Raw genomic sequence first — 140,862 nt, forward strand, 5'->3', positions numbered from 1 at the left:
GTGGGATGGGAAGAGAAAAAGAGTTTGCCACCTGAGAAAAAGGTTTAACAGCTGAATACTGTTGGTTCAAAGGAGTTGTTTCGTGTGTTGGGAGTCAGTCCCCACCTTTGCCATGTACTCAGTCTTTTGGGCAGGTAACATTTTTATTATGACTAGCTACGCCTCCCATGGCAGCCATATTGTGGTGGTGCCCGTGGTAGTTTTTCAAATTGTCCAATAATATGCCCATGGGCCCAAAAGAATTGCCTACCCCAGTCTTAGCCAAGCCAATCCTGACTATCTTTAACTGCCAATTTATCTAAGGTGAAAATGCTGGCCATGTAAAGAGAGCAAAGTGTTGCACTACCAAGGGGGGGGGAAACTAGTTTTTTTCGTTTGGCCCCGGTTGTGTTCTTGTGCTGCTTCGTGGGCCGTTCTAAAGTGCTGGTAGGAAAACATGAACTGTAATGTCTATGTAGTGTAGAGCAGTGCAGTCTTTTGACTATGGCAGGTCAGGCGGCCGGATGCTGAAATATAAACAACACAGCACTCTCAGGTGACAAGTCTGTCAGGGGTAAACAAGCCCTTCATAGCAGGCTTAGGAGGAAACTCATCTCTACCTCAGTGTCTTAATGGAAAATAGCTACATCGTTCAAACCCTGACCTGGTTGCTTTAGCTTCTCTTTCCCAGGGTCAGACACAGTTGTGCCTGTCTGTGTTGTGCCTTGAGGCAATGTTGTGCCTTGAAGTTCAAGAACCAGACAGGAAGAATGAGGTCATGCATACACTGCAGGTTAATTGATGCCAAAGTGGCACCATATTGCAAATAATAATAATAATAATAATAATAATAATAATAATAATAATAATAGTAGTAGTAGTAGTATTTATTACCCACCTCTCTCTCTGGATCGAGGTGAGGAACAACACTAAATAAAATATAATACATAAAATTAGTTAAAAGAGCTTATAAAACCAATACAATATTAAAATAATAATCACAGCATCATAAAATTCTTAGCCTGCTTTTCTGTTAATTCAGAATAGTTACTGTTCCTTTGGTTGAACATTCACAACAATCGCAAACACAAATTACAATCACCCAAGTCAACAGTAGAGGCCTTCACTGAAAGGTTCAGAAGTCAAACCTCCTGTTCCCACAGAGCACCAGAGGCCCTTCAGATGTTTTGGGACTACCACTCCCATCAGGCCCAGCCAACAGACAGGGATGATAGAAGTCATATTTCAACAACATGTGGAGGGTCCCTCAACCCTTAATATGACAAGTGGGCTAAAACATGTTAGGATGTAGTTAATCTGCAGGAAATTATCTATGGTTTGCACAGTTTACAGTAGTCATCCATCACTTCCTTTCAGTGTCCTTGTATTAGAAGTAAATCCTGTGTTGACCCTCATAGGCATATTTGTCTCCAGAGGAGGAATTTGAGCAGTTGGGTGTCTTCACGGTGCCACTTCAGCCCTGCATTCCCTTAAAACACTGTGGTAGCTGTGGGATGAGAACAGTTAATCCCCATGGCTGAAGAGACAGCAGGCTTTCCAGTGGCCATTCGTGTTGTCGGTCCTGCCCTCTGCCCCGCTTTTCTGCTCTTCCAGCAACCTATCACTGGTCGTGATCTGCCCCTGGATTGTCCCCGGCCTGAAGCTGAAGCAAAGTCATCACTGACAGACAGTGGGAAGACAGTGATGACCTCGGAGCAAAGCAAAAAGTTGCGGTAAATCCCCAACTTTTTAAATCCGTAACTTCAGGGGTAAAGCTTGCACAGTTAGGGGGTAAATAGGGCATATAGACAGCCCTCAGGAGAGCGCCAACACAGCAGAGCTGGCTTACCACATTTTGAAGTAAGTGAAGTAATACACATTACCACCATCTAAGGCTTAGGGGTGGGGGAACATAAGACTATTAAGGCCAAAATCTAATATTACTTAACTATACCACTTTGTGTCCCTCCTCTTTGCGCCTTGTTTAACCACCTCTGTCTGTTCATCACATCTTTGAAGTGAGTTCTGGTCAATTCTGGAATCCTTCTGTTTGGACCCTCTTTGCAAATGGATGGCACTAAGCTCTCAGCATATCAAAATTGATAACCCACCCACCCACCACCTACAATTTTAGCTTTTAGAAAAGTGTGGCATATAGTATTACATGTATTACAGTTTGACCCATTCTCTCATGCTAAACTGACTTTATGGGGAAATCCGGATTTAAAAATTGGAAAGAAGATGTTTTGTGGAGGTCATGGACGGATAGGATGATTTTTACTTTGGATCAATTAGTGGGTCTGGACAATGAGTTTTTGTCGTTTTCTGATTTTATGTGCTAAATATAATTTACCCACCAGGGTTGAATAGCAAAACTTGCAATTACAAGATTTGCTGGAATCCAGGTTTGGTTCAGCTGCTTTTACAGCTTCAGAGCCCTCAATAAGTCTTGTTTCAGGTTTATTGGACTCCATAACTCCTTTTTAAAAAGGGCTTGTCTAATTTGCATAATCATTGGAGATTTAACACATCTATTATTATTTTTATTCCCTTGTTTTCATAATGCCCAATAGTCGTTTCCTTTTGCGAGGAGGTCATAATATGAATAAACTTTGTATTGGAACACTCTTTAATATTGAATAATGTGCATGTCCTCCTAAATATTCTGAGCTCTTATGACAGCCAACAGACTGATATTACAACATTGGAAGGATAAATATTCACCTCCTACAATGCAATTGATCGTGGACTTAACACCTAAACAGGGCAAGGAATAAAAGGAGCATGATAGTCAGAGTCTACTACCGCCACCCAATCAAGGAGATGAGGATGAAACGTTTGAAAAGCAAATTGCTAGTGTTTCAAGGAAGTATGATATAAGTGTGACTTCAATTACCGTAATATCTGGTAGGACAAATTCTGCCAAAAGTGGCCCTGCCAAGAAATTCCTGACATGTGTGGGTGATAGCTTTCTCCTACAGAAAGTGAAGGAAGGAACTAGAGGATTGGCTATCCTTATTCATTTATTTATTACATTTATATCCCACCATTTTTCCTCCAAGGAACCCAAAGTGGCATACATAATCCTCTTCCTCTCCAAGTTATCCTCACAACGACAGCCCTGTGAAGTAGGTTGGGCTGAGAGTCTGTGACTGGCCCAAAGTCACCCAGTGGGTTTCCATGGCCAAGTGGGGACTAGAACCCAGATCTCCCGACTTCCAGTCCAACACCTTAGCCACTACACCACACTGGCTCACAATCCTTGACTTGATACTGACCAATAGGGACAACTTAGTAGATAATAGGGCTGTGCAGGGACCCCCCGATCCTCCTTGGAGGCCGATCTGGAGCCCCTGAAACACCCCTGATCTGCCTCAGGGCTGCCTTGAGGGTTCCTGCCCGCCCCCTCTCGGCGCAGAACCTAAGGCGAAATTCGGACTCTCCGAGGCAACTCAGAGTTTTCTGGGTGCCGGCTGTGCAGCCCAGCTTGTGCAGCCAGCACCCCAAAAAATGTCCCCACTTACCTGGTGCTGCTGCGGACGGTGGAGGCACCAGGTAAACCCCCCTCCCCCCTTCCCCCCTTACCTGCATCTGCCATCTGCCACGGGCGGCAGCCATCCAGTAGCTTCCACTCCGACAATGCTGAAGCCCGGAAGTAGGCCACGGCGCCGGGCGGCGGACACAGTTAAGTGGGGGAGGGGGGCTTACCTGGTGCCTCCTCCATCCGCAGCAGCAGACGGCGGAGGCACCAGGTTAGTGGGGACAGTTTTCTGGGAGCCAGCTGCGCAAGCCCAGCTGTGCACCTGGCACCCAGAAAACTCCGAGCTGCCTCGGAGGGTCTGAATTTTGCCTTGGCTTCAGTGCCGAGGCGGATCGGACTGCTTTGGGGGCTCTGGATCGGCCGAGAAGGAGGATTGGTGGGGGGTACTTGCACAGCCCTATTATCTACTAAGTTGTCCCTTTTGGTCAGTTTTGTTGGAATCCTAAGTATTTGTATGTTTCATTTTCTTCCATGTTATGTAGCATTTCATTATTTAGTGTTTCTGCTGTTTCTTCTTCTTTCCATTTTCCTCTTTCTATGTGTAGCATCTTGCATTTTCCTGTCCTGAATTCCATTTTCATGTCTGTTGTCAGTTCTTCAGTGATTTGCAGGAGGCCTTTTATCTGTGTCAGAGTTGAGGCATAGATTTTGATGTCATCCATGTTCAGAAGGTGATTGATTTTGTGCTTGGCTTGTTTTTGGTGTTTTATGTCGATGCCGTATGTGGTGTTGTTAAGGGTGTTGGATAGCGGATTGAGACACGGGCAGAACCATAGAGCACCTTGAAATATGCCAGGCTTGATATTTATTTTTTCTGTCTGTATATGATCCATGTCTGTTATTAGGTATATTGTCATTCTCTATGATTCTTGTCAGAAAGTTTTGGATCGAGAGATGTATTTTATATATTTCAAGTACTTCTTCCAGCCAACTGTGTGGGACAGAGGCCAGATCTACACCAAGCTGGATACGACACTTTGAAAACAGTTTGTTAAACTGTGTATGGAGTGTGTCCTCGGCCCCAACAGTTGTCACTACTGTTATAAACCATTTTAAAGCTGTAGTGTAGATCCTGCCAGAGTCAAAAGCCTTTTTATAGTCTATGTAGCAGGTGTGGAGGTTTCTTCTCTGTTTTTCTGTTTGCTTCATGATGACACTGATGATGATGATGATGATGATGATGATGATTTCCCCCTGGTTATAAAGATGTTGAAGGCTTGTGTGACTGGTATACAAAAGAAGTTTGCACATTTTTCATCTCTGCGAATAACAACCTATAGGACTCACATACTTAGAGAAGCAAACTACTACAGTGGCATCCATAGCTGTAATTTGTACATCTCTTTATTTAGCATGTCTTTTTATTTTCCATATTTATATGGCTGTCTCTGGGCAGCTTACAGAACTGACACTACAATACAATAACTTAACTTTTATACAGGGATACACAACATGTTGCCTATGGGCAACAGTGCTTCCTGAACACCTTTCTTGGTGCCCGCCAAGATGTCCTACCTCTTACATTTAAAAACAGACGAACAAACACATTTTCTTACCAGCACTGTGTAACAGATTTCTGTCCTGTTCTGAAATAGGTACTAAAAAGGGTGAGTTCAAGGGAATTGTTTAGTGTGTTGGAGCTCAGACCCCATCTCTGCCTTGTAGTCAATCTTTTGGACAAGATACTTGTGCTTTGCCTCACCTCCCATGGCAACCATTTGGCAGTGAAGCCCAAGGCAATTTCCTCAAATTGCTAAATCTGCCCAAAGGGCCCAAAAGGTTATGTACCTCTGCTTTCACATAACTTAGGCTGACCTAATGAAAAGGAGGACAGTTGTACATCTTTAACAGCTGTGTAGAAAAGGGAATTTCAGCAGATGTCATTTGTATGCATGCGGCACCTGGTGAAATTCCCTCTTCAGCACAACAATTAAAGCTACAGGTGCCCTGCCCTCTTTTGTTTTTGGTCATGCTAGGCAGAGCTCCTATAGCTTTAATTGTTGTGATGAAGAGGGAATTTCACCAGGTGCTGCGTGTGTATCAATGACACCTGCTGAAATTCCCTTGTGTATTCAACTGTTAAGGATACAGGAGCCCTATCCTCCTTTCCATATGGTCACCCTAAATAATGCAAAGTTAAAGTAGTTCTTCCTTGTCTTCCATAGTCTGTGAGGAGCTGAGGGATCTCGACTTTTCAACATTCTTAAAAACACACAGAGATTTTTGTGGGTGGCAGTTTGACACCTGACGAGCTTTTACACCAGTTTTAATTTTTTGTGTAAAGTAACTTGCATACACCCCCTTTGCTGACAGCTCACAAACATGAGTGTACACATATGTATCCAGAAATCTGCAAAGAACTTGGGGAAAGTCTGCTAGAGAAAAAGCTTGGGAGCAGTTTTCCAAGAAGAGCCAGCCAGGGACCTGCCCCCCCCCCCCACCCCGTGTCCAGAGGGGGTTGCATTGCCACCCTCTGACTCTGAGAACTCCAATCATGAAAGCACCAGCATGCTACAACCATCTCCAGCATCATCACATCCTAAGGCTGCTAAAAGAGAATAGGACCATTTAAGAGAAAAGGCATTAGTCAGCATGGAGGTGGGGCAATCAGCCCTAAAGGAAACCAAATCCCTACTTAAGACTCAGGGCAGGATCTACACCATTGCTTTAAAACGGTTTATAACAGTAGTGACAACTGTTGGGGCTCAGGACACACTGCATGCACAGTTTTCAAACTGTTTTCACAGTGTCATGTCCTGCTTGGTGTAGATCTGGGCAACATACAGACAAGCGTGTCTGGCATCAGTCGCAGCTCTGCGATTCTGTCTTCTTCCCATTCCTGCCTTCCTGGGAAACCTGGCTGTCTGAAAGCCCTGTTCAGACCAATCCATAGTGGAAGCCTCTAACCTAGGCCTCACCAGCACCTGATGGCATTCAACCTTCAGAGGCATTTTTTTCCTGAAAAGCTGGATCAGAATTAAAATGGTGGTTCCAAACAACACTTAAAATTGTTTATACACAATGTTAACCTGCAATGCCTGTTGTCATGGCCAAGATCCTTCTATAATTTTTATTTAGAAATAAACAACTCAGCACAGGTCCCCTGCAACATAAATTAGTAACTTCCTTCTTGCAGTTTCTGCCCTTATTGCTTTCTGTTCTGCATTATTCAAGAATGTCTTGCATATTGCTCCTTAAATAATTTGTTCCTATTTGGGGGCAGGTGGAATTTTAATTACTGATTTCCTTTTTTTTTTTTACTTTTTGTTGTTGTTTTATAACAAATCAGCTTATTTGCCTAAGAAAGCAAAAAGAAAATGAGAAAAATCTAATAATTAAAGGGGTGGGTGGGTATCTTCACGGTGCCTAGCTGGCACCGCATTCCCCCAAACCCCGTGCTTTCACACCTACTGGGTTGCGCCCCGTTATCCCCAGGCAAAGGAGTGAGTCCAGGGTTTATATGGATCATGGGAAGGAGGGAGCCGCTGCTGCCATCCCTCCCTGGCTTTCCCCCCTTACCTTGCGGGGATTGAAGCCAGGGGAAGGGAGAACCTTCACCCCAACAAAAGGGAGACTCTTCTCCCCACAAAGGCAGTGCAAGGCCGCGTTCTGGCAGCCATTCAGCCCACCAGCTTGCCCCCTGCCCAGGTGGACAGCAACCAATCAAGGGTCGCCATCCACCCAGCCACACCTCCAACGTGACCCTGGAGCAGTGGCAACAGATGGCAATGCACCATCCTTGCCACACTCGAGACAAAACAGTTGGGGTAAATCCCCAACTTTTTTGCTTCGGAACTTCAGGGTAAAGCCCCGGGATGCCTGCATGGTGGCTTCTGCATCACATAATCAACCCCATGCCACCGCACACCCACCCACATATAAACAGCCCCAAGCTCTCCCTTATTCAGGGAAGGAGAACTGACCACTGAAGGAGCAATTACAAAGCTATTCATCAGTAGAGCTGCTATTACAATGCACAGAAAACGTTAAAGGAGCAGAAATTGCAAGGAGGCAGCCATCAGTTAAAGGGATAGTAGCTCCGAAAAGTCCTGAAAGTGCTTTACCAGCCCGTACTAAACAGGAATGGATGAAATGTGTGGGACAATACAACAGACACTGGTATGAAACAGGTTGTTAGAAGTGTTGTCCAAATTCTCTATCAAAAGTGAATGAAAAACAGTATGGAAGTGAACTCTGCCAAATAGAATCATAGAATTGTAGAGTTGGAAGGGGCCTATAAGGCCATTGAGTCCAACCCCCTGCTCAATGCAGGAATCTACCTTAAAGCATACCTGACAGATGGCTGTCCAGCTGCCTCTTGAATGCCTCTTGTGTGGGAGAGCCCACTACCTCCCCTAGGTAACTGGTTCCATTGTCGTACTGTTCTAACAGTCAGGAAGCTTTTCCTGATGTCCATCCAGAATCTGGCTTCCTATAATTTGATCCCATTATTCCATGTCTTTCACTCTGGGATGATCGAGAAGAGATCCTGGTCCTCCTCTGTGTGTCAACCTTTCAAGAATGTGAAGAATGCTATCATATCTCCCCTCAATCTTCTCAAGGCTAAACACACCCAGTTCTTTCAGTCTCTCTTCATAGGGCTTTGTTTCCAGACCCCTGATTGCCCTCTTCTGTACCCCCTCCAGCTTGTCTGCATCCTTCTTGAAGTGTGGTGCCCAGAACTGGATGCAGTAATCAAGATGAGGCCTAACCAGAGGGGAACCAATATCTCATGCGATGTGGAAGCTATACTTCTATTAGTGCAGTCCAAAATAGCATTGCTTTTTTTGCAGCCACATCACACTGTTGGCTCATATTCTGCTTGTGATCTACTATAATTCCAAGATCCTTCTCACTTGTAGAATTGCTGAGCCAAGTGTCCCCCATCTTGTACATTTGGTTTCTTTTTCCTAGGTGCGGAACTTGGCATTCATCCCTTTTATTTATTTATTTATTTATTTATTTATTTATTACATTTTTATACCGCCCAATAGCCGAAGCTCTCTGGGCGGTTCACAAAAATTTCATTCTGTTGTTTGAGCCCCACGCTCCAGCCTATCAAGAGCTCCAGCAGACAAATGTTTTATTGCACGTTCATTGCTGGGCACTCACAGATTTTTGCAGGTCCCTCTCATGACAATGTCTGTGTCCCACACACCTCCTGCCCCTTCTAGACTTCTTTGCGTGACAAAGAAAACACCCCAGTAAGTCCAACTTATTTTTAAAGATAGAAGTTGCTGCTATCTCCTGCTGTGTGGAAGAGAAGCAGTGGGATCAAAATGGCCCATTGAATGGGCCACGTGCACATTGTTTACTTCCTCTTTCAAAAGAAGAAATAATGAGAGACAAATGCACTGGCAGAGAAGCAACGGTAAGCTAACGCGATTTCCCCCTGTGTGATGATGCTCAAGATCACTTTGAACTTCTTTTCTGTTTTCCCGGGTATTAGCTATCCCACCCAATTTTGTGTCAACCAGATTTGATAAGCATTCCCTGCACCTCCTCATCCAAGTCATTAATAAAAACGTTGAAGAGCACTGGGCCCAGGACTGAGCCCTGCAGTACCCCACTTGTTACATCCCCCAGTTTGAGAGGGTACCCTTGATAAGCACTCTTTGAGTCCAATTCTGTAGCCAACTGTGGATCCACCTAATAGTTGTTCCATCTAGCCCACTAGATGGAACAACAATAGATTGTAAGCCATATGGCAGATTGTCTTGTTTTGTTTTATTCTGTACAGTGCCATGGAAATTGATGGCGCTTTATAAATATTATTAATAATAATAACAATAGCAATGTGAAAACAGAAAACTCATATTTTCCACAACAGGAAAGGTAACATCACTGATAAGAACATGTCAAGCTACATGGATTTTTGTCCACGCTTGTTTTGTTAGGTTGTAAGACAGGAATTTGCTCCTCTTCAAAATTCTGAAACAGTGATGTTGCTTATGCAGGCAATATGTCAGAAGCATCATAGCAGTGCTTCAAAGGAGCATCAATCTACTGCTAATGAGGCCCCCTTCAGGCACCTCCTAAACATGGCCAATGGGACTTAGGCAGCAATTCTCAACCTCCTTATACCTGAGGGGAAGCCCCATAGAACTCACTTCTGAGCAGGCATGTATAGAATATATTTGTTTATTCATTAATCAAAAAACCTACAGTTTACAAAACAACATTAAGGTTCTACCGTTTTCAACCAAGCACCAAAAAGCAGGGAAATTGGGAGTTGAGGCTCACAAGCCTTAACACCACATCTTGCCTAAGGAGGAAAAATGTGAAAGTGAAATTCTCCTTCTCCCAAAGCAGATAAACCATGAGGACAGGATGGAGCATATGATATGCAGAGGTGACTGTGGGGTTGTGGGAAACTGATGACGAACCACTTAAGGCCACCTACTTCTCTTTTTTTGTTTAGAGCAGCCCTTCCCCAACCTGGTGCCCTCCAAAGGTGTTGGACTACAACCCCCATCATTGCAAGTCAGTATGTCCCATGGTCAGGAATGCTGGGACATCCATGGCTAATAGTCTCCTCTCTGTTCCCCCCTCCAATCCAGTGCTTATGGGAAGGGATTGCAAATGATATTACCCATTTGCTCTTGCCTTGGAAGTCTGTTTTACATCTTCCTGCAGGGGTAGGCTACCTGGTGCCTGTGGCATTCTCACCTCTTCCAAGTGAGAATTCCCCTTCTCTAAGGCCTTTTCACCCCAAGGAGGAACCACCCTTTCTCACACACACTCGAAATCACTAGCTGCTAGCACTGATTGCCAGAGGAGGGTATAAACAGTTGGGATTGGTACCAGTGACCAATGATGTAGCATCCCTTAAGGCCCGTAAGCAGTCCAAAATAACTAATTTTTCCATCCTAATTCTGAGAAAAGAAAATTACCAGTTAATGAATTACCAAACATTGAGTCCAGGCCAGCTGATGAGATTTTGGACTGGTCATTTCGCCCATTGTTTAATGAAGCCCCTGGTGAGAGATGTTACTGAGAATTTCCTTTCCTTTCCAGCACAATAATCCTACAATTAACAACTTGCTTACTGTGTGTGTGTTCTTTTATTCTTCATTTGATCATTGCTGCATCTTGATTTTCAGTCCAATCCAAGACATGTCTACTCAGAAGTAAACTCTGTTGCACACAATGAGTCTCACTTCCATGCACTAATTTGAAGGGGTATGTGGATTTTGTTGTAGTTGTCTCTGGAAGTGCTGTGTATTTAGGGACCATGGCTTTTGGTAAGTGAAGGGTTTAAGCTTCCTCCCCACCCACCCACCCAAATTTCTTTTTTTTAAAAAAATCCCATGTATTTGATTTTTAAAGTATTTTTATTACCCCCGCAGACTTACCTGGGAGTAAGACCATTTCACTCAATGGAACTTACTTCTGAGAAGACACTGATGAGTCCACAAAGGAAATGTCTGTGCTAGAGGAAGCAGGTGGCTTTTTATTTTCAACATTCTAATCTATCTGAGACAGGAGGGAGGGGGAGAGTGACATGACTGAGCATGTGTCGTGCTATCCCTGAAGAAGGCCTCTATATTCACTCTAATAGGATGAATAAATATTAATTAAAAATCAACCAAAGGGATTTTTTAAAAAAGAAAAGCCATTCCACCAACTACAACAAAGGAGGAAGAAGACAGCACCACTAGATTAATGGGTAAGGGGCTGAATACTCCAAATTTCGTGGATAAAAAAACTGCCAGCCTAAATTATCAGAACGATTTTGATTTGGAGAGGTTTTTTTTTTCTTTTGTACTTTTAACTGCCCTCCTTCCCTCAATCTTTCACCAATCTTCTTGAAATTTTCAGGGTATGTAAAACCAACATTTATTTCTGGCACATGTAAATTTCAGGAAAATTGGTGAAACATTTTTGATTTTATGAATATTAGAATGACCACCTCACCAATTACCCCTTTATAATGGTAGAATCCTTTATCAACTCTCTGACCTTAACTACAGGGATACTGCCGTGTCCCTATAAATTGGTTTTATTACATTTTTATACTGCCCGATAGCTGAGGCTCTCTTGGCAGTTCACAGTTAAACCATAAAATGGCAAGACATGTTGGCCTTGTTAGTAAATGTGCATAAAATTGCAGCTAGGTAGCCCGATGCTTTGAGTAGTGATGAGTTCAATGTGACCCAATTAAGTGTGCAGAGAATGATAGCTTTGCAGCTTGATCTATGCAAAGTTATTTTATTTATTTATTTAAAATATTTCCATACCACTTTCTGGAAAGAAAACAACAATCAAGGCTGTTTACTAAAAGAACGCAGAAAACTAAAATGATAAAGTCATGATAAAACATTAAAGACCCTTTAAAATCCATTATATGGCAATTTAAAAAGCCAAATTAAGAAGCTGCATCTTGAGCCCCTTCCTGAATGCAGAGGGAGTGGTGATCCAGTTGCAGCTCCACAGGGAGCTCATTCCAGGGGGTGCAACACAGAAGAAACCCCTGTGTTAGTTGTGCTTATTGATTTCAATGGGCTTAGGCTTGCTTAACTCTGGCAAGGATCAGGCTATTAGTCACATTTCTAAGGCATATGATGCATTTGTGTTCCTAAAAGGTTTGGTAAATAGTTTTCTGTGTTCAATACCTTCTCAACAAAGAAGTTGGATCAAGTTAGTACACAATACACTGTCCCTCCCTCACCACCACCACCCTGCTGTGCGATGGGGGGTGGCCCTCCTCCCTAATCAGGTTGAATCTGAAAAACAAGCAGTCTTCAATAAGGTAAGACTGGTTTTAGATGTACCTCAAAGGAAAGAAGTGGTAGAACCCATGCGTCAAGAAGAAATGCTCTTGCACAAAATGGGTCCAGGGTTTTGGGTGGTAGTCTCCCTGTTGACATCAGGAGTGGGGTGTTGACATGATTTGTTTACCCCTTGAGTCTGCTCTCTTCGGTTGCTCTGGTCTGAAAGAAAGCAGTGAAACAAAATGATGACGCCTTCTGAGCCCAGAGAGGAAGTTTTGGTCAGAGAAGGGGATTTCCAGAACACTGAGATCTCTGATGTCTATGCAAATCATGCACCCAGGTTAATCTGAGTGCATCTAGCAGGCCCTTCATAATAGAACCTTGTACATAAGAGAATGTAATACTGTGCCATGGTGGTGGGATGGGTGGGATATAAGGTCCAATGAGGAAAAGGTGACATGAGGAGCCCAAGAGACAGGAGAAGAATGAACATGACAGTCAGAAACTAAAGCATCAGAAGCGACATCAAACCCACTCCAGAGTAGCCATTGATATAAACGCTCATAGCTATCCCAGAGTAACTACTCTGTTTTGACAATTCTGAAGGAGGCATTACTCATGCATCCTTGGAAAAACCAAACTGTGAGAAAATGAATCAGGCACCCTAACCCTCAATCTTGCCCAGGCAGAGTTGCTTATGCTGCCATCACGAGAGCATGGAGCTATGTTTTTTGCCTGTAGAAGGCCCCATTTACTGGCTAAAGGTATTTCAGGCAGCAAGGCTGGGAAAGGTATTTGTCTAACCTTTCATGGAACTATTGCCAACTGGAATTGGACTAATCTAGGCAGAGCCAAGGTCTGATTAACTATCAGCCACTTCCCTACTGCATTCTGCTCCTGCAACATTCTGAAGAGTGTTTTTTAAAAAATGTTGCATTGGCGTAGCTATTGCAGGACACCCCATTCTATTAAACTTTAGAGCTTACTGAGATGACGATCTGACTGCATGGTGAAGACCGAAAAGGCTTGCACATGGTGGCCCACAGCCTGCAGCAAGCCCATTGAGTGCAGCTGTTTCACATGCAAAATTGGGCACTTCCTGATGCATGCTGAAAGCTTTTATGTTTCTCTTCTAGTGAACTCTGTGTAATTCAGTCTGAGTCTCCATTCAGAATGTGGTTTATTCCAGAGGCGTTTACTTCCCAGATAGGCTTAAAATTAACCAGAAACGAATCTAGTCAGAAGTTTAAAAACTGTACTTTGGATTAGTTAAATTAATCCATGTAGCAAACACACAAATGTTTATTGGCTTGGAGATCGCATATTGCTCCAGAATCTAGGGCAATAAACTGCATGGAATGGACTACATAAAGTAGAATAAACTGAGTATGATGTAGGGGGATAAAATATGACTGGAATTTCACACACAGGTGGGGATAGGATTTGGGGGGATATGCTTTCATTTTTCCCTGGACCTACCCCTTTGGCTCTGGACACACCCTTTTTCTCATGCAGCCAATAGAATCCCCAATGCAGCCCCCCTCCTACACAAAAAGGTTGTGCACCCCTGCTCTAGACAATTGAAATGTATTTATATTAACATCCCAAATCATTTTTTAATGAACAAATACCAATGTGTACTGGCAAACTGTTTCTACCTGAGATATATTTGTCCATAAAATCACGGTAAAAAAAAAAGTTGTCTAAATGTCTATCAGCTGAAATATGCTGCCACTCTGACCTAAACGTGTGTGTGTGTGTGTTACACACACTCACTAACTCAGGGGTGGAGAACCATAATTGGGTAGGTGGGCAGATGACCCCCCCACCAGGCTCCCATGGGCCTATGATGTCAGGTGGGCATGGGCATGGTCATGCCTCCTGACATCATTTGCACCCCGGGAGAAGAGCCAGGTGGATCTTCCACCAGGTGCTTAGGCCAGGGAGCAGGCTTCGTTGTGCCTGGACTTTCCCAGTTAGGGAAGTATCATGCATAGCAAAGCCCAGCTAGATGAGTCTCCTTTGCTCTGCTGATGGAGGAGCGAAGGAGACTCACCCAGCTCGGCCTAGCTTCACTCACCTTCCCCCCTTCCCCCTATGGGAAAGCTCTGGCACAGTGAAGCAGAAGCACTAGGGATTCCTCTCCCTGCCTCCTCTGTAACCCCTGGTTGGGAAAGGGCAGATTAGGGCCTGCAGGAAGGAGGTTCTGCACCCCCAGCACTAACTGGACTCAACTCACTCCTGCCACACCCTACATAAGGATTTCAATACAATATAAAAGCTCTGTATAAGAAAGGACCCTCACTAAGGACTTCTCTAAACAAGTGATTTATAGCACACTCATGACTGGCCACTCATGGACGTTTGCAGGTCAATTACATGATGTCAACAGCCAGGATGTCTCCTGCTGTTCCACCCCCACTCCATTTTTCAGAAGATCAGAGATAAGCTGTGATAAACCTTTAATGGCGTGAAATTGGCAGTGTGTGAAGCTATGAACTTGCCTAAGGAAGGACTTTCTATGTCTGCGATCAGAGGGAGAAGAGGGAGGCAGATATGAGTTTTTGCTTAATGTAGAGGTACAGTATGGCATTTTCTTCCATCCTTGCTTGTGAAACGTAGGAGGTGCAACGTTGGGTGTTTCCACAAAGAGTCAGCCACCATTATGAATCTTCAAGCTGTGGCATGGTTTCTGGGTGTCTTGTTACCCACATCAACAAGCCACTCTGCCTGCGTTTGCATGCCACAACCAGCAGTGGCCACCAGCTGCCATGGCTTGAATATTCACAATGGTCTCCAGCATGTGCCATAACCCACCGTGGCTTATTTAAGCCACAGTGAGTGCCACTGATTGTGCAAACCAGGTCACTGTGTCATCTTAGTGTTTTATCTAAGTCAGAGCTCACATGATTGATCCAAATAGCAGTCTGATGTGACTGCATTCCTGCTGCCGTGTTGTTGCCAATTGGAATCTCTTCTGTAATTCAATTCCTACTTTTCGAGGCTCAACCTGTTATCCCCTGCATTTTCCTCCTGTCATGTTGAAGCAAAGAGAAGTGGTTGAAAGGCATGCCATAATGCTGCTTGAAACCCATTTCTTATATGTTTTAACAACTAGATTTGTTTTAGTTTTTAATATATATGATACAATATATATGGCATGTATTTATTATCCTTTTACTATGTTTAAAAATAAGTTAAATCTGAGTAACAATGAAAAAGAAACCCATTTCTTAACCAATACAGCACTTAAAATGATAACAATAAATTTCACTTGCATTGCAATACAGTGTGCCTTAAAAAACGTATGTATGCAATCCATCAGATCTCACAGGATTTTATTTTTAACCATTGCAGGTATCTACGCTGGATAGGGTGACCAGATACAAAAAAGAGCAGGGCTCCTGCAGTGTTGTGATAAAGAGGGAATTTCACCAAGTGCTGCATGCGTACAAATGATACCTGCTGAAATTTCCGTTTCAGTTACAGGAGCCCTGTCCTCCGATCCAGAGGGAGAGGCGGGTAATAAACCGCCTCTTTTTGTGAACTGCCCAGAGAGCTCCGGCTATTGGGTAGTATAGAAATGTAATAAATAAATAAATAAATAAAATAAATAAATATTATTATTATTATTATTATTATTATTATTATTATTATTATTATAGTCACCCTAATGCTGGATATTTAACTTCATTAATGCTGCAGTCCTGTACACATCTGCCTGGGAGTAAGGCTATTGGACTCTCATTTATTATTGTGATTCTTTCAAATAATAATTTTATTCTAGATTATTCTGATGGTCCATTCGCAAGCTCAGCAACATGAAATTGCAGTTGGATCCAGCAAGAGTCAAGATGATTTATGATCTTCCAGTGTTTTGGTTGTTGTTTTATCAAGGCATGAAAGCTGGAGCCCTCTAGGTTTAGCAGTCATATTTATTGACTGGAATGCATTTGCCAAGGTGAACAGGTTTACAGTAGAGCCCTGGAGGCAGGTTATGTGCCTTGAACATTTCTCAAATTAGGCAGTACAAAGGCAACTGAAACCCCAACCCCACAGGATGACTAGCAGACAAGAGGCCACTTCTATTAAGATTCCAAAGTAATGGATCTCTCCAAACAGCTCTTGATACGCTTTGCATCCTGTGCAAAGATCCTCTGGTGATTCCCCACCCCCCTCTCCCTCAAGTGGGCAGGGGGAAAGAAAGACACTGGGCTGAATCAAATTATTATTTCCATTTTCTAAAATTATCAAAGAACCCTCCTTAGGTGGACTTGGTGGATGGGTTTATTAGAGACCTGCAGCACAATCCCACGCATCCTCAGAAATAAGCCCTATTGATCAAAAACGATGGTGAAACCTAAGAGGAGAGTAGAGAAAGAGGAACAAGAGCATATTTGCCATCAGGTTTCAAGGGCGAAATGCTCCCAGTTTTTTTTTTATTATTATTATTATTATTATTATTATTATTATTATTATTATTATTATTATTATTAGGTTTGCACACTGACTTAGTCATGTTTAGAGCAGACTCTTTGAAATGCATGGGAATTAGAGTCATCATGACTATCTTAAGTCCCATTGATTTCAAATGGGTTTACTTGAAGCATGACTAAGACTGAATCTAACCCAAAGTCCTAAGAGTGTGGTTTCTTTAGCGTATGCTCCAACTATCTCTGCTTCCTAGGATCTGGGGGGTAAATGTTATCCTCAACCCATATTTTTATATTTGCACAGGAGGCAAATAATTGTTCCTGCTTTTATCTTCCTTCCCCAAAAAACAAAAGCTTAGTGTGAGACGGTTTACTAAAGACCCAAAAGCTGTAAGTGAGATCTCTCTCAGAATCTGCTCTTGGCAAAAAAATGTGAAATATTGTCGCTGGCTGACTCAGGAGGGTATGTTCCAAGCATCTGGATGCAATGTGCACAAGTCGGATTGTTATTTTTGAAATGTCACAACTCCTGAAGCACAGTTTTGCTTCTCCGGGAAGCTTCTCTGAGAAGCCCAATTTGAGGCAAGGTCATGTAATGACCCTGTAACCTTTAGCAATGGTGGTTTTCCTGTGGGAACCTTTTAGGGTTATCCTTATGACTAGCCTTCTCCTTGACTTCCTCGTTGTTGTTTTTAATGTATTTTTGACTGTCCTCATCTCTCCTAAACGTTAAGATACTCTTTCCTGTTACATTTCTTTGACACAACACAATGTTAACGGAGGCAAGAGCTGTGGAAAATAAGGGACTAAGAGGCTGCCAGCAAAGAGGAACCACCTCCTTGCTGTAGTGGAACATTAATAATTTCTTCAGAGCAAGTTGTAGTAACATAAAAATGTGGACTGCCATATTCATATATTCTTTCTCTCACACAAACACCTTTCAAAATGGCTTATGAGCAACACATTTTTGCTCTTTAATGAGCAACGTATTTTTACCTCATCTCAATTCAGATTTGACAAGGCTGCCATGGGCCAAATAAAGACTTCCTGGACTCCATCAGTTGTCCATCTTTACACTCCGACATGACCAAGTTCAACTGGCAACCTTACAGCCCTGAAGCAATTATAACCAGCTGCGGTTGGCCTGGGCAGCCAGTTATGCATTACCAAAAAGAAGAAAGACATCACACACACACACACACACACACCCCAAAGGAGGATTGAGATTTGCATAGAATGTGCAAATCCTAATTTATATGTGTAGATGTAAATTTAGAAATAATTACTCTAATTAAAATAGCAATATACTATAGCTCATCATAGTGGGGAAGACAGTGACCGGGTGACCTGAATGCCCCTTGCCCAGTCTGCTGTCCAGGTGCTGTTGATGGGCAACTTCAAGGCCTCTGCTTTCCCTCCCTTCTTTTGGTTCTTTATCTTAAACCAGACTTGACTGGACAGGCCACCTTCAAATAGAGTCCTTTGACAGCTCTCCAAGATAGAGGACTGTAAAGGACCCTAAGTGGTCCTTCTAAAAATATTATCAGAAATCGTGTCCACACACTAATTTACCTGTCTATAATCATGTGTGAGGCTGATTATAGCAAGGCTTTTCACGGAGCAGACTACTCTTGACACACAGTGCTCTTTTTGGAGAAAAGATGGGCTTCTCGGAATGCAGAAATTGGTCATTGGCAAGGTAAGACTCAGAAGGCAATCTTGAATAGATCAGAATAATTCTGGAAAGTCGGTTGCAATTCCCCTATTGTCTGGAGGCAACAGTGAACTGCCTCCAATGACAGTGATGACAGCAGACCTTTGTGTTTAAACATGGATCTGCCCCAGTTGCATAGAAAGCGGGGAGAAGGGTTTGGAGGTCTAATTTTAACACCAAAAAGGGTGCGTGGGTGAGAAGTACAGAACCTCACCCTCATCTGCAATATACCTGCCTGTAGCTGCTCTCCTCAAATGTTTTCCTCCAGGTTGATGAGGAAAGCTGATGAGGAGAAAAACAACTAGAACAGACTACAGTAGTAACTCTTTTTGATGTGTTTCTAGTCTCTAGTAAAAAGTTGGATCATACACTTATTTGTCACTGATCAGCTTCATTCCAATCCAGAACCTCGTTAAGTGTGTCAGTCTAGGACTGGGGAGACCCAAGTTCACATCCTCATTAGGCCATGAAGTTCACTTGTTAACCTTGGGCCAATCACTTGCTCTTGGCATATCCCACCTCACAGAATTATGAAAATGGGAGAGAGAAGACCATGTATGTTGCTGAGCTCCTTAGAAGTAAATTGGGATATAAATGTAACAAATAGCATATGAGAATCAAACCAAACATGATTAGTGCCACCATTTATGGGTCCACCTTGTACCAAAAAAAATCCTTCTGATGCTGAAGGTTGTGCCAGGTAACTCCGATGTTCCTCACCAGAATGGAGTCTATGATCCATACTACATGTTTACATTATTTTATTAGCCTTTCTGATAGGAAAAAACCTCCAAATCATAACAACCATAAAGTGATGCCAGTAAACATGATATAAGTGAGAGAATGGTTGCATTAGTGCCATCATGACAGTTTCTGTGGGCTGGTAGAGATAGTATAACCGTAGAGTGAAAATTTTCTATTACATGGTAAAAAGGGAGCAAATACCAAGTCCGATTAGGATGGCAGGCAGCGTCACATGCCTTACTAAGTAATTAGAACAAACCTTTACAACACACATAATAGAAAGCATTTTCTCCTAATGTCAGCTCTAACTTCAGTTGAGACATACTTTTTATGTAAACACAGAAACGACCGGCTGGGATGGAAATAAGAATATGAGAAGAGCTGTACTGGATCAGACCAAGGGTCCATCTAGTTAGTCCAGCACTCTGTTCACACAGTGGCCAATCAGCTGTTGACTAGAGACCTACAAGCAGGACACTGTACAACAGCACCCTCCCACCCATGTTCCCCCGCAACTGGTGTATAAAGGCTTACTGCCTCGGATCCTGGAGATTTAAATTAGTAGCCTACCATACTCCATCTCAGAAGCCTTGTTGAAAACTGCCCTGCTTGCACAAACCAGTAATGTGAGAATTATACCTCCGTGAGAGCAGCAGATCTCTTTCCCCTTTTCACTAAGAGACTGTTCATAAGGACCATGCGCACCAGCCCAATAGCTGCACACCTCTGCCACTTGTTGAGCAGAACATCAGCCAGAGCGCCTTACATGTGACAGCCCCTCTCTCTTGTAGGCGTTCCACTCAATGTGCAGACCGTGGGAACTGAGTCTGGAAACTCCGGTTATGCTCTCCACTCAACTATACACATAGAAGGGGCTCTTGTGACAATCCCTCTCAGTAGATAAAGTGATGCGCAGTTTCCTGTCTGACAGCAAGGGTTGATTTATTCCCCTAATATGAGAAAGACCAGTAACTCTCAAGTTCCATGCCCTCCTAGGATTTGGACTTTATTCCTCTGTCTCCTTAGGGGTGGTTTGCCAATTTCCCCCTGAACTGTTTAAAAATCCTTTCTGCCTGGCCAATAGAAAAAGGAATTGTTCATTTGCAGGCAGATTAAGATAGGAACGCTTTTCTTTGTGCAAGAGAAGAACATAAGAAGAGCCATTCTGGATCAGACCAAGAGTCTATCTTGCCTGGCATTCTGTTCACCAGTGGCCAGCTGTGTGGGAAACCCAGAAACAGGACAGGAGTATGTCCGTACCTATGTTCCCCAGCAACTAGTGTACATAGGCATACTGCTTCGATACTAGAGGCAGCATATAGCCATCAGGACTAGATAAGAACATAAGAGCTATGCCAAGTTTGTCCAATATGTATCCAGAAAAGGATTTCCCCTTTTATCTAGGAAGTCACAATGGAGATATGCAAGAACACCAGCATGGCCCTTGTCTTCAGCCTCCTTTATTTTGAGAGAGGCTTGTGTGAGAGAGAGACACCTGTGTGAGGATGGAGTGAATTTAGAATGATTTTCTTATGAAATAAACCACCCTAAAAGTAGGAATATCGACTTTTAAAAACTGTTTTCAGCTTTTCACCTTAAACCTTAACTCTTTCTTTTCTTAAGCAAAAAGTAACATTGAGCTAATATCCATCAATTATGCCTGGTGAGAAATTCACTCAGTCATAGTCTCCATCACCACTGAGGGCTCAAGCAACTCAAGGTGAACCTTCTCTCCTTAAAGGGGATTTGTTTTTTGTTTTTAAAAAAAGTCTTCTGGACAGCCCCTGAAACAGACAGGAGGGACTGAAAACAACAGAATGAAATTTAATAGGGATAAATGCCAAGTTCTACATTTAGGGAATAGAAACCAAATGCACAGTTACAAGATGGGGGACACTTGGCTCAGCAATACTACAAATGAGAAAGATCTTGGAATTGTTGTAGATCACAAGCTGAATTTGAGCCAACAGTGCGATATGGCTGCAAGAAAGGCCAATGCTATTTTGGGCTGCATTAATAGAAGTATAGCTTCCAAATCACGTGAGGTACTGGTTCCTCTCTATTCGGCCCTGGTTAGGCCTCATCTAGAGTATTGCGTCCAGTTCTGGGCTCCACAATTCAAGAAGGACGCAGACAAGCTGGAGCGTGTTCAGAAGAGGGCAACGAGGAAGATCAGAGGTCTAGAAACAAAGCCCTATGAAGAGAGACTGAAAGAACTGGGCATGTTTAGCCTGGAGAAGAGAAGATTGAGGGGAGACATGATAGCACTCTTCAAATACTTAAAAGGTTGTCACACAGAGGAGGGCCAGGATCTCTTCTCGATTCTCCCAGAGTGCAGGACACGGAATAACGGGCTCAAGTTAAAGGAAGCCAGATTCCGGCTGGACATCAGGAAAAACTTCCTGACTGTTAGAGCAGTGCGACAGTGGAATCAGCTACCTAGGGAGGTTGTGGGCTCTCCCACACTAGAGGCATTCAAGAGGCAGCTGGACAACCATCTGTCAGGGATGCTTTAGGGTGGATTCCTGCATTGAGCAGGGGGTTGGACTCGATGGCCTTGTAGGCCCCTTCCAACTCTGCTATTCTATGATTCTATGACTTGCAGACCTCCAGATGCAGTTGAATTGCAATTACCATTGTCCCCAACTATTGGCATGAGCTAATGGAACTTGGAGTCTCACAATATCAGATCTCCCACTCCTGCCCTAAAAGAACTAAAGTGGTTTTCAATTAGAGATTCCTCAAGAGCGTGACATGCTTGGTGGTTGTAGTGATTTAAAAATAAAAAAATAAAACCAATAAATAAAATGTCTCTTTTAAGAGGATTGAGGAATCCTTGTTGGCTCACCTATGACACCTCCTACCACCTAAGCCAAGCATGCTAACATCCTCAGTCCTTGTTCGAACACCCGTTTCCCAGTAACAACTAACACCACATCCCTGTCTACTTTCCAGCTGTAGCACTGGAAGTATCTGAATCAGTTTTGGTAGTCTAAAGATATACAAACAATCTGTTTCTTTGGATAGGAGCATTTCTTATTAATTTGGTGACAAGGCATACGGTTTCCTTCCAGTTGCCAACTCTATTGCCGTTCCTTCTAGTGTGCAATTACAATATCCACAGAAAGGGATTACAAAGCAGAGAGCCAATCCAGACAGAATTGACATGATCTTAACATAAGAACATAAAAAGAGCCCTGCTGGATCAGACCAAGGGTCCATCTTGTCCAGCACTCTATTCACACAGTGGCCAATTGGCTATCAACCAGGGAATTTATCCGACCCCCTTTTAAAGCCATCCAAATTGGTGGCCATCACATCTTGTGGGAGTGAATTTTACTTACTGCAGGGTACCTCAGCTATTGGAGTGTAGGTTACAACCCAAAATGCCATCCCTCACCTGCAATGGCTATCGAGCTGCAAAGATTCCATGGCTCCTTGTGCCCATTCCAGTTTCCTCCCCTCACACTACCACCACCACCCCCGCTGTGGGGCAATATCCTATTTAATCCAACAGGTAGAAGGGAGGGGCAGCTTGTTGTAGACCCAGCAATCCTCTTGCCTGCTTTGATTCATTACAAGTCTTTGCGACACAAGGCAAGACATGGCCCTAGAAGCCTCTTCATATAAACTGAATCAAGAGCTCCTTGGGTGCCTTGGAACCAGCAGATTGACTGGCCTCATCACCCTGGAAACAGGCCCCTTCCCCACTGGGCCTCTCCTCAAATGGACAAAAGTAACGTTTCTAAGGTATCCTTCTGCCCAAGAGTAAACTGCAAAGAAGTCAGGATTTTGAAGTGTCATCATTATCTCTATGCTCTTGGGGAAAGTCCTCATATGCACAAGACCAAAGAGGTGGTTGGCAACATGTCAAGCATCTATGGGTTTCTGGCAGGAATTGGTAGGTGATGTTATGAGCGATTCCATCAGTGGGCCTGTGCCAGAACAAATGCAAAGCAAACAGGGTACAGGCCTCTTAGCTGCCTTTGGAAAAAAACTCTTGTATATTTGCTGTTTTATAAAGTGGCTTGAGTATCAGTGCTTGTCTTGCTTCCAAACAAGAGGTGTGGCCTCAAGTGCATCTTGAACCTGCCCAATCCCTTGCTTGAAGAAGCTGGACTTACTCAAACAACAGATGTTTCGGGGTGCTCACAATAACTCCATGAAAAGAAACATTCTCGTAGTACAGAGATGTAAATACACAGTCCCTCTCTCGTCATAGCTATCTGGTGAGGGTCTGTCATTATTTGTTGTGGACTTAGTTGATGTAAACATATAAGCCCAGTCCTGGCTTGCCTGCACTGCTTGCCAATTTATTTCCATGCCAAATCAAAGTGCTGGTTTTAACTTATAAAGCCCTACTTGCCTCGTGACCCCAGTACCTGAGGCACAGCCTCTCCCCATGTGAAGCTATTTGGTCCCTGAGGTCAGCTCCAGAGGGTCTTCTCTGGGTGCTCCCTTCCAAGAGAAGCTCAGGGAGTGTCCGTTCAGGGACAGACCTTTTCTGTGGTAGCCCTGTGTTTATGGAATGCTCTCCCCAAGAAAGCTCGTCTGACCCTGACCCTGACATCTTTTCAGCGCCAGGCAAAGACAATTGTTGTGGGCTGCCTTTGGGGTGTTCATTCTAGGCTGTGAGCAGGGGACAATGCTGTGTATTTTTGGATGAACATTTTTGATTTTATTTTTATGGTATTTATTTGGATTTGTATTATTGGGCTGATTATGGTTGTTATTTCCGTGTTGTGTGTATAAGCTGCTTTGAGACTGATTTTTGTGATGGGAAGCAATGCATAAATTAAAATCATAATCATCCCATTTTACAGGTATGGAACTGAGGTGGAGAGATAGCGACATGCCAAAGACCACCCCACTGACACTTCATGGGTGCTGCGACACTTGAAAGCAGGTCTCCAAGGCCCACATTCTACCCCATTGGGTTATGGTCGCATTGCTGCGATAGCCATTTAAAAAAGGCTGTACACAGTGACCAGGCATAGCTGACAAAGGGGGTGGGGGTTTAGAAGTAGATCACATTGAGCGTTTCAAGATCTAATTTTAGCTTTGCATCAAGAAGGTTGACCTTGACCCTCTCTTACACAGAGGTCATAGAGGAAGGTTTTCTGCTGATGAGAGCTTCAGAGCCACTCGAAACCAAAGAGATGTCTCACTGCTTCCACTCAGTGTAAGAGGAAAGATCTTAGTTTTCTCTGAACTTGGGAGAAGGGTCAGGTCTCATCCCCACCAGAGTCTTGTCCTGTGTTTTCCTTGCAAAAAAAGAATAAAAGGAGGGTGGGGAAGCAGACTAGAGCCAATTCATAGCCAGCAACATTGAACATTTTATTTCTTTGGTTTAAAATCCCCATAACAGTGTTACTTCACTGGAAATATGCACACTAGTCAATTTTGCACAAATTCAGATAATTCCCCCGCCTGTAGGACTGAGCAACGCCTGTGGTCTTTGCTTCTTGCAATGTTAAGCTCTTCTGTGATACATTTTTTTCCTAACACAAAGTGAATCTTCTCAGTGGGTCCGAAACATCCCCCGAAGCTTCTAAAAGCAACAGTGACATCTAGGCTGCACATTTGTGAGTGACAATGGCTCAGACACGAGGACAGGCTTCTACAGCAGCCACGGATTGCTTAATCTTCTCCCCCACAAATGGCTAGCAGTGCTTTGCAGTAATCTCCCGAAGTGTCCTTCTGCAGAGAAGAAAATAAAGTGACAAGATCAATACAGGAAATGCTTTCAAACAACCAGCTTTATGGGTGCAGTCAAACATGCAAAAACAATACTGCACTGATCTCCAGCATGTGTCTTGGATGCATCTATATTATAGCTCTAAACTAGTTCAACAATCATTACTTTGCACCAGGGAATCCTGGGAACTGTAGTTCTGCTGGAGATCACTAACAGAATAGTCTTATCACCCTCACTAAATTACCAGGATTCTTTGGGGGAAGCTTAAATGAGCATTAAACGCGATATCCTTATAATGCAGATATGCCTTTCTTTAGCATTTCAACACCATGGCAGCATGTTTACACAGAAGCCTAATTAAGGGCTGTTTTGAAAGTTGTGATTTCACAGAGCTCAGTCACTGCTTGAGAGGGAGGGAGGAAAAGACAGTGAGCAAGCACTGGAGAATTTTAAAGTGTGCAAAAGAGCACATTGATTGGGAGGCTGTTACTCATTTTAGGCGCCAGATCACTGCACTTGCCACTAAACACATGTACACCTTAAATGGTATGCCCTTGTTCTATCTACCTGTCTTGCAGGAAGGAAGGAAAACCCGCATGGAGGAATACCTAAGGTGTGAAACACTCGTACTATGACTGCACACTGATCGTCTTTTCTTAGCCTCTGCAAGCAGAGGGTTTCATAAAATGGGTGGATTCCCACTTGAAAATGGTGGGAGAGGCATTGGAGGTTGATGACGTCATGAAAAGGGCCCACAAACTTCCGTGAGTGACCAATCACAAGCATGCAATAAACCGCTCGGGTGGAGAATCCCACACTGCCAGCCAGTCAACTGGCGGTCTCAGACAACTGCCATGAGCACAACTAGCCCAACAGATGATAAAGGTCAATCCAGCTCACTGCCTACAAATAGGCTCGTTGGTGCTTGCAAAGGCAGAAGGGCCTTGTTACCTCGATCATGTGGTATAGAGATTTGTCGTATATGTCCCAAAATTCACGCCGGATGTTGAACAGATCAATTTCACTCCTCGAGACTATGATCCGGATGAGAGTTCGGTCGTCTGTGCCAGCACCCTTGAGAGCGAAAAAAACATTCAGAAAGAAAGGCAGGGGGAGGGGGGAAGCAGGAAGTGCTGGGATTTCCCCACATTGCCAGCAGCAAAATATTTTGAAGAGTTGGCAACAAGCACCATCACCCAGAGGTAGGGTATTTTTGTTTACACAATGATTTTGGAGAGAAGACTAAACGGGAGCTTCCATATTTCTGTTTTGCTAAATTTCTATCAGCACTGAAATATGAGCTGCCTTCAGAGATGTTGCTGGGGGGCCCTGCCAAGCTGTGTCAGGGATCTGCTTCACTCTGCTGCTCTCTCCCTGCTGCACTCAAGTTCTATATTTGGGACAGGAGAAAGTTGCAAGTCTTGGGGTTGAGTGCTGTGCCGCTCACTGCCACATTTGTCCCTTTGACAAGTTTTCAAGCTACCTTCCTTCATGCAATTCACACACGGTGACTGGGTTTGGACAACAAGATAACCCACGATGGATTAAATAAACCACGATGGTTTTTGTTGCACATCATGGGTTATCATGCCGTCTGCCAGGAATTATTTTAATTCACGATGGCTTATTTGTCCAAAATAACCCAGTCTGATAACCAATGGTCTGCAGAGCAGGTTATTTAACCCATGATGGGTTATCATGTTGTTTGTGGGGTATCATGGGTTAATTTGCTCATCTATAGAGTCATGCAGGAAAGGTGGTTCAGATTGCTGCTGCTGCTCTGTTCTTCATGGGCATTCTCTGCACTTTGGAAAGAGAGCTACTGGGCTCATCTGGAAAGAGCTACTGCAGTAGCATCAATGGGTGAAATGCACAACTGCACTTTAGCGAAGGAGTGAAAGAATGCTACTGTGGTTTTGGGAACAGCTACTGTGTGCTTAAACACCGCAAGGGAAGATGGGATACCAGCACGCTTAGGCAGAAAGGCTGCAGATGGAGAGGGAATGGGGGGCGGGATAAGTAAAATCACGTGCAGTAGCTTATTTGCCCATTTGAATGGAGGGGAATCATTGATTATTTAAAAAATAAGCTACTCTGCGTATCTTATTAAGCCAGCTTCAGTTAAAGGGACTCAAAACCTGCCCTGTTTGAGCTAGCTGGAGGATTTGGGATCTCTCTATTGGTCAAGACCTTAATTTGGAGGGGGGAAGGGCAAATCCAAGTGGTAATTGGCTATTTCCAACCCTCTTGAAAGCAAGTTGCTTGAGGAGCCCCCCCCCCCCTCCCACCACAACACAATCAGATTCTCATTTAAAGGTACTTGAGCCAACTTTTCTTCCCTTGGTGAGTCAACAGCAAAGAGAGCGTCATTTTTACCTTCATGGATTTGTATAGCTTGTCAGCAAAGAAAGCGTGCTTGTTCTTGACACTCCGCACTTGAAAGAAAGAGGGACAAGGAAGACAACAGCATGAAAATATTGCCCAGAGAGGGCTGTATTCAAAATGCCCCCTCTCAGCCATTCCCTAAAACACATGCTCCAACCGGTTTGAAAAGATCCAAAAGCGCCCGTTCAGACAACACACTAAGTCATGGTTAGGCGTCTGACCCCTATGCAGCAAATTGTTAGTGAGCATGTTTAAACCATAGTTATGTAGCCACCATGGCTAGGAATGGTTCACGCGACAAGCTAAGCTATAATGTTTAGCTGAAAATGCTTAACCACCGTGGCTTAGCATGTCATCTGAGCAGGGTCATTATAGTTTGTATGTAGAAAGATCAGGGGAGAAGATAACTCTTGCAAAGAGCCATCACGAGTTGCTCTACTGGACTTCCAACAATGGGCAGGTTCACAGGGTGGGAACAATTTTCAGAGGGGTAGCTGGGTTTGTCTCTTGCAGCACAAACAATAAAAAACCTTGTGGCGCCTTAAAGATGAATGGCTTTATTATGGCATAAACTTTCAAAGATTACACAGTTCCACTTGTGTCAACTGTTACCCACACATGGCTGGAGGGAATTGTAAAGGGTGAGGTCAGAGGGAAGCAAAGTACAGAAAATGAGAAGCATGTTATTGTCCTGTTATGGACAACGACAGTGGCCATTCCCCAAAGAGTGACTACTGTCAACACAGGCAAACTGATTACCACATGCAGTGTAATAACAAGACCTTTATCCCAAATCACACCACAGCCACGTATCACAGAGTCTGGGCCCTCTCTGATGGATATTCAGGTGTGCAAGTGTTGCCCTTGGGCAAGCTTATTCAATCTCATGGCCTCCAATATCATCTGTACGCCGATGATACACAACTATATCTGTCATCTCCGGAACTTTCTCCTGATGTTCACGATCGTATCTCGGCATGTCTTTCAGATATCTCAGCTTGGCTGCTTCATCGTCGCTTGAAGCTTAACATGGCAAAGACTGAATTGCTTGTTTTTCCTCCTAAACCTTCTCCTCATCTCTCATTCTCTCTTACTGTCAATGATGTTACGCTTACTCCGGTCAAGGAAGCTCGTAGCCTTGGCTTTATCTTCGACTCCTCGCTCTCCTTTATTCCTCATATTGAGGCAGTAGCTAAATCTTGTCGATTTTTCCTGTATAATATTGCCAGGATTCGATCATTTTTGTCTGTCTCTTCTGCCAAGACGCTTGTTCATGCACTGGTTATTTCACGGTTGGACTACTGCAACCTTCTTCTCTCTGGCCTTCCTTCTTCTCACATCAGTCCGTTGGTTTCTGTTCACCACTCTGCCGCAAAGATCATCTTCTTGGCTCGCCGCTCCGACCATGTTACTCCGCTTCTGAAATCTCTTCATTGGCTTCCAATTCACTTCAGAATCCAATATAAACTTCTCCTGTTAACCTTCAAAGCTTTTCACTGTCTAGCTCCTTCCTATCTCTCCTCTCTCATCTCACACTATTGCCCCGCTCGTGCTCTTCGCTCCTCTGATGCCATGTTTCTCGCCTGCCCAAGGGCCTCTACTTCCCTTGCTCGGCTTCGTCCATTTTCGTCTGCTGCCCCTTACGCCTGGAACGCTCTTCCAGAACATTTGAGAACTACAAGTTCAACCACAGCTTTTAAAGCTCAACTAAAAACTTTTCTTTTTCCTAAAGCTTTTAAAACTTGATGTTGTGCAGACTTCTACTGTTACTTTCTACTGTTAGTTTTTCCCTACCCTGTACCTGTTTGCATTCTCTTCCCCTCCTTATTGTTTTACTATGATTTATTAGATCGTAAGCCTATGCGGCAGGGTCTTGCTATTTACTGTTTTACTCTGTACAGCACCATGTACATTGATGGTGCTATATAAATAAATAATAATAATAATAATAAGTGGAAGGCTACATATGCATTGCCCTGTTGCTTTAGCTTCATGGAGGCAAATGAACTAAAAATGAAAACCAACATTCTGTTGATTTCAATAGGAAGACAGACATATGGATGGCCGGGTAGCCACTTCCTGATCTGAAAATATGTGCAAGAGAGTTGCAACATGTTCAGGCTGCGTAGCAAGGAAGAAGACATTTAGCAAGGGGAACGGTGTGATAAGTGTCCTTCAGTGGTCTGTCTACTCAACACCTTCCTCTGGGCACTTCACCAGAAGCAGGTGAGGTAGGAAGACGGGCAGCTGCATCCAATACAGGGCGACGAAAAGAACAGAGAAGCAGTAATTAAAGAAGCCACATTGGAGTTCGGCGTTGGCGATGCCAGCAGGTAAGAGCATAAGAAGGGCCCCGCTGGATCAGACCGAGGGTCCATCTAGTCCAGCACTCTGTTCACACACACAGTGGCCAACCAGCCGTCAGCCAAGGACCAACAAAGCAGGACATGGACGCAACAGCACCCTCCCACCCATGTTCCCCAGCAACTGATGCACACAGGCTTACTGCCTCGGATACTGGAGGTGGCACACAACCATCAGGGCTAGTAGCCATTGATAGCCTTCTCCTCCAGGAATTTATCCAGCCCCTTTTTAAAGCCATCCCGACTGGGGGCCATCACTACATCTTAGTAGGGTGGCTGTTTCCTGTCGTCCTTGGCGAATATTCTCTTTAAAAGTCTGTCGAGAACAGGATGGCAGGCAGGTGACCCAGATAATCAACATGCGCCGTAGCTCCCCAAGGCTGTAATTGCAGCACACCGACCTCCCCACTACCACTTAGCAATCCTGATACAGATTTCTCTTTCCTCACTGCTAGCAGTAGGAGAGTGACACGTATCAGGATGACTGGGGGAGCGGGTGGAGAGCCTCAGAGAGGTAGCTTTTCTTCCTGCTTCTTTAGCAAGGAAAGAGAGATCTGCATCAGGATCTCTGGGATGTGCGTGCATGCACAAGTACATGCATGCATAAACAAGCACACATGCGTATGTGCGTAGGCATGTTTCCCCCAACCCAGCATCATATATGATCAGCAAGAAGACCGTGATAAAGAGATGACGCTTGAAGGATTCAAGATCTAAGCAACCCTAACAATGGCTGGGCGAAAGCCACCGTTCCTTAAGGGCTCACTGGTGTGAATGGCTCCATGTACACATTCTGTCTGGTTCCATGTACACATTCTGTCCGGCAGTTGAATCTTAGCCATAAGGAGTTGAGATCTACACAGCCATTCCCATGCTAGGCCGCATGGAATATTCTTACCAAGCATGACACCTGGTAGTATATTGTGGGATGTTAGGAATTCAAAGATTTTATTTAAAAATTAGCAAGTTTCTAGCTCTCATGGTTGTGCAGAAAAGGCCAAAAATCAGTAGGCAGATTTCAGAAAGCTTCATCATGGTTACTGAACCTATGTAAGGTTTCCAGAAGCCAGCAGTCATCCTTTCCCCAGCAGCCACCAGCTCCTTTCCTACAGTCCCACGACATACATGAATCCCATTTTGCAAAACCCTACACTCTCCCTTACTGTAAATGAAATAAAATAGGAAATTAACTTAGCCCCTACCCCCCCACACCTTGCGTAACTGATGCAAATTCTAGAAATTTGCTTAACTGCTGACTAGTTTGCAAGATCAAGTTCAGTATGACAGGGGATGGTCAATGCCACACTCCATATATAAGGAAACCAGACGCTCCTTGTGAAGCCCATGTTAAATACACTCACCAATGGCTAAAAAGGCATCACGCACGTCCCCAGACATCCGCTTGTTGATGGCATGTGCTACATCGTGGTTCGTCATCTTGATGAACTCCTGGAAGACTGCAAAGAGAGTGTGGAAGAAGTCAATTTCCTACTACTCCAGGACTGACTGAAGAGCTATACTGGGGACCAACCCCCACCCCATCCCGCCACCACTTGTGAGCCTCAGTGTTGGTGACAACGGGGCCAAAAAGTGGCTGATGCCCTCTGACTACTTCTTCAGCGCGTTAGGGCCAAACTAAACATTTGGCTCATCACACATAACGGAGCTACGTGTGAAGGTTTTATTTACCTTCATGTAAGTACGTGCAGCCGTGATTCAGATTGAGACCGTGGTGCTCCGGGGGGGGGGGTGAGTTAAACCACCCCCCTCAATTCCCCTTGAAATCCCTGTAAGGGGGGGAGGGCTCCATTGAGACTTTTTTCTTTTTTAAAACTCCTCCCTCCGCCAACCATGGGGGTGAGTAGAATTTTTTTTGGGGGGGGGAGGGAAACGGGGGAGATTTAACTCCCACCGCCCCATAGTCCTTATCCAAGTCAGGACTACACACACTCACACAAAGGTAAATAAAACTATCGCGCATAGATCCACCATGCAAGAATAGGCAAACACTTAGTTTGGCTCTGAGAAGTTATTGGTTCAAGGAGAATTTATTTTATTTATTTATTTAAGGATTTTTATGCCGCCATTCAGCCAAAAAAGGCTCTCACGGCAGCTTACAAAAGTATTTCTTGACAGTCCCTGCCCACAGGCTTACAATCTAAAAGACATGACACAAAAGGAAAGGGGATTGGGAGGGAGGAGGAGGAGGGGGAAAAGGAAAGCAAACTCAGGCACTACAATCTTAGTTGCAAAGTTCAGCAGTTACAGTTGGTAGCAGGAGGGAGGGGGCTCTCAGCTGGAGCTGGACCCAGGCACGGTGGAGAGGTGCCTGGCTGCTGCTTCCTCCCTCACTGGTGGCCTCTGCAGTCAATTAGGTACTGCCACACAGGGAAGTGTCAAATGCCAAGTCATGCCACAGAAATAGAACCGAGGAAAGGTGCAGCTGATGAAACGGTCCTCCTGGCCTTGAATTCCAGTGGCCAGAGGAGCTTAAAACGAGAATGTCCGTGTCCATGTAGCAAAGTGGTTGCATCACTCGCCCCCTTTCCTTCAAGGACCTTAGGGGATAACACCAGCCCCTTTCCCAGAAGCAATAACATGGCCTGAAAAGGTCAGGTCAATGAGTTTGTACCTAGCTGTGGGCTAAGCTGCACTCATATCAGCCCCCCTTTTCCTACCTCTCCTGAGCTGCGGGTAGCTCTGTGTGCATAAAATGCTCAGGAAGCGTGTCTCGAGGGATGTCGAGTCATCACCGGAAACATCAGACAATTTCTGCAAAACCAAGAAAGAATGAAGGGGTGGGGGAGAACAGCAAAAGATGGGTGCTATTTTCTTTGGATTATGAACAGCCTATACTAGAATATTGTCTTCATTTATCTATCTTAATTTAAGTCTTGTAGGCCCAGCTAAAACTACCTGGTTTTATAGAGATGCTTCCTTCCCCTGTTAATTCAACATCAGAGATTGTGAAAGCAGCTCAGCCCAAGCTGCCATGCCCACCATGAAAAGTCTGCTGGCTTTCCCCTCTCCGAATCTAATTCTTTCTCCATAGGTATAAAACTTATTGCTATTCAAAGTGATCTAGTTAGGGATCACATTCAGGCTCACAAAGAGCTTTTCTACATGGGGGCTGTTAATCGGCTGTATCTATGTTCACTTTGGTTTCAGAATTGAGATCTGAGCACTACACAAGGTGCATCTCCTTTCCTGCTTTTCTGCTCCATAACCTCTAGGTGGCACTGTAATATAGTAGATGAGTGCAATTGCACAAGAGGAAATCATTATTATTTCGCTTTCACAACTAAATGCCGCATTTTCCCTGCTCTAAAAAAACTCGCCATAAGTGCTAGTTAAACACAGAAGCGAAACTGGAGGGACACGTCATCATCTGAAGAACCTGTAAACAACCATGAGTTGTTTGATGAGTTGTATGATGAGCATACAATAAATTCCTTGTGTAGAAAAGCCCAAAGGTCATTGTCCTATGAGTATAACCTAGAGAGAGAGAGAGAGAGAGAGAGAGAGAGGCAGCCCTCCCCAAACTGCTGCCCTCCAGATGTTTCGGACTACAACTCCCAGCAGCTCCAGCCAGCATGGCCAATGGTCAGGAATGCTGAGAGTTGTCATCCAAAACACCTGGAGGGCACCAGGTTGGAGAAGGTTGCTCTAGTGGCTCTATAGAACTCTCCCCACTCCAAGATTATGAACATCTCCAACATAAGAGGCTATTTGTCAGCTTAACATTTCCCCCCTCCATCTGAAATTGACCACTCAATTGCTTTTCTATCTAGCCAAAATAGGTACACATCCACTTTATGCATGCCGGGACAGAACATACAGCAACAACAAAAGCAACCATGTGCCACCACCCCACACACAAACAAAAGGATGCCTGAAGCTGCCCTCTGACCATCAGCACTACAATGTTGTGTTTATTCATCTTACGACAGATGCCGTGAGAACTCTGTGGCACATCTAATGGCACCTAACGGTTTCTCCAAGGACTTCAATTGCTCTCACTGACTACTTAACTGGTCATCACACAGACTATTAACATTCACACCCTTTGCTCTTCTCCATGTGGTTCCTTCCTTCCTTATTTATTTATTTATTACATTTCTATACCGCCCAATAGCCGGATATTCCTCTGCTCCCACCCACAATTGCATTGATGGGAAATGAGGAGGTACCCCTTCCCTTTTGATTCTAAACAGGGTCAAATCCAGGAAGGATCCATAGCTCACTAGCAGAGCGCATGCTTCACATGCAAACGGTCTCAGAGTCAACGTTTAGGTAGAATAATGCTGGGCGAAATGGACAACATAATGGGCAGATTCCACCTATGAAAGTTGGATGAGTTCAGTCTCACTGCCTCCCTCAAGGCATCCTGTCCCCAATATGGGTTCTGGTCTTCTCTAAGAAAGGCCTAATGTTGGCGTAGGTGCATCTGGGACAGAACAAAGCAACACTGAAGGCTCCTGGTCGAGGCAAAACCCACACTTTAATCTTGAAAAGGTGACATGGTTTTTAGGCCCACCTTGCTTCCTAAAACCTGCTCTCAAATCATTTCCTTAGATGTACAGAGAGAATCAAAGGGGGGATGGGAGGGGGGCAGGCACTCACCAGGGTTTCAGCAACGACCTGACAACAGAGAGAAAGAGGGAGAGAGAGAGAGAGAGAGAGGAAGGCAACAGGGTCAGAGATGGTGCCGCACAGCACTTTCCAGAGTTTTCACAGATAAAATGGGGCCATTCTAACATCTCAAGCTGACCGCAGCATTACCATACACTACTGAATAAGGGCAACTTTTATTTTCCATGACTTGTTCAGAGGCTCAGACCGTGCACAGCTCTCCCATAGAGGTCTAAGTGGGACCAATTAAGCAGCTACCCCCCAAAAAGCCCCACCCTAACCTCAAATTAGAAATAACCTGTTAATACAACAGCAGTGCGATGGGGAGAATCAGATTTTAAATGAAACAGGGAAATAGTGGGCAACAGTTGTTTCTGTGCCTGAAGCGTAGAAATGATGTGTGTAATTTTTATTTTTTGGTCAGATGCAGAGGAATCCTAAAACACAAGGTCTTTGCCCCAAGGAGCTTCCAATGGTCAAGGCTAGATCAAGAAGTGTGGGGAAAGGGAAGCAGCGAACAGTCACACACTGAAGCAGGGATCAGCCACAGGCATCTAAGCCAAAGGAAGGTGGAGGCTTGATTTGTGTACATGGCAGGAAAGAGCGGTCTTGGGGGCAGAAAAGTGCTGCTGCCAGCCTCAATATCCTGATATGCCACCTATGCCAGAATACTGTGAACATGGTGTGTGTGTGTTTCTCACTGGCCAATACAATATGCTGAACATTCCAGCACCTATCCCCAGAATGGAGAGCCACAAACAGGGAAGAGCTGGATTGTGTTACGATCTGCCTACAAATACAAATATTTTAGCCAGTATCCTCTGTATCTCTCTCTTTCTCCTTCTAAATAGAAGCAGCAGCAGCAAAGAAGCACAACCTGGACGAGGACATGCACATGCATGCAGAAGTATCAGCTCTCCCCCCAACGGAAGCAATGCTAACTGCGTCTCTCCACAGCATTCGGAGCTCAGCTGAAGCCGTGAAATCCTTCCCCCACCATCCGCCGCACGACAGTACGGAATTAATATAGATTGTTTAGAGCCGGTTTGAATTTTTAATGTAGCTCTCTCTGGTTATGGATTATATAGTGGCACCCTGCCAGTTATGCTGAAAGCTTTCCATCTTTGAAAGATGGAACTTTTAATCAACATTCAGAGCACCTACAGCAGCCTTCCCCAGCTGGGCCCCCGCCGAATGTCCTGAACTACAGCTCCCAGCATTCCCAGCCAGCATAACCAGAACATCCGGGAGCAACTTGAGCAGTCTGAGTGCATGAAGCCAAGCTGAAACACCCAAGCTGAGAAACTCATGTGGTGGAAGTTGCAGCGGAGCACAATATCCCTTCTGAACACAGGCACTACAGGACTGGTCTTGAGGCAACTGCCTTCAGGGGCCTCTAAGGAAAGCAGCAACTTATCTAATAATGCGGGGAAATTGCTCTAAACCAGTGTGCATTCCCATCACAAAAGCTTCAAATCTCCTCTCCATCTATAAAGCATATTGTATTATGTTGTATATTTATATTATTATTATTATTTTATTATTATTATTATTATATTATTATTATTATTATTATTATTATTATTATTATTATTATTATTATTATTATTATTATTATATTATTGTGCATTTTTAATTGCTATATGGCATTTTAATCTTTTAACGGATTGTAATCTGCCCAGAGAATATTAGTTACTGGATGGATTAGAAATCTAATAACTAAATAAATATGGAGCCTTCCATTTATATCCTGCCGCTTTTCCTCCAAGGAACCCAAGGTGGCGTACATAATCCTCCTCCTCTCCATGTTATCCTCACAACAACAGCCCTGTGAGCAGGGTGGGCTGAGAGTCCGTGACTGGCCCAAAGTCACCCACTGGGTTTCCATGGCCAAGTGGGGACTAGAACCCAGATCTCCTGATTCCCAGTCCAACACCTTAGCCACTACACCACACTGGCTCTATATTACGGACTGGCCAAATGAGCACCCAAATGGGATGATGGGCCTTCCTTGAGCTTAGGAGACATGGCAGTGCAAGGCGAGGTTTCTGAGGCAGACAGGTGTGCTTCTTTCCTAGCTCTGGTCAGCAGGATCTACAGCTATAGCCCTGCCCAGGCATTCAAGTTACTCCTGCAATAAGGGACAGCAGGGGAAGATGTACTAACCGATGGAGGCTGGTGCCTCCAATATCAGTGGGGCTATGCATCTGAACTGGGTTCCATAGCTCCTTTACAGTCCTTGGATAGCTCCTTTAGAGTTCTGAGTAAAACCGGGAGTGGATTCATCACCCCACCGGCATCGGAGCCACCAGCCTTCGCTGGTGCTAGCTCAGCCCTCTCTCCTGTTGCCACCCTTGGTGCCCTTGACGAGCTGAGAGGCAAACGGCTGAAACAGGAAGTGGTTCCTACTTGGGTCAGGTCACCGCTCAAGGGTTCTAAATCGTGAGGGGAGCCCAAAGTAGAAGAAAAGGCTCTTGTGCTGCAGACGCTGGCCTCCAAGCCAAGGGCAGTGGCAAGAGGGAGGTGGGGTGGGGGTGCAGCTGGTGCCCTCCTCCCCACACTCCCACATCAGGTGAGGGACTCAAACACCTCAATGGGGCTGTTCTTGTGCTGCATTGGCCTTGTAGGTGATGTGCAAGCCAGCCCAGGCCTTCCCTTTTTATTTTAAAAGAAAGCCAGCATTAGCGCAGGGGAATTTGGAGTGGAGTGGTGGTGGCAGCAGTAAGAAGGAAGGGATGGGGGTGGCACAACTCTTTTCCTTTCCACTCCAAAACACTCAAGCTGTTCTACCGCCTTCCTGTAAAGGGCTCAAAAGGCAGCCTTTCAAGACCAAGAAGTGTGCAGGAGTGGATGGTGGGTGGGATGCAATTTGGAATAGGGGAGCTACAGGCAGGGAAAGAGTTAAGTACCCACTTCCCTTCTCCATTCTAAATTCCTGCTTCCTGCAGTTCCTTTAAAATGGCATCAAGGCTTCCTTAAAAGCACTTGAACATCACCTCTAGATAGCCTCTTAGGGACGTGTTATCCACTCAGCAGTGTCAATTGCCAACCCTCTTCCAGTACTATATGGACTCTAGGCTGCAAGTGGGAGTTTGCATGTTTGAATGCCTCACACACACACACGGTCATAGGTCAGTGCCAGAGCACACGCCTTGCATGGAAAAGGTTCCAGGTTCAAGACTCCCATCTAAAATCTCAGACCGTGTAGCTACACCATGGCTTTCCATTACAGGAATGAGCCTGGGCAAGCCTCAGTTTCATATGTTTCCCCACCACATAGGCATGCACAGCACATTTCATTAGGGTGTGCACCCAAGGAATTTTATTAATTAATTTATTTTTTAAAGGTGAATATTTATTGAATACTCATTATTTTTATCCATTTCTTTATTAAAGACTGTTCAATCGATGCTCTACTCGGTGTTCAGATTCCCTGACCACAGGAGAGCCGTTGCTGGTGATGGGGTGGGGGAATGAGCGTTGATGGGGCTTTGTGGCGCACTGGCCAGAGGAGGGTCTTATGAGGTGATAATAGCCTTCAGGTACCCTCCTCCTGGCCTCTTTGAAATGTGGCTCCCAGCAGAGAGACGTTATTGCTTGAGACATTAGGGCGTGCCTGGGCACACCCGGCACACCACTTGTGCACGCCTATGCCTCACCATCCAGCACTGCCACAATGAGGAGCTTGGAATCTTTCGCTTCAATTCTAAAAAACTACAGTTTAGCATTATGTCCAAAATGGGGGGGAAAGTGTGGTTAGTCTTATCTTCTTTATTCCAAGAAACCTTTCCTTAATATGCAGCCTTGAATCTGTTTTTGCTTCTTTTAAATTTTGTTTTAACTGTTTTATTCTGTTTTTATTTTCATTTTATCTTGTACACCGCTCTGAAATTTTTCAGTGGGGAGTGGTATATAAATATTCTAAATAAATAAGTAGGATTTGCTGAAACAAGCCAATTTCAAACCTTAGTTTACGAATCTTATTTGTTTCAATAAACCACAGTTAAAATTAACCACAGTTTAAGTTTCAGATGTAATGTTAAACTGTGGTTATCAGAAAATGGGAGCAAAATCTTCCGATCTCCTCGTGGCTGCACCAAGGGATGGGGAGGGGTCAGATGAGCCTGAAGCTGATGCATGGAAGGATAAAGCATAGTTTATCATTACATCTGAATGCAGCCATTACTGGATTTAATGGCATGTGTACAGTATAAAGTAACAGATGGAACTTGAATAATTTCACACACAGATTTCCAACGGGGGTCCACACATTCACTTGTGAGTATAAACAAAGATTCATGCAATGTATTTCATATATCGGGTAGTTTAACCCCAAGACTGCAGCAGATTCAGTTGGATTCTCTAGAGAACAAGATGCGTGGCCATGCCAGGCATGGGTATTAGAAAGCTCAGAATATCACCAGGAAATAGAGCGATTTCAAACTTGATGACTTTTAGTCGACAGTGCATAATTTCTGAAAGTCATTCATACATAGTAGCACAGTGTACATTTGGTTAAATGTAGATGCTAAAAAGTCAATTTACAGAAGTGAACATTTAAAATATTTTTTGCATCACCACTTGGGAAAACGGCCTTTGACATAACTCTTAGGATAGGCCCTCTCTAAGGCACTTATAATTGTTTTCCTTTTGCATGTTATCATTGGAAGTCATACCGTGTTGAGAATATGGGTTACAGTGCGCATTTTCAACACACGACTCGGTTTTCAGAGGTCCTCCCGACAGGGGCATTTGGTGTAAGGCCCAAAGGGCGCAATGCTACACGTTTAGATTAAAAAAAGTGCAACAACTCCCAGCATTCCCCAACCAGCCATGCTAAGCATGCATTGGATTGAGCCCCAAGGATGCTACCAGACCTACTGTCACAGCTAAAATCAGAATACTTGGTACCCACTGTCTTAACTATCAAGGAACCCATTACCACGAGTTCAAGCAAAACTAGCAGGATCAGTGTGGCAGCTGAGCTACCGTCATGCCACAACATTCAGTAATAGAACTGAACTCCTAAAACAGAAACTACCTTTTTATGTCAATGAGAAAATTTCAAAGGTGCGGATGGTACGATTTATTCTAGGCCTTGAATACTCGGGGTCCCTAGTATGATGGCTTGTTTGTATTTTTCATGGAGTAAGTAACATATATTTTAGAAAAAGGGCTCCATAACCTATTCATTTCACTTTCCAAGATAGTCAGAACCACAGGCATGTGACCCACTACAGAGTGCAGACGACGTTCAGTTAAATAAAGCTCAGTCAAAATCATCTAGCATCAATTTCTGTGTTTTCAGTTCCAAATCGTAAAGGCAAGAGGAAATAACGGCACCTGCACTTGTGGTTCATTTTGCACATATATCAAAGTGTGCATTTCTCACCTGGGCATCTGCGTGAGCTTTTGCGAAGTCCTCTCCTCCTTCATCACGGCTCCCCTGTGTTTAAAGATGGAGAAACAGTGAGTAAAGTTGCAAAAAGCATATGAGTCAGTGCATTCCAGCAAGCAGAATGGCCACAATCAAGCCCAGCGTCAGCAGGCAGCATCCTTGGGTAGCGGCCAACACCACAGCCCTGGATCTCCTTTTCTGGTGCTCTGATGAACACTAGGTCAGGCCCCATTACAATTGTCCACAATGCCCTAAGGCAGTGCATTATGGGCAATCACGATGGCAGCTGCCTGGCACTCAGAAGAGAACTACTACCGCAATTGCCATCATCCTTCTCATAGAATAGTAGAGTTGGAAGGGGCCTATAAGGCCATCGAGTCCAACCCCCTGCTCAATGCAGGAATCCACCTTAAAGCATACTTGACAGATGGCTGTCCAACTGCCTCTTGAATGCCTCTAGTGTGGGAGAGCTCACAACCTCCCTAGGTAACTGCTTCCATTGTCGTTCTGCTCTAACAGTCAGGAAGCTTTTCCTGATGTCCAGCCGGAATCTGGCTTCCTGTAACTTGAGCCCATTAGTCTGTGTCCTGCACTCTGGGAGGATCGAGAAGAGATCCTGGCCCTCCTCTGAGTGGCAACCTTTTAAGTATTTGAAGAGTGCTATCAAGTCTCCCCTCAATCTTCTCTTCTCCAGGCTAAATATGCCCAGTTCTTTCAGTCTCTCCTCATAGGGCTTTGTTTCCAGAACCCTGGTCATCCTGGTTGCCCTCCTCTGAACATGCTCCAGCTTGTCTGTATCCTTCTTGAAGTGTGGTGCCCAGAACTGGACACAATACTCTAGATGAGGCCTAACCAGGGCCGAATAGAGGGGAATCAGTGCCTCGCCTGATTTGGAAGCTATACTTCTATTAATGCATCCCAAAATAGCAAAAAAAATTTGCAGCCACATCACACTTTTGGCTCATATTCAGGTTGTTGTTGCTCATCATGCCATGATCAAGGGGTCAGGAGCCTTGCCCCGCCCTCATCCAAAAAGGTAAGAGAGAATATAATCCTATGTCCGCAGAGTGGCTGAAACATCTGCACATACACACATCAATGTTAGAAAGCAGGAGATGTTAAATTTTGTTTTAACTGAAGGCTATAAGGGAAGCATGCAGGAGAAGGAGTCCTTACCAGAGCCAGAGAGATGAGGATCCTTTTGAAATGTCCGGAGGTGTCAGAACTCAAGGAATCCTCCAAAGATGTCTGATAAGCTGTGGGTGGAGACACAAGATTACCGATCCACCTCCGATCTTTGCACATTTTGTTCATTGACACTCATCACATACACATGAAATGAGACTGGCTGCATACAAAGAACAACCTAGTATACCCTCAAAGAATCTTGTGGCACCTTAAGGATGAACATGTTTAATTTGGCTTTCATGGATCACTACAAGCCTACCCCTCTGGAAACCAATGTACCAACGCACTACATTAAGTGGGAGCACAAATTTCTTGTTTTCATGAGCAACATAGGGCCATAAGAACTATGCACAGCATAGGGTTACTGCTAAACAGACGCCTACGTGTGTATTCTTAAGTGGGGGAGCTCTAGTGTTAAAGGAACAAGGGATATAGGCTTTGAATATGGCTATATCATAGTACAGGAACACATCTTTTACTAGACACACATTCTGTCCTTACAGTCATGGCAGCATCTACCACCATAATGCCATCAATGAGCATCAAGAGAGCAAAATTAATTCATTGCTGCACCAATACACCCTTTTCACAACTTTAGGTTAATTCTAAGTAGCCTGGATAATTTTCTAGCAGCAACACAGATTTAAAACTGCTCTCAACACTTCAGAAGAAGGGGGAACCACACTTCCAATACAGATGGTGCTTCCAGACAGAGGGTTCTTAAAGCGAACAGCCAGAAGCCATTGTGTGGCTATTCTATTTCCCCACCCCTTTAACAGATTTCCATGGTACCAAAAAAAAAAAAAAGATAGAAGAGGCAGTGGGAAAACACAAGGTTACAAACTGAAGTTGGCATCAGCTGGACCCCCGCAAAAAATTCTGTCACTGAGGCAAAGCGACGGTGCCATCAAAGACTCATCTGAAAGCACCCTAAATGTTTTCATGGAGCAACTGGAAAGGGATTTTCTGACTTCCCAGTGTGCTCCCGTATCCACCTCTCCCTTAAAAACAGTTGTGTGCCCCCCAAAGCACTTCACCTTCTTTATATGCTGCATTAATTGCTTGGATCTCCTGGTTGTTCCGAGTGGCCAAGATTTCAACGAGAACGCTTTCATCAGTTCCAGCCCCCTGAAAGGATAAAAGACATGTGGCCTTTTAAGAGTTGATAAAGGCACCTCAGGGTGGCTGTGTGCCGACATTCCTGGATGCAAGGCATCGCACTGCTGGGAGATGGGTCAGCGCAGGGGCCTCCAGGCACACCCCTTCAACTCTTGACTAAATGAGGGTGGCTCAGGGAGGAGCTGAAGAAGGGGCCAGAGCTTGAACCAGGAGCAGCCTTAGCCTGCTGTGTCGGGTCCAAAGAAGGAGGGAGCCCTCTCCTCTTCCTAAGGTCTAAGAGTCTCCCTGATGGAAAAGCATAGTAGAGGATTTTCCCAGCAACTCCTTTTGCTCATGGATCTCACTGACCTGAAGCTTGGAACCAGCTTTGCAGCACAAACATTCCACACTATTGGGTGAGGGAGAGTACCCAAAGGGGGCAATTCGTCCTTCTTAAGGCCCATGAAAGTGACAGCGAATTGGCATTTGGTTCTGGGGGCCCTTGTGTCAGACTAGGCTGTGTACTCGTAGCCACTATACTATGCTCGCTCACTCACACATACACACCAATGGAAATCATGATACGGCACTTCTAGTTTTCCCCTCACACAAAGAGCTTTGCTACACGAGACTGTTAATCTCTTCATCTACTTCCTGTTTCGTCACATAATTGAGACCCAAGTTCTACACGAAGAGCTTTCCCTTTTCTACCACCTAACCTCTAGGTGGAGCCGTGATATACCAGAATAGCACAAATACGCATGTAGGAACAGCACTTTGAGAAATAATGCCCCATTTTCCCCCATTTTAAGAAAGAAAGAAAAAAAACCCAGGGAAGTGCTCTTTTTAAAAAAGGTGAAAGTGGAGGATCATGACATCATCTAAAGATCCTGTAAACAACCATGAGTAAGGAAGCACGAGCAGACAATAAATGCCTTGTGTAGAAAAACTCAAGCTCTCTTGCTCTGGATCTGTGATCTGGGCATACTTGGGACAGTTTCCACTTGGACTACTCCTGCAGCATTGGCCCTTTGAGCAAAGAAGCTCTTTGCCCAGGCATATGGCGGCACATCCTAATTACCCACATGTTTAGTTTTTAATCGGTTTTTAATGCTTTATGTGTGTATGTTCTGTGTTTTAGAATTTTAAATTTTGTATACTTGTTTTTACCTCAATTTTAGAATTTCTGTAAACCGCCCAGAGAGCCCTGGCTATGGGAGCGGTATATAAGATAAATAAATAAATAAATAAATAAATAAATAAATAAATAAGCCAAACAGAATCGTGCACTTGGAGGGGGACCTTGTAGGCCATCTAGATCCCTTTTCACCCCAGTCAGCTACAAGATTTGCTTAAGCAAGTTCCCACTCACAAAACCTATATCAGGAAGAGGCCGGACTTCAATACATCCAGCGGTGTAGCTGGGTCATTTTACTTTCTGGATTTTTATTATTTATTTATTATTATTTATTACGTTTATATCCTGCTTTTTCCCCTCCAAGGAATCCAAGGTGGCTACTCCTCTCCATGTTATCCTCACAACCCTGTGAGATAGGTTGGGCTGAGAGTCTGTGATTGGCCCAAAGTCACCCAGTGGGTTTCCATGGCCGAGTAGGGCCTAGAACCCAGATCTCCCGACTCCCAGTCCAACACCTTAGCCACTACACCACACTGATTCATGAGCCCTCCCTGCCCCCTGCCCACCCCTTATGCACCCAAGTGTATTATTTCACTTATTTCAAAAGGTGGAGAGCCAGCCCTGCTGCCTTTGGGGGCCTCCTGTCCATTTTGCTGAGTGAAACCCTGGACCTCTCCTCCAAAGTCCTGCCCTGATGGCACTACGAAATACACCCCTAAGCATGGCAGATAAAGTGAACCAAGAAAAAAAAAAGTTACATCATGTTTTCTCAGTGGGAATTAAAAACAAACAACAAAAAGACCAAACCTCCATGGCTTTCTTCAGCTGCTTCGCATCATACTGCGCTGGTGTCATCATCAGTCCAAGAATAACCTTTCCCAAAGGTCCCGAAACTTCAGATTTCAAGTCTGCCATCAAATCCTGTCATGGGAAACACTCATGAATTTTTGTGAATTGCCCAGACGGCTTTGGCTATTAGGTGATATAAAAATATAATAAAGAAAGAAAAAAGAAGAGAAGAGAAAAGGAAGGAAGGAAGGAAGGAAGGAAGGAAGGAAGGAAGGAAGGAAGGAAGGAAGAAGGAAAGCCAAAACCCTGAAGAGCCATTGCTAGACAGGCTAGATCAGCGGTTTTCAACTGATCCAGACCCAAGACCCACCTCGGACTCCCAACCTGCAACATAGGACTCACTTTCACAATTGCCCAACGTAGTGGCAACAGCTTTGCTGCAACCCATCTGGACTGATCTTCATAGAATCATAGATTTGGAAGGGGCCTACAAGGCCATCAATATATACCAACTGCGCCCTTATCTGGACAGAGATACCTAGCTACAGTTATCCATGCTCTGATAACCTCTCGTGTGGATTACTGCAATGCGTTATATGTGGGGCTGCCTCTGAAAATGGTCCGGAAACTTCAACTGGTACAAAACAGGGCAGCACGGTTACTAACAGGGACTGGCCAATGAGACCACATCACACCAGTCCTTTTCCAGCTTCATTGGCTGCCAGTCTAGGTCCGGGCCCGATTCAAAGTGCTTGTATTAACATTTAAAGCCCTAAACAGCTTGGGGCCAGGCTATCTGAAGGAACGCCTCCTCCCATATGTATCTGCCAGGACCGTAAGGTCATCTTCAGGGGTCCTTCTCTGCGAGCCCCTGCCAAAAGAAGTGAGGCAGGAGGCTACCAGGAGCAGGGCCTTCTCTGCTGTGGCACCCCGGCTGTGGAATGAGCTCCCTATGGAGGTTCGCTTGGCACCTACATTATATGCTTTTAGACACCAGGTGAAGACCTTTTTATTCTCCCAGCATTTTAACAGTCTATAAATAAATTTTAACTCGGCATTTTAAATTTGCAATTTTGCATTGCTGCTGTTTTTATCTGGTTGAGCTTCTATATTGTATTTTATATTATGGTTTTATACTGTTGTTTTATACTTTGAATGTTTTTAATTTTTGTGAACCGCCTAGAGAGCTCCGGCTATTAGGCGGTATAGGAATGTAATAAATAAATAAATAATAACGCCTGCTCAATGCAGGAAACTATGTACATGGGGTTCCCCGGTAGTCACCCTTCCAGAAACTGACCAGGCCTAGACCCACTTAGCTTCATCAAGGATGCAGCCTCCCATGCCATCACACCACATCTTGTGACCCACTTTTGGGTTGCGACCAACTGGTTAAAGACCACAGGGCTAGACAATACTGAATGAGATGGACAGAGGCTCCGCCTCCATATAAAGCTCCTATGTTCCTAAATAGTAGATACTAGCCATGGCCAAAGCAGGAAGGGATGTGCAGAAAAGAGAGGAGGAACACTGTTGCTTGTAAAAACAGATTCTAGCTGTGGGTGGCTCTGCCCGGATGTAACATGATTTCCAGATAGCAACCACAGTTTCACAAGCAGTCCTATTCAGTCTAAATCCAGATAAATTAAAACATACATACAAGAAACAAAGGCGGCCATGTTGGCCATAAGAAACATTCCAAGGTCCACGTAAGTGTAGTACTTCATTAGGCCAACTCAAAGATCACAAAAAATGTGTAAGCTTTCAAGATCACCAGATCTCTTCATTGAGCAAAGTCTTACTAAAAGCATGTGGGGATGGATGAATGTGTGTGTGCTTGTATGTTTGAGGGAAACTGTCTTGGCCTAATAAAGGTATAGCAATATATGGATTTAAGAAGTACAGGCACCCCAAAACAGTGGTCGTTGGTGAGGGTGAGTTTCTCTGCTTTTAAAATATAAGAAACATTTTTTAAATGTATATTGCACAAAAAGGCTGGAAAAACAAGAGCACTCAGCCTAAATACATGGAAGGTACACATCTCATTATCTTTGGCATTTCTACATGAGGCATTTATTTATTTATTTATTTATTTATTTATTTATTATGCTTTTATGCTTCTGCTTATGGATTCTTTGCAGGTTTAAGATCAGCTCCTTTACATGTGCTTTTTTCTGGGATTTTTCTTTCTCTGCTATGTGATATAGCAGAATTGTGCAAATACATAGGCCGTTCAGGGTATACCAGACTTTCCCCAATCTTAAAAAAACCACTGTGATGTTTGCAAAACAAGGGAGAGTCCCTGGAGGATGACGATGTTGTGTAAAGGACCCACAAACTACTGTGAGTGAGCAATCACAAACACACAACAAAAGCCTAGTGTAGAAAGGCTCGTCATCACTGCTCACCTCTTGAATGCTTAAGAGAATGGGCCTAGAAAGCAACTACTGGAGTTCAGATCACAGGTCTTGTCTAGTTACACCATTAATTTATGAAGGCAGCCAATAGAAAGGCAATACTAAGCTGTTCCTTTTAAAAAAAAAAGTGGGGAAGCATTTTGGCTATTTTTGAAGTTTAGCACAACCTAGGGGTGCTGGAGGAAACAGCAGCAAGGGAAAGGAAAGAAAAAATTCAGTGTTTGTGTGTGTGATGGAGGAAAGATTACGTGTAGTAAGTACATCATGCGAATTACCCGGCCGTAATGAGACTTGTATGCCCTTAGGATTTCTTGCCTCTGGTCATTACTCCGCCGTGTGACAACCTCAATGATAGCATCTTCATCAGTGCCTGAAACCCAAACATACAGAAACTATGACTCATCTAGTTTTTCACAGCTCATGAGACTTAGCTCTAGATGGAAAGAATGTTTGGGTTTGATTCCCACACTCACCTAGAGAGCAACACACTGGCTGTGTTGCACGTAACAACTGGCACGTAACAAGAACCAACCATGTGTAAATTTCCTCACAGGGTTTCTTGTTATGGTGGCACCTGAATATTCAGGTGCAGCTGGGGTGTGCCGTAGCTTCTCATTATGTGTGAACCCAGTGAAAGTGGGTTGTTGTGGTGGGTTGACAAGCCACCTACAACCCTAAAACAGCCCATAGGTTCTGGATGGCTTGTCAACCACCCCAACGAACCACCCTTGCTGGGTTTACAGATAACGAGAAGCCACAGCAGGGGTTTTGATTAGCAACCTGGCAGTCATGGGCACTCCAACACACCATGGCTAATAAGTCACAGTGGGCTGCAGTGACTGTGCAAAGGGGTGGGAAATATTCACTCACGGTCAAGCTTAACATCACATTGGACAAAAAACATATTTGCATTTTCTAGCTCTCTATAAATATGCAGAATTCAAGATTTTGCCTGCGCCAACCTAGTTCTGAGGCATATATTCCCTCTGCCACATCACAGGTTATAGACCTTTGCAGGAGGGGAGCAAATGGCCCTGTAAAGCTGACCAAAGAAACTGCAGGCAAGAAGCTTGGGTCCTCTCCACTTAGACTGAACCAAGGAACTTGGAGGGGATGAAAAATTAAAAGGGGTGCAGAGGGCTATTTCTGCTTACAGCATTCACACAACATCAATTAATCCCTGGCTTTGGCAACAGCTGAAGTTTAAGAAACTAATGGATTCTTGGAGACCTAAAAGCAACCTGGTCCCTCTAGAGACAAAGTGAAGCCTGGGCCCTCCACGTTGCATAAGTGGTACTGAGAGCTTAGAAGGTCAAGGTGGACCCTCACACTGCAATACAGCTAAGTTGTCAGGACTGCAAGGAGGAGTAGCAGCCTGGCAGCATTTCTGCTTGAGAATGGCCCATCATGAACAACTGTGCTGTGATGTAGGATCATTTCCAGAGACATTCCTGGTTAAAAAAGAAAAAAAGATATCTGTCCCTACTAAGGCAGAAGAAAGAATGCAGGCCACCCTTTACCTCCTTGTATCTACAGTAAACACCTGCCCCCTTGAAACATTTTAGCAATTTCACCAACTCCTGAAGATCTTTGGAGACTGTCTAGAGCCAATTCCCAACGCACCCTCCACATCCTGAGAAACTCTGGGGTGAATATTTCTATCCCAGATTTCAATAAAGAAAGATACCCTAGATAACACAAAATGATTGAGTAACCCTTCCTCAAGTACTTTGTCCCATAAGCAAGCATACAAATAGTGAGTCACTGGGGAACCAATCCCTAACACTTTCTTCTACTGTCATTTCACAACTTTGCATTCTTTGTTGACATTGTAAGGGAAAGTTGGTAGACTATGCCAAGTAGGGGCACATGGGTGATGTAGTGTGGGAAGAGGGTTCCTTTTAATTAACTTTTATGGTTTCATAGAATATCAGGGACGCCAAAGGGAGGATGACACCTTGCTGGGGGAGAAAAGACAGACACCAGGCCCAGACGATATCTGTCAAACCGCCTTGAGTGATGAGGCAACTCCGAGGAGGTGCAAAGTTAGCCTGAAGAACAAAGCCGGGGGCAGGAGGGGAGAGCAGGTGAAAAGAGTATAAAAAGGGGTTTGCCTTAACCATGGTGTGGTCAGCTGGTGAGAGGAATGTGTGACGGAGAGAGATGCGATCTACCCTGGTGTAAGTTAGACACAATAAGTTTTATTGTTTTTAGCCTGTTACTGGGTTCTTATGTTATGCATGCTTTTATATTTTATTAAGTCTACCTCATGTATCACCTACCCATAGCCTGAATAAAAGGTCTTAAACCTCACTTTGGTGAGCTTGTGAGTGCCTGTGTCCGGGATCCGTGTTAAATCCAGTAAGAGCCAGTTCATACGCTGCCCGCGCTTCTCTACGGACATTTCTCCTGATTTGGCTTATTACCCTAAGAGCTAGTAGGGTGTCATGGCTAAAGTATATGACACAGAGTACAAGGGAGACTTGCAACAATAAGTTGCAGTGTGGAGTGCTCCTATTTAGGGTTTTAGCCAGCCAGACAGCCATGTCCTCTTTCAGGATACTCCATTCCATTTCACACTGTGCTAAGCTACACTAAGCTATATGTGTGGAAGTGCCATTAAAATCTAGGGCCCAAAGGGTGCAACTATACCTTACATTGACAAATGCGAATTCTTGGGCCAGCACATGAATATAGGTATAGAGGAAAAATTGTACGAGAGGGCCGGTGGGTGCTTAACCTTCCAGCACTTTGACTTTTCTGAAAATCTTGCCCACCACCTCCATCTTTTCCCTGTGTCATGTTGGTCTTGGAACCAAATTGGGCAGTGGGTGTAGGTTTAAAAATGGGCAGAGAGGGGGCCCTGCTAAGGATGAATCGGTGAAAGGGAGGAGGGTTCAGTACACCTTGTCCACTTGTTTATTTTCTTTTCCAAGTGACCTTCCTCACATTTCAGGCCAAACAAATATAATTCAATCTTAAGTGTAAAACTAAAAGCAAAATGTTGCTCTGATCTGCCTCCTCCCATCACTTATGGTCCACAGCAGGAGTAGACAATTCATGGCCCTCGAGATAATTTTGGCCTACATCTCACATTACCCCTCACCATTGGCTATGCTGGCCAGGGCTGATGGGAGTTGTAGGCCAAAGCATCTGGAGGGCTACAAGTTGTCCACCCTTGGTCTGCAGTAACTTTCTCCTTTCTTGGAGATTACGTTTAGGATGAATCAAGAGCATATCACTTGCAAATCACATCAGCAGTTTCTCAACATGGTTCTGCAGTAGGCCATATTCTTCTTTTCTTCCTGCCAAACAGACCCACATGATGGCAAGAGATTTCATAGAAACTAAAGTTGCAGCATGCAGTAATTTAGTCAAAAAATGATTCACGACATGCTTCACAGTACAGTAAAATATACATGGAGTGTGGAGTTCAGAAGCAACAGAAGCTCACCTGACCTTAGATATGTAAGAGAAAAGGAAAAACACGGCAATCTGTGAAATGAGGGGGACGGGACTGAATTATTTGGCTAATCTATGTGTACCCTGGAGGAATAATAGCTTCAATGTGAAATAAAAAAGATGTGTGTCTCCTGGGATACTGCAACCACCATCAGAGGTACACTTAGCAACTTTCTAATATTCTGTCTTATTCTTCCCTTCTTTCTATCAACTATTCTCACCACTTGCCTTCACTCAAAGACGCTCTGAACAACTCAACAACCAACCATGGGCTTTCAAGGTGTTTTGTTCGAGAAAAATATGCCACACTGTATGGTTAACAAGACACCCTGAGGAAAATGCCCTGGGCTCCGACAACACGCTAACCCACGGTTCAACAACAACCCACAAGGCCTGTTCAGACAATACACTAAGCCATGGTTAGGCCACCAGCCCTTTTGCAGCAAGTGGTTAGTGAGCGTGTTTAAGCCGTGGTTATGTAGACACCATGGTTAGGAATGGTTAACACGACATGCTAAGTCATGTTCACACAATACTTTCAGCCATAATGTTTAGCTCAAAACGCTTAACCATCATGGTTTAGTGTGTTGTCTGAACAGGACCACAGTCATTACGGAGTGTTATGTGAACTCAGTCAATGTGTTCAGCATTGGAGGCAGCTAAAGAAACAGTTCAGAGGCTATAACTCAAACAACGTATCCCAAGATTTAGCACAGTAAGATGCTAAACGTATCCTAAGATTTAGCACAGTAAGCATCCTTCCCACATCAGATGCCTTCCAGAAGTGTTGGACTACAACTCTTAGCACCCCCCTATTTCTCTGACAATACCAGAAACTCCCCCTTGGCTGTTGAATGTCCTAAAAAAAAAGAGGGGGTTTCTCCAACATGCATCTCTAGTATTGATTCCCCCTCTTCTCTGACAAATTTAGCTTCTTCTTTTAGTGTGTGGGAGCTAATTTCCCCTGACTCACGGCAAAAATCAATCCACCGATTACTCCTACATTATTTTCATTTCTAAATAAAATAAGTTGACAATAATGCTACCAAACACCACCACCATATGCAATTGCTTGAAAAGGGGGTGGGTTATCAAACTTATAAGAAGGTTGATCATTTTTTAGCAACTCTCTCCAGGACAATTCTTCCCTCCGTCTATAAACGAGAGCTATTGATACAGTGGCACCATCTACTGGATATCAGAGGAAGCAGCAAGCTAAGAAATCTCATTTGGTCACAGGAGGACATCTCCTCCCCTAACTTTGACATGAGGAGAAAAGGTGGAGAGAATTGGGGCACTTTTGCCAGGGTACAGCATGGTTGCTACAAAGACTTGTATGGAATCAATTAGAACTGCATGCAGCATTTTTCTAGAGTCATAGGAATAGGAAGGCAACCAAGTCACCTCAGAAATATATCCTTCCTTTCTTTAAACTAAGAGGTGTAAGTATCCTTGTAAGGCTTGCCAGCTTTTACTGCAAGCATAAGGACCAATGAGAAGGCATTGTGCAACTGTTCTATCTTTTTCTCTTTAACAGATTTTCTGTGTTAAGGAAAACAAGGGGGAAAGTGGTGGGAAACACAGGGATGGTCACAAGTAGAAGACAGCAGCATCTGGCCGTGCCCCCACGCCCCATAAGAACGACCGTGAATGAGGCAGGGCAATGGCGCCATAAATGCCTTGTCTGGAAGCACTCCAGGAGTTTTAGCCACTAAATATGTATTGAAATTTCCCTTTTGCAAGTCCAGGAAGCTGGCCTGAAGGGTGAAGCAATTTACATCTTTGAAGCACTGCCTTCCAGTATCTGTGCCTTTCTGGAAATTTTAAAAACACTTCAGATTCTTATTTCATAAGAACCTCGTGATGCAAATGAGTAACTAATACTATCACTTCCTGTAACTGTACGCTGGGTCTTTTCTAGAATAGCATACTTTTATGTACATATGTGTGTAGCCTGACAGTATTTACATTATTTTTGATCAAGAGGGAGAGCAATCCTATGGGCCCTAGACAGTGTCTTGGGGGGGGGGGGGGGGCAATAGTACAGTTCGGATTCCAGTATCCAAGGTCGGAGGCAGTGCTCCAACCTTGGACCCATGAGCCCAAGCTCCCCTCTCCCTTCCGTTCGCAGCCAGCACGGAGAGAACTGCGCCAGCTGCTTCTCTGAGGTTTCAAAAGTGACCTTGGAAAGGATGCGATCCTGTGGGAGGGGCAGGACTGGGGAAGGGGGGGATACGAGTGATCCCCAGCTTTCCGCAAACTCTGCCCCTCCCCGATGTTTCAGCTAGACAGGTGAAAAAGCCCATCTAGCAAAAAGGCAGAGCAGGAGGAGCACAGAGGCAAATACTCACATTCCCCATTGGATGGCTATAAGCCAAGGAGTTGGGAGGCTTACAGTCATCCTCTTAGGAACACAGACAGCTGCCTTATACTGAGTAAGACCCTTGGTCCATCAAGCCCAGTATTGTCGACACTGATTGGCAGTAATGGCTCTCCAGGGTTTCAGGTGGGTTTTTTTCCCAGCCCTACCTGGAGATGCTCCCCAAATATGTATTCAGAATCTAAACTATCCAACATCTATCTTACTAACCATAAGCAGCAAAATCCAGTATAGAACCCAGAGTGTAACTAACAGGCCACACACCTGGCTCCCCTAAACCTAAAATCAACCAGCACTTGAGACAAATGTAATCCTTCCGATACAACTGGCACCTCCGTATAATTTCCTCCCAAATCATCCCCTTTAAGCAGAACCACTGTTCTGCACTTGCCGTCTGGGGGCGCAATGATCACAAAGGAGCAGTAGAGTAACAAGACATCTGACTCAACGAAGGAGAAATGAGCTGCTTCAAATGGCTGTGCAGGGAAGAGGTGGGCAGAAAGTAGATCTCCAGATGTTTTGAACATTAGCTCCCAGCATTCCTGACCACTGCCCATGCTGGCAGGGGCATCTGGGATTTTAAGTACAAACGGTCTGGAGATCTACCATCTGCCCACCCCTAGGCTAGGGTACATATCCAGAAGTAGATTTACTCATATGTCAGCACTTCAACCTGCTGCATGAAGCAGCTAGCTTGGCAGGAACAACACTTACTGGGATATCTGTCCACCTGTGAGAAAGTTGCGTAGTACCTTTAAATCAACAAGCGACTTTATTGGAAAAAAACCCCTAGAAATAGAGTCCGACTTAAAAGACACTATGCAGGGTGAGGTGCAGACCACGCCAGCCATCCTTAGTATGTGCTTGGCAAACCATGGGGTACGAGAATGGGGGAAGTTGATGTAGAATTACACACTTAAAGATTCCAGGTTGGAAAAACTCTGCTTCAGTGAAGTTTGGACTTTTAAGACATTCAAACATTCTTCCCATCTTGCAAGCCTATCCGTATTGTTTTCGCACAGGGTAAAAAGGGCGACTGGGTTTCCTCAGTCTGCATAAATGCCAAAACCTTCACAAAGGCTTACATACCAAAACCCTTCATTGCTTTCCTTAGCACTTTGGCGTCTCCATCAGCGTTGAAATCTGCAGCTGGACGAATGGTTCCTTTCAGCTACGGAAACAGAAATTTAGATTGAAACCAGGCCTAACGAAGGGCGGCAGGGACGGGGGGAGAAAAAGAGAAAAGGGCAAAGCAGCTATCAGGGATAGAGCAAGCTGGGAAATTACAATCCTCTTGTTTATGAAAAGAAAAACAGGCAAGCCAGAAAAAGAGCGTCCAAATAATGGTAATTTTAAAAATCCCCCATATGCACGATTGCATTAAAAAAAAGCAGCAAATGTAAAGAAACAGAGAGCATCTAGATAGATTTCATTCCCATGCATCCCCTAGAGTCGGCGTGGGAGAGGTTGTCCTTGTCTTTCAATGGCAGTTCAGGCCCCCCAAAGCATCCTTCCAGCCACCCCACCTGTTTTTTGAACATAAATTCAGTCTGGTGGACAAACGTCTCCATGAACTGACCACAGGGCCCCTTGAATCAAGGTCTGCTAAGAGCTTCACATGCACAAGAACTAGGGTGAGTTCACACAGTCTGTTCTAGCAATGGCAATTGCCACAACATCTTAATTAAAGCCTCTCAGTTTGCGTCCTACCATTAGGCAGTTGAATGGCATGACGCGAGGATAATCTGTGCTGATCAGAAGGTTTACTTGTTGAAGCAATCAAGTGATAGCTGTAATTATCACATGAAACATGCGACACATGAATTCACCCTTTGAATGGGATTAGTAGATGCTCAATAGCTTGCCTATTTTTCAAAACAGAAAAAGAAAGCCCGTCTATTTATAACCTGACCTTACAAAGTGGCACTATGGATTGTTTTGTTGGAAGCACTCCATTAAAGCAAGGGAGATACAAGGATCCAGAAGGCACATTTCTGCTACCCTATAGCTTTAAATAAGCTCTCATGAGTCTGCACGGAAGCAGACTAAGGGTAATCGTGCAGTGTGCATATGAGCACCTAAAACTGAATACCTTCATAGGGCAGACTTTGCATCTTACCAATAGAGATATTCCATATTAAAGTGTACTGGGAAGATACCAGCATCTTAATAGGTTAGTTCATAAGCACGCACAAGACCAGAGGGGGGCGGGGGGAGGAAAAAGGAAAGGTTCTCTATGAAGCCATATTGGTTAAAACAAAAAAGAGCAGGTTTAAAAGGTGTTTGGTCATAGTAGTAGTGGTAGCCCACCAAACAGGAAGGGCAGCCAAGAGTCCGAAAAGAAAGGGGTCAGCAGCACGCAGAGTGAAGCAGCTGTGGTGTTCAAGCCAGCAAGGCACGGACAGGGGGCAGGGAGGGGGTGGGTTCTGACCTCTACTTTGGCCACTGCACTAAGTTCCCACATCTGATAGGCCACCTGCGCCGCTTCGGGGAAGAACTCACCTGCGGCACTGAAATGGGAGGGGATAGGAGGACACGAGGTCTATGAACATGGTGAAGACACAGAAACACAGGGTCTTGTGCAAGTCAGCAGGTGCCGTTCTCACCCCTCCCCGCTCCCTCCATTCCCAAGAAGCAAAACAGCCTCGCAGACCCACCTGAACATGACTCTAACTTACAAATCCTTAGTTTTAAGTTAGCCACGGCTGCATTTTAGGTTTAAGTAAGCCTTGTAAATAAGCCAGAATCTGCAAAATGTACTAGCCTGCTGTGGCGTGGCACTGGAGGAATAAAGAGCCCCACCCTTCTCTCCTGCTGCAATCTGCTAACATTTTTTATGCTGGGTGCAGAAGAAGGGGGCTTCCCTCCTCAAGCGACCAGCTTGTTTGTTTATGCTGGATGCAAGAAAGGGATGGAGCACCTTAAAAAAGAGAACTTATTCCTCCTTAGCAGGTGCGAATCAGGACCACGATGGGAAGCAAAGGGCTAAAAAGTCCCTCCTCCCATCCACCCAATGCTAAGATCCTAATAGGATCCCTTGCGCTTACTTTTCAGTAAGAAAAAAGCACCGATGGAGCTGCTTGCTACATACTGAAGGTGACATGGACTTTAGCCCTTAGAAGAAAAGGAAGAGCTCCCCATGAACACGGACATCGTATGCGACACACATCAACTCCCACCAGCCCCAGCCACCAGGGCCAGTGCTCAGGGATTATGGGAGTCCAAAACATCTGCAGGGCAACAGGCTGCCTATCCCTGGTCTCAAGTGCATCATTGATGCAACGTCACAGTTCAGATCCTGCACTGACACAGTATATGGCAGAAGACTGGATCAGGTCCTGGCATGGAGACGTAGAAAGAAAGTGGAAGCTGACCGGTTTCAGCCCACGGCTACTAGGGATAGACCCTCTACCAGGCACAAAGGGGAGCAATCATCTGTCTGCTGACTACAAAACGTAAAATACATTGTGCAGTGCTCCTAGCGTATTCTCTAGCTGCAAATCTCCATCAGAATCACATTATATGAGATTCAAAATGAGAACATTAAAATGACTTTTTTGTCTGGTCCAATATATGTCCAGCTCTTGAATCATAGTCAGTTCAGGACCATGGAATGATCCCCCGAGGATCCCAGGTAGAGACTTTTGTAGCCAAAACCTAACAAATCTACCAAAACCAGGCTGAAATCCTCGGGTGGAGGGAGCCTTGCTATGTGACAAATTCGGATGAAAAGCTTCTTTCATATCCCAATTTGGGAAGGTTGCCTTTTGACAGGGGTGCACAACCCACGGGCTGCATGTGGTTCTGAGACACCCACCAACAAATCCCCTTCCCCGACTGGTGATCGGGGTCTCTGCAATGGGAAGGAGCTTCCTTGCCCCCAGCAACTCTGGTGGTGGGGAAGCAGCGATACCTGCCAGGTTTGCTGGGAGGAGGGTAGGCTTTCGTCTCCCCCTACCTCGGCAACTCCAAAGGAGCCACACTCTCCGCAGTGTTCTTGCACAGGATCGCTGGGATGGAGGTGAGGTTAAAGCCCCTTATCCCTACCCCAGTGTATGTACATGTGCATCGTACGCACATCATACACACAAGCCAGCACTGGAGCCAAAGAACGGGTTGTGCACCCCTGCCTTTGGGCTTTGTCACAGAGGAGAGATGCTTTGATTTGCAATTCTAAAAGGATTTTGGCAACTAAAGGCTAATAACAAGCATGTGTTTTTCAGAAATGAAAGAGGACATTAAAACTGTACAGGACTCTTTGGAATAAAACGAATAAATTAGTTCTGTTTTTAAAAAAACAGAAACTGAACTTCTTTGTTTCCCATCTACATTGTGCCCCCTCCCCCAACAAACAAACACACACACACACACAGTCAAAGGCAAAACTCCCAGTGTCTTGGCAGGTAAGCCCACTGTGATAACATCTCGTTTGGCCTCATGCTACAGTATGGTGGTTTCCCAAGGATTATGATTTTAACCCATCAATGGGCAGCACTCCACTCATGACAGAATGCCTCCTTTCTAGTTTTGTTGGGAGAAGTAAAAGGCAGGGGGCAATTATTAACTAGGAGTAGGGCTTACTCATCATCTCCCCCGCAGAGCTTCAGCAGCGCCTTTTTGTACTCGCCAGATGTATCACTCTGCAAAGAAAGGAAGACAAAAGACAAGAGGTCAGGTTTGAAATACACCTAACTCCTACAACATCTACTATAGACAAGCCATCAAAAGACACTGTCCAGAAGTCCACAGTTAGGGTGGTTCAAACTATGATACATTTCCCCAGTCCAAGGGAGAGAAAGAGAGATTATGAACTACATTTTAGGTCACTGAGTTATGGAACCCCTTTGTTCTCTCCCCAGAGGAAATTAAAGCACAGCATATGAAACCCTGTCAAGAAGAAATAATGCCCCCTCCATCCAACAATGTCATAGATCAGCCTTCCTCAACTTGGATGTTACAATAAATTCCAGATACTTAGTGCATGTTGATATTTACTGGTAATTCTTAAGATTTTAGGAGGTTCACTGGGAAATGTGCGTGTGTGTGTGTCAGGAAGTGTTATTTAAAAGTTATTCAATGTCCTCTCTGCTATAAAACAGCCTCCCCCGACCTGCTGCCACCGCCCGCCCCCCAGATGTTTTAGATTACATCTTCCAGCATTCCTGTCCATAGACCATGCTGGCTGGAGCTGATGGGACCTGGAAGCTAAAAACATCAAGAGAAAGGGTGAGCAATAAACAGCCCCAGCCCCACTCCCACCCCGAAGAACACTGAATGTAAAATACAAACGCACACACATATATTTCTGGAAATTTCTTCAAATGTGCAAGCTTCTTGAACCAGAATCCAGTTTAAAAAAAACCACCACCAAAGTCCTTTAGTTACATGAGAAGGATTCACACTGGAAAAGATGCATTGTTCCCCAAGAGGGGATACATGTATGCCAAAAAGACCAGGCGGGGTTCGGATGACACGCTAAGCCACGGTGCTTAAGCATTTTGAGCTAAACATGGCTTAGCATGTTGTGTGAACCATAACTTAGTGTGTTGTGTGAATAATTCCTAACCATGGTGGCTAAATAACCATGATTTAACCTAACCAGCCTAACCATGGCCTAGCATGTTGTCTGAACAGGCTCAGTAAAGTTTAACCCAAACTGCTGCTCCCTAAGGTTATCCAAGCCTTTCCCCAAGGTTATCCAAGCCTGCTAAAGATCACTCCAAAACATAACATGAGATAAGCAAGAATGGGACATTCCATTGCAAAGCAGAAAGAAAAGGAGGTGGTAGCAATGAAAAGAAGTTGTTTCTGTTTCTCTAGCGCATCATATGCAACTCACTCACTCGGTATTTACCTCAATCATGTGATGCAGGGACTTCTCGTATTTAGTCCGGAATATCTCCCGGATGTCCAGCATGTCAAGCTCACTGCGCGACACCATGATACGAATCAACGTGTTGTCTCTCGTCCCTAAGCCCTGCGACAGACCCACAAAGATCACAACAATCCCAAAGTAGAGGGGGATGTCAGTTTGCTTGAAGGCATTAATGAATGCAGGAACAGATAGCCATGGTATAGAAAAGCCCATTAAGAGTCTCCAATACCTTATTTGTCCAAAAATTATCGTGATATTTCCCCATACACATATGAAATATTTGGAAATGCTTGTTGTACAACATCACCAACCAAATCTTAGGGGGTAGAAATGAATTGCTATCTGTCTAATTATGTACGTCTGGTGCTGCACACATATACACACAGCTCTGAAAATCCTCCTGCTCTGGGTATTGATAAGACTATAAGCGTTGCTCACATTCACATGAAGTCAGTTTACAATATAGCAGCCCATTTGCCCACCTCCAGGCCCCCAACTCAGAACTGCTGAGTACTATTTTCGGAGGAAATACTATGTTGCTTCTGGTTGCTCCCTATGGAAGAGCGAATGCACATGTAAACCTGGTTTATTATAAAGCACTTTGTCCATTCATTAATAAAACGTTTAAAACACACTGGCATTATTACTTGAAATATCCGAGAGAGCAGGGTTGGGAACCGCATATTGTGCTGGACTTGTGTCTTTACTTGTTAAGGAGAGTCAATGTGGTTTCCCACTATAGGAAAATGTATAATGTATCCCAAACCTTGCTTTGGAATACTGCTCAGAAACTGCATTTCTTATTGAAGGGAAGTGACTTGTCACATATAAAAATTGCTTTGTTGGCTACGATACCTTCTAAAATCAAGAAGATTTTCCCTACAACTAGTGTTGTTGACTGCAGTAGTAATTACTGATTGGTACATTTGAGACTGTTTTAACTTTAGTAGTTTAAATGTTGTTTTTATGATTGGTTGGTTAGGCTTTGTTTTAGTTAGATGACCTTTTAGTAACAGTATATTGTTCTAAATATGATGGTCCAAATATAGTTTGTCAGTAGAATTGTTTAAGAACAATGGCTGAAACAATAAATTGGAAACCTATGTTTGTAGTGAGATTGTCTATTCACCACTAGGTCATGTCATAGGACCCGCTAAGGAAACCAATGCAAACATATTTACAAGTTTTAACATTAGTGGGTGTATATGTGTGAATAGGAAATGTTAACACTTGTAAATACATTTTCACAGGTTTCCTTATTGGGTCCTATATGAATGAACATTCTCATTTTCCCCACACACAGAACACTCCTTGTCTCAGAGTTTCTATTAGTGTTGTTTACACAACGGGACTCGTCTCTGCACATAATAAACTCATGTATGGCGAAAGGCAGAGCCTGCTGCCGCCTGCCATAAGCACATTTACTGTACAAGCTTTGCTGTTTGAACAGGGCTCTTGTGCCAAAGGCCAGCCCCAAAAGCTGTTTTAAATGCAAGCACCAGCATAAGAGAAGAAATAATAGACTAATTTCCCTAGCATTCTCAGAATCCTTTCCTTCAATGAACGGCCGCATTCTGTATTCTGACATCCAACGAGAAGAGCTTCCACCTTAAAGGATGGAGGTTCAAAATAGGCCTGAGGTAAGGTCTATTTCTTTTTTAGGAATTATCCACTATAATACTTACTTAATAAAGGTCACAGGTGGGGTTTTATTTTTAAAACCCAAATTACAGAAGTGGCTAAGTGATTGTTCTTTGAAACCCAATAGGCCACTGTGAATTTTAATTAGAGAATTATATCACTCAGAACTCTTAGACTTGAGAGGCATATTCCAGGTATTTGGCTGTTCCCAGTACACCCAGTTTCTAGAACCACTATACATTTATACTGAAAGGTCTCAATTCATCATTACTCAAATATCATTAGATAAGCATTAAGATGGGGAAAATGCCGAAGAGAATTTCCCTACTAGTGGTAATAGCAGCATGGGCGGGTGGAAATCTTTGCTAGGAATACAGGAGGGGGAATACTGATCACCTCACTCCTCAGCTGTTATTTAGACCCAATACGGATATTAGAAGAAAAAGAACCAGACCAGTTAAAAGGAAATCACATACTTAATATTGTCTCTAGCTTGGCCCTCAAATCCTAATCCTAGCAGTTCATAAGAACATAAGAAGAGCCCTGCTGGATCAGACCAAGGGTTGACCTAGCCCAGCACTCTGTACACACAGCAGCCAAACAGCTGTCGACCAGGAACCCAGAAGGAGAACAAAGGAGGACAGCACTCTACTGCCCATGTTCCCCAGTATACACCAGTAACTGGTGTATATTACGCTCTAGCCTGTATCTGTGAAGGCTCTCCATGCAATTGAGGATCCTGATTTTCCAATTTTCTTAATTGTGTGGAGATCCTCTACATATGCAGGAGGCTCTCCTCTTCAGAACATCACCCTCAGAAATGTGGGAGGAGAGGGGTGGGGCTGGAGTGCTTCCTCTCCTCACACATTGCTTTCTACTGCTTTAGAAGGCCTGAAAAGGGCTTCAGAATAGTCATAATGTGAAGTGTGTGGATAGTCACCAAACACCCAACGGAGAAGAAATCCACCCTCAAGAGTACTTAGAATGGTACTCACTTTCATGGCTTTGAAGAGTCTGTCAGCAAAGTACTCTGCTGAACTCCGGATATTCTTCACTGTGGAGAGAATCAGTTTAAAGTAATCTAGAGGCTTCAGGGTTCCTACCTACAGCCAGTGAAATCTGGTTGCTTCCTTAGCCCCAGAGCCCTTCAAAACGTGGTATGTGCGCAAGTGTGTGCATGAGTGCATACTACAAAAGGGGAAAGAATGCTTTTGAATATTCAGAGAACACAAGCGGAACAAAATTTGGGATTCTGCCTCTAATAGGTGTACTATTTTTCAAAAAACCCTTGTAACATTTTATTTATTTATTTTATTTTAAAACATTTATACCCCGCCTTTCAGTCATGGGAGCTGAAGGCGGCTGACAAAAATTGTATGTTTAACAATAAAAAAACCCCATCCTTTCCATTTTAAAACAAACCAACCAATCAAATCGTTTAACAAGGAACTTGGCATCTCTGGTGAATATAGTAATTTTAAACGTAATCCCAGATTAGGTTGAGAGCTTCTGTCTTTTAGAGTCACTCCCAGCCTAATTCAATGCTTCAAAACATGAAGACAAGAACCAGCTCACCTACAGCTAGCATCAGTTTTTCAAAGTCTCCAGACAGCTCTTCCCGGATGCTTATCTCAATGGGTTTGCCCGCAATCTTCAGATACTCATCAAAGACTGAAACGAAAGCACACAAGACTCTCACACAGACACACACCTCGGGTTCATTGCTATACCCAAAGCACTCTATACTCTTTCAAAAACAACTAATGCTTGCTACACAGCTACTGAATTAATGCAATGCAACTTGAATGGAATATTTAATGTTTTCTCCGAGAGCTCATACGTAAATAGATTGGTCCAAATGTCCTTGATGCACACTTTTCAATCTATAATTCCATTTTATGATCTGTTTTAGAAAAATAACGGCCTTCAAACCTGCACATCTCTAGATTCACTGGGAGGTGGGGTAGGATGGAAAATTTTCCAAAATGGAAATGTGTTCCACAAACATTTTTCTGCCTACTTTTCAAAATAGCTATGAAGCCATTTTCAACATGGGTAGAAAGCTAGTGATACAATTCCCCACCAATTTAAGGTAGTGAGAAAATTGTCAATTCATTTTTTTCCAGAAAACCTACTTCACTGCTGCTTTGTGACGGTAACTATCCACAATAGTTACTCTACAAAGTGCTATCGACACTGATGGCACTATAATACGATTAACAATAATCTTGCAATACATGCAACAGCCTAGTCAGCTTTTAATGTCAATAGGCAGCAGACTTTTCAAGGGCGTTTTAAAAATCAGGTTACAAGCACAGAGGGTGATCATAAGCAGAGGGCAGGATAAAGAACGATGATAAACTTTTCATGCTATATCCCATTTGGGATATGAAGGAGAAATAAATAAAAGTTGTGGAGTCTATATTTTGGAGGAGGAAAAACCTGAAGCAGAAAATCACAGATCAGATTCTGATCCAATAGAAAAGTATTATCAGGAGTCCATGAGGCATTGTAAACAGGTTACAAAGAACAGCTTGGCAAAACATACATCTCTGTCCCAGTGGCAATTTGCTAATAAAGCCACTAGGTGGCATATTCATGGACACTTCCTGTGCACCATAACCAAAGAAGCCATCACTTCAGGAAGATGGGTGAAGTGTAGCTATGAGGAACACAGTGCTCAAGCTCACCCAGCCGAAGGTGTTGTTTGCTTCGGTTTCCGAGAATGTAGATGAATTGGGCCTCATCTGTGCCCCATTTCAGCTCTCCAGCTTCCAGCAGGTCCTTTTGATAAGTACAAACACACACACACACACCTCAGCTTAAAATCAGGGAGTAACACAAAGAGGCGGCTACTAAGACCACCAGCCTACCCAAAGCAACTCATCTTGGAACACTATAGAAATTTGTCTTAGAAAAATGATTCATGCAACTCAAGACAAAAACTTTAACTAGTTCTCAACATTGATAAGTAAAATATATCAGACTGGTATAATCATCAAGCCCACTAATAGTAGTACGTCTGTCATCTTTGGGGAGCTATTCAGTTTCAAACCAACTTGAATGGGATGAAACAGAGGATTTAACCAAACAAAAAAATCAAGCTGATTATGTACTGAAGACATCAAAAATATATCTGGCAGGAGATCACAATCTTAACTCAGATCATATAACAATGCACACTCAGGTTCAGCTATGAGGCTTCTGTGTCTCAATTATAATCATTACAAGAAATACATCTGCAGCACTTTGTGGCTCAAGTTATTGGGACTATTTAGCCTGCAGGTATGTTTATAGGGTTCTTAAAAATTAGGAACCTGTCCCCACAAGTACCTACTCTCCAATGATCATGTACTGCAATGAAACAGAACAATCTACAAGGTAATGCATTTGAAAGCAACGTTTTTTTCCCAACCTGACAGTTTAACAGTTTAAACTCAATGGGCAACCTTTAAAAGCCTGTTTCTCTGCTCTCCTTTGGGGTCATGAACAGTGAATCGTTACATACATCAGAAGAGTAACCAATTCAGGCAACCAAACTGTGCTCTCCAATTGACAGCCTTGAGTTGCATACATCAGAACAATCAGCATGCGAGTGAGGTGGAGATCATACAGACGTGCCCTCTTCAGATCTACCCTGTCTTATGCTAGGAGGTGTCTTCCCAAGGTGGTGTTTTAATCGCAATTGTGGAGGGATGTGAGGGGGGGAATCACATCAGAACTTGCAAGAATCATCTGGCCAAGACGTTGGCTAGGCTCCCCCACACAACCATTTCTCCTAGGTCTGGATTTGTTCTAACACAAAGGCAGTCTCACTCTTTGGATTGTCATTCATAGGCCAAAGTACGCATCCAAAACACCCACCTTGGCATCTTGTTCCACTAAGTCTTCACTCACAACATCGTCGTCTTCTCGGGTGCCCTGCAGAAAGGAGAATGCAGTCAACCCCATTGGGACATCATAAGCATTTGAAAGGAAAAGAGCTCAAGAGAAGCACAAAGACCAACATACCTGAGTAAGAACAATGAGCATCTTCTTGAAGTGTCCTGAGGTATCTGCGATGACATCTTGTTCCAGGTCGCTCTCATATGCTGTGAGAATATACAAAAATGAAAGGAGAGATCGGTTATTAAACCCCAAGGTAGGAAGGCATTCCTTAGCACTGGGACTAGAAAAAGAAGAGTAAAGGATGATGGCTTGGAGACATGGAGAAGATTGGGGAGAACAATATGGGAGTTTGATTCAGAGTTGAATTTTGAACTGGGGGAGGGATTCCCATGAGTGGATTAAACCATCAAAACAAGCTAGGGAAGATTGTTAATTTTGGAGATTCAACGTTTATATTTTTATCTATATCTGAAATGGTTTTCTAAAAATGTCTCCTGGGTTTTAGGGAAGGGTTAAAGCAGACAGAATAAGTAGTAATGTATGTGGGGTTTGCCTGAAAGGAGAAAGTACTTTCAAGTATATGCTGACCTAAGCCTATAGGGATGTGGTAGGAGTTTTTTCCCCTTAGATCAACAAGAACAATAAAGATGGCAGACATAACCATAGGAAATGATTCCATTTTATAAAAAGTACACCATGCCTTTCCCAGTGGATGTAAGTGAGTCACAACTAACTGGATGTATCTTAGTCACAACTAAGTCCTCTTGATTTTAATGGTGGTACAGTAAGTATGATTTCAATGGTGCTACAATAAGTATGACTAATTTTGGATCTCTCCCAGGAGCTGGAGCCAATTACCATCTCTGTAGGCTTCCACCAAAGCATGGATCTGTTTATTGGTCCGCGATGCCAGGATCTCAATAAGGGCCTTCTCATCAGTTCCAACACCCTATGAGCAAGGAAAACAAGTCAGCTGTATAAAATGCAACACACCAAAAGCTAAAATTAAAAAAATATGAATGACTGTCTCTGCGGGTCTACATGGGACGAGCTTAATTTTCTCCCCAATGGACAAATACATTTGATGGGGACAGTAAAAAGTGTCTAGTCTTGTCACGTGGGCCAGAAATAAATGACGAACTACAGTCCTTTACCTTCAGAGCATCTTTGATCTCCTTGGCATCAAAGTACTCCAAGGGCCTCATCAGACCCACAATCAGCCGTTCAAATTTCCCAGTCAGTTCATACTTCAGGTCTGCAATTAGGTCCTAATAAAAAGGTAGAAAAGATCAAGAAGGAAAAACGGTGGGGAGGGCTGCTTCAAGGTTCACTTTGTTAGAAGATCACTCATTACAAAAAGCCTAAGTACTCTGCATGGCTCCATAATCTATCAGCAGAGCCCAACTCTACGTATTTCACTAGATTTAACACACTGGCACCACCCTGCATAGGAAGGAAACAGGAGACTATGTATACACATAAACAATGAAGTATTTTATGATGAATTTCTTCAATGAAAGTGCAATACAATTAAAAACCAATTGAAATCAATACCACCATTACTAGTCATACTACTAATAATTAATATAGCACTTTTAATTTGAAAAGTGCTTTCAGGAGTTGTTTTTTTCAATGTTCAACCTTATAACAACTACCTGTGAGATAGTCCCCTATTAGTCCTATTTTACAGATTGAAATGGAGTGCTGATTTGCCCAAGGCTAACCAGTGATAAACACGGATAAGGGGCTTCATCTGGAAAGGAGTTCTCTCTCATGTCAAGGATCACTGGTGGCAGTGGGGGGCAGAGAACAGCACCCAAAGGCTGCTTGCACTTCCAAAGGCCCACATCAACCTGAAGGATTTCCCAACACACACACACAAATACACACACTCAGAGCCAAAGGAGCCATCTCCTACTAGACTGATTTACACATAGTCATGGAAGGATACACAAGTTCTGGCTTAGCAGACATGCATTATTTGTGGTTGCCACCAACTCCTCCCCACCCCTTTCTCTCTGTGTCCCAGAAGATTCGGCAATGGGTGGAAGGATCTTGTCTTTCACTTTGTATTGGGCTTTGAAGTGAGAGACAGAGAAGCCATAAGATTTCTTCTCTGTCCTAAGTCTAGTGCAAAGTGAGGAAAGACTCAATCTTTCTCTCAAGTTCCATTTCCCAGAAGAGGCAGAGGAGGGGCAGCACGAAGCAAGAAGTCTCACACTGAGTTCTCATGGATTGTACGTGTGTCGGACACTCACACACTTGATTTTGATCTTACTTTTATACTGTTAGTTTTACTCTACCCTGTGCCTGTTTGGTGCATTCTCTTCCCCTTCTTATTGTTTTATTTTGATTCTATTAGAATGTAAGCCTATGCGGCAGGGTTTTGCTATTTTATTGTTTAACTCTGTACAGCACCATGTACACTGATGGTGCTATATAAATAAATAATAATAACAATAACAATAATATCCCCAGCCCCACTCCTCCTTCAACCCGTGTGCGACACCTCAATAGGCCTTGTGATGTGTGGAAAACTCAAGATTCTCCCTTTCTCGGGAGACAGTTTGAGGGACAGTTGCCAGGGTGACAGATGTGGTCGCCACTGGCAATTTGGCATCCAGATTTGTGAACCCGACAGGAGGTTCTCTTCTAAGGATGTCCTTCTCGCTCCCTGCTGATCAAGGGAATCAGCACTGCACTGCACATCCTGTTGTAATTATAATTGGGGTGGCGGGGATGGTGTCAGCATGCTCACCAGTATATCTTAGGAATGGAATAGAAGCATGAGAGTCCCATGTGCAGGATGCATAGGAAGGATAAAATGAAGTGCACACTCCTCTGCTGTGACTTATGTCTGCTTGTGTTATATCAGAGGGATTCAGGATTTCTAGAGAGAGGGGAGCCGACTAACGATAGTAACAAAAGTATGGTCCCAGCACATATTTTTGTCTCTATGTTCCCCCACCTGCTTCCTTTGTCCAGTGCACTGCCCATCTTTGGAATCTATGCAGCTTACCGGAGATGCTCCAAGTAACTCTTCCCCTCAAAAGTATAAGCGATTGACTTTTTTAATGGAACTGTCACGCATCCAACAGCTATGATGGAACTTAAGGATGGGAACTGCTTGCAAGGCGAAATAATGTACAGCCCTCTCCCTTCTCACGCTTACCTTTCCATAGAGAGACTTGTATGCTTGGCAGATCTCATTTCGTTGCTTATTGCTTCTGGATGTTATGAGGTCTAGTATGGCTTCTTTGTCACTGCCTGCAGAAGAAGGGAGGATCATTCATGTCAGAGACAGCCAAGTCATTAAGCTCACATTAGAATCTGCTTTTGAAACACCTGGATTAGGCTCCCATTTCTGCTTTTGAATGGAATTAACAGAATGGGGAGCACGTTTAAGTCCAGGTTTAGCCCCTAATCCAAGAATTAACAAGAGGCCTTTTTGCTGTGGCACCCCAGCTGTGGAATGAGCTACCCAGAAAGGCTCGCCAAGCACTTCCATTGTGCTCTTTCTGACACCAGGTGAACACCCTTTTATTTTCCCAGTCATTTTAGTCCTTCAGTTTCTGTTTTAGATCTGTTGCTTCATTTTATATCTCTATGTTGCTGGTACATTTTATTTTGGCTTGTATTTTTATGCTGTAGTTTTAAACTTTTACTTTATTGTATTTTATGCTGTATTTTGGGGGGTTGAATTGTTGTGAACCACCCAGAGAGTATCAGTGATTGGGGGGTATAAAATTGAATGAATAAATAAACGTTTTTCCACCACAGGAAAAATAAGTGGAAGAGAATGTACCTCCTCATAATGTGAGGCAGAAACCCCTGAGGGTTATCAATCTGCCCTTGGGCAAATGCTATCTGATCCATTTCAAAGAATAGTTTCATGCCCAGCTCTTTCCCTGTTGTCCACCATTTGCATAAAAGAAATGCCCAAGCCTCTTTCCCCACAACCATTCAGGAATTTTGAATTGAACTGAACTAGAAACTTTAGTAATAGGGAACCCTTTGAAAGCAGCATTCTTTATCCAATTTACACCATGGTAGCTAAACCTGTGGCCTGGCACTACACATGACACAGGCAGGAGGAGCTCGGATGACAGTAGAAGGCCTTGCAGGTCTAGGTCAGCCCTCCCCAACCTGGTGTTCTCCTGATATTTTGGACTACAACTCCCAGCATTCCTGACCATTGGTCATGCTAACTGGGGTTAATGGGAGCTGCAGTCCAAAACAAATGGAGGACAACACAGAATCATAGAATCATAGAATAGCAGAGTTGGAAAGGGCCTACAAGGCCATCGAGTCCAACCCCCTGCTCATTGCAAGAATCCACCCTAAAGCATCCCTGACAGATGGTTGTCCAGCTGCCTCTTGAAGGCCTCTAATGTGGGAGAGGCCACAACCTCACCAGGCAACTGATTCCATTGTCGTACTGCTCTAACAGTCAGGAAGTTTTTCCTGATGTCTAGATGGAATCTGGTTTCCTTTAACTTGAGCCCGTTATTCCGTGTCCTGCACTCTGGGAGGATCGGGAAGAGATCCTCCCCATGATGGGGAAGACTGGTCTATGGCAAAAATATCAGATCTGCATTCCCTCCCTCCAGTGCTGCATTTCACCCTGGCTAAGCTGAATATTGGCATGTATGGACGGCTAATGCTCTCTCCTATGATGCGCCAAACCTGTGACACCCTTGTCAAAAAAGTTGGCCACCCCTGTATTATTATTCTACATTTACTGCTATTCCTATTGGGCTGCACATCAGCAAAAGGGGTGGCACTAACTCAAATCTATTCAGAAGCAAATGTATTCATGCCAAAGGAACGAACAATACAATCTACTTCCCCCCCCATCATTCTTGCTTGCCTTTTCCATTTCCGTTACTGCTGCTGTCACTGCCATCATGTGCTCCTACTGAGAATACCACTGACGTTTTTTTTCTTTGCTTCTTTATTTACATAACAATTAATACATTACAAAGAGCCAGAATTATATTAATGCTACAAGTTTTCATTCAGAACTGCAGGAGACAATCATTGTGGTACATACCAAATCCCTTCATAGCATTATACAGTGCCTCGGCATCCTGGTTGGCATCAAAGTCTGGGAAATCCTTCACTGAGCCTCTGTATCTTCCAGCCTAGAAACGAAGGGAAAAGGAAAGAGAAACCAGACTATTACCTGTTGCATGGCCCAATAAAGAAACCATATGATAGGAGCAGAATCCACACGAGGGGTGAAGAATGTGAGACCTAGGGGCCAAATTCAGCCCTCCACGATTATGCCCCTGTCAGGTTCCTTCTCTGACCTGGAATGCCTCAACAACACCGTAAGGATCTCTGCCTCCTTAAGAGTCCCACCTTCCTACTTTTTATCTTCTCCTTCCCAGTAACATGGGGCTTACACTGTAGACATGGGGGTGAGTGACATTCTGGACTCTTTAGGTTAAACGTAACAGTTTACTAGTGAAGTAAAAGAAGTAAATTACAACTAAAGGTACTTAGTCAATAGAGCTGAGTGATAAAAAGGCATTAAAAAATCAAAGTTGGAAAAATGCAAGTTCTTTTACCCTAAGCGTCACCTAGACTTCTTCAAGCTGCATCTTTCTACTCCTTCCTCATGCATACATAAAAGGGAGAGGAGGAGGAGGAAGATTGTTTAAGCTGCCTCTGGTTCTTTGCAGTTTAAGGGGTCTTCTGAACAGGCCCAACGCCATGCAACCCTTCCCCAACCTTAGTCAGACTATGACAGCAGAATAAAGACAGCAGCACTTTGTTCCAGGAGGAGGTCTGCTGGCTATCACATGCGCTATGCGCCATCTCTCAATTAAATCCTTTCTACAGAATTATAAAGGGCTTAATACAACGCAGTTACTTTCCTCTCCATATGAGCAGCTGTGTCCAATACTTGGCCACACACACATGCCTCGAACCCCATGGAAAATCAAAATATGAACTGAGTTGTAGAAGGATACAGGCCACATTGATTTCCATGATTGTGAACTACCAACTATGACATCCATAGGAATTGCCACGCTCCATGCTTCTCTACGTCACACTTCTTTTTGTACAAGCATGCACCTGATCAAAGGATAGGAACTCTTCTCATGTAGAGAAGGAAATAATGCCATGAACTGGCCATAAGAAAGCACAGACGGGATTTTGAAGGAAGCTTAAGGGATCTGAATATCCTATTCCTAAAGGCACTTATTGAATCTCACATATATAATTAAAGTAGATTCTCTTTCCTGTTATCCCTTCCCCCGTATCTATGAGTCATCCTGGCTTCCTGACAGATAGCCAGAGTCCTTGAAGTTATAAATAGAGAAACTGCTCTGCTCAAGATTCTTCTCTTCTGTTCATAATGCCAACTGGTCTCACAATGCCAATGCCAGGCCCACACATCTTCCCTTCCTGAAGTACAAGAACAGAACCCAGCATAAGATTCATTGCTATTTCTCCTTCCACACTATACTTTTCTTTCACCTTCTACCCCTACTCACAACCATCTTCTGCAATCCCTGTCTTGAGATTCAAGAAAGAGTTATGATGAGTCACTTCACAACTATTCCTGTCTCTCTCTGGAGAAGGTTGGTAGAACACTCTCACATAACAAGATGCGAGAACCTTGGATGCTATCATCGCCCCCACACATACCCTACTAGTTGCCCTGAGCAGGCAATGTTTGCTGTCTCCAAATACATCTTGAGGACTGTAATCATCACAGATCACCAAGGAACACTTCTCATACACAAAGCCCAGAGTTTCCAAGGTTAAATGTAAAAATATGTCCTTGCAAACTCTGGATGCAGCATGCAATATGTTCCTGAATCTGTAAATAACTGGTAGAATCTGCACCACTAACTGGCAATTTCCTGGCCCGAGCACAGTATCCACCCTGCTACATCACACTAACCTGGTTCATATGTAACGACAACCCAGAGTGTAGGTTGAGTATGGGCTGTTTTTGAATCATAGATTGTCAATGAATCATGGGTTGTCGTTATGTGCAAACCCTGCATTATAGTTTAACTATAGGTTGATAACCCTCAGTTAACATTCCAACAACAAACCATGGATTCTTTCCTGGGTTGTTCAAGGTTAACAAGCTATAGTTGAACCATAGTGCAGGGTTTGCATGTAAAGACAACCCATGATTAAGCAACAAGCCAGGATTCAACAACCACCCTTCTCAACCCATATTTAGCGTTGTCATTACGTACAAACCAGGTCACTGGTTCTATCCGCTATACCAAATTTCTAGACTGGTTACAGAAAGTAAAGGCCATTTCATGCATACATAAAAGGGAGAGGAGGAGGATTGTGTAAGCTGCCTCTGGTTCTTTGCAGGAGGAAAAAAAGAAGTACATAAATTTTATAAACGAATAATTCAGTCTCTAAATGGAGAAAAACACAAAAGAAGTTCATAAAACAGCAAGTGCACGTGGTGGAAGGGTCGTCTCTCTCATCACTAGCGAAGCCATAGGCCCCATCCAACAGCGCCTGTGATACTCGCACAAAGGACAATGCACAAACACTCTTTCCTATGAATGACACTTAGGATGGAGGTGGGACAAGATGCATCTCACAGTTGTCACTGAGGGAAAGTTATACCACTGGCATAGGAATATTCCTACTTTAAGCAAAGACATGTGGCAATGATTTGTGACAACATCACATCTGTTGCACTATAAACTGATTGTCTGGGAAGCTTCTGGGATAAACAGCTTCTCATGAAACAGCATCTGCATGACCTCAAGAGCCACTTTCAAGTCTTCTAGTTTTGGCATTACATCTTCATGCATTATTAGATATGGATCACACTTGAAATTGCACCTGTGCTATTGCTTGGAGGCTTCAGAGAGTTGTCACAAGACCAACATAGATTCTACAATTTTGAGTACAGAATGGCCTCTTTGTTGTTCGTTGTTACATCACCACCTGCCACAGAGACAGCCTGCATCAAGTTCTTAGGCACTATCACTCTAGTGTTGGCAGATGCTCCTTACATTTTGGGCACAAAGTTAGGTTTTCTATTTAACTCATCTGTTAAGAATCAGTTGTTGTTGCTTTGTAATCTAATTCTTTGAATATTGAGATGTTGTAATGAAATCTGATAACAGAGACAGACACGAATGGGTGCATCCGTCTGAGGGTTCAAGTGCATCCACCAACCAAATGACCTCCACAGTCTATGCATACAGTTCCCCTTTGTCCTTGCTAATCCATGCCATAGACAGGGACAGCTGCCAGCCAGTGCTGACCACACAGCCTTCGTGGCAGGGATTCAACATCTGGAATGGAGCCTATATGTTTTGTCCACTTGAAGCATTTCCAGTTTTGCACAAAGCAGAAAACATGGGGGACAATATATTAACATTGGTTGGTTTATTTAGAACATTTGTTGTCGGCCTTTCAGAGCAGAAGCCCTCACAAGGCAGCTTGCAACAATACATAAAAACAGTTAAAATATTAAAAGCAATAAAAACATAATTACAATAAAATAGCAATTAAAAACAATTTAAAGCCAATAAAACCAGCAACAACAATGGTAATAGCAGCAACAACAGTACTTATATCATGAGAAGGCCACTGTAAAATAGTATTCCAGGCCTTCTTAAAAGCCTGCCAGGATGGCTGACCTCTGATGGGAGTTTGTTCCAAAGGTGTGGGGTTTAGAACATTTATTTATTTATTTATTTGTGGCATATATGTAGTAAAACCTCTCAAGAGGTTCACAATATTAAATACACTATTAAAAACACAACAGTAAAACACAGCTTCTACCTACAATAAAAAAATCAAGAAGTAGTAAAATGGAGTGGCACAATTCATTTACTAACAGTCAGGGAAAGCCTGGGTGAAGAAGTCTGTTTTCATCCAGCATTTAAAACGTGCTACATTTTCTGCCTTGGGAACTACATGAGGAGAATTTTCCAGATGGTGGGTACCACTACAGAGAAGGCCCGTTGTCTGGGTACTTCATGGCTACATTCCATTTGTTCTGGAATGACCAGCAAATTTTAGGGCATGTCTGCATGTCCATCTGCAATGCTCTCAGAAAAAAAGCAGGTACCCAGAATCTGAATCCTGCCAGCACAATAGTTGTTTTGGCCTACAACTCCCATCATCCCTTACCATTGGCTAAGATTGATGGAAGTTGTAAGCCAAAACATCTGGAGGGCTACAAGTTGATTTATTTTCTGGCTCAGAGTCTAAGATAACACAAATGCATCTCTGTCCCTGATGACTGAATGAATCTCATTCTGTCCTGCATATTTTTATTCAAACCAAACCTTGCAGCTCACTATCCCCTCATTGTCACAGTACTGTGGAGATCTCAGCCCTCGGTGCTTTTATCCCTAAGCAAGGATGGAATGCAATTATCCTCCTTTTTGAAGATAGAAATCTGAAGCATGGCAAGCATGTACAATACGGTTTCCCAATACTTTACAGCCTAGGGATGAACGAGAATGTTACACTGCTCCCCCCATAGTAATGCACTTGATCTCAGAACCCAAAACTGTATCGTGATATTCATGAAAATCCTTTCTGAACGTGTCATAGTTTGTTTTAAGGGTCTCATGCTTTCAGCTTTTCTATATATGTCTACTACTTCCATCTTTGGCAACTAGGTGAAGCAGCAGCCACACCCATGTCCCTGGTTACAAAAAAAGGCTCAGTGGTAAGGACTACCCTCCAGCAGCAGCAGCTGTACCAAGAGCAACAGCTGTGTGTGAATTTCATTGACACCTGATCTAGAGGATTTCTGCCAAGGCTCCTTGAAATATTTATCAGGGTCCCTGTGCTAATGGGAGTGCCAGACGGCAAGAGAGCCACTGAGCTTGGTCAGAAGGATTGCTTGCCTGCAGAGAGTTCTCTTGCAGGGCAGGTTTTGGGTTCTAAGGGCATGGAGTGGTAAGGGGCTGTTTGCAGCTTGTCAGCTAGTCTGGCAAAAGTTGTGTAGTGTAACAAAGAGGATCGCCTCTGAATGAAGCAAGAGAACACCCACCCTGAAAACCGCCACCACTGCAAATGTAGGACAATAGCCCAGCAAAGAGAGTGGGCAGGAACTGGCACTCTGTACCACTTCCTGCACGATGGAACGCGAGTGACCATATCATCACACTCACAACTAAGCTTAGGATGGAGACCAGTTTTCCAGAGAGGTGAAAGAGCAGTTACTGCTGGTGGTGTGTGCGCTCACCCTGCTTTCCCGTCTAGCAAACGGGTTTTGCAGGGCATTTGTGTTGTTTCTTAAACCTGTGCTTAACTCTAGAAAGGAAACGTATACACAACTAAGGGAAATGGCTTTCATTGGTACTGTACCAAAAGTAGTTACCTTCAAGCTGCATGTTAGTGGAGCTATAACTACCACCAGCGCCACCACACCACACAGACACATACACACCAACGTTTCTCTTCTGGTATACCGTTAATGGCTATTTCCTTAGGGCTGCTAAGCAGCTTATTAGGTGTACACACACACACGCCTATGGCGTATACAGAATCATTTATCTTAACAAGCTTTGACAGGACTCAACACTTCTGTTCAAGTTTAAGGGCTTGGCGATTAAGCAACACTACAGAGGAAGTGAATGCAGTACCAAACAGAACATGGATGCAGGAAGCAATTTGGCTATCAGACTATTTGCCCATCAAGGCCAGTACTACCTGCTCTGACTGGCAGCTGCTCTCCAAGGTACTATAGTACTGCCAGGGTAGATCTTCTTCAGACAGTCAGACAGGCCAAGGCTGATTCATAGGGAGCTAAGAAGGAGGTAACACACGAGGCCATGGACTAGGCCAAAAGCGAAACAAAACCGGCAAGAATGAGTGTAAACATCAAATCCATGAACTAGACATGGGACGGAGGAGAGGGGGGAGGGTGTCACTGCACAGAAGAAACCTACAGATACAAAGAGGCAGTTTATATGGCAAGGTGCTGTTGCACCCATTGGCCACTATGTGAATAGAATGCTAGTCTAGATGGACCCTTGGACCGATCCAGCAGGGCTCTTCTTATGTTCAAAAAAAGGGGAGAGACAATGACCAGTCATGTAGGAAAGGGATTTTGCCAGGAGCAGCCAGATGGAAAACCCAAATGGTATCTATCCTTGTAGTACAATAGTATCCTTCCACTCCCAATTAGTAGGCTATAGATAGTTGCTGGTCTAACAAGGCATACTAATAAAGCCAGTTAGGGTGCAATCCTATGCTAAACTGGCTCCCTCCCTGATGTGCTTTCAGAGGCAGGCAAAGACTTTTTTATTCTGGCAGGCCTTTGGCGAATAATCTGGACCTCTGTCTGTGCCAAAGACTTTTAAAATTGTCGTTTTAAATGTTTAAATGTTTTAATATTGGAATAGATTTAATATATTTTAAACTTTTGTATAATTCTATTGATGGGGGTATAAATCTTCCAAATGAATGAAGCTGCATCGTGATGCAAGACAAAACAGGCCCTATTTGAAAAAAGGCATCCTATCTCACAGTGCCACCCTACCATATGGTTGGTCACACCAGTGGCTTTTGATCTGACATAAAAATCATTTTTAAAAAGCAGGCTCCCTGCAAATCATAAAGATAGTAACGCTTGTATGGCACTTTCAAGTGTTCAAAGTGCTTCACATGCGTTATCTAGTTGAAAACCTTAAACATCCTAAAACAATTCCCTGTAGTGTAGATGGGAAAGGGGGACCGAGGCCATGAGAGAGCAGCTCGCTTAAGGCCACCTAGTGAGTTCATAACAGAAGCAAGTTTCGAACTAGGGACTTAACGACTTACTTCTCGGGCTCTTCGCTACTATGCTGCATCGCCTCTCACTCCAGCTTTTTTTTATGGGATGTCCACCTTTGGGTGGAACAAAGCAGAGGGCTAGTGAAGATTTTTGGACCCAGAATGTCTTGGCTTTCTATCTACAAGGCTCCAACTCAGCTTTCAGAAGGCCCCAGGCTCAAGACACCCTGAAGCTGAATATCCTGACATATCTGCTATGGAAGCCTCTGGAAATATGAACTACATCTGCTTCAGCGACTGAACAAGCAGAGCCACCACCCCTCCTTTTTGGGTTCTATTTGGGCTTTATTTCCTTGCCAGTTCTACTCGCTTATAGAGATTTCATTTTGGAGTCTCTAATATACATCTGTTTTGTGTTTAAATCCAACACTAGTTGCAGGAGGAAAGAATGTAAACTGTGCTCGGAATCTTATTCCTCACAAAAAATCACAGCTGCCAGGAGAAAAATAGCTGAAGATATAAGCTTCCAGAAGTAGGATATATAACTAATGAGAGATCATTATATTTGCCTCCCTCGTTATGAAGGTTTGGAAAATTAGGAATGGAGATAATTGCCTACCTAGGTGATGATTTCATGTCAGTCTGGTTACAGTTACCAACCCTTGTAGTACAATCCTATGCACGCCTACTCAGAAGTAAGTCTCATTGAGTTCAGTTGGACTTACCCTCAGGTAATTGCACTGTAAGTATCTTAAGCAAGCAAGCTCCTAGAATAGTAACTAAAATGACAGAAAGTGCCTTACCTTTCCTTTGCTTGACATGGTTTCTGGACGAAGAGATTAACCGAAGAGATGGATGATGCTGCAGAACAGAAGAAAAGAAATTGACCAGGTTCGCTTTTACTTTCATTGCCCCAAAAGTCCTACATTTCAGAACGCTCCTCTACAGTCAATTTGCAAGAGGGTTATTGTTGCTCAAGCCTACATGGATACTACACAACCCACATGAATAAGGGCTTAATCCACAGCCTCAGTGCTGAGAAAGGCAGCTGGCATACACTCAGGGGGCAACTGTCTCCAGTTTTCTTACTCATGCAGTGAAATACAGTTCCTCAATAAGCACCTCTCCAGTGCTTGGATAGAACTAGAGTGAGCCAACTCACATGAAGCACTGCAATGGCGTCTTTCTTCCCATTTCTCTTCTCCGGATTACCACAAGTGTCCAATGAAACTCACACAGCACAATGATGGGTGTGCAAAGGCTGGAAACAGACTTCAAGGCGTTATTCTCCACTGCCGCTAATGCCTTGCATGGCTTGGACAAGCCACCAATATTTCTGGAGCCCTCTTTCCCCATAACAAGAAGATGTGAGGATAACTGTATGAGCATACCTTGGAAGCATTAATGCAGTTCTATACAAGTAGCTACTACAGGAGACATGATCATAATATGGGTGTTACAATAAATGCCAGATACTTGGCGCATGTAGATATTTACTGGTAATTCTTAAGATTTTAGGAGTGTCCATGTCATGAAGCATTATGTAAACTTATTAGATATCCTCTGTGCTATAAAATAGACTTCCCTAGTCTTGTGCCCTCCAGATGTTTTAGACTACATCTCCCAGCATTTCTGACCAGAGGCCATGCTGGCTGGGGGTGATGGGAGCTGAAGTCCAAAACATCTGGAAGACACCAGGTTTGGGAAGGCTGTTATAAAACTTCATTTATGGATGCAGAAAAAGACAGGGCTGAACCCGAAACCACATCCATTGAGCAAGTTCGGCTTTGCATGCTATTGAAATATGTTAACGTATTTATTTATTTTTAAAAAAGGAAGGATAATCACACACAAATCCAGAATTAAGAGCGGGAACTCAGCATCAGTTTGCTACATACAGAGAAGCATCCTGCATCTTCTTTTCAAAGCTTTTGGCCAAAGCTTTGGGTAAAAAAAGGAAAGTCCACATTACGTAAATACTGCAAGCAAAGTTCGAGTCTTTAAGGAGTGGGCCTTTCCATCTACTAAAAAATGTATGGCAGCGCCTTGCAGACAGCTTATCACTGCACTGCGGTCTGTCTACTGGGCTGAGATCCAATAAGAAAGTGACCTGCCAGTCTTCAACAAGCACGCTACAGGGCAAGAAAAGAGACAAAGGAAACCACACCTCTCCAAGGGCTGCTTCATATTTTAGCATACGGCATAAAACATCATTTGTGCATGGAAGAAATGTCCACTTACTGCATTGTATATCACACAGGTACACACCAAAGAGCAATACTTCCTACTATGAGGTATCTCGGTGCATTTACTTTCATGAATGTACCCATTATACTGCAACTCAACCACGAATACCCTCTTGTGTAGCCATGATTTCAGCAGGAAACATTGAGGGTTGCTTTCCTTACTACCAAACTCCTAGGGCTTCATAATTCTTTGGGTTCTGAGAGCTCCGGCTATTGGGCGGTATAGAAATGCAATAAATAAATAAACCACAACAAACTCTAGGATGTAGTACTGGTGACAGGCACCTATGAGGACTGACAGAACAGGAATATTGCTGGCTGCAATGTATTGTGGCAGGTAATAAAGTTAGGTATATCATTTATATAAAATGGAGAAGAGATTGGGTTTCAGGGCAGAAAGGAGAGCTTCATTTTGTGGGTGACCTGATTAATACCATCAAAACATACAGTAGTTCTGGCTGCTAATATAGAAATGAACAAAGCATTTTAGGCAATGTTGTAAATACCCTAAAGATTTTTTTTTATCCTAGTTGTGCTCCTATATTGTATTTTATATCACGTTTTTATACTTTTTGTTTTATTCTTTGAATGGTTTTAATTTTTGTGAACCGCCCAGGGAGCTTCGGCTATTGGGCGGTGCAAACATGCAATAAACATGCAATAAGGATGTTGATCCAGGAAGTATTAATACAGATGAGTTGAATGTTCTAAAGTGAGAAATTTTGACTTGAAAGGGACATTTGGGTGGGGGAGCTTAAGAACATAAGAAGAGTCATACTGGATCAGACCAAATCCCTATGTGGTTCAGCATTCTGTTCACACCATGGCCAACCAGATGTCAGTAGGAAGCCCACAAGCAGGACATGAGTGCAATAACCCCCTCCCACCTGTGCTACACAGCAACTGGTGTAAAGCCTCCAAAATACTGGAGGTAATAAATATTCATCATGACTTGCAGACATTGATAAGTCTTTCGTAGAAGTTTCTTGCTCAGCCCATTTATTCTGCTACTGACTGCACTCCTCACCAATGCCTGGTGCCATTTCCTCCCATTTGGCTCTCCAAAGGAAAGATACGGAGTCTTGCCCTCACTCTGACCTGGCTTCAGCTGTCACCATATAACCAAATCTGATTGGCTACATGGCACTGACATGAAACCAAATCAGAAGGCATTCCTTCCTTACTTCACTTTGGTGCTGCATCATGCAACCAAAAGAAAAAAATATGTGCTAAGCAAGAATGTGGTCACTGCAGGCAGTAAGTTGAACAAAACCTTTGCCCCATTCGTAAGCTGCACTGAAGGATCACCAAAATATAATCCCCACCTTGCAGTTTGCAAACAGGGCAGCCAATGCTGTTTTGGCTCAGCCTTCAATGAAGACTGCATGCATTAGGACACAGTATATGATCAATAATGGGCCACCATAAGTCCTAGTCTAGCCTCCAAAAGCAGCAATACTTTGAAGAAAAATCAGTCTGAACGGGAACACATCAGGAATGCTGAAAATTCTGAAGCTAGATCAGTAGAAAACAGCTGGGACAACAAGGAGCATGAAAGACACATGGCAACAGCCATACACAGCATGGCTTCCGAGAAATACTTGTAGGAAGGGGCATTCTTTGCTACAGACCAAATTGTCGCATAAACAAGTTGTTTTGCACTTTAACATTTCTGAGCGGTGCTGGCTCCAGGTTGTTGAGGGCCTTTGGGCAAAGAACCCTCCATGGACCCCTCCCTTAGTGAGTCTACCTTCTCACCACCATTCTCACCAGCTGCTATTGCTCCTCCTCCTCTTCTCATCAACACTCCCACTTACTTGCTTGAGAGGCAGAGAGCCAGTGAGCAAGTAGCAGTGGCATCCACTGCTCCTTCTTCTCAATCATGCCACGGTCTGGACCAGAGCTAGAGGCAGGTGAACATGTATGTTGAAATGGTGAAGAGGAGGAGCAAGTCTAGGGTGCTCTTGTCAGTGGGCCCCAGCTGAGATGTGGGCCCTTAGCAAGTGCCTCATCGTGCCTACCCTTGATGCCAGCCCTATTTCTGAGCATTCTGGGTAAGAAAGTGTTTCGGTACCTGGTATACAGCATCTCTCTCTCAGGGATTATACACTAACCAAAATAGGACATTGTTCTCTTGCTCTGACTACGATATCAGGATGTAGTAGTTATGCTCAGTGTGGTGTGCATGCAGGCTGCTTTATTTCCTGGTCCAACCATCCAGGAACTCATACCCTAATGATCTGAAGTTTAATGCACCGGGTATAACATTTCCAGACTTTGAAAGTTCCCTTTGACCTTGGCTTGAAAATGAGATTTCAGCATAGGTAAGGAAAAAATATAATTTATCCAAACACCCATATTTAGAGAAAAATGTACAGAAAAATGGCAGAAATTAAAGACAGGCTCTTCTTGATGTCTGATAACTGTAAATCCCACGAGTCAAGAAATGACTCCTTATGGGTACACAGTTATTAGCCCAGTCATATTGTACTAACACAACACAGAACATTGGAAATTCTGGGTTTAAATGTGCACCGCAATGGATAAAGCTGAACCCCAGGGACAAGAACCACACAGACTGTCATCCATTTTAGTCCATCATGGCTGCTCTCATATTTGCTGAATTCAGCAATTCCTTTAATTTAGAAAGGTCTGGATTCACAAGTACCAGACCTCCAACAACATGCAATGCTAGATATGCAAAGAGTTGTACTTTTCCCATCTCTGAGGAGGGAGTCAGGGTCTATTTACCCAACATCCCAACAATAGCTTTAAAATAACATCTAGACAAAGGCATTTATACCCAGGTGATTTCAGTCACCTAAAGGCAAACAGGAGTCATGAAGCTGAGCACAATAGACAGCAACAGCTGTTTTGCAATACATCTCTCTGCTGTGGAAATTCCATTTACACAAATAATCAAACTACCCAGGAGGATCCATCCAAGCTGAAATTGTAAAAACTGCAAGACTCCCATCTTTAGCTGAAGCGAGGGGCACAATTTTGATAACTCCCTCCCAAGATTCAATGGGGCTTTGGAAGTTTAAAAGAACAGGAAATTTTGGTACAGGTTATAGAGGGCCTATAGGAGCTTAAGAATGCAATTCTAAATGTACCAACATTGAACACAGTGGGGCTTAGTTCCAAGTAAACACGCAAAGGAAGGCCATTTTGAAAACACTCCTGATAAATGATTTACCAAAATGAATGAATGAGATTGCAACTATGTCCCTGAGTGGAAGAGATGAGCATACAGCCTATTAACCTTTTGAGAACTGTCAGAATCTTCTCAGAAATGGAAAGTTAGCTTCTGACTATTATCTTCATTAGCTGCTTCCTCAGAACTGCCTTGTCTTCTCAACTCTTGATGATATCAATGAAATATTGATCAGAAAGGCAGTTTGTTCATGGTTTCAACCCTCGTCAAACAGACCAGAAATCTTGATTTTAATATATAGTCTCCAACTCTATGAATGCAAACCAGCAGAGTCTGGCAAAGTATGAACTGAGGGTTATTTTTAAACCCTGTAGGCGGTATGCTACGAAGACAGTTATTAAAATCTAACATGGTAGATTGCAGCTTCACAAAGGGTTTCATTCCCAACTTAAAAAATAACTTAACAGCACTATCCTATGCATGTCACCTGAGAAATAAGTCCCATTGAGTTCAATGGGGATTACTCCCAGGTAAGTGGATACTGGATTGTAGCCTCAAAGTCATTCCTGAATCAATATGGCACACACATACTCCACCCAGTCCAAAAGGACTGCATCCATTAACAAGGCTGGGTAAATCTTAATAGCTGTAACACCAGACTTACACACTGAGGTGCCTTCTTTTAGAACCCAATTGCCAACATATTGTGAATTTAAGTATTTGTACTAAGAGTGCAATCCTACGCTTGTTGGTTTGCAAGTATGTTCCATTTTGTTCAATGTGTTTTATTCCCTAGTAAATCAACTAGGTCGTGTTCAGAACTAAAAGGGCCTTAAAACCAAGAAAAAGCAAAATATTTTAAAATGATATGGTTTGTTCACATGATTTTTGAAGCATGGCTTGTGACTTTTAACCCTTTTGATCTACAATACTCTCTTTGCTATGGAACATACATATAATTCAATGGAACATTTAGGTCACAAGACACACAAAAAAACTCTCCCCCCCAAAAAGGCCCCAATCATTTCAATGAGCTCTGAAACAGCCCTGCCTGTCTAAGATATGAAAGACAGGAAGGTTTATTTTCAAACGCATCCTTACAACCTTTATAACAGAAATCCAGCCACAAAACAGTTGCCTTCTAGCCTCCCACGATTTACCACTGAGATAAGAATCTTAAAAAAGAAAGAAAGAAAACACCTAAAGGCATAGATTAACAAGCAAGTATACCATTCCTCCAGCCTGAAATTTTAAAAGCCTGAACAAATGGCAAACATTTTAAACTGGTTTGCTAAACTATGAAGGGGGAGGGGGGTAATCACTTCACTGATTGTATTAGCATTGAATCGTCTTAGCTTCTACTAGTTAACTACTTAATCGTCTCGGCTTGTGTACTGCATAAATTTGTGTAAGCTTTTTTTTAATAATAATAATAATAATAATAGTAGTAGTTCTACGACAAAACCTCCACTGCAACTCATCCAGGATTAGTATCCTTGGCTATTTGCCCGGACCACACCTACCGGCTCCTACAAGCACAATAGCTTATTCAAGAAAGCTCAGGCAAGTTTGTGAGGAGCTTGGATTATGCGGATCTTCCAAATCCCTTGTGAATTTGCAGTGCTTTCCATTAAAGGGGAAGCCAGGCTAAAACGCACAGCCAAAAAGAAAAAAGAAAAGAACACCCATTTTGCAGCTGCTACAAGAACAGCTCTTGTTCTTTCGGGCTGCCAATATCCCCTTCTCTACACACAGGAACCGCAGCCCAACCTTCTCTTTTCTATTCCCACGTTGCCTGCCCCCGTGATAAACTTACTTTCCAGGGAGGGCCAAGGCCTCTTCTGCTTGGGCTGTTGGAAGGAGCCTCTCTCAGTCTGCCGCCAAGCAGCCCCGGCACTCGACACAGCAAAGCAAAAGCTGACCTCGATGCAATGCAGCTGTTTCTTTTCCTCTCCTCCTCTTCGCTTTGCTAGAGTGGCAACGTCACACTCTCTAGAGCCTTCCAATCCTGGCCGGCTCGTGATACCACCCTCGCCTCCCCAGGTGGGAGACGGAGTGACACTTGCAGGCCCGCAGCCTTTGCTATGGGGACAAAACGACGCCTCTTGCACTTCAGACGCTCTCAGAGGCATTCATTTATTCAGCCACGTTATCATGGGATCACCTTGCTTGCTTGGAAGGGTTTAAGAGAAAGAAAAAAGTGCCTCATCAGTTACAGATGCTTAAGGATGCAAACCTAGGCAAACTTCCACGATGGAAATAATAAGTCCTATTGAAATGGATTTACTTCTGAGTAAACGTGTTTAGGATTGGGATAAACTGCAGAGGCTGGGTGAGTGAGTGAGTAAGCCCACTGTATAAACATTTAAAATACACACACAAATGATGCAAAGAATGCTTTTCATTGGTATTTTGCACTGCTGAATGTCATGAATTAAAAAATATTTCTTGGCCTCTGTCTTTCAGGGCAGAAGCCCTCCCAAGCCAGCATAAGCAAAACATCTAACACTGATATATGATATTAATGATAAAAACACACACACAATAAAAACAGTAAGCAGGGGTGGTGCTAGGTACCTAAAACATCTGGGGCTCAGGCCCAGAAGACAAAAAAAGCGCGCATGAGTTTGCATATGCTAATTTTCATATGAAAAGATATGTGCATATAATTAGAAATAATTACTATAATTTAAATGTTAGAGAAGGCAAGCTAAGTAACCTCTTCCTTGCTTTCAGGATAGAACAATGCAGTGTCCTGAATTGTGCTTGCTTAAATGTACCTTCCATGCAACCACACTTTTCCTTGGTTTTTCAGGCTGAAATCCAGATAGGGAGAATGAAGTGCCTGGGACCAGCAAAGAGCTGCATGGCACCTTAAACTTTTACTGATTAATTGCAAACTGAACATGGCACACTGGCAAGGGAGAGTGTGGGAATGTATTGTAGACTATAATTAGGGTGACCATATGGAAAGGAAGACAAGGCTCCTGTATCTTTAACTGTTGTATTGAAAGGGGAATTTCAGCAGGTTTCATTGGTATGCATGCAGCACCTGATGAAAATCCTTCTTCATCACAACAGTTAAAGCTGCAGGAGCCCTGCCATATTTTGTATCTGGTCAAGGCGGCAAGACTCCTGCAGGTTCAACTGTTGTGATATAGCAGGAATTTCAGCAGGTGCTGCATGCATACAAATGTGATACCTGAAATTCCCTTCAATACAACAGTTAAAGGTACAGGAGCCCTGTCCTTCTTTCCATATATCACCCTACTATAATAACCCATGCTCTTAGCTGCAAATTTACACAATGGCTGAGTTTGGACAACACACTAATTAACCTGGCGAGGGTAATAGGAACAGAATGGGAAACAACCATTGATTAGTGTGTCGTCCGAACTCAGCCAATCACTAGGGAATGGTCCCATTAAACATAGTGGGATTTACTTCTGAGTAAATCCTCAATTACTTTTATCTTCTCCCCCATCACCAACAAGCACATCAGTACCTGACAGAGACCTCAGGACTGAAGGACATTTCTTTGCTGGACCAGGCAAGGAGGCAGCGAGAGCTGCCACCAAAGGTAGCTCCTCATTTTATTTCAAATACTTAATTTTGATAGTTTCTGGGGTTCTAGAACACTTCCCCCCCTTTTTTTCCTTTTTTACAGTTCTCGGGTTCTAACTCCTTGAAATCCTAAAATCTACACCAAGTGTTCTAGAAACCTCATAGTTGTATAGTTGTATACCTTTATTAGGACCAACCAACATTTCTAACAATGGAATTGCTCTTTATTTCTTATGGACCAGCAATGGGTACCTTTGGTTGTTGTTGTTTTTGATTACCTAAGATATCAGTTCCTAGGTTTCTCTCAAGGTGGATAAGGCAGGTTACACCTCTAAGCACATTTGCTAAGGAGTAAGACTCCAATACTACATACACTCATCTGGAATTGAACTCAATGTGACTTGTGTCTGAGTAAACATGTGTAGGATTACATAATCCTAATCCTGAACATGTTTCCCAAATTATAAATCTCTCTGTACCCCCAGATGTTTCCCTACCCCACATAACTTCCTGTACCATCTCAACTATCTTTTCCCACCCCAAAGGTCTCTATAGCTATGTCCAGGGGTGGCCCTAAGACATTTTGCAGCCTGAGGTAGAGCAGCAAATGGCCCAACCCCAGTCAAGGTGCATAGTAATACTCAAAACCTGTCAAGTCGTTTTGGCCCCTAAGGCAGAAAATCCTACAAGCATTTCTACCCTTCCATGGCAGTGAAAATACAATAATTAAGAAATTAAATAATGAATAATTTGATCCTTTTTCATAACATCCTAAATCTGCTTCTGAGGCAACTGCCTCAGGCTCTAGAACATGTGTGGCTCTTTAATGGACCCTATCTCCTAAGGACACCTCTATTTATAAAAGGGGATGTATGGACAGGGGAGAGGAAAACAATTGATCTCAGAAAGCAGCCTTTGTGCCTGTTCTTCTTCTTATCAGGGCCTCATTGCCTATAATGGCCCAGAGCACCAGTGCAATGGCCCAATAGTAACTGGCTGTGCAGGTCTTTGCAGAGTCAAGCACATTCAGAGAAAACCGGATGAGGGTGGTACTATTAGGAAACTTTGGGCTTTGGATTTAATGAAAACAATGAGAAAATTCTGGAAGGAAAAGTAGCACTCCCTATTAGTCTGCTAAAGGAGTGAGTCCTAAGTCTAATTGCAAAGCTACTGACTTCAGAGGGAAGCAGGCTTGTAGATGCAGATGTTGGCAATTGGGGCAGTTTTAAAGATCCAGAGCACAGCTCAGAAGATCTGGGGCAAATGCTCAGGTGGGCTTTCATAACACCACCCATGGCAGTAAGAGCACAATAAAATAGCAGTAAAAACAAAACCAGCAACAACATATTTCAGAAAAAAAAGTCAGGCAGAAGAATTCACAGGAGGCAGCAGGAGAGAAAGCACATGTTGACAAAAAGCCAGTTAGTCCAGGGTGATCAGAAGTAACAGAGATCATCAAGGCTCCTGTACCTTTATTTTAGCAACTGCCTTTCAACTAGCTTCCTGTACAGTGGACTCTTGTCCATGAAAGCTTATTATGCCACAGTAAATTTATGAGGCTTTAAGGTGCCACAGTGCATTGTGGAATTTGAACACAAAAGAGCAAAAAGGCCCAAGCTTCACCCTTCTGTAGCCTAGTGCAAACCCTTGATGCCAAGGAGGATCACCAGGATCTGGCCACATGGATCATACAAAAAGCAGGTGCATTCCAGAAAGATGAGGGCAGAGCCAAGGAGCTCCAGTCACAGTCAAGCAAGCCAGTAAGCCAGGACAAAGCCGTACACTCAAACATTACTTTGTCCCAAATTCAGACACTGATGCTCATTGAAACCCTCTTTCCAAACAAACCCACTCCCCCCACCCCGCAAAGGTAAGGTGCTGAAACCATTTTAGGGATAGGGGTTGGCACCTTGGATAGCTTCTTTAGAGTTCTGACTGGTCTGACAGAGTGGATTCACCGCCCCACTGAAGTAGGAGCTAAGAGTCTCTACCGCTTAAGTACTGTTAGTACAACCCTAAAATGCTTTCAGCACCTTGGATAGCTCCTTTAGAGTTCTGACTAGTTCTGGCTGAAACCCAGAGCAGATTCAATAGGAGACACCACCTCTACTTTGTTTCAGCCAAGGCAGACCTATACTCAGAGCATTCTGAGAAAATCCAAAGTTTAGAAACATGCAGTAACTATAAGTTGGCATCCTTAGGCAGGTACTAGGGCCCTGGCACCTTCGCAGGGTCCACTGCTGGTGCAGTCTCTGGATCATCCTTTAATTTGTTTTTCTGGCCCAGCATTCCAACTAGTACCAGGTGGCTAAGTTTAGCCACCATTTTAATTTCCACAATGCTGATGCTGATGTAGCATCACTCCAGGGCATTGTGGGAAAATTAAGATGGTGATCAGACTCAGCTGCCTAGCACTGCGCAAACTACTGCCACCACTACCCACCACTGTCATGTAGCCTTCCAGAGGTCAAAGAAGGACTACCACAGACTTCTTTTCCTCAGGACCCCCTCATACTTGGAGCCTGCCCTAACCATAACAGTTGCAATGGCAGCAGTCCTTCCCAGGAATAAAGAATTAGAAGTACTCAGAAGTGTCACGTTATGAGCAACTTCCATAAAACAAAACTCTCAGACCATATATGGTAGGAATAGAGGTTTACTTCTTTTTTTTTTGTAAAGAAAGAAAAAACCAATTGGAAGAGCAGCTTCTCCTTGCCTAGTGAGATATGATCTCTCAGCAAAGCTTTGCCCAGGGGAGAAACCCCACACGTTTTAATAAAATAAAGCTTACATTGAGTTTTTAACTCTACCGCTGTAGCATTTGTGACTTGCTTTCTTTTTCTGAACGCTGAGATCTGCAAACCTCAGTGCCAGAGGCAGCCATTTCGTTCTTATAGTAACAGCAGCTTGGTAATCGGATAAAAGTCTCCCTCTGTGCTTTCAGTTTGGCTTTCCTTAAACCAGTTGAACTTGAGTGCTGGCAAGGGTGATCAACTCATTCATCACGATGGCTGGCTTACTCAAGGCTGGAATAGAAATTCCGAGTGGGCCTCTGTCAAGTTGACATAATGTAGGCACTCACTGCCTTTAGCTTCACTTCTCATAGCAGCTGCATCGCAAGCTGTCGCCAGAGATCCTGCAAAAAGAGTCCCAGGCGTAACCACCCCCTAAGCAGCTGTCTTAAACTGCTCCGGAGCATGATTCTGCTGCAATTATCTCAATATTTCCATGAAATTTCTTTAAAGTCTAATGATTTTTCCAGTATCAATATTTGCTTTACTTTGTTTTCTGTAAGAGCAGCCAGTACATTTTTTAAACAGTATATAGGAGTCAGGAGCCTGATCCTTTACAAGTGTACAGAATTAGTTGAGAGCATCTAACCATGAATTCCTGGAGGATGGGAGGAGGTTATTACCCCCATGTAAGTCAATAGGATTGTAGCCAGTGTTGATGAGGGTTCAAATATTTTTGTATTCACCTAGAATCACCTTTCTAGTTATTCTTGAAAGAACGAAATTAAAGCCTTTCCTATACAGATTTTATTGTATAACGGACTGCAAAATACATTCCAAGATAATTTACACCAGCATTGATGCAACACAGCAAGGAATAGCTTTTGTGACACAAATTCCTACAAGTGGAACCTGCAACAAAATGTTGCTGTGTGGAATGCTCCTGTTCAGGGTTCTAGCCAGTCAGCCATGCCCATTTTCAGAAATCCCATTCCATTCCCTGTCCTACCAGTTCACCCTCCCCCAATAGCATTCTGTGACCACTAAGCATGGACAGTCCTCATGTTTTGAGTCTGTCCCTGCCCCAACTACATTTTTTCTTTAAAAAATTAAGAACATAAGAAGAATCATGTTGAATCAGGCCAAGAGTCCATCTAGTCCAGCATTCTGTTCACACAATGGCCAATCAGTTGCCTATGGGAAGCTTGCAAGTAGGACATGAGTACAACAGCATCCTTCCACCCATGTTTCACCGCAACATGAAACTGGTGTACATAGGCATACTGCCTCTGATGATAACACATCACCATTAGGGCTAGGAGCCACTGATAGCCTTCTCTTCCAGGAATTTGTCCAATCCCCTTTCAAAGCCATCCAAATTGATGGCCATCGCTACTCATCTTGTGGTAGCAAATTCCATACTTTGACTATGCACCACACCTAGAAAAAAAATGGAGCTGGTAAAAGTGCAGAAGTGGGCAACTAAACTGATCAAGGGGCTGGAGCATCTCCCCTATGAGGGAAGGTTACAACAACAGCTGGGGTTGTTTAGCTTAGGAAAAAGGAGGCTAAGGATAGAGGTGTATGGTGTGGAGAACGTGGATAGGGAGACATTTTTCTCCCTCTCTCATAATACTAGAACCCGGGGTGATCCCATGAAGCTGATTGGTGGGAGATTTCCTCAAAGAAGAGTTGCTCCAACCCTTCATCCTTTTCGCTGCCCTTTTTCCAACTCTAGAATGTCCTTTTTTAACTGCAGTGACCAGAAATGTACACAGTATTCTAAGTGTAGTCACATCATGGATTTATATACAGGCAGTATGGTTTTGAGAGTTTTATTTTCAATTATTTTCCTAATTATGCCTAACATGGATTTTGCCTGTCAGAGCAGCTACAAATTGGGTTATTTTCCTTGAGCTGTCCACCACAACCTCAGTCACTGCTAGCTCAGATCCCATCAGCTTATATTTGAAGTTGGGATTATTTTACCCCAACATGCATCCCTTTACACCGGCTTACATTGAACCATATTTTCCATTTTGATGCTCATTTTCCCAATTTGTAGAAATCCTTTTGGAGCTCCTCACAATCCCTTTTTGTTTTAACCATCCTAAATAATTTGGTGTCATTGCAAACTTGGCCACTTCACTGCTCACTCCTAATTCTATATAATTTATGAATAAGTTGAAAAGCATTAGTCTCACTATTTACTTCCCTCTATTGGGAGAATTTACCATTTATTCTTCCTATTCCTCATCTTTGCTTCCTGTTGACAAAGAAGAGGAAAGTCACCAGTACCCCCTGTTTGTGAAAACATTCCTTCCTGATTTATTAGCTTACTGCAAGTTAAACCCCATTTCCAAGGCACCAAAATGAGCATTGTGAAAATATGTACTGAAGAGTGAGCAGCAACAATTGTTTATTTGGAAAGCACATAAAAAAATATGAATTCAAAGTGCAATTAGTTGTTGGAAAGTAACAGCAACATCATCATCAGCAGCAGCAACAACAAATATATTATTTGGAACAAGGCTTCCCTACACCAGAACAAGAACAATTATTTTAGAAAGAACAGCTGTCTTAGGCATTTAGGAAGCTGCCTTAGACCACGTCAGATGATTTGTCAAACTAGCTCAGTACTGTCTCTTCTCATGGTAGCAGCAGCTCTGCATCTGGACTCAGGCAGAAAGGTCATCCTCCAATCCTTTTAAGGGGAGATGCAGGTGCTCTGCTACTGATCTGCTGTTCTCCCCAATTCCCTGGTTGATAGCAGGATGGTTTTAAGCCACTTGGGTGGGTTGGGTGGCTATTGGTTCTTTTTTTATATCCCTATCTGACCATTTTTAATACTCAGCCTTCAACCCGATCTGTTGATTACCGTGTACAGCTCTGCAACCTGCTGGTTGAAGACAGAATTGCAATTGACTCAAGCTTTCCAGTCAATCATGTCTATTTGGGAGTATCTCAGGCTGCTTCATACGTGAGGTGTGTTTTTCCTTCAGGGACCATTTTTGGGCAAACGCATCAGAGCTACCTGTTTCTAAAAATGGACATAATCACACCACAAATCAAAACATAACATGCATTTACATGGATTAAGAAAGTATCTTTTGCAAAACAAGCACAGCACCAACTCCTTTTTCTGTTTTGGGGGGAAATCGGTAGGTAGCCTACCATTATAAAGCATTATAAAGCATTTTAAAGAAACATCCTTTAAGACATAGTGCTTTAGTCAGTCATTGGAGTCTAAGGAAAACTGCTTCTTCTAGGCATGATATCCAGAGTGACTGTCAAAGTAGGAAATCACAAAAAATAATACTTGTTTAAAGTTCCAAGTTCAGAATGGGCCTGATCAATATGCAATAGGAATCTGATTAGTACAATCAGTGGTGTGACCAATCCTGCTGGCCAGAAAGTATGGCAGTTAAGTGATTTTAATTGACCCAACCAGTCCAATGTAAAATTCCACAGACTTTTGACCCAGCTGGAGCTTGATGTCCAAGGCCGTAGCTAGACCTAAGATTTATCCCTGGATCATCCCCACCTGCTCCCGGGATATCCTGTGTGCCATTTACATGATCAGGGATGACCCCGGGACGATCCCGGAATAAACCTTAGGTCTAGCTAAGGCCTCTGTCTTTAAGATTATGAATGGTGTTTGCATTTGAAATAAACTATTTCCCATTGAGCTGTGTATTGTATTCATATTTATTTAGTACTGAGGAATCAGAATACGCTTTATATTTCTATATTTTTCTAAATTTTTACCTCAATTTTATCTTATCTTCCAGTGAAACTTGCCTTACATGTATGTCGCCTTCTCAATCCCATTCATAGCTCCCATTGAAGGAGACTTGTTGCCTGCAGAAATTTAAACTGCAGTAGAACAATTCACCTAGCTGTTGTACTTTTTGTCTCTTTTTCCCCTTTTCAACTGTGATTTCCATAAGCAAACCTGTCCTTTCTATTATTACTTTTTCTACATAGTTCAGCAATCAGGAAGAATTACAAACAGTTGATTTTGGGTGAAAGAGAAATGAATAATGACAATAAACATACATAATAGAAAAGCACTAATTCCAACAAATATATTATTTATCAAACTTCAGTTGTTACAGAAATCTGTGAAGGCATTTGTGTTTCCATATACAAACATGTGAAAACATCAGCTAGTTTACATGCAGGCATGCAAATGCTTATGTGGGGATGGTTCGGAGTGCTTGCATGGAGAAAAAGCACATCATTTGAATCGACTAAGCCAGATCTGCATAAAAACTCAACTAAAACAACATACTAGGATCTGAATTGACCCAAGCTGACTTTCGGAGCTACATAGACAGGAAGGGCTATCAAAGGCTTCCCGTTTGGACTGGACCATTGCTTGAGCAAGAAAGACCTTGCCCTGATGTGTTTCTTCAGATCTGACTACCCAGCATGGCTCCCTTAGCCCTGGCTCCCAGTTTCTCTCTCCCTTCTTTTAGCTACCTATGGCTCAGCTCTGACACCAGTATCTCTCATTACAAGGGAGGAAGCAGACATTATAAAGAGGCAACCTCTAAATCTTCCTACTGGGTCAAGAAAGGGTGGGGAGACCATTTTTAAAAACCATAAATAATTCATTTTTCCTCTTTGTGAGCTGATATGGAGGAACATGTGTAAACTGGGCATAGAAAAATACTGCTGTTCTCATGGTGAATTGTTGATCACCAGGGCTGCAGGGGAGGTTGTGGACAGTAGTGACCAGACAGATGAGCCAAGTGGGAAGGGACAAGAGGGATTTTTCCTAAATATCATATTGCACTTGCAGCAGCATTGCTCCATTAAACAGCACACCATTAATAAGTGTTATGATGTTTCTTGGTCCTGCATGAAATAGTTTGTTCACATTTCAAATGTTCTTCTTTTGGTAACTATGATAGGGTGACCATATTTTGGAAACTAAAAAGGAGGACAACATGGCTGCCCCAAGGGGGCATGCTCACCGACATGCCCAGTCCCCAAGGGGGCAAGCCCCTCCTGTCAAGGACAACTATGCAGTCACAGAACCTGGCCTCCTGGATCACACAGCCAGCAGGTGCTCTCCAGAAATATGAGCTTAGGAGATACAGACATACTCAAACAAGTTAAGTCAAGCCACACTATGCTGGGACAAAACTATGCTGGGACAAGACAGTGCTTTGAAATCGACCAAACATAACAGTCAAAAAATAGAAAAAACACAACTATCTAATTGACGTAGCATGTTGGTGGGCATGGCCCCTTGGAGTGGCCATGTTGTCCTCCTTTTTGGTTTCCAAAATATGGTCACCCTAAATCAGGGATTTCCCCCTGGACATGGTCCCCACCCCCGTGTTCGGACATGTCCGGTGAAAACCGGAAGTATGGTCACCCTGAACTATGACATCCTACTGCTCAAGCCCGCTGCTCTCTCTTGGAGGGTGTGTAGATAGGACCAACTGAGTTTGTTAGTTCATTTTGCACTAATTAATTAAAACAACTGAAAAGGGAATTGTTAAAGGAATTCAGGCAATCTACCATTTGTAGATTCCTGCATAATAGTATCTCTCTTTGCTGGCAATAAAATTACATAGGAATGGAGGAGAATAAAGACTGTGAGGTTAGTATTAGAAGGGCTTCTGCCAGGGTTGGGGAAATCTGCCCCTCTCCCAGAGGAAGAAGAAATGTCTTGAAAATAAAGGACAATCATTATACTTGAATGGCGTAACTTGTGTCTGAGGTAGATTAGGCCTGTTCCCTGCATAGGCCTTGTCTCTTAGCTAGGATGACCATATGAAAAGGAGGACAGGGCTTCTGTGTCTTTAACAGTTGCCAAAAAAAAAAAAGGAATTTCAGCAGGTGTCATTTGTATATATGGGGAACCTGATGAAATTTCCTCTTCATCACAACAGTTAAAGCTGCAGGTGCCCTGCCTTCTTTTAAATCTGGTTACTCTAGTATAGCTCCTGCAGCTTTCACTGTTGTGATGAAGAGGGAATTTCACCAGGTTCTCCATATATACAAATGACACCTGCTGAAATTCCCTTTTCAATACAACAGTTAAAGATACAGGAGCCCTGTCCTCCTTTTCATATGGTCACCCTATCTTAGCAGCAGTCTTAGTGTGACTGGTTCTGCCAGAGTGGCCGGCTCCTTCATTTTGCTTCAAAACTGCTAGGCGTAATATTTGGCTTTTTACTACCCTCAAATATTGTGCCTCATATAGGGAAGGGGCTGTTGAGTTTCTTCTAAGGGGCAGATAAAAGCAATCACGGTACTACTGCTAATCCCTGCCATGCTCACCAACCAGGCCTCAAAGAAATAGAAGCATTTGTGATGTCACAAAACCACTCTGTCTACTTCCTATTTTGTGGCGAGTAGCCAAATTGGAACTTTGAGCAGATTTTATCAAACAGAGAGAAAGAGAGAATACCAGGTGAATTATATAATTGCTTTCTGGAGAGAACTGAACAATACATTTGTTTCAGAGGCAATCCCTATTGTGACACAACAGCGTTTGATATAGAGGTAAGCTAGAGACACCATGTGTTCACAGCAGTTTTTAAATATGACATATGTCTTCAGCCTAACTTCACAAGCCATTATGCAACATCTTTTTTTAAAGTCATGCCTTTTATTATAATGAAGTTGGCTAGATGATACTCCTACTTGTTGACATAATCTGCTGTGATTGGGGTGGGGGGAATAGTTCATGTGAGATGAATCAGGGCTTTGTGAAGAATTTTATGCATATCAGACCGCCCCCTCCTTCCCTCTGATGGAAAACAAAACAAAACATTTGCTTCAAATCCATACCTTGTTAACAGAGTTCTAATATAGCTTAACCACCAAACACAAACTTAGAAAGCCAGACTAATGGGCATGATTCAGTTATGGCCAATAGATCCCCAATAGGATTCTTTTTCAGTTCACAAAGGGCAGACATTTACCAGAGGTTGACGAAAGAACGAGGGGGGGGGCTTATAAGGGGCCAGTTAAGGAGTACAGCACTTTCTGGTCCATAAGCTATTCACAGAGATGATGGATACAGATGACCATTCATTGTACAGTCATATAGGTTGACAGTCACTTAAAGCAAAAGCAGGCAGACTTCAGGCTTATCTGGTCTACTTTGCTTTTTACTAGAATCCCAAGATCCACCAACCAGACCCAGGTGCAAAAGAGCTAGAATAACAGAACAGGGTACATCTGAGCACATTACAAGCCCAAGAATTTGCTTTTAGTACCAGAATGACTTGTATAACCTCACTAATTCGGATCATACATACATTTATACCTGAGGTACTAGCTGCTGAACCCACCAATTTGTGCCCTACACACACACACACACACACACACACACACCCTCACAGAAATGGCTTTCCACAGACCTACCACAATGTCTATCAACTTCTCCGGCCCCTAGTCTGGTCTTCTAGAATTCCACCTACAATGCCTGACTACACATCCATTTCTGCCCTCCTTCACTGTCTCCCCCTGCCCCATATGTTTTTGCTCTTCTTTTTCCTTAATGCCTCAACACCACTCCTTGTGTGCATCCTGCCAAATGCTACCATTCACATTCTTAAAGGCGTCAAACTTTCTATGCCAAAGGAACAGAGGCATAGAAAAAAGAAGAGAGACAGAGGGAAGTTATGAGAATCCCTATGTCCTGCCAGCCCAGGCAATTTTCAAACGTTAATTCAGGCTTTCCAATAAAGCATTGAGCCGCTTAGCACTCGTGTGCTACGGGTGAGATTTGGAAACTGTTATGGGAAAGAAATATTTCTGCATAGATTTCCCCATGACCACAGCGGCCAGGAAAGGGCAGAGGTAAGTGGGCAGAGAGACAGAGGGATGGGCTACGCAACTTATGAAATACATTTAAATAAGGAGGAAACAAAAACACCCAGTGATTCTAGGTTTGCCCCCTTTCCCATCCATTACTCTGTCAGTGTGGAACTGGGACAAATTTCCCAAGAGAGTATAAAAGTAAGTGAATTATTTTGTAAATGGGACAGGGTGTGGGGAGACTGCAAGCATCTTACAGAAGTGTAAGCCTATGTGGCAGGGTGTTGCTGTTTTATTCTTTTACTATGTACAGCACCATGTACATTGATAATGCTAATAATAATAATAAGTGTGACAAGGGTGCAAAAAAGCAACTTACCAAAGGGTGACAAAGAAACATGAAGAAGAGAAATCACCTAGAAAAAAATGGTGGGCATAGAAACTGGAGAAACAGGGAACTGTTCTTGTTGAGATCCAAAACAGGCTCCAGTGAGTAGCCCTCAAGAGGCAGATTTTGAAGAAGGGGAATCTAGAATGCAATTGAACAATCTTAAGACTTATTAATTTTTAAAGAAGCACTATGCTGACAGTATGATTTACGAAAACGGTTTCTCCTCGGACTATATTCAGAGACTGAGTTCTTGTATGCCTTGCAGATTTGCAAGTTACACTTGTATCTGTTATGCTCTGAAGTCAAGGGGAGAGAAAACTATGAATGGAAAATTACAGTGAACTGCCTGTGCCAGTTCATCAATTCATTTCAGACCTTTTTAAAGTTAAACTGGAAACCACTTTGAAGAACAGAATGTGAGGCAGAGCCAATTCATGGAGTAATAACAAATGGAAGAGAGACACAGAAGCCTAATCTACACCAAGCACGATATTGCACTATGGCAGCAGTATATAAAAGTCAGGAGCCACACCAAGCAGGATATAGCACCATGAAAGTGGTATATGGTATGTGTCAATGGGCCCCAACAGTTGTCAGTGCACTTCAATACCGCTATAAAGCAGTAGTGTGATTCCTGCCTCTTATATCTTATGTGAACTGCCCAGAGAGCTTCAGCTATGGGGCGGTATACAACTGCAATAAATAAAATAAATAACTTATATACTGCTTCCATAATGCAATCTCCTGCTTGGTGTAGATTAGGCCCTAGTTGTCACTGGCTCACCATCTAAACTTTGTTTTGAGGAAAACAAACACGTGACAAGGAAGGGAAGACAAAAACAAGGGTTGACTTCTAGTTTTTATTGTTTTTATTTTATATTTTTAAAGAAATATTTGTAATGAATCGCTGCTGCAATATATTTTATGGATAGTGTTATATAAATCATTTTGAATATACACATGCACACATGCCTAGGCAAAGAATGCATGTGAATGCAGTTACACTAATTCTAAAACTATTCATTAACCCAGGCATCCTCCAATTATGCCATGACACCCATGGGGACCTCAAATGCTGCCCATGAATGGTCTCCCAATTCAGTTGCCTGTGGGCAACTGAAAATTTTAATTCCCCCCCTTTTTAAAAACATGAAATGCATATAACTTTCTAGCAATTATACAAGGGCTTCAACAGAAGCAGGACAAATATCCAAATAAGTACCCATTTGAAGGTGGTGTCTAAATGCTACCGGTTTAATATTGAAAGGGTTGTAAGGTCCTCACTCCATTGCATTATTGGAAGTGAGCATTTATCCATCCAATGTTGTAATATCAGTCTTTTAGCTGTCAAAAGGACTCAGAGAATCCATTTAGATCGACCATTTGTTAATTTCCATAAAGCAGCTAAATACTTTAAAAGACCAGGTACATCAGTGAATATTAAAGACTGTTCTAGTACAAAATTTATCTGTGTATAACCTCTCCGCACAACTACCGGACATTGCCAAAACTTACATTTAAAAGAAACATTAGCTGTATTGCACTGCCAGCAATTAGATAAATTACACAATCCCTTATTGAAGAGACATTGTGGTGTACCAAAAACACGAAACATTTATTTATTTATTTTGCTGAATGAGAATCAGCCTAAGTTCCATACATGCGACAGGTAGACACCAAACCAGTGATCCACTGATAAAGCTCTTTGTGGTGGTGCCCACAGCAGTTTCTCAAATTCCCAAAGGTGATCACAGGTCCAAAAAGACTGGGGTTAGGGCTTTTAACATCAAACACCTATAACAGTTAACGTAGGTTTTACCATACAATTTAGCAGATCCTGGAAATGCCAAAGGTGGGCATAACCAACCCAAGTTAAGCAATGTTCGGTCTCATTGATTTCTGTAGGAGAAACAATGCCCAGTGTTTTTTGGGGCCATGTGGAAAAATATCCAGACGCACACATTTATTTCAAAGTGAACCTAGGTGTCTCCTGGAACTGCTGCAAGAATTTTGCATTCTCAAAGCCTTTCCCTTCTAGATGTTTGATAAATCTGATGCCAGTACATTCAGTTCAGAAGGCAAACGTTTGTATGGATGCGGCATAAATTAGTAGAGTGTGCATTTTAATGTGAACTTATATAATTTTGCATGTTTGAAGCAATATCCAAATCAAAACTCAGTTATTCAAAATTCGCATTTCTCTGAATTTTGCAGTGGAGCTCTCCGATAAAAAAAAAAAATCTGTGTAAAAGTCTGTATCTTAGTGGGAAATGCACACAAAAATGCATATTATTAGTGAAAATAATGTTAAAATGCATTATATTAGGAAAATTGCTTGCAGAACATATGTATATTAGGCAGAATTGCATACAAAAATGCATGCATTACAAGAAACACACAAATGCATACAAATTTTTGAGCGAATATTTCTTTTTTAAATTCTGAAAGTTTGAGATGAACCGTACTTACAATTGGAAAAATGAGAAACTGAGAGAAACCAAAATGGACAGATTTGTCAAACCATATTAGAAAGGCATTTCTCTGTGGCTATGTACTTTCAGACTTTCTGGGCTTCTGTTCTCCAGTCTGTTCATACAAGCTGTTCTCTCTAAGACAATTATATTATCCAGTTCAAAACTCAAGTCCACCCTGAGCTTCTGGCACATTAGTCAGATATAATAAAGTGCAAGAGGTTCTGTGGGGGCTTGCAAATGAAGGCAATATGGTCAACACGGATAATACGGTCAACATGACCACATTTGAGTTCTCCAAGTCAGTGGACCCAATCCCCACTGAATGAATAGATGTGGTGCGTGCTCATGGACCCAAACCAATGATCTTCAAGTCTAGCCTAGTCAATTGTCATGGCCATTTCCAGCTGAGAATGAAGTCTCTTCATTCGTTAACTCCCTGCTTACTTTCTGAGTTGAATTGTCTTCATTCCTGTGCTCCCCTTTCCATGTCATAGGTTCAGGTCCCTTATTCTTAGATAGTGCAATTATAATTTATCTAAGTAGACTCAGGGGAGCTATTATTCAGGGCCAGGTACTGCCCAAAAAATTAAAAGCAGGTGTTTACACTTTTGTATGTTGGTAGTGGTGGTGATGTGGTGGATCCAAAGATGGATGGAGGAGGAATGGCTCTTTGAACTCGTGTTTCCAGTAAAAACTGGGAAGATATGTGAAGCAACAGTTCCAGATTGCACGTTGCTTCATAACTGGGCTTTTGACCAAGCTTAAGGTGCCTCTAATTCCTATTGAATATGTAAACCATGGGAAGATCTGTAACTGTTCTATATGACTACTGCAAATAGTTTCAAAGGGAACTGCTTTGTTGTCAGTGAGCTCCAGACCCACTGAAAGTGTTGAGGCTTATAAGCAGCAGATTGTCAGATTTACAAACAAGCAGCCTTTGCCTCTAAGACCCAAGGTTGCAGAGAGGTCCTAGAAGTAGCAAGTACAGGTTTAGGAATGTGGCACAATTTTCACAGCAGTGAAACCTAACATGAGAAAATATTCAGCTGGCAAGTGTTGTATTTGAGTTTCAGGCCCAAGCCATAGCAAGATATACCAAGAAGCAGAAATAGACCGTAGGTATAAATCTACTTAACATAAAGTCTCAGTAGATTGTGTGTGCGTAATAGGATTACTTACTGGGCGCTCCTGCTTCAAGGATTTATTTATTTATTTATTTATTTTTATTTATTACATTTTTATGATAAGGATGAATAAGGATGAAGAACAGGCAAGCAAACAGAGCCAATTAACCCATCCTAATTTTATGGGTACCTTTTCTCTCTCTCTCTCTCTCTCCCCCCCCCCCCTTTTCAGTACAAGGTGACTTTTTTCAGTCATTGGTATTGGTGGATCTGCATCCGTGGGGCCTCATGGCTCCGATGTCAGTAGGGCGGTAAATCCGCTCAGGTTTCAGTCAGAACTCTAAAGGAGTTATCCAGGTGTACCTTGGATAGCTCCTTCAGTGTTCTGACTGAAACCCAGAGTGGATTCACCACCCCACTAACATCAGAGCCACCAGCCTCCACTGATCCGCACAGTGATTTGCAAATAATTCAAAGGCTGTAGAGGACATGAATCTAAACAAATTAGTAAGTCTTTACTTTAGAAGACTTTGGAGTGCAGGTTGACTCTTGAACTGTTGTTGAATTATTCTAGATGCATATTGATCAGTATGTAGTGGTCGTCTGAAATGAACCCTTGACATAAGCCAGAGGTCTCTCGATCATGTTGTCTCTCTGAAGAGAGTGTTTCAAACGCTGGAGAATATGCTTGCTGGAAGGCTACCATGTTTGCTATTTGTGTGACTTTAGATGGTTGGGGATAGTGGGATAGGAGTTGTAGTCCATCTGGAGTGTTCCAGGGTTGGAGAAGACTGCTTTAGTTCATCACATAGGGCTGTTATTGTTCTAGTGTGGCCATGTGTCCCTTTTTACAGAGGACAGTCTTAAATCTGAAGAGCTGCCAAAGGACTGCCTTCTATTTTGAAGGCACCCTTCATCTGAAGGGCTGTCCATTCCAAGTCCACTTTAAAGATAAAGAACCCTAAGAAGGAGGGAGAGCCAGGCTCTTGAAGTCACTCAACAGCACTTGGACAGCATACTGAGCAAGGCACACAGGTCACCTGGTCACACAGCCCTCCACACTATAGACCAAACCATAGTTTATTGTGTCTTAGCAAATTGCCATTATACACAAACCACACTATAGAGAGGCGTATTGAATTTCTATTTAAGTTATAGGTTTGTTTGTTTTTCTAAATTTGTATCTACACATATAAATTAGGATGTGCACATTTAATGCGGAGTGGTGTCCTCTTTGGTCTTCTTTTTTTGCTGATGCATTTCCTCTTTTTTGGCGGTTCATGAATGAGCATCCTGGCACCAGTGTTAATGCTCACTCCAGCTTATTTCTTTTTCAGATGTCGATCTGGGGTCCTGCACTCTCCCTCTTTCAGATGGTTTCCCGTAGAAAAATAATACCAACAAGTGACTGCAGAGAATCGGAATTGCGCCGCTGCCTTTCCACCTTGGACTTAGTGGCTCTGGGTGTAGGCAGTACGTTGGGTGCAGGGGTATACGTCTTAGCAGGGGAGGTTGCCAGGACCTACTCAGGCCCTAGTATCATCATTTCCTTTCTGATTGCTGCTCTGGTATCCATGCTGGCAGGATTGTGTTATGCTGAATTTGGAGCCCGGGTGCCGCTGTCTGGATCGGCTTATCTCTACAGTTACATAACAGTCGGAGAGCTGTGGGCATTCATCACAGGGTGGAACCTGCTGCTCACCTATGTAATTGGTATAAACATGTGTTTTGATATCTTCATACAGTTTCATTGATGCCAAAGGTTGGGATCTATGAAAATATAATCAGGGAGGCGGAACGTAGGCAAATGGGGAGGGTTGAATTGTACGAAGGCTGTCGCTCACTGGTGGAACACATGCTTTTCATGCAGGAAGTTCCAGGGGTCAATTGCCAACATCTTCAGGTTGCCTGGGAAAGACCTCTGTTTGAAGCCCTGGAGAGCTGCTGCCAGTCAGTGCAGACAAGATTTTGAGAATAAAATGGCCCTGTTCAGAAGACACCTTAAACCACGGCTTTAACCACAGTGAATAAGGCCTTTTGCTTTATTCGCCATGGTTAAAGCCATGGTTTAAGGTGTCTTCTGAACACAGCTCTACTTTCTGGCTTAACCAACATAGTTAAAGCCCGTGGTTTAAGGTGTCTTCTGAACAGGGCCATTTTATTCTCAAAATCACATTTGGGGTTTCACAATCTCAAATCTGTAAACAAAATGAGGGTGCACCTATGCCTGTCTTGGGAGCTTGATTCAACCACTTTTGATCAGGCAAAACGTAGGGCTGACAAAAATAAGTGTGCCATGTAAAGGCTGTGGAAAAACTGCCCCCAAATAAATGGAGAAAAAAGGCACAGTGACAAAAAGAATTCTGTAACAAAATGTGAGATCCTTGTGGTAAGAAGAGCGACCTATTCTGCCTGGCTTTGTAGGATCATAGAGAATGTATATGCCTACGCAACAGTTTAAGGCTGACATACTTACTTAGGAAGAGAATTTTAAAAGGACACGTTTTATAGAACGGGGATGTTGAACCTCAGGCCTGTGGGCCGAATCTGGCCCACCGGGAATGCCAATCAAGCCACACCTTTCCCCCTGACTGCTATAATCATTTGGTGGTTTCCCAGATTTTGCACAGTTCTTTCCCCATTCCAAAATGTTGAAATACCTCTTCCGAGGCTTACTTACCAGTAGCAAGAGCTTTAAGCTAAATTATGCTGGCATTTAGGGTATTTTGGCCCTGCCCCTTTTGCTTTCAGCCTGACTCACCCCTGGAATGCACCCTCCGCCCCCCCCCCCCCCCGAGCTCCACCAAAATTGAATTTGGCCTTTGGGCTGAAAGAAGTTTAACTCCCTTCTCACAGAATGTGATGGGCAACCTGAGAATATTGCTGTTTCAGAGAAGTCCAAGTCAGCCGTCCATAAACTTCCTAAAGCAGAATCTCCATACCTGTGTATACGTACGTAGTACAGCTGTCAGGGCTCTACAGTATCCTCATTCTTCAAATTTGATGTTCTCTACCCATATCTGATGGCCCTATTTTATTTAATTGCTGATTCTCTGCAGGTACCTCCAGCGTGGCCAGAGCCTGGAGCTCAACTTTTGATGAGCTGCTGGGCAAACAAATGGCGACCTTTTTCAACACCCATATGGCCGTGACCTTTCCCGGACTGACTAAATATCCTGATATCTTTGCTGTTTCCCTCATTGTCATACTGGCAGGTATGTTTGTACTAATTTTTGTTAATGGTGTAAGGATCCAGAAATCAACCCAGCATCCATTCTGTTGACGATTGCCCATTTAGGATGCAATCCTAACTGGGAATATGCCCCATTAAACTCAATAAAATTATTATTATTATTATTTATTTATATAGCACCATCAATGTACATGGTGCTGTACAGAGTAAAAGAGTAAATAGCAAGACCCTGCCGCATAGGCTTACAATCTAATAAAATCATAGTAAAACAATAAGGAGGGGAAGAGAATGCAAACAGGCACAGGGTAGGGTAAAACTAACAGTAGAAAGTAACAGTAGAAGTCTGCACAACATCAAGTTTTAAAAGCTTTAGGAAAAAGAAAAGTTTTTAGTTGAGCTTTAAAAGCTGCGATTGAAGTAAGTAGTTCTCAAATGTTCTGGAAGAGCGTTCCAGGCGTAAGGGGCAGCAGAAGAAAATGGACGGAGCCGAGCAAGGGAAGTAGAGTAGACATGTCTAGGATTGCACCATTGAATTTAGAGATGTACGGAATTTTTTTATTCTTCCTGCTATGTGCTTACTGCAACCCCAACTAGTTGGGCTTGAGTAGTATTATCAAAAATCCTTGCATTTGCCACCCACAGTACCCCACATTTAATTTTACATTGGTATTGTTCTACCTGTTCTGAGTACTCCCACGATTATTTCAAGGAACAGTTAGTTCCTTTTTTCAAGGAATAGTTCTTTATTTTAGTATTAACACACTGTGTTCCTTGTTTCAAATAGCACTTCTTTGAAAAAGGAACAGGCAGCAAGCTGCATTTCTGATAACTCTTGCTACAGAACGCTCAAAACAAAACCTTCTATATCTTATCTGTCCCTTTTCCTTGCCTTCTTCAGTCCGTAATTCTGATTCAAAAGCCACATGTGCTGTACAATTCTATCCCTAAGACATTCACTTCTGTTAACAAACATTGAGGTGGAAAAAGAATTCATTGTTTTTTAAGAATCCAAACTGTCTTTTAAAAGTTAAGTTTCATTGTAAATCTTTTATTTTTCTTTATCAAAGATAAAGCAGCAGCATTATTGCTGTAAGTGTGTGTGTGTGTAAAAGAAAACCTGTTTTCAGGGTTTCATTTTCAAAGCGAGCAATAAAAAATGGTTGTTCACAACTTCAGTATTCTGTATATGGTGTGCATTCCTTTGTTGTTGTTGTTAATTTTGATGTTGATTTTTAATGTTGTAGTAAGTCAGTGACTCTTTAGCCCACTTCATAGGATGAAGGGTTTCCAAATTACTAAGCACTGATGGAAGTATGGTAAGAAAGTATGAAAACCTCCTCTTTTGCAAGCACTGTTCATATTTCTAAATATAATATGGACTCTGGGTTTCAGTCAGAAACAGGCAGAACTCTAAAGGAGCTATCCAAAGTGATGAACACTATCCGTAAAATGGGTTCAGCACCTTGGATAGATTCTTTCAAGTTCTAACTGAAACCCATAATGGATTTACAGTCCCATCAGCCCTACTGCTTATACCATGTCAGACCATCTAACTTACTGAGTTTTCAGACCGGGGTGGGGGTGGGGAACCGTGTTTCCCTACTGGGGCTTTGCCTTCTGTTTCTGTCCCACCACAGGAACGAGCACCTTCCTCTTTCTTCACCTGGGGAAGGAAGAGGAATACAAGTCACGACCACGTGGCCCATTCAGTGGGCATTGTTATCCTGCTGCTTCTCCTGCACACAGCAGGACACGGCACCAATTACCATCAGAGCCAAGAGGAAACAGATTTTGTAGTGCAAAAAGCAACAGAAGAAGCAGGAGATGCACAGGAGGATCGCTGCATCATCAACATGACCTGTGAAGTGGCCAGCAGTGAGCGTGCGATAAAACACACGTCTGAAGATGCTTTTGTGTTGTCGACAGTGATTGACAGCAGCTCTCCAGCGTATCTGATAGGGGTCTTTCCCTGCTGTACCTGGAGATGCCAGGGACTGTAGCTGGGGCCTTCCATAATGCAGAACATGTGCTCTACCAGGGAGCTACAGCGCCATCCAATAATAATAATAATAATTCTTACCCGCCTCTCCATTTGTATCGAGGGGAACAACAATAAGTATAAAAATACATAAAACTGAATTAAAAACATAGTATACATTATTAAAACATCCTAAAAACATCCTAAAATAATTCCACTGGATAAGCCTGCCAGAATAGATCAGACTTTATAACTTTCTTAAATACTAAAAGACTATTAACAATATGTATGTACCCATCTTTTAAGAATAAGAGTAGGAAAAGTTCACATGGGAACTTTTCTTTTGACAACAAACGCAACACCTCAGATTACGCTTTCTTTCCATACGGTATCAGCAACTCTGCCTATATCGTACTCTGCAAAGGGCACTTTCTCAGACCTCTACCCCTAATACCTGTTCTTGTCTACACTTTCAAATTTGAGTCAGTAAAAGAAGCCAAGCACAGGGAACATTTTCAGCAGTGAAGTATTGTTGCGAATGTCGTTCTGTCTCCTTGACTCCCTAGGGCTCCTCTCCATCGGGGTGAAAGAATCCAGTACAGTCAACAAGGTCTTCACAGCTATTAATGTGCTCGTCCTGCTATTCATAATAATCAGTGGATTCATCAAAGGGGACCTAAAGAATTGGAGGATGAGTGAGAATGATTTACTCACTGCTGCCCATAGATTTAGGTAAGAGAATCGAACCCGGAACCTGACATTGGCTCTCAGGCCACGATGTTTATCTTTCTAAAGATTCAGACTTGGCTACAAAAAAATGGGCTTAAGCAGGTGAATGTTCTTTACAAGGTACCAGACCCATGCAGTTCCTGAAAGTCCTTTCTTCTTAAAACGCAGCTCCGGCACAGTTTCACCACACTGTGCCCCATCCCTTGCGTTAAATCCTGGGAATACCTATTTCTGTGAGCTGCCAGTGACCTGGGCTGCTTTCCCTCCTTTCCCTAAACACATGGGCATACATGGAGGGGAAGGAGAAGGAACAGCCACTAGCAGAGCTAGCAATGGCGGCATTTTGCAGTATTGTTACATTGACTCCTTGAGAATACCTGGGCAGGATCTACACTACTGCTTTATAATGGATTATAATGGTATTGACAATTGTTGGGGCTGGAACCAGCAGGTGAGAGCTAAGGACGACAATCCTCCCCTGCTAGATGAAAACTCTGCTGAAGTCAATGGGAGAGGGAGGTTCCAAGTAAATGCATTGAAGGGGATGGGAGGTCTTCAGGCCATCAGTGCAGTCCTACGCAAGCCTACTCAGAAGCAAGCCCCATTGAGTTCAATGGCACTTACTCCCAGGAAAGTAAAGGGTCATGTGTATTTATGAAGCCACGCTCTGAGTTCCCCTTAACAATGTGAGAATTGCTCTCAGATAAAGTGTGTATAAGAGTGAAGGGAAGAATGCAATCCATGGGCACTTTCCCTCCAGGCAGGCAACCTCATCCTCTTTGGTGCATATTTTTCAAATGGATGCCCCCCCCCCCTTGACTAAAGGGTGTTTGTGGGCACTTTAGAAATGTACACAGTGGGCTTCTGCATATTGTATTATCGAAAACATCTTTTATGTCATGGAATGCATCACAAGCACAGAAATGCACAGATTCCTGACTTCAAATTGGATCTGTTTCTGCATTCAGTTCCAGGAGGAGCTGATCGCATAAATCTGTTAACAAAAATAATAATAACCTCGATGGAGCTAAATTTCTCACCTATCCCTAGAGGGCGTACATGGGGCTTGTCTACATGAAGGGTTTGCCCTGGGGTGGCTTCGCAGTGGCGGCACGTCATCTACATGACGCAGCCGCCATTGTGAAGCCATCCGGGGGCAAACCCTGGAAACTCCACTCCAAAAAAGTTGGGCTCTTACCCCGACTTTTTTGGCAGCGGAGCCCTTGGTGCCTCCTGATTGGTCGGCATGAGCGGCCCCACATCTCTGGCAAAGTAAGAAAAAATAAAAATGGGGGGAAGAGAGGAATGGGGCCGTTCCTCCCCCCCCAGTTTTTTTTTAAATATTTGTTATCTGTATCTCCACAGCTGTGCAGATACACATAATAAAAATGAAATGAAATTGGGGGGAGGAACAGGCAGCCAGAGGGAGTAGAGGTGGTTCGCCCTGAGTCCCTGCCCCCTCTCCTCACATCCTCCTTTGGCTGCCTTGTTCCTCCCCCCCTTTTTTATTTTTATTATCTGTATCTCCGCAGCTGCCAAGATAACAGAAAATTTAAAAAAAATTAAAAGGGGGGAGGAACTGCCCCATTCCTCTCCTCCCCCCATTGTTGTTGTTGTTGTTTACTTTTAAAGAGGGGAAAGTTTGCACTTGCGTTCCTTCCCACGCAGATGCCAGGAAAGAACACAAGTGCGGGAGCAAGGCACCTTGCGGTGCCCAAACACCACCATAAAGTCAGGGACATGGTGTTATCCAATTTTACATTCACAACAACCCCCAATCATGTGACCTCCAAATGTATTGAATTACAACTTCCATCATTCCCAGCTGGCGTAGCTATTCCACGCTGGCCAGGAATGCTTGGAGTTGCAGACCAGCACTTTGGAAGGCTCTGTTAGGCTGGGAGAGAATGACTTGCCCAAGCCTGTGCAGGGAACTTCATGGCTGAATAGGGATTTGAACGTAACTTTCCCAGGCTCAGTACAACATTCTGTTCACTAGCAGCACATTAATGACTCTTGCAAAATGGAATGTGCTCAGGGTTTTTTTTAATATAGTAATTAACTTCCCAGGATACTCACACTGAAACAAAGCTTCTTAAATATTCCTCCTTCCTTCCTTCTTTCCTTCCTTCCTTCCTTCCTGCCTGCCTGCCTGCCTGCCTGCTAGTACCATCTGCTTCACCACTTCCATTTCTGTCTATTCAGGAATCCTACCAACTCCCACCCAGAGAGCTTCGGAACCTCCCAGAGAGCTTCGGCTGTGGGGTGGTATATAAATGTAATAAATAAAATAAATAAAATCCAATCAGATCCATCTCTCACTGACTTCCTTTATGTCACCTTCTTTCCAAGAAACCAGACTGGAACTGACAATGGAACCTGGGAGTTTGGGACCGGAGGGTTCATGCCCTATGGCTACAGTGGGACCATGGCTGGAGCCGCTACGTGCTTCTATGCGTTCGTTGGCTTTGATTGCATTGCGACTACCGGTAAGTAAGAGGGGAGTCAAGCAGTACAAGAGTGAGTCATTGATGTCCACATCTGCCGGCTAATGAAGAAAAGAGGAAAGATTTAATGACGTCGCCTCACAGCAGGAGCCTGTTCTTTTTGAAGCTACCCTGTGTCCAGCTTTTCTGAGGAGTAGAAAATGCTTTGTTGTGCTGTCTTGAACATTGCTGTTGCAGGTAAAGCCTTAGGCAATCCTTTTGGGGTACCTATCGTTGCTCATTGGCTAGAGTACCATGGCCCCCATACTTTGTTCAGAAAGAGACAAATGTGTATTTCAGAGTGATAATTTGACTAGTCGTGTCTGTGTCTACCAGGGGAAGAAGTGAAGAATCCCCAGAAATCCATCCCATTGGGAATTGTTCTCTCCCTGGTCATCTGCTTCCTAGTCTACTTCAGTATTTCAGCTGCCTTGACCCTGATGATGCCTTATCACCTTTTGGACACGATGAGTCCTCTGCCAGTGGCTTTTGACTACATTGGATGGACGTTGGCCAAGTACGCTGTAGCTGTGGGGTCACTCTGTGCTCTGACTTCCAGGTAAGGATAGCTGGTGCATTACAGAATGATATAGTACATTCTCATGCATATGGTTGAAGAACATAACAGCTCCGCTGGATCAAACCAAGGTTCCATCAAGCCCAGGATTTTGTTTCCAATGGTAGCCATCCAGAATTCTTCTGAGGAGTCCACAAGCAAGGCGCAAGGCTACATCTCCCTTTGTTTGCTTCCCACCAAGTGATATTTAGAGGCTCTGAACCTGGTGGTTCTGTTTAGCTACTAGCGACTGGTAGACCTATGCTTTGGTTTAGATCTCAACTCCCAGAATCCCTGATGATTGGCCTTGCTGGCAGGGTCTTCTGGGAGTTGAAGTCCAAAACATCTTGAAATCTATCTTTCGTCCACCCCTGCTGTATAAGAGCTTTCCCCAGCTTGTTGCCCTCCAGATGTTTTGGGCTACAACTTTGGCCATATGTCTGGGGCTGATGAGAGTTGATGTCCAAAACATCTGGAGGTTGGAGAAGGCTTCTCTATACATTTATAAAGACTGTGCCCATTACTATATCTTGTGACAGCAAGTTCTATAAATCAAGGTACATTTTGTGAAAAAGAACTTTTCATTGTCATTAAGCTATGTAATTAGATGACCCCAAGTTTTAGTATTGAGAGGAAGAAGAATCTGCTCTTCTCCCTCTCTCCTTTCTCCATTCTATTCATAATTTTATGCAACTCTCTTGTGTCCCTCTTGGTCATCGTAAATTTCAGCTACAAACTGCAAGGCCCACTGCAGTGCTGAAACGGTTCCCTGACAGATGCAAAGCAAGCTCCTTTGTGTACAAAAGGAGGGTAAGGAAAAGGCAGAAAGGCCATGATCGTGAGTATTTTCTTTTCTTTCTCTGTCTTCCTCTGTAGCTTGCTGGGTTCTATGTTCCCAATGCCACGGATTATATTTGCTATGGCCCGGGATGGACTGCTCTTCCAGCCTTTGGCCAAAGTGAACAGCCAGCAGAGCCCAGCAATTGCAACACTGGTGTCTGGGGCCATTGCAGGTAAGGATGTAAATGCTAATCTAATATTGAATACACTTGGGCCTGCCAGAAGACAATGGACCAACAATCCTGCAGTAAACGGAAAACTAGGTCTATTTTGAATCTGGAATAACGAATGTAAGAAAAGCCCTATTGGATCAGACTAAGGGCCTGCCTAGTCCAGAATCGTATTTCCCACAGATACCTTTGGAAAACCCACAAGGACATGAGGGCAACAGGCTGCTGTTGTGCCCCAGTGACTGCTATTCAGAGGCATGCTTATAGCCACCATGAGTAGTATCTAATAGCCTTATGTAGTTGTCTAATCTTTTAAAACCATTACCACTTCAAATGACAGAGAGTTCCTTAGTTTTGTTTGGTTTATATGGTAATGCTGTCTTTTATTAGGCATTAGTGGGGTGGGGGGGAGAGGTAAAGGAGAATGGGCATTCACCAGTGCCACATGCACACAAAAGACTATCTTCATAGAAAGTAAAATAAAGTAAAATAATCACAAGATATCTTGCATATAACACGGGCACAACTTACAGTTTTGAAAAGGAGTTTGTTCAGTCCATTTCTTTGTGCTCAGGCAGTTGAGAGAGCAAACACACACTCCCAGCAATGGAGGAAGGCAGAGAGAAAGAGAGAGAAAGAGAGAAAGAGAGAGGGGAGTCAGAAGGAGGGAAACCATTGTAGGCTATAGCTAAATGCCAAACTGCAGACATAGTTGCAATATTCCTAACAAGTTTAACTATACTCTGTGTGAAGAGGTGCTTCCTTTTGTCTGATTCACAGCGTGAATCTCCCACGACTGGGTTCTAGTAGTATGAGAGAGGGAGAAAAACTATTTTCTTTCCACTTCCTCCACACAATGCCTAATTTTATAACCCTTGATCATATTCTTTCTTATTTGCCTTTTTCCAAATCTGAATAAACCCAAACACTGTATCCTCTCTCCTCATCGGGGGATTGCTCCAGCCCCTTGATCGTTTTAGTTGTCCTTTCCCACAGCTTTTCCAACTCTACAGAATCCTTTTCGAGATGTGGTGTTCAGAACTGTACACAGTGCGCACCTCACTGGGAAGGCAATTCTGCATTCCATCCTTCCCAAATCTTGAGAGGCTGAGAGAGTTGATTGTTATGCACAAGATACCTTTTACAAAGTATAGGTTACCTCAGGCAGTTTCCAATGGGGCAATCCTCTTACCCTGGTTCCATTGTGCTCACAAGAGCGACCACTTGCGTAACACAGATTTTGCACTTCTAAACATAATGCTAGTTTCTGGATCAGGACAGGTCAGTGGAGCTTGCTTCTGGTACTCCCACTGACCTTCCCCATTCTGGAAACAGGCATTTCCACCTTTGGGGGGTTAGTCGTAGAAGTTACCCCTGTGAGCACACAGGCGCAATCGGATACTATCCCTTATCTCCATATAGACAGCAAGAAGTAGTAGTAGAAAATACTTGATTGCTTGTGTTTGCAATAGGCCCTCTGTCTTGTCTTCACAGCTTTGATGGCTTTCCTCTTTGACCTCAAGGCCTTGGTTGACCTGATGTCCATTGGGACACTGCTGGCCTACACTCTCGTAGCTATCTGTGTTCTTCTCCTCAGGTAATGAGGTGCACGACTTCTGTCTAATGATTGGGCAGGGGCAGAGGTGTCACTTCAGTGCCCCTCAGGACAACATCCTAAAGCGATATAACATTCTCTCCACACATATTGTCTCTTGGGTTGCATTTTCACTGTTAGTAAATACACAACAGAACTAAGGAAACGCCAAAGGCACATATGATTATGGCTAGCTCCTGGTACAGGGTGGTGGTTGTTTCACTGGGTATTTTGTTTGTTTGTTTCTGCAATATGCTCACTGAGGATGAAGAGGCAGAATAGTTCAGCATTAAGCATACCGAGAGCATCAGGTTTGCGTGCTATTAGCTCCAACTAAGGCCTCAGCTAGACGAGGGGGTTCGGAGGGAGGTGATCTCATGATTTTATGATCGCAAGATCATCACCCTGGTTCACCCGCAGTGCGTGACATCACGCCCGCCATTTTGTTTTTTCTGTTAAAGGGGACAGAGCGCACGAACGCTCATGCACAAAAAGTAAGTATTTTAAAAAAGATAAATAAATTTCCCTGCTCACCCCACCCCCGATGGAGCTTTGTGCCCCATGCCCAGCTCCTCACGGTTACTCACGAAGAGCTGGGACAAACCACAGTGCCAGGCCACATGTTCCGTGGTCCCAAAACCATGGAAAAAGTGGGCTACAACTGTAGAGTGATATTCCAGGGCAAGAGAAGGGATCATTGTAGGCTATAGCTAAATGCCAAACTGCAGACATGGTTGCAATATTCCTAACAAGTTTAACTATACTCTGTAAAGGGGTGTCTCCAAATTCTTGTCCTTCAGCTCTACATCCTCTTAACACTACAACAATTTGGCCAGAAAGAAGATTCAACCAGCTTATGTGTTCTCTGATAAATGATCTTGTTTTGCAGGTACCAACCTGATCCCAGCTCTCCGGACCCATCAGAAAAGAAGAGTCCAAGCAAGATGCTCTGGGTAGACCTCCTCATCAATCCTCATGTGATCTCATCCCAGGGCTCCTTCAACCTGGTGGCCCATACTTTATGCTTTGTGGGTGAGTATTGGAACAGCAACCCCACCTACTGCAGAGGTGGGCAGAAAGTAGATCTTCAGATAATTTTGGGCTTCAACTCCCAGCATTCCAGACCATTAGTCATGCTGACAGGGGTTTCTGGGAATCAAAGTCCCAAAGATCTAGAGAGCTACTTTCTGCCCACCCTTTATCTACTGTATCATCTATACCAGTTTTCCTGAACCTGATGCTCCCCAAACCTTTTGGACTACCACTCCCATAATCCCTTACCATTTTTTTTAATATATATATTATTATTTTTTGGCTATGCTGGCTGGGATTTATTGTATTTTTGTATCCAAAACATCTGGAGGTCTCCAAGTTAGGGAAGGCTGATCTATACAGTTAACTGGGCATGATGAAACCAAAAAGACATGCCATTATGTGTAAGCGGAAATCATCCTGCTTAGCTATTACAGGCCTCACTTGAAACAAATAGAAATAACCAGTTCATAAAATTCTCCAGGCAGCAGAGCCTTGCCTTTCTGCGTAGTACTTTTCCAGGCCCACTTGTTATGGTACATAAAATAGTCTGGTGTGAGAGAGGAAGATGTTTCTCCCCCTGCATGCTTTTCATAGGCCATTTTCTCCCCAGTTGTCCTGGTCTGCATCGTGAGCGTGCTGGTGACAACAGGGCTGCCATGTTTCTCATCGGGGGGCACCTGGTGCCTGGCCTGCCTTTTTGTCCTCCTCTTGGGGATTCTAGTGGCAGCCCTAATCATCTGGAGGCAGCCTCAGAGCCAGAACAAAGCAGAGTTCATGGTAAGCAAGGGTCTCCCCTCTTTAGCAAGCTAAATGGGTACTGATGAGGCGTAATGAATGTCACATTCAATAAGGCAGAGGCTGTTTTACAGACTTGCCTTTGAACAGGACTGGGTTGCATTCTGCTTCCCACCACCTTTGCTTCTAGCCAACAGTAGGGATGATAGAGAAATCCTCAATGGATTTAAAAGGGTTCCAATTTCTATGAATCAGGACTTGCAAGCCTTTTTTTCTTTTCTTTTTTTACTTTTCAGGTAGATTTGTGTGCTTGTGCTGGGGCATATTAGTGCAAATGAATAATTGTAAAGAGGAGCAAAATTCTCATACAAAAATCTGATTCTGTCAGTGAATGGATGAGGGGATGAAGACACCCGACAATCTGTGAGACACTGATGGAATGGATTTAACAAAATCCATACACTCATAGTCAAAGGACACATGTACAGTCTATGGAAAGGAGGAGAGGGCTCCTGCATCTTTAACTGTTGTATAGAAAAGGGAATTTCAGCAGGTGTCATTTGTATGCATGCAGCACCTGGTGAAATTCCAGCTACATCACAACAGTTAAAGCTGCAGGAGCCCTGCCCTCTTGAGCAGATACAAAAGATGGAAGGGCTCCTGCAGCTTTAATGGTTGTGATGAACAGGGTATTTCACCCGGTGCTGCATGCATACAAATGACACCTGCCGAAATTCCCTTTCCTATGCAACTGTTAAAGATACAGGAGCTCTGTCCTCCTCTCCATACAGTCTCTCAGCTGAGGGTTAATGGCCTCTTCCTCTTTGTACTTCTGCCTCCCCACTCCCCCTGACTCAGATTAAGGAATCTTGGTTGGTTTGTATATGTATACCTTGGGGGAGCTAGGGGTGGTGACAGCCGACAGAAAGCTCTGGCGTGGGCTGGTCCATGAAGTCACGAAGAGTCGGAAACGACTGAACGAATAAACAACAAAATCCACTTAAACATTGGTTCTCTACTTTAAAAAACACCAATCCCATTCTTGGATCATTGAAGAAACTGCTCTGAGAAGGGTGGGAGAGGTGGCTTTGTGATTGACAGGAGGGCCAGCTCATCAGCCCCTATGCATCATTTATTCAGCTGCAAACTGAATAAATACGTAGGTTTTCCCTGAGCTTGAAGGGTTATGGGACCAAAATACGGTGAATACTCTGCTAAAATTACGTACATCTGTATGCTCAAATGACCTCTTGGAAAGTACAATTCGAATTCCTCTTGGTCATGGGGAAAAGCTTGATAACACATGACAAAAAATGGTCATGAACTAGCTTGAATACAACTGGGAATTCTCATCTCTATATAGTGAGTCACCAGAACTGAAGTCCAAAGCAACTTTTAGGGCAGTAAAGTATTCTCAGGTTCTGGACTGGACCTGCCCCCTCCTAGGACTCTAAAAGGCCATATTGTGTTTCAGTGTGTTCTTTTGGCTCAGACTCCTGGCTTGGCTCTGAGTCCATGATGCAGCTTCTGGCTTCCCCTTGACAGCTGCCTGTGGCCCAGCCCTGACACAGAGGGAGGTCAATTCCCATTCATCAATATTTATTTATTTATTTATTTCACTTATATACTCTCTGGGCGGTTTACAGAAATTCTAAAATTGAGGTAAAAACAAGTATACAAAATTTAAAACTCTAAAACACAGAACATACACACATAAAGCATTAAAAACCATTACAAAACTAAAAATGTGGGTGATTAAGATGTGCTGCCATATGCCTGGGCAAAAAGGAAAGTCTTAACCTGGCGCCGGAAAGATAGCAGTGTTGGTGCCAGGTGAGCCTCGTCAGGGAGATCATTCCATAGTCTGGGGGCCACCACCGAAAAGGCCCTGTCCCTCGTTGCCACACTCCGAGCCTCTCTCGGAGTAGGCACCCGGAGGAGGACCTTAAATGTTGAACGTAGTGACCGGGTATATTCACGTCGGGAGAGGTGTTCCATCAGGTATTGTGGTCCCAAGCTGTGGCTTCATCTCAGGTACTCAGGGCTGTAATGTGGAATATTGCTCCTTTTATTCAATTACAGTTAACTCTCTAAATCTCTAACTTAGGTCCCGTGCCTGCCGTTCTTGCCCATCCTCTGTGTCCTGGTCAACAGCTACCTAATGACTCAGTTCAGCAATGACACCTGGCTTTGGTACATGGTGTGGATGGTTCTTGGTAAGCCATTTGGGAATGTGGGTGACATTTCATATGAGACTTTGAGGACATTATCATGAGCTGTAAAGCCAGTGTCATCTGAATAAGGCAGCAGAGCCGGGTTCTTACCTTGCTAGGGCTAAGAAATTTGTGATACATCTGGTTTGGTGATCTTGCCTTCTTCTTTGACAGAAGACACCCCACCACCCAGTCCGTGTATAAGTGGTCAGGAAATAAAGTGGAGCTGAGAAAACTTGGCCTCTTTGTGTTCATCTCTCACAGCTCTTGCATTAGCAGTGACAAGTAGTCCTCCAATTGACAAGAAATCCTCCAGTTGGCTCCCATATTGATTCTCACAAAGCACTGTGCATCCAAGAGAAGGAAGCTGTCCTAGCAGACAACCATGGCATATCTCTATTAGTTTGCTCTTGGCCATACGGTTGGTTCATACATGTATGGCAATCACTATACTATCACCTTCCCCAACTTGGAGTCCTCCAGATATTTTGGACAACAACTCCCATCATTCCTGACCATTGTCCATGCTGGCTGAAGCTGATGGTAATTGCTGTTCAAAACATCCGGAGGGCAACAAGTTGGGAAAGGCTGCTGTAGACCATCTGAAGCTCCATGGAGCCATGCGGCAGGATACATATTAAATACAAATAATGACTCGCCCGTATGAATGGGCCATCATCCCCAATCTCATACCATGGACAGAGCTTTCATATCATGTTGCATCATCAGATGACAACGTAAGCCATGGTTAGGCTGCTAACCCTTTTGCAACAAATGGTTAGTGAGTGTGTTTAAACTGTGGTTATGTAGCTACGATGGTTAGGAATGGTTCACACGACATGCTAAGTCATGGTTCACATGACACGCTAAACCATAATGTTTAGCTCAAAATGCTTAACCACCATAGCTTACCATGTCGTCTGAACAGGGTCACAGTGCTTTTCAATTAAGTCAGTTCACAGAAACCAGTTAACAAATGCAGAGCAAATGCAGAGAAATCAAAAGGTATACATGCATGTGTGAACCAAAGCGTAGAATACGAATTATGTGGAACCCAGGAATCTTGGAGGCATTAGTGCCTGGAAAATAGCAGTAGAGAAAGAGCATTTGATCCGGGAACCAAACCATAGCCTAAGGCTGCAATCCTATGCCCCTTACCTGGGAGTAAGTCCCACTGAATTCAATTGGATATATAGGACTCCACTGTAAATTCTCCCAATGTGTTTTATCTGAGGTAGCATTCTCTATAATTACCAAAAATGTTCTGAGGAGAAGGGGTAATTCTGGACATTTCTCGTTCTGAAAAGGCAAAGAAGTCACACTTCTGTCCTTTGCGTTGTAGGCGTCCTAATTTACTTTGCCTATGGGATCCGCCACAGTGCAGAGAGACACAAGAAACAAGATCTGTCCCCACCCACAGAAGGCCATGCAGGCAACAAGTGACACAGATAGATTCATCACTCACTTGGGGAAAAAGAATGCTACGGAAACCATGATGTGGAATGAGTGATTTACAGCAGTGGAAGGACTTCATCATAATGTGACTTCCCCATGCCTTCAATGTATTTGTTTGTCCGTCTTTGTAGTATGGAATACTCTAGAGTAAAACAAATAACAGATAATAAATTAACTCATATAATCCATATCCATTGGATGAGCTGATGTAGCATAGTGGCTAAGAATGAACTGTGGTTCAGAGAACCCAAGAGCTCCTTGGGCATCTTTAAGCAAGCTGCTATTCACAGGTAGGTATCTAGTCACAAAATGCAATCAGGAGTGTGATTTTCCGTTAAAATTTGCAAATTCCCAAATTTGCGATTGCATTAGAAAAAGGTGTATTTTTTAAATGTGCGTTTCTAAATATGCATTTAAAAACAAGTCAAATTTTCACACTTCAATCAATGATGGAATGTGTACACTTCCCACTTGAAATGCACACTTTTGCTGATCGAACAGGAATGAAACAAGCTTTGAAGGGATTTTCAGAAAATTTAGGTGGTTGTCCCATCCTTATTCTCAGGCCCCTCCCCTCCCTTCCCCACCCCACCCCACTTGGCAGTGTGGAGATAATAGTAAGAATAATGGCCTACCTTACAAGGCAGTTGTAAGGATTACTTACAGTGTGGTGTAGTGGCTAAAGTGTTGGACTAGGAGTCGGGAGATCTGGGTTCTAGTCCCCACTCAGCCATGGAAACCCACTGAGTGACTTTGGGCCAATCACGGACTCTCAGTCCAACCTACCTCACAGCGTTGTTGTTGTGAGGATAAAATGGAGAGAAGGAGGATTATGCATGCCGCCTTAGGTTTCTTGGACAAAAAAAGGCAGGAAGATAAATGTAGTAAATAAAATTAAAAATGTGTGAAATTTTTAACTCTGGAAATGCATCTTGCACACACTGGGCCTGTTCAGACAACAGTTCAGACTCTGTGGTTAGCAAAACTGTGGTTCTCTAGGATTAGCACTAACCACAAGCCGTGCTGTCACACACAACACTTTAAACCATGGTTAGAGCCGCTAACGCTGCCGCAGATGGTCCAACTGTGGTTAGTGAGTGAGCAGGGTTTAGCAAAACGCATCACACAAGACACCTTAAACCCTGCTGCTTAACCTAAAACCTTAACCAGCAGGGTTTAAAGTGTCTTCTGAACAGGCCCATTAAGTACTATTATGTGGTGATGACATAATAGTACTTATGGCTTTTTAAAAGGAGTAGACAGATTCACGGAGGAGAGTTCAATCAACTGCACTTCGCCCTGATAGCTAACAGAAGGCCAGTGTGTTGTAATGTTTACAGCAGCCTTCCCCAACCTGATGATCTCGTGATTTGTTAGACTGCCACTCCCATTATTCCCAGCTAGCCAATAGCCATGCTGGTTGGGAATGATGGGAGTTGCAGTCTAGCACATCTGAGGGCACCACAGTATTGGACAAGTCCTTGGAAGACCTGCTTTCAAATCTCCACTCTGCTACGAAATCCTCACTGGGTGACCTTGGGCCGGTCATCTAGCCTAATCAACCTCACAGGACTGTTAAGAGGATAAAGTGGAGGTGCAGTGCAGGAAGAACTATGTGTGCCACTGTGAGATCCCTAGAAAAGGGAGGATAAAATATAAATGCAATCAATACATTAATGTGACGAGTCTGGGCCATAGCTCACTTGTACTTGCTTTGCATGCTGAAGGGCCCACGTTCATTCCAGAGCATCTACAGAGAGGGCTGCGAAGGACTCCTTTCTGAAAACCCAGAGAGCCACTGGTCATTGTAGTCTGATCAATGGTCTGATTTCGCAACAGCAGCTTCCTGTGCTCCTCAGTGAAATCACCACGTCTGGAGGCAGGAGACCTCTAAATACCAGATACCAGGAACAAACACTGGGGGATGGCCATAACATCCACGTCTTGTGGTGAGTTTCCAGAGGCTATTATTGAAAGTGAAGTGCTGGACTAGATGAGCCTTGGTCTGATCTAACAAGGCCAACCTCCCAGACAAATAATTTTAAGGCCCTGGTTACTCGCAATCCATAAAAAGACTGTGCCAGTCCCTGTGCTAACCATGACTAGCAAAGACCGGATAGCCATCTGTCAGGGATGCTTTAAATTGGATTTCTGTGCTGAGCAGGGGGTTGGGCTTGATGGCCTAAATGGCCCCTTCCAACTCTGTGATTTTAGTCTGGAGTCTCAGCAGACTAGGAGGATCAGTGTGGATGGCCTAGCAAATGTCGTGTCATGACAGTGATGGTGGCTCCAGACCAACACCATGCGCTTGTCATAGGTCAGGAGTGCAGAGCTTCAGGCCTGTGGCCCAAATCTGGCCCAGCTGGGGTCCCAATTTGGCCCTCTGGAGTTCCCCAGATAGCCTTGCCCCCTTCCTCTGGCCCCAACCCCTTTCCCCTAACATTGACTGGTGTTGTGTAGCTTCCCCACCCATTCTAAAACGCTGAACTGCCTCTCCTAAGGCCTAGTTACTGGAAGTAAGAGCTTAAAACTAAAATAGGTGGGTATTTTGGCCCTGCCCCTTATAGCCTTCAGACCTGCCCAGCTCTGGGCCATGGCCCCAGCCCTGAGAGGTTCTCCAGAATGGCTGAAAGAGGTTCCATACCCCTGACATAGGTAATCTGACATGTGGAGAACTTGGTCAGTACTGTGGCTGTTATGCCTCCTCCTCAGACTTAGCAGTCTCCACTGATATAGGGTATATAGGGGATCTGGCTGTGTATATTTCAGACAGGGTAGGGTTTGTTTTGTCATTGCAGTTATATATAATTGTATAACCAAAAGTTATGAGTTGAAGATCAAATGTGGCACTCACATAAAATAAGAGTGAGCAAATTGGACACTGTAGATTATTTCGCCAAGTACAACATAACATTTCTTATGACTGCTCAACCTTTTTAGCTTGTTGATATTTAAAGTGCACTCTATCTGATAGAGTTTGTAGTGGTAAATTGATTCCTTGGTGGATGTGGGGAGGGGTGAAAACATGATAAAGTTTATTAGATCTTCTTGTAAACCATAATTTGTTGTAAACCATAATTTCCACAATTTAGAGTTATTGTTAAAACTAATAAAATGAGCTTTATTGATTGATCCAAATGTATCGATTAACCCAAGAGTATAAGCTGATTTGCTGCAAGGAGCAGATGTCGATGTACGTTCTTCAGTATTGACAGTTTCAATGCTATACATGTTGTCATGTCTAACCCTACTGCCCCTGTTTTGGGAGAAGGTGTTGCAAGTAATCTATCAGAATCAGATTCGGACCTCGAGGAGGAAGCGCCAGTCACCAGCCAGCCTGTAACAGTGGGGGAAGAAGCTCTCATGGGTGATACCCCAGCTGGGAGTCAGCCCCCTCCAGAGCTTTTCTCCTCAAGGCCAAATCCTACACACGCAGTGGAAAGTGAGCTTTCTTCCGGAGGAGAGTGCCTTGACAAGCTAGCTGATGCTAAGGTCCGCTGGAAGCTAAAACGCACGGAGCAGAAGGAAGGCGTGAGAAAGTCTGTCCGACTAGGATTGCGCCAGAACCTACCTCCACACCAGGCACTCTGAAATTACAGGCGTTTGGGAAGAGGCTTCCTGTTCTCCTTGATTGGACAATTGTCTCACTTAGTTTGCGTAGCTTTGCCTAGGGGGAAGTTTCCAAGAGATTAGACTCTCTTCAGGTAGAAGAGATGTTTGTTGCTTAATAAAAGCTTTGTAGATTACTTAGCAGGCCTCGTCATTTGCCTCTCACTGAAAGCAGGAGTTTTCTGAGAAACATGATACATGTCTACTCAGAACTAAGTCCCACTGAATTTAGTAGGATTTACTCCCACATAAGTGGATATATGCACAACCTGGGAATAAGCCTCTTTGAACTCAATGGGACTTACTTCTGAGTAGGTATGCCTAGGATTGCACCATATGTCTTTTGCTGTGGGAAGACCTTAGTCCTCTACCACAACTTACCCCAAAACTACCACAACTACCCCAAAGCCTCCATTTCTGGTCTGTGCCCCACTATATGGCTGTATAGTCATATCGCTACGTAAACTCAGGGGTAAAACAAATCTGTGCCAAAGCAATCCAGTATTTTTAGGATACATAAACAGCTGTTTAGCACCAATCAGCTGCTTATCACTAATGAGATGTTCATAACAACCTTAAAACTGTTCTTTGCTAACTAAACAGTCATTTGGAACTAAACGTCAGTGTCATTAGTTACAGAGTGTCTCTACATTAAGGGAAATTGCATTGTTTATCTTGGGCTTTTGTCCTTCCTGGGCCTTTGGCACGATTGTTATGGGCTGCATTACATGGGATTACATGAAAGGAGAGGGGCTACAAGGATTACATGGAAGGAGAGGGGCTACTTCCCTTCCATTCAGTTCTATTGAGACACCGCCATTTAGTGGTAGAAGATCATGCTGTTTATCCCAGAATTTCCAGAGAATTCCGTGGGAGACAACCTGGTTGTTCACGATGTCATGAAATTGACCTAAAAACTTCCATGAGTGGCCAATCACGACCATGCAATAAATTGCTCATCTAGAGCAGTGGTTCCCAATTAGCTAAGTACTGCAGACCCCTTGTTTTTCAAATGCCAAGCCATAGAACCCCTACTTTTGAAAAAAAAAATGTTATCTCTATGGTAGTTACCTGTGCGAAGCAATTTTTTGGAGAAAAGGGGTAGCCCCTAATAAGCAAAGGATTTTAGGTATACTAAAAAAACAGATCATAAAATTTGTGATATTTGTGATATTACCAAGCAAAAATGACAATGATTTAGTTAGGAATATGAAGACGAATTTAATTTTACTAACGTCTAGTTTACAATTGAACAAATTATGACATGTCTAGCAACTACTAAACACAAATGTGATGGGAGAAATCAAGCTTCTTTTTGCCCCGAACAATCCCTTCCACATTCAGTTCAATATTTCCTACTTTTAATCTCAAATACAAATCAACATCAAGCCGATTTCTATGCTTGTTCTTCATATAACAAAATGTTGAAAATGTTTGTTCACAAAGATATGTGGAACAAAAGAGAACTGGATGTTTCGAAGCTTTTTCGCCTAACTTATAATCAGGAAAAACCTTCACCCAGAATTGGTCCAGTCTATATTCTTTAAAAAATAATTTCAATGAACCATCACAAGTCACGTCAACAAGTCCATCATGCTCTTCCGCAGATAGAGTTGTTAGTTGTACATCACCACATTCAAAAGGATTCCTTATCCATGAGTTTTCAGGATTAGGTGCAGGGAAGTAATCTCTGAAGCTAGTCGCTAATTCAGGCAGGTGCTCAGGGATGTGATATTTTACTTCCGGTAGGAATTCATCTTCAGTGGACTCCAGAAATGAATGGTGAATATGTGAATGGTATCACGGACACCCTGGGGTCCGCGGACCACCAATTGGGAACCACTGATCTAGAGGACTGATATATAGAAGAATTTGTAACAGGCTATCCATTTCAATGAATCTGTAAAGCAGTCTCCCCCAACCTGGTGTGTTCCAGATGTTTTGCACTTTAACTCCGGCCAGGCTGAGCAGAGCATGGCCAATGTTGGGAATGCTGGGAGTTGTAGTCCAGAACATCTGGAGGGCATCAGGTTGGAGAAGGCTGCTGTGAAGCATTGATATGTTTGTTACAGTTGTACACTATCTTTTACCAAGGGGCTCATCTTAATCTTCAGAGGTTTTACCAAAGTGTTTACCCTTTTAATATGCCAGGAGCTGTAAGGAGAAGGAGGCTGACCCTAGCCTGAGCAAAATTTATTCAGTCAAAGAAAACCATCAAACTTCATTCCCTCTCCTCCTGCTGCTGCTGCTTTCTATGGAAAGTATCTGAAAAGGACTCCACCACAATATTTTTAATTGGAAATTATTGTTTTTAAGCTTTGAGTGTGACTCCCAGAGAGCAGCGCTGAATAGCCCTATTCACCCTCCTCTGTAGGATCCCGAGTCCTTGTGGCATTCATGTGTGAAAAGGATTTTGTTTAATGAGGCAAGCCAAGAGTTTGCTTTGCTTTGAAATCTCCTGAACTCCCTTTACTATCCATCCCCTTGCTTCTCTTCCCACCCACTCGCCACCCCCCTGCTCCCAAGAGAACTTGGTGCGAGATTTCTTCTAAACTGCGAAAGCCGCAGCGGTGGTAGCAACTTTGCAACTTGTGAATTGGCTGCACAAAGACATATTTTGGGTGCCCTCCGGTTTGTCCCAGTATGAATTCTAAGGGACTGGTTGTCTTGAGCTTCTGCCTTCTCCTCATTGTTTGGGGTAAGCCTGTTTTTTCTTCATTCTTTCTTCCTCCTCTGCTCATATGATTTCTTTCCTTCCCTAGCAAAATGTGCTGAGCATTTTTTAATTCCCCACACAAGGAGGTCCTTGTTGGGAATATGAAAACACGGCCTCTCGTTGCCTGCCGCACATCAGGAGCCAAGGGAGCCAATATGTGTAGAGATCAGCTTCTGAGTTTTGGCCTGGCCTTGGACCAGGTTCCCAGTCCAGAACACCTTCACAAATCTAAGGTGGAAGAGAATTCGTTACTTGACAACCATGAAGATTCTCCTTCACTGGAGGATTTTATGAGGAATATTTTATGAGGAATATTTGAAAATGTGTCAGACTAGGACTAGGGAGACCTGGGTTCAAAACCCCACTTTGTGGGTGACCATGGTCCAGTCAACCCATCCGGCCTACCTCACAGGGTTGTTTTGAGGAGAAAAGCGGGGCTGGGTAGAGACAGATAGGGTGACCATATGACCCGGATTTGACCGGATTTTTCGCTGTAAACCGGCAAATCCGGGAGGGGAAATCCGGATTTTTGCAAAGAGCAGCTCTAATGGGAATTAACAAAAATGCTTATAACTCCGTCATTTTTTAAGATAAAGACATGAAACTTGGCACAATGGTAGCTCTTAGGAAGGGCTTTAGTCATACCAAATTTGAAACAGATCTGTTCATCCACTGATTTTTTAGGGATTTTTTAAAAATTGAGGTTTTAAAATTATTATTTTTTAAATCGTCATTTTTAAAGATAAAGAGATGAAACTTTGCACCATGAAAGGACTTAGGTAGAGCTTTAGCCACACCAAATTTGAAACAGATCCGTTCATCCATTGATTTTTTAGGAATTTTTTTAAAAATTGAGGTTTTAAAATTATTATTTTTAAAATCATCATTTTTAAAGATAAAGTGATGAAACTTTGTACCATGATAGGATTTAGGTAGAGCTTTAGCCACACCAAATTTGAAAGAGATCCGTTCATCCATTGATTTTTTAGGAATTTTTTTAAAAATGAGGTTTTAAAATTATTATTTTTAAAACTGTCATTTTTAAAGATAAAGAGCTGAAAGTTGGCACCGTGATAGCTTTTAGGTAGAGCTTTAGCCACACCAAATTTGAAAGAAATCTGTTCATCCATTGATTTTTTAGGAATTTTTTTAAAAATGAGGTTTTAAAATTATTAATTTTTAAACTGTCATTTTTAAAGATAAAGAGCTGAAAGTTGGGACCATGATAGCTTTTAGGTAGAGCTTTAGCCATACCAAATTTGAAACAGATCTGGGGCCAGTAACAAACCCTGTTAACAACAACAGCAGCTTGCAATGAATGAAGATACAGTCAAAAAAATATTTGAGGGAAGGGGAGAATGTAACACTTTTTATACTGTTGATTTTATACTGTTTTTATGTTTTTTAAATTTTTGTATACTTTTAATGTTTACTATTTTTAATTGTTGTAAACCGCCCAGAGAGCTTCGGCTGTGGGGCGGTATATAAATGTAATAAAATAAATAAATAAATAAATAAATAAATAAATAAATAAAATAACACAAAGAGTATAGCAAAAGCTTCAAAGTACAGCAAAACCTACAAAAGTAGGAGTGAGTGAAGTTAATTTCAGATACATTGAATCTCTCACTTGTTCTTTATTTCAGTGATTTTAACATTAAGATGTTATGAAGAAGAGATTTGTCTTAAATGTGTGCTGTAAAATCAGACATGTGACCAAGGCTATGTTCGGGTGGACACGCCCCCTTGGTGCTGGACACGCCCCCTTGGGGGCGACCATGTTGTCCTCCTTTTTGTTTTCCAAAATATGGTCACCCTAGAGACAGAGCTATGCAGCCACCTTGAGCTCCTTGGATAATTACATTTATTATAAACGTAATAAAAATGAAAAGATTACTCAGACATGTGATTTGCTTAAATTACGTCTTTTGGTTCCAAACCCTCCCCGTTTTTAATCAAGAAAAAAGTATTATTAGAGTGAGAGAAACACCAAGACTTGAGGACAGTTTAGGAATTCCAAATGTTATCAGGTTCAGAGCGTCATCAGACGGGGTGGTGGGGATCGCAGTGCCCAGAGAAGAACAAGGAAGTAAACAAAGACCACGTGGCCCATTCAAGGGCGTTTTTATCGTGCCGCTTTTCCTGCTCACAGCAGAAAATGGCAGCACATTCTGTTTCCCCCCAAAAAAAGTCAGATTAAAAGGGGTCTATTTTGTGATTGAAAAAAAGACAAAAAGGAGTGGTAGGCACGCGGGACGTGGACATCATCTAAAGGACTCATGAAAAACTGAGTGGGCAATAGCAAGTGTGCAATAAAATGCTTGTCTGATGAACCCCCTCAGTTTGTGTGAATCCAGAGATTATTCAGTTTAGTTTTGAACTGAACCAGTTACAAGTAGCCTTTGCTGCCTTGGTTCTATAAAGTTTGACAGAAGACAACTGGTTATGTATCCCAAAGTCCTGACCATCTGCAGAGTATGGAATACATTAAAACATATCCTTATGTACAGCTCTGTACCTTTTATATGCATAAAAGTATAGGTTCCAGGAAGTATTCACATATAGTCTTACATCTTCCTCATACTATGCATGTTTATTGAGCAATGAGCTCCACTGGTTTCAATGGAACTTACTTCTAAGTAAGTTTGCATCATTATGTTTCATTGGAAGAATGGCTGTTGGAGTGGAAGGACAGCTTAACTCTTTCCCATTTGCTCAAAATCACCCATCCCTAATTACTTTTAGCCTCATTGAGGAAAAACTATGGGAACCCCATATTCATTCATTCAATCAATCATTGATTCATATCATTTCTATAGCTGAAGCTGTCTGGGCAGTTCACAAAAATTAAAACCATAAGTACAGCAAAAAATATGAAAGCTAGGGTGACCATATGAAAAGGAGGACAGGGCTCCTGTATCTTTAACAGTTGCATAGAAGGGAATTTCAGCAGGTATCATTTGTATATATGGAGAAGCTGCTGAAATTCTCTCTTCATCACAGCAGTTAAAGCTGCAGGAGCTATACTAGAGTGACCAGATTTAAAAGAGGGCAGGGCACCTGCAGCTTTAACTGTGGTGATGAAGAGGAAATTTCACCAAGTTCCCCATATGTACAAATGACACCTGCTGAAATTCCCTTTTCAATACAAATGTTAAAGATAATAATAATAATAATAATAATAATAATAATAATAATAATAATAATTTCTTACCCGCCTCTCCCTTAAAGATACAGGAGCCCTGTCCTCCCTTTCATTTGTAAACCGCCCAGAGAGCTTCGGCTATGGGGCGGTATATAAATTAATTAAATAAATAAGGTCACCCTATGAAAGCTTAAAAATATAAGATAAAAGTACAATCAGAATACAACCCTCCAGAACACCTAGCCAGGCAGATGAAGCACCCACTAACAGTACCGCCATCTTGTTTGGATTGAGTCTCAGTTTGTTGGCCCTCATCCAGTCCATTTCCATGCCCAGGCACTGATTCAGAACAGCCACTGCTTCTCCTCTGTTAGTTTTTCCCCCTAAAGACTTTGTACTTTCACAAATCTCCGGCTCCCCCCCCCCCTGCCCGCCCTCAGCTTCCTGATACAACCATTGAGTATGGGTGCTGCAATTGCTGATTATGTGGTCTGTAATTAAAAACTTCCCCTCCTCTCGATGCTCATACTTGTGTGGGTCAGTGCCCTCTAGGAAGTGCTTTGTAGCGCAACTTTGTCTGCACGCGTTAGAAAATCCCACAAAGCTTGTGAAAAACATGCTGCAGACAGGCGCTTGGAGAATGAGTTCCCTAGTAGTAAACGGGAGGCTTCAGAGGCTAAAGGCTGGTGGTGGTTATAGTTAAAATGTTATAGTTAATTGGAATTTTCTCATGGCTCAGTGGAGTCAAGCCTTGGACAAGAGACAAGGCTTAGAAAGAGCTAATGCATGATGTTTATCATAAACAAAAAGCCCTTAAAAATGAAATGGGTGCAAGGAATGGTAACACCATCTTTATATTTTCAGTCTTCGTTTATCCACTGAGCAAAACTAAATGTCACTAATGTGATGGCTTATAAACATTTCTCCTCGTAGCTGAGTGCCAGAAAGAAAAGCCCTCCAAAGCTACAGAGAAGAAGGTCATGAAGGCGATGAAAGGCAGAGAGACCAAAGTTTCCAAAGCGACTGGTAAAAAAGCACAACAGGAAGCCCCCAAGTTTCTAAAGAAAGGCCAAGCCAAACCCACCACTGCTGCCAGTCGGCAACAACAGCCCCCCTTCATTCTGACCCGGGCAGTGGCAAGAGGGCAGTTCCAGAAGGTTCCTGACACACTGGTGCTCAGAGCAGGAGACACCCTGGACCTGCGCTGCAAAGGAAGGGCCATCAAGTGGAGATATCCTCCCTACCTGGAAGATGATGAGGTTGAGAGGCGTCTCCGGTGAGCACGGGTGTTGAATCTCTATCCTCCCGAGGGCTGAATTCAATCTGGGAGAAATTCTCGGGGGCCGCATTCCAGTGGTAGGTGGGGGTCGAAGACAAATAGGGCTTGAAGGCAAAGAGGCAGGGCCAAAATACCAGCCCATATTAGCTTAAAGCTCTTACTGCCAGTTACTAAGCCTCCAGAAAGGCATTTCAACATAAGATCATAGCAAGCTACCTTATCCTGAGTCAGACCATTGGTCTATCTAGCCCAGTATTGTCGACACTGACTGGCAGCAATGGCTCTCCAGGGTTTGCGGCAGGATTCTTTCCATAGCCATATCTGGAGAAGCCAGGGATTGAACCTGGGATCTTCTGCATGCCGTGTATGTGCTCTATCACACTGAGCTACAGGGATGGGGAGAAGTGCACAAAAGCTGGGAACTACCAAACCATTGGTGGTCAGGAGGAAGAGATTCAGGCCAACTGGGGAACCCCGGGGAGCTGGATTGGGACCACAGGGTAGGTGGATTTGGTCCGTGGGCCTGACCTTCTACACCCCTGATGGTGTGTATTGGTGGCATCCCCTGGCAGAGATTTGTTTCACATAGATGCATTTGTCATGTCTTGGTGTTGCATTGACTAAGGAATGTGTCCAATGGAGAAACTTCCCATACCTGTAGGGGGAAACAGGGTAAGAAAGACAACTCTTTGTCCTAAGTCTTTTTCCTCTCCCTTCCAGAATCAAACGCTTTGAGAGGCACAGCCAGCTGATAGTCGTCAACTCCACAGCAGCAGACACGGGCGAGTATAGCTGCTGGTCATTCCAGTGCCATGACAGCGAGTGTCATGATGGAGAGGACAAGCTGAGCAAAGCATTCATCTTCTTCACAGGTCCGTCTTTTTCATTGTTTAATGGGATGGATTAGTACACTTGGTCCCTTCAGGCTTTGAGCTTCTCTACATGAGCACTTTATTGCATGCTCATGATTGGCCACTCACTGACATTCGCTGGTCCATTGCATGATGCCATCAAGCTCCAGGACATGTCTTGCACCTTCCTCTGGAAATCTCGCTAAAAAACAACCCAGAGATAACCCAGTATCTAAAATAATTATGGAATTAATTCTGCCACTAGATGGTGCTGTTTCATTGAGTTTTATGGAACATTGCCCTGAGGGGAAGGTTTCAATTACTAATCACTTGGTAAATGAAGGAATCCATAGTGAATGTGGAAAAGTCCGAGAAAAATAAAGCCTGTTATGGGTCTTTTCCCCCCCTTAATGTAAAGACAGCAAGACATGGCTAGAACTAGAAAGAAGACCCTGTGCTTGGTGGTACAGGAACCAGGAAGCTGGTTTAGAGCATAGTGAACCCACATTTGAACCTTTCCTACATAATCATGAACAAACTGCTTAGTATTTCAGAACTATCTGTGACTATACTCTCCTGTAAAGGGACTTTGTGAGCAAAATTATATACAGAAAGAGAGGAGTGAGGTATTTGTTTACCATCAGCTTCTGATACCAGAAAAACACAGCTGTGAGATTGAGCAAACTGTTAATATATGCCGTACTATATGCCATTCCCATTGTGTTGCATGTTGAACAGTGATGACTGAATTTGGCCTCACACAGGCATTAATAACATATCTAGCTTATTTACAGGATTCCTTCCTGCTCCCTGGCAGCGCTTTCAACATAGGTCGGTAGCAAGACTTTTCTTAGGCCAAAGAATGATGGGGGAAGGGAGAGACTGGCTTGTACTTAAGGAGACATTGCACAATTAATTCAACTTGCATGAATGCAACATACTTAGTGCACCACAGCAAGTTTTATGGTGGCCATGTGTCCTACTTTAGGAACATAGGAAGCCATTGGTCCATCTAGCCACTGACTGGCACTGGCTCTCCAGGGTTTCCTAGCCCTGCCTGGAGATGCCAGAGATGGAACCTGGGATCTTCTGCATGCAAACCATGTGCTCTGTCACACTGAGCTCCTTCTGTCCTCCTTTACAGAGGACAGTCCTCTATTTGGAGGACATTCCAGCCCAAGCTGGGAGAAAGAAGGGAGAAATGAAGTTGTCCACAAACAGTGAACACCTGGGCAGCAGAGTGACCAGGCACACAGGTCACCTGGTCACAGTTGACCCCACTATAATGAAATGTATTGTATTTCTATTGATGTTATAGTCCGTATTTCAGCATTACATCTATATGTATACATTGACACATGGAAATGTCCTGCTTGTGGGTTTCCCGTGAGCAGGTGGTTGGCCAGTGTGTGAACAGAATGCTGGACTAGATGGACCCTTGGTCTGATCCAGCAGGGCCTTTCTTTATGTACTTATCCTCCTTTGTCCTCTCTTTTGATGATTTTCTCTTTCCTTTTGGCCATGTGTAAGTGACCACCCTAGCTTTCCTTGGTTACTGTAAAGCTGTGATAGGGCCTTCATGAGAGAATTAGGAGCCACATTCTATGTTATACAGGTTTCCTTTCCCCTCTTCCTCACTCTACACCCACCAGATCTCTGCTGGTAGACAAATACAATTGGATACAACCCTTTAATTTGATTGTTGAATAGAGTAGCCAGCTCATGGGCCATAAAAAAAAAACCCAGCTTTGTCTCAGTCCTGTTGCTTGATATGTAGAAATTAGCTGGTGAAGTTTATCATGGCACGGCACTAAACATTATTCACTGCTAATGGCTGTATATCAAATGGCTCTTAAAGTAGCTATAGTTCAAAAATTGGCATCCCCTTGTTGACTATGGTTTGAATGTGGCTTTTCTAGAGAGGCTAGAGATGACAATAACTTTGCAGACCTGCCAGTAGATATACAAGAGGTCTTTGTATGCCAATGTGTCACTTTCTCCTCAGACCCTCAGGAGCTATTTGTGCCCACCGAAGATTACTACGAAGTAATCCAGCTGCGTACAAACCACCCCACCCTTCTGCCGTGCCAGGTGACAAATCCAGTTGCCAAAGTGACCCTGCACCGGGAGTTCCCACCAGAGAAAGTGCCTGTGGATGGCATAGACATCTCCTATGATGTGAAGAGAGGGTTCATGATCCACCGCCCACGTCCCTCCCACGCTGGCTCCCTCTTCTGCATGGCAAATGTGGATGGAGTGAGGCAGATTTCCACAAAATATATGCTGATTTATGTGAACTGTAAGTAACCTAAACAATGAACTGCAAGTCTCTCTCTCTCTCTCTCTCTCTCTCTCTCTCTCTCTCTCTCTCTCTCTCTCTCTCTCTCTCTCTCTCTCACACACACACACACACACACACACACGATGTTTTCTGTACTTAAGATTTCAAATTCAAAATAATTTTGCATAAAATGTCTAAAACCTTGAGAGAGACATAACCAGCTCATCAAAAGCTCCATTGTTCTGAGAAAGGAACATCAATATAAAAATTCAAATGTACAAAATCTATTTTTCTGGCCTCAGTATACATTGGGCTACATGTCTATCCAGGCAGCTAAACTCCAACCTGACCCAATCCCCTTCAGTATGAATCAAATCCTCATCTTTATTGGAACGCAACATAAACAGTAAACAACTAATAAAAGCAGGAACAATTCTTCACTGAGGAGGGAGGAGGAATGGATGAAATCTATGGACAAGCTAAAATAACAATGCAAGGCCAGGCCTTCAGGTTGCAACCAAGAGCAATAGCAAAGAACCAAGCCTGAAGAAGGTCCCTTCCAAACTGAGGAAGAGCTGGTGCAAACTGCATTAAAGTTCTTCTTAGGGACAACTAACCCATGCATAACAACAAGGCCTGGTCAGTTGCTAACAGATTCAGATAGGGGAAATTAAAGCAGTTATAAATGCAGAACTTGGGGGGCAACGTAACAAGTAACACAATGTCCAGTTGGGGCAGAACATCCCTTCCTAGAGTATGCTTATGGTCAGGGTGCCTAGGTACCGATGTATATCAATTGACCCAACTGGCTGTGAGGTCCAGAGTCTGGAAGCTGGGTAGGATCAGTAGAGTTGACGGTTTAAATCAGTTTAGGCTGAGGCAAGTCACAGGTGAAAGTCAAGACAGATACCCAGACATAACCTTAGGCACTAGAACTGGAAGAGACTTCTCTGGCTGAAATCATGTGGTGCTACTGCCAGTCAGAACAAGCAAAACTGTCCTGAATGGACTCGTGGTCTGATAGTATAAAGCAGCAATAAATAAATAGATTAATATTGGCTGAATAAAGCAGGTATTGAAAAGCAGGTACACTGAATTTTTCGTCCTCCGTTTCCAACCTTGCAGATCCGTCCTCAGTGCCCAAACCAACCATCCAGTCCTCAGTGGCCTCCTTTCGGGTTGGAGAAAATTTCAACGTCACTTGCACTGCGTTTGGGGAACCAGAAATTGCCATCGATTTCACGTGGGAATATCCAGGGCAGCAAGTAGGTGTTGGGGTGCCGGCGGGGTGGGTGTGGGAAAAGAGAAGTAGCTCGCCTCATACAACGCTGCTCTTTCACAGACTTCTCCTCCGATGCTGATCTGTGGCATTTCCCCCTTAGAAATCCAAACAAAGGTCTCTCATGACCCATGAACCCAGCCCACGGAGAGGACGCAAAGCCAAGCTGAATAATGATGGGCTTGACCTCCTGGCAGGAATAGGTCAGAGACAGAATGAAAAATCACATTGTTCCTCTTGAGAAAAACATCCGGCAGCCTTGTCATGTGCTTTGCCCACACCTGAATACTTTTCTGAGTGCTTCCAAATGGATGACTCCTAATGCTACCATAGAATCATAGAATAGCAGAGTTGGAAGGGGCCTACAAGGCCATCGAGTCCAACTCCCTGTTCAATGCAGGAATCCACCCTAAAGCATACCTGACAGATGCTTGTCCAGCTGCCTCTTGAAGGCCTCTAGTGTGGGAGAGCCCACAACCTCACCAGGCAACTGATTCCATTGTCGTACTGCTCTAACGGTCAGGAAGTTTTTCCTGATGTCCAGCTGGAATCTGGCTTCCTTTAACTTGAGCCCGTTATTCCGTGTCCTGCACTCTGAGAGGATCAAGAAGAGATCCTGGCCCTCCTCTGTGTGACAACCTTTTAAGTATTTGAAGAGTGCTATCATGTCTCCCCTCAATATTCTCTTCTCCAGGCTAAACATGCCCAGTTCTTTCAGTCTCTCTTCATAGGGCTTTGTTTCCAGATCCATGATCATCCTGGTTGCCCTCCTCTGAACACGCTCCAGCTTGTCTGCTTCCTTCTTGAATTGTGGAGCCCAGAACTGGACGCAATACTGTAGATGAGGCCTAACCTTTTACTCTGTCTTCCAGGGTATTAGCTATCCCACCCAATTTTGTGATCTAAAGGCATGGAGCAGCTAGTGTATCTTTTCATCCTTAACAGTTTTTTGTTTTTGGTTGAAAGAGATGGAAGAAACAGTGGGAAAGCATGGGACAATTACAAATGGAAGATGACATCTGAATACATACACCAGTAACATTCCATGAATAAGGCAGAGCCTTGTCTGGAAGCATCCTATACCTCCACAGGCTGTGGGAAAGGGATAAAGTCGCCAATGTTGACAGCATCTCCCTAATAACTACTCTAAGGCTGCAGTCTTATCCACATTTACCTAGGAGTAAGCCTCACTGAACACAGTGGGACCTACTTTTGAGTAGGTCCAGTTGCTTGGCCTAGAATTTTTATTGATTTGTTCTATTTTTGAATGTTCTAACCGGCATTAAACTCCCAAGAAACTTTATAAAAATGTTAATGAATACAAATAAAACAATTAACAATGCCCCACCAAATCCACTAATTTATAAGCATTAAGCAGTAGCAATCAAAGTTCACAGCTCACTAAAATTATTTTAGTGGAATAATTTTTTTTAAGAGAGTGATCCTATGGCTCTTAGATGGAGTCTGATTGGCCATAGGATGGGGGGAATTCCCTCTCAAGGCCATGGACAGCATTATGACCTCAGGGAGGTAGAAGCTGAGCAGGGATTTCCCTACTCACCTCCTGTGCATTCCAGCCCCCACAGGAAGCTCCATGGCAGTGTTGTGACCTTGGATTGGAAGATCATAGGGAGGGAGGAAAGGGTGTGCCAGTCGGTGGGAAGAGGAGAGGACACGGATCCACCAGAACACACAAGGCCCTAAATTCCCTTGCCAGCTCACAGCGAGGTGAGTGACCTAGATGGCCTCAGAGGCCCATCTACCCAAAATGGAGGACCATGGAAGACCAAGAGGCTTTGCCTCTCCTCCCAACCCACCTGGCTCTAGTTGCCAGGAATTAGGTAGACAGAGAGCTTTGAGATCAAAGTCCTTCATCTAACAGGTTTCAGACCTACAGGATTGCATCTTAAGGTTATCTTAAACCCATCTAATGATTGTTCCTATCTATTTCTCCAGGAAGGGAGTTCCAAAGGTGTGGTGCCTCCATTGAAAATGGCAGGCCTTTAGGGCTTAGGTATATATTTGAGAAGCCTTGGAGAAAATGCAAGGTCATCCTGGAATGATCTTATGGTTATCCCTGGACCTTTGTATGTTTTAGGAAGAGATAGGTCGCAGTATAGTGTCTTGAGATAAATAGCCTGTATCTGAACCAAAAACCTGAATCATGAGGAAGATGCCGAAGTCGTCGGAAATTGTCAAGGATCCATCTTCAAATGAAAAGTCCTCCCATAGGAAAGTGTCATGGTGGGGATGCAACTTTCAGAACCACAAGCATCTTTGATGCTTCGAGGTTACTTAGCTATTTTCTTTGGGGAGAACTTCAGCTGGTGTGAAGAGTCAGTCTGTGTGAGTGAGAACATGGTGATACCCAGGCATTTCTCGGTTTCGTTAAATTGCTTCATCTCACTCAGAAGCTGTTGAAATCACATGTCACTATAGATTTTGTTTACTTGATTTTATTTTGTTTTTTCTTGTGACAGTACTTCATGTTCATTCTTTCTGTGGGTGGTTTTGTGTGGTGGGCATTGCTTTACTCTGGACTGCAAAAGGCTAATTATATTACCCTGCTATTGCTCATCTATTCGTAGCTTCTTTGGTCTGCCGCTCACTGTAAAACCGCCAAGCATATTCAACATTGATGTTCTAGAGTTGCACACTATGAGCGGTTCCCAAGGCTGACCAAACAGGACCAAGCAGGACATCAAATTAAATGCATTGGCAAGATTTGGAAGCATCGGCATCCTGATTGCTGCCACTATTGCAACGTTTTTGTCTTTTTGCTCCTTTTCTGCCCCATCCTGTGCTAAGATGGCACTTCCTCCTTTGGCAGAGGGCATTGACTGGGGCCTTGCAAGGCACGGCTGCAGGGCACAAATGCAACCATCTAGCAAGGAGCACAGAACTTCAGGCCCAATCTGGCCTTCCTGTGGTCCCAATCCAGCCCTCGTGGTTTACCAGATGCCCATGCTGACCACAGATCGCTGCAGTGCCCAGCAGCTAGGAAGTAAATACATGGATTCACCCAGCAAAAACACACACCCAAACCCATCCTTCCGCCTTGACTGGCATGAAAGGGTGGAGATGAAGATGAGACGGTAGATCAGGGGTGCCGAACCTCAAGCCCAGGGTCCAAATCTGTCCAGAGGACATGCCCTCTTTCCTTGGCCACACCCCTTTCTCCCTGTTCATTTGGTAGTTTCCCAGTTTTGGTGCAATTCTCCCACCCTGACACACACATACACACACAAATACACTCCATTCTAAAAGAGTGACACCTGTCCTAAAGCTTAATTGTTGCTAGTAAGAACTTTAAGCTTCAATAAATTGGGGGTTGGGGTATTTTGGCCCCTCCCTTTTTGCCTTTGGCCCTGCCCACCCTTGGAATGCAGCCCCCAAGAAATTCTGCAAAATTAAATTTGGCTTTGGGTCTGAAACAGATCCAACTAGCACACTGGTGAGAGGAGAACCAAGGGACTGGAGAGAAGTCCCAAAGACAGAATTCTGGCTTCCGTACTACCATGATGACATCTTATTTGGCTTCCTCACCCTGTCCCTGTCAAGAGAATATGGTTCAGCCCAGCAACAGAGATGAATCTTATCTTTAGACCCATTTGATCTGTGTCAGTCTGCAGTACTCTAGCAGCAATGTGGGCTGCACAGTGAAAAAAAAGCCACCATAGAGACCCAAATTCTGGACAGGTTGATGTCACAAAGGATCCTACTGCCTTCTCATCAGCATCGCAGGTTGCTCATGTTCCCATCTCCACAGCTAAATAGCGGCAGGGGGGATGGGATTGCTAACCTCTGTTGTGCCCTGGGGCGGTGTGCTCTGCCCACAATGGATAGCCCTTTCCTAAAACTGTGCCTTGCTTCGCTTTCAGATGGGAAGACCGCCATATGTCCGTGAACGCACAGATTTGGTGCGACGCAGCGGACAGGTGCAGCAGGAATCTGAAAGCATCTTGTACATTGATGAGGCACGTGCTGTGGATGATGGGTTGTATTCCTGCATTGCCGAAAATCTGCAGGGCACCACCACAGTGTCTACTCGGATTCGCTTGCTTCCAGCCACACTGGCCCCAAAGAAAGCAAAGTCTGGATAACCACCTCTGGCCTGTAATTCTGAAAGACCCAGCTACTCTTAGAAATCCAAAGATTAGGGGCTGCAATCAAAAACAAGGATAAAACGTTGCCTTCTCTAACGTTGCCCATTACCCCTTCTTGCTTACTCATTAAAATTGCAAGTGGAGTGTTTTTCCCCTCAAGAAGGGAGTAAACGTTTGCTTACAAGCTATTGTGTAAGGTGGGGAAACTCTCTTAAGGTATTCACAGCTTTGCCAGGCAAGGGCGTACAACCTGCTAGTGGGACCCCACCCACTTTCTCCCCTGCATTCCAGCTAATCAGCTGAACAGTGAGTGAGTGTGTGTGTGTGTGTGTGTGTGTGTGTGTGTGTGTGTGTGTGTGTGTGTGTGTGAAACTCTGTTCCAGTGCTGTTGTTAGCACTAGGACAGTGATCTCACTGGAGATCACTGGGGGCTGGGAAAGGGGAAAACCTCTCCAAATCCTTAGCAATCCTGCTTCTGAGATTGCTGCTTTCCCGCTGCTAATATTGGCAGAGTAACAGCAATCTTGCTGGTGATTGCTGGAGGATGAGAAAGGTTTAAACCTCCACATACACTCCTGATTCTGAGATCTCATGGTTTAAACCTCCCCTTCCCTGCTGAAATGTGTGTGCATGGTGGTGGGGTGGGGGGGCGTGGGAAGATTGTGTACATGTGGTGTGTTTGTATCCATGTGTGGGTGCATATGCACATATGTGGCCCCTATCCCCCAGGCTGACCCCCAGGCTAAGATGGCACTTCCTCCTTTGGACTCAGGGCCAAAAGCATTGTGCATCCCATGCCAGAAAAAATGCTGTCATGGGAACTACACAAGGTAGTTGTGTAGTTGTCTACACACTTGACTTATGGCAAGTTCTCATCTCTCTTTAAATTTTGGCAAATACCTGCCATGGGGGACCCCCATTTGACTTATTTTGACCACTCAGCTTATGGCTGAGTACATTTCCTCCTAGAAAGCCTAAGCAGAGCAGTGATTTTCCCCCCTCTTAATTGCAACTTGTACTCATGACAAATACTCATGAAGGTTTAGCCTGCATCCAGAAGGCACGTATAATTAAGAACTCAAACAGAAATACGAAAAGCAAAATGTATGGGAGGGAGAGGCATCATCCAAAAACAAAACAAAACCCAACAACCCCAAAACAAAATAGTGCAGTCCCTCTTATGTACTATTTGGGTTAATGGTGTTATTAATTTTTGCTTTTATATCATTGTATGGCATTTTTTTGCCCAGAAAGATAGGTAGACCTATTTTAAATAAAATGCATAAATAAACCTGGGTTCAGCAAAGTGAATGACAGTGTTATTATAGCTTGCTGATAGGAAGACTGCTGAAGCAAAGCTGAAATGAAATTTTGCTCACATTAAACATTTCATAATTTTGCTTTCTAATTTTGATTCTTGTAGCTGACTTTGAGGGCACTTTAAACACACACGTGCATACACACCTAAAATCTAACTCTTATTGATCGATTCTAAGCCAATAACAAAGTGCAAACTTGCTAAATTGAATCATTTGACAACTTGTTTTTTCAGCTTCCCCTAAATCCAACAGTATCCAACAGTACTGCGGCAGCAGGGGCTGGTGGTGTGTGGTTAGAAAAGAAAATTCAAAGTATTGTAAGCAAATTCAAACTAGATTAGTCTGAAACTTCTATTTATATCCATTTCCTGCCCCAAATAATTCCAGCTTTATCTGTCTTCCCAAAAGCCTTTTATGTACAAGTTGATCAGATCAGATGGTGGGGGAGGGGATTCCTCAGCCATGAACAATAGTGTGTCATGGACCTTAGCTCATATGTAGGATGATCAGGTAGTTTGGGAAATGGCTAGCAAATCTGACCCCTGCAGTATAACTAGATCAGCTTACTTGGAAGAGCCTTGCTGGTTCACTGTCTATCCATATGGGGAAGGGGCGTAGCTGAGTGGTAGAGCATCCGCTTTGCATGCAGAAGGTCCCAGGTTCAATCCCCAGCCTCTCCGGGTTGGGCTGGAAAGATTCCAGCTACTGGGCTAAATGGATCAACAGTCTAAGTATAAGGAAGCTTCCTAGGTTTCATATGATTAAGGAATGATTGCAGGACCAGCAAAGTGCTTACATATGCATTACTCCTAGCCAGCGTAGTCAATGGTGAAGGATGATGGGAGTTGCAGCCCAACATCTGGTGAGCCACAAATTGCCCACCACTGCATTATTGCGTTCAACCATTCCACAAGCTTAGTCACATCTCACCAAGCAAAACCCATCTTACTGTTATGTACAACATTGCACTCTTGCACAAACATGGTGTGGCCTTTCCTTAATGCAAGCAGAATAGCCTTATTAATTAGCTTGAATTGAAAAAAATATATGAAGTTTCCCAGACAGACTTTTTTCACCAGGAAGATACAATGACCAATTTCAGTTCCATGATTTTCCAGATTATTTACGATGTTCGTTTTCATCTGCTTTTTCCTAAGTTGTTCTAAGTAGAATGTTTTATGGCAGCCTTCCCCAACCTGGCTGGGGAATGCTGGGAGTTGTAGTCCAACACCTGGAGGGCGCCAGATTGAGGAATGCTGTTCTGTAGCATCTTATATTCAGTGGAGGCTGGTGGGGCTGTGAATACATTCTGGGTTTCAGTAAAAACCAGCCAAAACTCTAAAGGAGCTATCCAAGATGCTGGACCTATTTTGGGGATAGGGTTCAGCAACCTGGATCTCTCCTTTAGCGTTCTGGTTGGTTCTGATTGAAAGCCAGAATGGATTCACAGTCCCACTGAAATTAGAGCCACCAGACTCCACTACTGATAATATTCCTTTCTAGGTCTAAGTTGTGGTTGGCTTTCTAGAGAGCTGAAGTGCAACATATATGTACAACATCACATTTCTAAAAATAAGAAAATGCTCTGCATTAGCAACTTTTGACTAGTTGTTGCAGAGCCTTCAGAAGCTTCTTCCATCTGGGAAGGGCATTTAAATTCTTTGGCTTTGATCTAGCATTCCATGCATGCAGCAGTGGGCTGCTGCACATTCATTTCCCCAATCTAAACAGCCTCATCCAGAAGCCAGGGCTGTCTATACACAGTCGTGCAGCATGATTCTAAGCATGTGCATCCCACTGGATTCAGTAGGATTCACTGCATCCAGCCTTAGGGAGGTTGCAATAACCCCAATAATCCATTTGGACTGGGGACCGGGGTGGCTTGTTTTAGTCTCCCCCTCCCCTGCCCCCAATACTAATAATCTCACTGGCGTTTTCAGGACTGTGAAACATGCACACAGCAGTAGGAATGACCCTAACTCAAGGATGGGCAGACTTGAGCCTTTTAGGATCTACTTTATTTTTCACTAGATCCCCAAGGTCTGGCCAGCAAAGCCTGGTGCAAAATAGTGACTCAGGAAGGGGGGGCATAGAATTGAGGCACAAGGTGCCTCTGAGCACATGCTCAGCCCAGGAATTCATTTTCAGTACAGAATGTACTGTAGCTCCCACATGAACCTCTCACATCTACTTCTGTCCCTCTTCCCCAAAATCTTTCTTGATTTCAACAGCCTGATTTACAGGGAAAGAGCACCCCCCTTTTTTGGGGGGGTCACTTTTGTTCCACCTGTGTCTGATCTACTGCAAATCACTGAGATCTACCAGTAGATCTACCTTCTGCCTACCCCTACCCTAAATGGATGGGGGCTTTAAACTTTGGTTTCAAGGAAAACACTGACAGTGATGTGGAAAATACAAATAATTCTTTCCTTAAGCAACTTTTTCATACAGAATTGCATTGGTACAACTTTTGCTGTATAGGTCTATTCTCTTTACCTTCTCTCTCTCTCTCCCTCACACACACACACTCAATTGGAAATGATAGTGTTTGAGGTGGTATGAAGTACAATCAAACTCTCTTAGAGGTGCTTGAACTGTGATGACGGTTTCAAATATGCAAGTTTATAATCCCCGTTGTAGTTGTTGAGTACTGAATGTGCATGTGTGAATGCAAGTTGCAACTTCCATCACAATCATTGAGTATTGAATGTGCATGTGTAAATCCACCCTTACAATGGACTTGTTGAGATAGTAGCAGGCGCCAGACCTGAAGATGCATGCATGCTGCTGCTGCTCTTTAGCTGCTAATGAGTTGAAGATTGGAGAATCAAGGAAATCAGTGCATAGCTCACTGCAGGATTAGCACATGATGCTCAGTCCCATTCTGTAGGACATGACACTCTGAGGTGAAAGCACAGGGACTTCTGTAACTGGACACTTCACAGATTAGAAAAATCCTACTCTAGGTTCGGCACTTTAGCTTAAACTGAAAGCATCCCTGGATAGAGTTGCAACCTCTTTACTTGGGACATCCCAGTGCAAACAAACACCATAATTCTGAAAGCACTGACTAGACAGTCCATGGTGGTCCCATTGTTTCCATGATATGCACACTGAGGGGGCCAATATGGGCTAAAAGAACACCCTCAGCATGTAGACTAAACATTGATTGTGCATTGTGTGCCTGGTTGTGCATAAGGCTTCCATGACAGGATGTTAAAAGGGGAATTAAATTTAGTCTATGGGAGTGGCTGTAGCTCAGTGGAAGAGCATGCTCTTTGCATGCAGAAGGTCCTGGGTTCAGTCCCCAGCATCTCCAGGTAGGGCCAGGAAAGAATCCTGCCTGAAACCCTGGAGAGATGCTGCCAGTCAGTGTTGGACAATGCTGGACTAGAAGGACCAGTGGTAAAGCTCCTGGGAAATAGAAGGTAGCCATTGCCAATACAATTGATGAGTCAAGGGAACTAGCCAAAGCGTGGAGTCACTCAGGGGATGTTTCATCTATGGTTGTATTAGTATTCCACTAAAGGGGCCTGGTAGTTTCTGAGAGCCCGTCTATCAACTGTGGGTCCCTTAATTGGGACTGCAGAAGGAGAGCCTTTGGGGACTTCTCTTCTGGGAACTGTCTGCCTTCTCACCGCTATTATCCCAAACCTCCCAGTAGTTATGCCAGCCTTCCTTCACCTGGTACCTCCAGATGCATCAGGTCATGTTGGGAGTTTTAATCCAACACATCTGGATGGTGCCACATTGGAGAAGGCTGGGTTAGACCAAGAAGCTGCCTATATGACACTGTATTGGAAGGGGATCAGGTGAAAAGCCTGCAGCATCACTGCTGCGAGGCTAAACCCATAAAGCTAGATGGGGGCAGGAGGGAGCGTAGGCGCTACCCGGCTGGAAAACTGCACCACCAACAGTCATTGTTGTCAAGCCTGCCCCCAGCCTGTCATTCCCATGGTTACAACTCAGCCTCTGTCTGAATTTCCTCTCTGCCATCTTCAGTAGCCAACTGGAGCTTTTGCATTACCCTGCTGGATAACCCAAAGCAAAGGTAAAAGTCATGGTAAATCAACAGTTCGAAAACATGCAGTTTCAGGTGTGGGGGAATCCTGATGTGGCTGCAAGGTGGCGGCTGCATCGTTAAACTATGTAGCCACCACTGTGCAGCCCCTGCAGGGTTAATAGAGTGTATAAATACCCCCAATATGATGGTACTGCTGCCAAATCCTGGCTTGTCATGTTGCTTCACTTCAGGGTTGAAATGTCAATGAGACTCAGTTTCCCAAGACCCCACAGAAATTACGGCCTCATAACAAGAATGTTTATGTTTGGAAACTGTTTTCTAACTCCTGTTCCTACTGATCTGTGGGCTTTCCCACATATAGAAATCCCTTTAGCAGCAGCAGGGCCAGGAGCTGTTGCTGGCATCAGCTAAAGTATGAAAAATGTGAAGTATTCTTCTCTGCCTCTTTGATTATTTTCTCCACTGCTGCTTCCTTCCAATTCAAACCAAATTTGCTTCGTATCTTACATCTTGGGAGGACAACTTGTGGCCTACAATTCCCATCAGCCCTATGCAACATAGCCAATGAATAGGG

At 43.5% G+C, this 140,862-nt stretch overlaps 3 protein-coding genes across 4 annotated transcripts; 2 read left to right on the plus strand and 1 right to left on the minus strand.

Annotated features, from left to right (window-relative positions):
* Nucleotides 1–24,437: 24,437 nt before the first annotated feature.
* On the minus strand, nt 24,438–82,557 carry ANXA6 (annexin A6). 2 transcript variants are annotated; one of them, XM_063120868.1, is made up of 26 exons: nt 82,439–82,557; nt 76,023–76,080; nt 68,531–68,621; nt 66,650–66,744; nt 64,632–64,745; nt 64,336–64,426; nt 63,601–63,680; nt 63,454–63,510; nt 62,280–62,373; nt 61,165–61,260; nt 60,585–60,643; nt 57,928–58,050; nt 56,655–56,713; nt 54,505–54,583; nt 53,163–53,244; nt 46,507–46,601; nt 43,833–43,946; nt 41,827–41,917; nt 40,778–40,857; nt 39,596–39,649; nt 34,195–34,212; nt 32,250–32,343; nt 30,933–31,028; nt 27,200–27,258; nt 25,775–25,897; nt 24,438–24,825 (listed from the first exon to the last, which is right to left on the minus strand). In XM_063120868.1, exons 2-26 carry the CDS (start codon nt 76,038–76,040, stop codon nt 24,766–24,768), a joined length of 2,022 nt encoding a protein of 673 aa, XP_062976938.1. In that variant the 5' UTR covers nt 76,041–76,080; nt 82,439–82,557; the 3' UTR covers nt 24,438–24,765. The 2 variants fall into 2 exon arrangements, with proteins under 2 accessions (XP_062976938.1, XP_062976939.1); XM_063120869.1 differs by lacking the exon at nt 34,195–34,212.
* A 12,304-nt stretch (nt 82,558–94,861) lies between these two features.
* LOC134396759 (cationic amino acid transporter 2-like) lies at nt 94,862–115,689 on the plus strand. The gene is made up of 12 exons (XM_063123319.1): nt 94,862–94,907; nt 100,033–100,408; nt 101,755–101,910; nt 104,433–104,598; nt 106,948–107,084; nt 107,418–107,640; nt 108,514–108,650; nt 110,142–110,244; nt 111,131–111,273; nt 111,887–112,053; nt 114,119–114,227; nt 115,567–115,689. Exons 2-12 carry the CDS (start codon nt 100,033–100,035, stop codon nt 115,665–115,667), a joined length of 1,818 nt encoding a protein of 605 aa, XP_062979389.1. The 5' UTR covers nt 94,862–94,907; the 3' UTR covers nt 115,668–115,689.
* Nucleotides 115,690–121,825: 6,136 nt separating this feature from the next.
* LOC134396760 (platelet-derived growth factor receptor-like protein) lies at nt 121,826–135,278 on the plus strand. The gene is made up of 6 exons (XM_063123322.1): nt 121,826–121,986; nt 126,083–126,425; nt 127,149–127,300; nt 129,285–129,578; nt 130,686–130,825; nt 134,721–135,278. Exons 1-6 carry the CDS (start codon nt 121,932–121,934, stop codon nt 134,940–134,942), a joined length of 1,206 nt encoding a protein of 401 aa, XP_062979392.1. The 5' UTR covers nt 121,826–121,931; the 3' UTR covers nt 134,943–135,278.
* Nucleotides 135,279–140,862: the final 5,584 nt, after the last annotated feature.

The sequence above is a fragment of the Elgaria multicarinata genome, chromosome 3 (genome assembly GCF_023053635.1).
Source record: "Elgaria multicarinata webbii isolate HBS135686 ecotype San Diego chromosome 3, rElgMul1.1.pri, whole genome shotgun sequence".
NCBI lineage: Eukaryota > Metazoa > Chordata > Lepidosauria > Squamata > Anguidae > Elgaria > Elgaria multicarinata.

What these genes read in the sequence shown, in the direction of transcription:
- ANXA6 (XM_063120868.1), bottom strand. An exon ending in ACAAGTCTCTCTATGGAAAG is followed by an intron (nt 64,746 to 66,649) that starts GTAAGCGTGAGA and finishes CCTTTTTATTAG; the next exon opens with GACCTAATTGCAGACCTGAA. An exon ending in AGCTATACAAATCCATGAAG is followed by an intron (nt 25,898 to 27,199) that starts GTAAAAATGACG and finishes TTCGCTCTCAAG; the next exon opens with GGTGCTGGCACAGACGACCG.
- LOC134396759 (XM_063123319.1), top strand. Translation starts at nt 100,033, where the DNA reads ATGTCGATCTGGGGTCCTGCACTCTCCCTCTTTCAGATGGTTTCCCGT. An exon ending in GCTGCTCACCTATGTAATTG is followed by an intron (nt 100,409 to 101,754) that starts GTATAAACATGT and finishes GATTCTCTGCAG; the next exon opens with GTACCTCCAGCGTGGCCAGA. An exon ending in CCTCATTGTCATACTGGCAG is followed by an intron (nt 101,911 to 104,432) that starts GTATGTTTGTAC and finishes TTGACTCCCTAG; the next exon opens with GGCTCCTCTCCATCGGGGTG.
- LOC134396760 (XM_063123322.1), top strand. Translation starts at nt 121,932, where the DNA reads ATGAATTCTAAGGGACTGGTTGTCTTGAGCTTCTGCCTTCTCCTCATT. An exon ending in GAGGTTGAGAGGCGTCTCCG is followed by an intron (nt 126,426 to 127,148) that starts GTGAGCACGGGT and finishes TCTCCCTTCCAG; the next exon opens with AATCAAACGCTTTGAGAGGC. An exon ending in TATGCTGATTTATGTGAACT is followed by an intron (nt 129,579 to 130,685) that starts GTAAGTAACCTA and finishes CCAACCTTGCAG; the next exon opens with ATCCGTCCTCAGTGCCCAAA.